The 144,179-nt window shown below is 31.5% G+C and overlaps 2 protein-coding genes across 3 annotated transcripts; both read left to right on the forward strand.

Moving 5' to 3' along the window:
• Positions 1 to 1,347: 1,347 nt before the first annotated feature.
• On the forward strand, positions 1,348 to 84,995 carry LOC136977450 (histone lysine demethylase PHF8-like). Of its 2 annotated transcripts, none has more exons than XM_067272936.1 (20): positions 1,348 to 1,504; positions 22,456 to 22,541; positions 37,798 to 37,856; positions 41,148 to 41,206; positions 45,022 to 45,182; positions 50,024 to 50,165; positions 52,516 to 52,714; positions 52,784 to 53,034; positions 56,774 to 56,895; positions 56,968 to 57,062; positions 57,156 to 57,233; positions 57,613 to 57,738; positions 63,565 to 63,917; positions 63,994 to 64,178; positions 67,611 to 67,791; positions 75,341 to 75,651; positions 76,102 to 76,191; positions 80,626 to 80,738; positions 82,321 to 82,450; positions 83,584 to 84,995. In XM_067272936.1, exons 1-20 carry the CDS (start codon positions 1,407 to 1,409, stop codon positions 83,661 to 83,663), a joined length of 2,919 nt encoding a protein of 972 aa, XP_067129037.1. In that variant the 5' UTR covers positions 1,348 to 1,406; the 3' UTR covers positions 83,664 to 84,995. The 2 variants fall into 2 exon arrangements, with proteins under 2 accessions (XP_067129037.1, XP_067129038.1); XM_067272937.1 differs by having other exon boundaries at positions 56,774 to 56,880; positions 83,584 to 84,993.
• Positions 69,530 to 71,301, forward strand: LOC136977452 (uncharacterized). Its single transcript, XM_067272941.1, has one exon. It carries the CDS (start codon positions 69,985 to 69,987, stop codon positions 71,197 to 71,199), a length of 1,215 nt encoding a protein of 404 aa, XP_067129042.1. The 5' UTR covers positions 69,530 to 69,984; the 3' UTR covers positions 71,200 to 71,301.
• Positions 84,996 to 144,179: the final 59,184 nt, after the last annotated feature.

Consider the following 144,179-nt stretch of genomic DNA (forward strand, 5'->3'; position numbering starts at 1 on the left):
TCGAAACGACCTGCGGGCCTCCACAAGCAGTGAAACGGGACAATGGCGGCAGTGTGCCCATGAGTCCTGGGATTTGGTGAGAGTCTCGAATGGGTACCGACTGTCGTTGTTTGTGATTCGGGTTGCGATCCGCAGGTTGACGGATGAGGGAAAGCTGTACAGCTCGTCACTTGTTCAAAAATTTCTTGACATCTTAGCGATCCCCCGCCTACCAGTGGCCGAGTGGATAAAACCTAATTGGTCGTGGGTTCGCGCCTCGCCAACGGGCAGGCCACGTGGAGTTTTCCGGGTTTTCTTCACGTCATTAACGCCTAAATAAGAGTCAGTTTTCCACAAAAGACCTCCCGGGAAACATTCCTCCCTCGGTAGATCGCCTATGTGTCGCGTTGCCTTAATCGAATAAACCTCAGCGATTTCCGGTACCGCCTTTCTATTATTATTATTTTTTTAATTTTTATTTTTTTGTGATGGAAGAAAGTGTCGTAACTGTTTTAACCTAAGTATTTAATATTGTCTACAAGATATATCTCATAGACTAAAGTATTTGTTTACAATCGTAGCGGTCACTGTACTTTTTTCACCGTTTGTGATTTCCGGTGACCGCAACGATTGTAAACTCTAAACTTTTTCGTTGGCGAACAACGTCACAAGTATTTTATTAGGTTGATGCAAAAAGTTTCTGGATTTTTCTAGACCTCTCTACAATATTCAAAAATTTTCTCTGACAGTTGGCATCTAGAAGTTTCTTGCGGGGTATGTAAATGAAGGTTCACAGTGATAAGTGAAAAGATATTCTGTGTGGCGATACCAACTTTTCAAACATCGGTATGCCAAATTTGCCAACGCTTTCTCGTGACTACATTCGTACATGTGTGCTTTACGATATCGTACCTGCAAAGTTCTTCGAGTTATTCAGCAAGAATCCTTGACCTGCCCAATCGATGGAAGAAGGAGCTTGAACGAAATAATGACAATTTTCTTGAACAAACTATATTTATACACACACCAATCTATATGCATGTTTATAATATACTCAAATTCTTTTTGCAGAAATTTAGTTGAAAATTTCTTAATATAAATTAAATTTTGAAATAAAAAAGTAATTTGAAAAAAAAATATATATATATAATTTATATATATATTTCAGAATTCTGAAAAAGAATTCAATCTATTGTACGTTTAATGTATTATCATATGTTTTTTTAAATGATTATATTATATATATATAATGTTTTTTTAAATGATTATATTATATATATATAATCATTTAAAAAAATATATGATAATACATTAAACGTTTTCTTTTTTTCAGAGGGGGGAAGCGATTCAATTTCGTCATCTTGCTTCGTGACGTCACGTTTCCCATCAGACAATGCGCGAGTTTACTTCCGGAAAGACGGTCAAAGATGTCCTCAGTCGAAGTATATTGCATTTGTGGTCAGCCGTATGATCCCTCTTGTTTTATGATACAGTGTGATGTCTGCAAAGATTGGTTTCATGGAAGGTAAAAGTTTATTAAATAATATCTGCCATCAAATATAGCATCTTTTATTCGTTTAAATATATTGTTTCATTCAAAGTAATAATAATAAAGAATGGTATTGAGTGTTCACATAAAATGTGAATAAAGAATGATTATGCTTTTGTCATTTCGTTGATGGACTTTAAAATTTTTATTTTATTAAATATATATGAAATGCTGATTATTTTAAACTAATTTAATATATTTTTCACACTATATATTTAAATTCCTTTTGTCAAATTATAAGATTAGATAAATCTTTGGTAGAAGTTACTTCTAGATAATTTCTATACACACACACAAGTAAATGGCCTGAAAGTAACTTTCATCAAATCTTTTAAAGCCTATTTCTTTTATCATCAATTGTACCAATTATTTTACATTTTCCCTCTATATTTCTACATTTTCTTTTTATTTAATTTGAAATTATTATTATATATTTTGTATATTTAGTTTCTAAAATTAAATTTTTATGATATGTATACTTTGTCATTGGAAGTATTTTACAGATTTTTAGTATTAAAATTATTATTAATTTATTAAATGATAGATTGTTTCTTTTATAGAAGTGAATGACAAGTTTATGAAAATTTTGTATAATGTCTGAAACTATTTGGGAAATTTATATTTTATTGGCATTGTTGACATTTTTGTTGTTTTCTAATGATAAATTGCTTTCTAAATTTATCAATCTATATATATAAAAGCATAAAAGCAATCATTAAATATAACAAATTTATGTAATTTAAAATTTTCGTGTCTCTTTTCAAATTATTTACTTATTTGTTACTAACATTATGGTCTTTAAATGCTTATTTCATATAACATAATTATACATCATTGGATTTTAGTAACATATTAATGAAAACTTAAATATAAACATATATATACCAAATTAACAAAATCTCCAGTAAATTGCCTAATAATTGATAGAAGTACTTAAATAATTTTATATCCATCTTCTACAGTACTTGAATTATTAGAAAACTTTTATCCATTGAAAACATTAATAATTAGTATAAGTTTTCTGATTTTTAGATTAAAACTTAGAAGCTGCAATATATATCTAATTATTATAAGATGATAGTCCAATGTATCATAATGGCATTTGTAAAGGTATCCAACATCAGTATTCATATACTGTACCTCCAATACTTGATGAAATAGCTTTATTTTTATTTTTAAGATTGTTAGTACTTTATTGAAGTGTGTATTAAATTAATAAGAGTAATTTTGAAATTTTCATTTCATATTTTATGCGTTTTACTGTAAATTGGAATATTTATAATGTTCTTTAAGTTGTGTTATTATTGAAAATATTAGTCATATAAAGTTGAAATCTTTGAAATGCATAATATATAATTTTTACCTGTAATAATTTGTTACGATCAATATTTATATGAAATATAAAAACATATAGAAAGTAGTTATAGAAAGTAATTATCATTTTAAAAAGAAAATGTTGAATTGATGTAACTTTAATAAAGCATTTTTTTAATATAAAATATAACTTTTATAACTAGTTTAATACTTGCAGAAAAGAATTAAATGCATATTTTTTGCCATTTATATAGTTTTTTTTTTATTGTAACAAAAAACAATTTTTGTCAGCATAGTTTAACTCCATCTGGTTTAAATCACTGTTATTAAAAAATTTGTTTTACTTCAAGAAGTCTTAAAGCATTTGTGATTTTTATATTTTTAAAGCTTTGTTTAGTTTTATTTTCAGAAGTATATTGTATGTTTTAAAAGATGCACGTCTGAAGATAAGCTTGTTAAATGACTTAAAGTATTTATTTCCTTTGGATTTTTTTAAGACTTCTTGAAGTAATACTGTTTTCTAACAAGATATATACAAAGAATTTAGTACGTTATTTGTGTGAACTTGATAAATTTTTAGTTTAATGTAAGAAAAGTTCAATAATTAAAAAGAAAAAACTTGGAAGAAAATATTTATAAATATAATGATGCAAATGCTTAAAAATATGGAAATAATTTTCTTTTTTCCATCTGTGTAATGCTAGCAGGTGAATTAGTTAAAATGAATTTTGACATTAAAATTTTATGTTTAAAATTCTCCAGCGCAGTGTGGCGTTATTTCTCGTGTGAACATTACCTCGTGATGGCCCACCATTGGCCGATGGTTCCATTCCCTGAACACTGGGAGTTCAGTCGTAGGTTCACGCTTCGCCAAGGTGGGCTGGCCACATGAAGTTTTTCAGGTTTTCTCTACGTCTGTAATGCCTGAATAGGGGCCAGTTACCCTTAAATGGATTTTCCGGAAGGCATTATTTTCCTTGATATGACCATCGTAAACGCATACAACTACTATTACATGACAATTATGTCACACTTTACCACAGGGCGATACAGGCTAGAAGCTCATGTCCAACTAGCTTCTACAAGACAAGACACATTACCCTGCATGTCTAGCCAAACAATTCCATTACTTTCATCTTAATGCTAATTATCTTATCTTTAATCTTAATGCTTTTATCTTTGCTAATTAGTCTTTTATGATAATTTCTTAATGCTTTTAGTATTTAACACTATATTAATTCTCTATAAAATGTGTTTTTGGTATGTATTTTGGACAAAAATAATTATTGAACAACATATGTTTAGAACGAATTAATTGGATTTATATTGATTCATATGGAAATAATTGCCTCGGTTTTTGTCAGTTTTGGATTTTGTCAATTGTTTTTGGATGGATTATCGATGAAAACTGAGGTATCACTGTAATCTAAATTTACGAATACATGTACGTACCGATACATACTTGTAAATGATGTTTACAATTTGGTGATGTTTACAGTACATTACAGACTATTTGTGAATGTGGTTTGCACTAAGACATTATAAAATAAGATGATTTTGTATTGTTAAATAACAAATAGTATTAAAATTATTTTGCGATAGTAGAAAATAAACTAATTTATATTAAATTTACTAATATCGAGTGACACTGACAATGATGCCAAACGATAGATATTGGAACTTCCATGGAAAACGCCAATATTGAGCTCTTAAAGTCTGCTAAATAAGACAAAACAACACAGAGTCACATCTGTGACTCTGTGTTGTTTCGTCTTATTTAGCGGACTTTAAGAGTATTCATATTTTGTTCATTTATTCATTTATATTTCACAGATATTTTGTGTGTTTTCATATTTCGTTCTCTAGGATTTATGATGATTATATTAACATTTACTGTAAATGTACATATTTTAATATGATTTTATGTGCTTTTAACACTTTTCTGGTGATATCACAACTTCAATATTTGTGGTGGACAGATGTAAAATCAAATAAAATGACTTAAACTTGATTTTTATTTTTCCATATATTTTTTTGACAAACAACGTATAATCGAGAATGACTTAACTCGAAACGACATAACCCGAGGTATACCTGTATTTCATGACAAGCTGATGCAAATTTGATCTTACCTGACAATGGTCATTGACAATCTGACATTAATGTATCCAGTTGTGATAGAACAAGTTTCTTTATAGTGTCTGAGGAAGGTTCTAACAGTAGACTTGTTTAAATACAATTTAATGTGCAGTCTGTGGTATAGCTGTATCATTTTGTCATTTCTGAAGGATCTTATAGCATTTGCAGTCCTAGCCTCTATTGTGCCATTTTTAGTGTTTTAAACAATGCAGAGACTACACAAGATTTTATAGTTCTATTTGTTTGCATATTGCTGACTGAACAATACACAAAGCATCAAAAAATTTGTATGTCCAACTGAGCAATGTATGCCAAATACTAGGTATCTGTAAATTTGTTGCCTATGATTTTGTGGAGGAGTAATGCTTTCAGGCATACATGATGTCTATTGGTGATTGAGCCAATTTTTTTTTTGTAAACCATAGCTCAAGTAGAGAATTGTTATTTATTAAATGACTTTCATTTTAAATGTAAATGAGTCCAGTTTTCTTACTGTTTATAAGATCTATGAATGGAGTGTACATATATTTATTGCCGTGGGGAAGATATTACACATAGTACAGTTTAAAAAATCAGTTTTGGTACAGGTTTCATTAAACAACATACAGAAATTCTTACATCTTATTGCTTTCAAATTAATTTCATTTACGTGTTTATTCATCACATAAATGTTTCATTATAAGCAATGTGTTTTTTTATAATATATTAAAGGCTCTACACTGGATCTACTTTTGACAGTCCAAAATTAGCATTTCTTATGTAACTTAAAATAATATATTTTGCAATAGACAACATCTGAATGCTGATTAAAATGTACTGAATCAACCAACATAGGGCTTAGATACAAGCAAAATTTCACTTACAATTCACTCACATATAAAACATCAACCGCACACCGTGATAAATAGACAATAACGTTCACCAAAAAACCAAAAAAACAGTGCATTATCTCATAAAAATAAAATTGTCACAAACGTTTTCGAACATAAAGTTCTTCATCAGGCGAGAAACGGACAAATTGCAAAAAACATTCGATGGAACACTTTTTGAAAGAGCTGTGAGAAAGATTCGAAATGAAACTCGTGCGGATGTCGTCATCATTGCGCATGGTCGGAAGTAGAAACTTTTCTGTATTATCATCCATCGTATATGAGCGTTTGCCATGCTACGAATAATGATAACTCCTCTTTGCTGTTAATACATTTCTTATCTCGGGCAGTTTTGTATATATAAATTGCCTCCATCCATCGCAAATGGTGTGTAAGGGGTGTGGTGTGGATAATCTTGGCCTCGTCAAACATTGGCTGGCTATCCGAATCTGTGGCGTAACGTGCCAAAGTGGTTGTAAATCTCTTGTGGCGGATGTCCGCTTTATGTTCTTTAATTCTCGCTCCTAATGATCACTTTGTGGAGCCGATGTATATTAAATCTTCTTCGCATCTATGATCTTTTAGCGGGATGGCATACACTCCAGACAGCTTGTCTTGGTTGGGAGTAGTATCCTTCGCATTACGGAGCAGCTGATATATATTAGGGCATCTTTTATAGGGGATGCTGACTTGTCTCTTCCTAGCAATCTCCAAGTAAAGCTTCCTTAAATACAAATTATACGTGAGCGGAATACTATCTTTATGATCCGTTGTTACTCCAAAAAAATATATCATCCCCAACTGTCAATGCAAACCAATCCGCAGGAGCAAGTAACAACGGATCATAAAGATAGTATTCCGCTCACGTATAATTTGTATTTAAGGAAGCTTTACTTGGAGATTGCTAGGAAGAGACAAGTCAGCATCCCCTATAAAAGATGCCCTAATATATATCAGCTGCTCCGTAATGCGAAGGATACTACTCCCAACCAAGACAAGCTGTCTGGAGTGTATGCCATCCCGCTAAAAGATCATAGATGCGAAGAAGATTTAATATACATCGGCTCCACAAAGTGATCATTAGGAGCGAGAATTAAAGAACATAAAGCGGACATCCGCCACAAGAGATTTACAACCACTTTGGCACGTTACGCCACAGATTCGGATAGCCAGCCAATGTTTGACGAGGCCAAGATTATCCACACCACACCCCTTACACACCATTTGCGATGGATGGAGGCAATTTATATATACAAAACTGCCCGAGATAAGAAATGTATTAACAGCAAAGAGGAGTTATCATTATTCGTAGCATGGCAAACGCTCATATACGATGGATGATAATACAGAAAAGTTTCTACTTCCGACCATGCGCAATGATGACGACATCCGTACAAGTTTCATTTCGAATCTTTCTCACAGCTCTTTCAAAAAGTGTTCCATCGAACGTTTTTTGCAATTTGTCCGTTTCTTGCCTGATGAAGAACTTTATGTTCGAAAACGTTTGTGACAATTTTATTTTTATGATATAATGCACTGTTTTTTTTGGTTTTTTGGTGGACGTTATTATTCACTCAAATGTTTTCATCCACATTCAATTGGACATCTTCAGGCTGTAGATGGAATTGGAACTGCACACTTTTGAGCAATTCAAAACTGTGTTGTCATTTGCTGATAGGAAGAGATAGTTCCCATACATACTCATAGTTTATGTAGAGTAGAGAAAAAAATTGTATGGGTTGGGGATGTGTTTCCATCCTTAAAATTGATGTCTGTGTGGGGTGCTTTTAAGTGAGAGGCAATCTGTCTGCTGGTTGCTCCAACATACTCCAATTCCTTTCTGGTTTGTTGGTCCTTAAGAGGATGGAGCAAATGTTACCAAACTGGCAAATCTTTGATGTTTCCGAGGAGAGAGGAAAAATGTATGGGTTCCTTTTGTAAGCCAGCTTGATGATGATATTTGCTCTCTCTTTGTAAATAGGATCCAGAGCTGCATTGTATGTAACTGCCTCGTGTGTCTCAGACCATGGCAGGTTACAGGTCTCTGGATGTGCATGGGTGGTATGATGTTCCATGATCCTCTTAATAGACTTCCATATAAAATCCATGTTGTACTGTCCTAGTTTGTGATGGTTTGTAATTTTTGCATCTTATTGCTTGGATTAGAGATGTGCAAAAATGCACCTTGGACCAGAAAGGTAAAAGCAGCCATCTTATATGAAACAGGATTGTGTGAGGGTGATGGAATGAATATGGGGTGATAGGTTGGTTTTCTGTACACTCTTGTGACTATGGGTACGTTTGTAAAGTCAAATGAGTTAAACATCTTAGTAATGAATCGGTCAAAAAGTAGTAGTCTTGCTTAGCATGCATACTCTGCAGTGATGACGTTTTGAACGAAACTTTAACAAAGTTCACGAAAGAAAGAGTTAGTTCACTTCATTAAGAAAATGGTGCCCAATGATATCGATGTTTCTAAATCTACTCGAGTATTTAAATTGTGAATTATAAGGTGAAATGGTAACTGTCCACCTGAAGCAATCTGAGAAAACTATTTTGGATAAAGCTGCGCTAGCAACATTCATATCTTCGATTTTAGAAATAGCCATTTAATTATAAACAAATTGGTCAAAAAGTTTAACGAAATAAGAATAATGATGACTTTATTCTCGTTTAACTTTTTTGACTTTATGAACATATCCTATGAATCTGTCCCTCGGTTTGATGTCAATGGCTAAGAACTTAGATGTTGACATCAAATTGAGAGATGGATGCAGCTTCTCTGTCCTAATCTTGTCTTCTAATGTTCCTTACATTCAGCACAACAGTTCCCAACTCATTTATAGTGGAATTGTCTGTAGCTGCCCAGTGGTGACATGAAGATTCATGAACATCAGGAATTGTTTTCTGTTGAGGCCAGTTTTGTTGACAAATCTGATGACAAGAGGCAATTGTTCTGTATTCTGACTGGTATATTATGCTTTATGACAGAAATTTTCTGCTTTATTCTGCCTAATTTCTTTTTTGAAAAAATTAGTTTTTAAAAAAAAAGTTTAGAAATGTCTTGTATTCAGCACTCAAATTTTCTTCAATGTTTTTATTGGTTTACATGATACTCAACATTACTTTTACTGTATATCTTCATCTGAATCCAATGGATCAGTCGAGTTGAAAATGAGATGAATATAAATGTCCAAATTAGCCTTGGTAAATGATAATCTTTATGACAAGATGTTTGGGGTAGAAAAACTGTCAACATCTGCACTGCTAACAGGAACTGACAGAGCTTTTAATGCCAGCTGACTCAAAATCAGCATTTGCTTGGTAAAGCACTTCCAGAAATTTGTTATATCATTGAACACTGCTCTTATTTCATTGTTGATCAAAGCATTGTAGAATGCTATCTTCCTTCAGAACCTTTTTCTCAGAGAATCTGCATAATTGAGAAAGTATTCTGTCCATTGCTTGGTTATGATTTGGATCTAGAACTTTATGCTTTTTCCAGAACTGTCATGCTGGATGTTTGCTGTCTAGATAAAGTTGGAACTTTGAACCCATACTAAGAGGTATGAATGAATGCCTCTACGAATTTATCACATATCCTTTCCTACAACACTTGATTTTGATTCAGGTTATTACTCAGTTTCTTTGATCATGTTGCCTATGGCTGCAGCTTGGCTTGCAATTGCATATAGCTATTTTTTGAGTTGGGACTCATAAAATAACTTGCTGAGCTCTTGCAATACAGCTCTTTCTGTAACCTGATTTTCTCTAATCCATGTCACTATAGCATCCCACCTCTTATGGTAGTATGAAACTGTTTCTGCCACATCCCCATTGAGTAATAACTAGTACAGGTTGGCAGTGTCAGAAAGTGGTGGAGCTATCTATAGTGTGAATGTTTTTTGTTTGTTGCCTTAACTAGATCTGCCTTCATCCCTGAGATGAAACAGTTTAGGAAGTTGATCTTAGTGTGCACTGCTTCTGTGACTAAATGTGTAACAGTCTTGTGCATACTAGCATGAGTTTCAAAGCAGCAGCATTCATATATGGAGTGTTGTCTGTTAAAAGCTCAACAAAATTATCTAACTTAACATTCAAAAGTTTAAGAGTTGCAAATACTTCTTTGACAATGATATCACTGTTGCACTTCTCTACAATCTGCAATCACACTAGACAGATTGTTTTGTAGGTTCTTTGGCACACGATGGATTTACAAGTTTTCCTGTTTTTCACTTTGACTGACTCTAATATCAGCAGAATGTTGCTATCTCAATACATTTGTGTAGTAGCATCTAAATCTGTTACAACATTGAGGAGAACCCTGCACAAGGTGCTTTCATTAGGCAAGTTTCTGCTTGGAGATAGTTTTAAATTAGATTTCATCCACTTTTTGAATCCTCTGAGATGGAAAATGCAAGGGTATTCCCACAGAAGAGAATGCAGAAACCATGTCTTGTCATCTTGAAGGTTTAATACTTCTGGAAGCATAAACAGCAAGATACTTTGTTTGCTGCTGCTACTATTTGGGAATTTTATTACTATTCTGCTATTCTGATTGCGAATTCCTCTAAATATGGATATAAACAAAGCAACAATTTTTCCTATAGCTAAGTGTAGAGGAACCCCGTGATGTCTTATCACGGATTCGATATTTCCTAACGTCACAATCGACACTTTGTTAATTAAGGAGGTGTCATTCAAGATGGCAAAGTGTGAACTGTGTATGTGAGTGGTGGCATTAGACAGAGGCATGAACCTTGTTTACACTTAACACCCGTTTATTAAAATACAAAAGACATCTTACATAAGACAAGAGATCTCTTTTGGTTCTTAAAAACTAATCCAACACAATGTCAGTATCTGAACAGGATGCAATATTTGTATAATGATAAAGTTTCAAAGTTCGTTGCTCCTTATCGGTGAATCAGAGTTCTGAACGGACTGTCCACTGGTGGAGAATGAGAAGCTCACAGTTGTTAGTTCTTGTATTCAGGATCAGTGTTCTCTGTCCCAGCTGGAGAATCTCTTGGTCTTTGGAGAATCCCTTTTGGTTAACTTGGTAGGAAAATCTCTGCTGACCTAGTGAGATGAAAAACTTTTGCTGTCCTTGGATTTGGGCTTCTTAAACATTTTGCATCCCTGATCAGATGCTCTGGTTGGTTTTGATCTTTATCTTCTACTTTTCCAATTGGTTCCTAGTTTGTTGCCAGGGTCAGTCAAGACAGAATTTGGAGATCAGACACTGGCTGAAGATGTTTATTGAATTTGTTGCAAATCCTCCTGTAATTCAGAGTCAAGCATTTTTACTCTGATTGTAAATAATACCAGCTGTACTTGCCTGTCATTTGGTGTTATTATGCATTCTATCTTCCCATTTTCATGATCATTGGAGAAAATGGCCAAATTTCTGATCTGCTCTCACAATATTTTATTTACTAAGAGAATTTTATCTAAAACAACTTTTTTCTTAAAAATAGATTTTAGTTGAGGTTTCGGTTTCTGATTGAGACCTTACATAAGCTTGACCTTGGTCTGGCATAGGACTAAGCACTGGTATAAGCAAAGTAGGATACTTTTCACCAGCATAATAATAATAATAACTCTCCCAGTGGTCACCTACTGGTTGTGGTGGGAGAGCACAGTAATTTTACTGATCCATAGGGCAATGCAGGCTGGAGCACAAGCTCCTGGTAGGGACACCCATGCCAGTAAGGTCTATGGAGAGAAATGAGATATGAGGTCATCTCATAGGTCTGGATGGGCAGGAATGTAGTCCATAACAAGTAAGGCATGGAGTGGGCAGATTCATTTCAAGCAGAGGGACCAAACACTTCATTGATCCAATCAGTAAAAAGGTCACATGTCACCCAAGCCTTGTTGTTGGACCTCCACATCATATTTAGCCTGCTCTTTACACTTCTTGAAGGCTTCTAGAGTTTCTGAATAGTAAACAAGCAGCAGTTTAATTTTCAAATCGCCACTTGCATTGACACAAAATAGCAGCATGAGATGGTCTTTCATTGGCTGGTGACTGGACAATGCATTCTCCTCTGCTGTTATATAGGTTTGCTTTGGCATCTTTTTCCAGAAGAGACCTGTTTTGTCACAATTAAAAACCTGTTGTGGCAGGTAATCTTCAGAATCTATGAGCTTCTTGAAGTCACCAATGAAGTTCTCTGTCGGAGCTTGTCACTTTACCATGGCTTACAATGTTATGGATACCGGTTCTTCTCTTAAACTTCTCAAACCACACATGGCATCCCTTAAATACTACTTCTTTAGCTGTTGATGATCTTGGCATCGTCTTAATGAGGTCAGCAAAAACTTCTTTTGCCTTCTCACAAATGATGTTCTTGTTAATAGTGTTTCCTTGCAATTGCTTTTTGTTTATCCATATGAGAAGCAACCATTCAACATCGTTGAGAATATGTAATCGTTGTGTAGATATTCTTGTCACTCCCTTTGAAGCATCTATCTCCTTAATCTTGTCCTTGTTCTTGAGGATAGTGCAAATCATTGATGTAGACCAGCGTTTCTCAAAGTGGGCGATAACGCCCCCTTGTGGGCAGTGAGTAAATGTAGGGGGCGCTGGACACAGGGTACTGAACGGTGCCCAAAGACATAAGTTGGGGTCACTGACAGCCGTTCCCTTTCCTCTGTTAAACAAATAAGAGGAAACATTGCATTTAATGGTTTCCAGATGTTGAGAATAATGTACAGTAAGGGTACAAAGTGTGAGATTCATAGAAAAGTTTTCCTAAGAATATTTCCAATCCTTTCTCACACAAGAGAAAATGAGTTACGGGACGTTGGGTATAACTTTATGGAACAAAGGGGGCGGTGGAACGAAAACGTTTGAGAATCACTGATATAGACCAATTGTATGTGCATGCTAGATCAGCCATGCTCACATCTTATTCTCATTTTTCAATGATTTTACATTTCATTTCTATGGTTATTTTTATTATTGTATGGTTGTCTTCTTCTGGCCTTTTCTTTGGGTACATCTTTGCAAGAGTAATTAAACTTTGCATTAAAAAAAATCACAATATATCTGATAAATATGCCAAATGATATGCCAAATTCTTGGGCTATGTAAAGGTTATAATTAAATATTAGAAATTAATTAATTTGACTAGAGGTGGCAACTATGCTGCCATCTTGTATTAAATTTAATAATTATAAATAATTAATTTTTAATTTAGACATTTCTGGAATTTAATTTGGAATTGGTCATTAAACGAGCAGAGTTTGGCTTTAATATATAAATATTGGATTTGGATGTTTATATTAGTATTTATGTACTTTATTTATTGTTTTGTGTTTTAATTTATTATTAGGGCATTTAATTGTGTGTTGCCATTATGTGTGTTGCCATTGTAACAAAATAGGTATTGTTTAGGCCTGGGAATGGATTAATTCATTTTCCATTATTTCTAGTGGGAAAAATTAATTGGATTTTGAACAATTTGGAGTTCAAATAGCCTCCTGGAATGAATTAAAGGAAGGCACTACTATATTTGCATTTTAGAATAGATATGTTTTTGTTTTTCTTTTTATTTTATTTTTGTATTTGTTGCTGATATGCTTCCTATTTACCTTAAATTAATCTAAAAAATTAAAATTTATGTTGCATCTGTTCAAATTTCTGTGAAAACTATGCTATGATTTAAACCCCACATTTAAAATCTTTTTAACATACTTTTTAAAAACTTGTAATTCAAACATTATGTACACTTTGCCTGAAGATGACATTTTGAAAAGTACTTGCTTGTAGTTAAAAACTTCTGAAGTAAACAACTTCAATGCAAAAAGACAGTGTAGTTTATTCTTATAGCATATGTTAATTCTATACAGCACAGCAAAGTAGAGTACTGCTGAAATGACAACCATTTCTTTCAAAACTCACTCCAGTAGTCGTATTCCATCCCAAAGTCATCTCAACCCAGGTAGTTTTTCAAACATGAAATATAGTATAGATATTATCCATGTTAAAATCTTTCTTTATTTAAATTTTATTGAGTTTACTTCAAATTTATTTATGTACTGTACATATACATACATAGGTCATGTTTTTTTATGCAGTGCTGCTTTATTGCTAGACAGCAAAGCATTTCTAAATGAAGTGCTATCATATAGCAAACTACAGTCGAGTCCGCATAAGTCGACACCCGGATAACTCAACACCATCGGTTAAGTAGTCACTTTTCTGTGGTCCCGGCTGACTTACATAGGCACTAATGTTAAAAAAACTCCGGTTTACTCGACACCGTTTAACTCGTCACCACTGGATAAGTCGACATACTTTTGCTGCCCCACACTCCGATAAGTTGTCACCCCCTCCTGAAAAAATGAATTCACTCCGCACATGTTGTGCAAACTCATTTTTTTTTTTTCAGGAGGGGGAGTCAATTTATTTATTAATATATAATTAATATATTTAATAATATATTAATATTATTAATATATATATACATGTTAATAAAAATGCCTTAACATTTTATGTATTTTTATGTATAAAATAATAACAGTATATTTTCTTTTCGTTTATCTACATCAACATCACACCAGAATCCAATTTTTCATTTTCTCATGCCAGAGGCATTAAGAATCCTTAAGCCCTGGTCACACTATGCGATTTCCAGCCGTGCAGGCGACTGCAACCACAACAAGCGTAAGTTGCGCGCGTCTTCTCGTGGTCACACATTGTTCGTTGACGTTGCAACTCGGAACACGTGACCCTATAATAAACCAATAAAATTACAGTAGCTTGTTTTTGTCTACTTTCGTGAGTTTACTGACATTTTACGTTCTACTTCAGAGTATTTACGGAATTTTAGGTACTTTTCTTATTAAAATAGCAAGTAGTTCCTTTTCTGGAATGAGTAAAAGAAGAAAGGCGATAATTTTGTTAGAGCTGGCGAGAATATACGAAGAGAAAAATAAGAAAAAACGTTCATGCTGGGTTAAAACTTGGCAAAATGAAAATCAATGGACTAGACAATTGTGCTTTCACCAGCTGATGAATGAATTAAGGCTTTCGGATGCCGAAGGTTATAGGGAATATATCTGTATGAATATAATTTATACTTATATATAATTTAGGCGAAACGTTTTATAGTTTGGCATACCAATTTAGAGTGGCCCATAATTCGATATCAGTCATTATTCCAAAAGTTTTGGATGCTGTTTATTAACGCGTTCAGCCCTTAGCCCGAGATATCTCGGGCAAGTTGTATAGCGTTACAATAAATGGGGTCCTTTAGGACCCCTAAAAAAATTTTTTTTTTTTTTTGATTTTTCGGATGTTTTCTAAGTCTCCAAATTTTTTGAAAAATTTTTACCTGCGCGAAAAAATTTTATTGCGAGTTTAATTAACCTTTAATGACACGCAATTAACGCTTAATGGTTTTTTTATGGGATTTTTTTATAAAACTTTATTCTTCTTTCTAAAGTTCTAGTGCGTCGATTTTACTTCGGTAAAGTTATTTAAAGCTATTTTCTGATGTCAAAAACAGCATCCAATAGTTTTTTAATTTTTTTAATTAATAGATTTTATTATATATACGTTTAATTAAGTCGGGGGGGTCGGAAATTTCAATTAAAATCGTAATTTTAAAAAAATATTTAGAAATATACCGCCATCTAGTATTCACCCTACTTTTTACCCTTCTCCTCCCGAGAGTTTCATGAGAATGTCCCGCGAAAGACGACACCAGCTGTTCTCAAGGTCATCCAGCTGTGTAAACAATGACACATCGGTGTCAAGTTTCGCGCTAAGGCGAGACAAAGGAAATTATACTTTGAAGCTTTTTCTTCAAAATTAACACATTTCTATAATTTTTTTTTCGTTTTTATGTTTAACTACATTAAAATTAAAAAGTATTTAATTCGCCGGAGTCCCAAGGAGTTAATTTCATAAAAGTGAATATTTGAGGGTGTGTTGTTTAGAGGAAAGCTTGAACAATTTAATTCATTTATAATCGATATATTTTTTTCTTTTTTATAAGCATTTATTTTATTCAATTGTATATTATTAAAAGTAATCTAACTTTTTAAAATAAATCTAACAATAACTTTTATAAATTCAGATTTGATTTATATCATATATAGCATTTAAATGTACCGAAACTGAGTTAATACAAATGTTATAAGCAAGATATGTTGACAAATATACAACACAAAGTATAACGTGGCACAAAGACGTTTTCTGATTGGATGCATGTTTGCAACCGCTGCGAGTAGAACAAACTTTTTGTTTCTAGTTGAAGTTGCAGTCGTGCTGGTTTTCAAGGGGGGATTACTAGTTAACAGGAACAGCCGTCGCGGTTGCAGTCACCTGCGCGGCTGGAAATCGTGTAGTGTGACCAAGGCTTTAGACGTTACTTGCCAACAATTGACAATTGCGAAGATGATGTTTTCAAGACGTTCGTGATCATTGAAAAAGAAAGTCGAGACAGTTAAGTGCTCAAAACAAACAACACTAAACGAATTTTTCAGTTTTTCATCTACAGAGTAATTGTAAATGGAGGACACAATGTATTGTAAGCCTATACTACTGTATAACACACTACTGTATTTTATTAATTGTAGTTTTGTAGTTTTTTTCCAACTTCACTTTAGTCGTCACATTGGATAACTCGACACATTTCCACTTCCCCTTGGGGTGTCGACTTATGCGGAGTCGACTGTACTTCTAAATATTTGCCTCAAGGGGTCAAGCAGCAAAGGTAAAGCAGCTTTTACGTCTACTACACATTCAGAGCAAAATGGATGCTTGTATGTATAATGAGATACTATGGTATAAAAATAAAAAAGTTGAAGTGACTGTTGATAAAAGTATTAAAGAAAGATTGAGAAAGATTAGATTTTTTAAAATGACTCTGAAAGTCATTTGAGGAATAGGAAGATACTATATCTTAAACATAATTATTCATCTTCTGTCTCTCTACTTTGTTCATATTTTCGGAAAGAGAAATGCTCAATTCTTTCTCTCTTTTTTTTTTTGTTATATTGTTCTTTAACTAAAACATGACTTTTGGCTGTAACAAGAATTAAAGAACTGATTATGGCATCCTTGTTTAGCTCAAGCAGAAAGCGTTTCTAAACTATAATGCAAGACATGTAGCAATGCTTGTGACGTGATTTTTGCTACACACTCACTACATAAATAAACATAGCCGTACATACATATAATCTTTTCAACAAGAGATACATTTTTTGAGATTATTTTTGGTAAGCAGTTAGTCAATCTCATTGACAATTAAGAAGTGTCTTGATAATTATAATGCCAGTAAGTTATAAACTTTTGCTTATTTCATTGCTATAAAGTGAATTTTGATGACTGAAATAATTATATACAGTTAAAATGATATTCCTAGCTTGATTCTGACTATTTAATTTTTTTGTTTTGTTCACATATAACAGCATGACTTTCTGCCATTTTACTAATGAAAACATAAATAAAGACGTCATTACTATTTTATTTACTTGCTTCATTTTACTTTCCCAGTTTTGTTTTATGTAACAGAGAAAGTATGGTGATTAGTCAAAAAATAATTCCCCAAGGTTTTTGGACTAGAGACCTTGAAATGTTGAGAAATGCAAAAAAATTCAAGAGTTTTCTGTATGTATAGATGTTAGTGTGTACATGTGGCGTGATTATGTTGCTCTTTGAAGCTTAATAATTCTTGTACTTTTTGTCAGAAATTTCTGAAATTTTGTGGGGAGGTTTTTGTATTAGGGAATTGATGCTATTAAATTTTGGTAGTTAAAGGTTGACAGGGTGGGGAGATAAAAGGGAGTTGTGTGTCATATTTCAAGTAGGGTTGGACTTAATGATTATTTTATTTGTTATTAGCATTTACAATTTTTTATAAAACTCATCTCTACTCAAAATTAAGCTTTTGTCCATTTTATAATAATTAATTACACTCATTGCCATAAAAATCAGGGCACCAAGGAGGAGTTGTCAGAATTGAATGAAATTGTACTTGTATGAGTGTAATGGTAATTAAGTAAGTGATTACAAAATGAAAGTAGGATTATTTATCGCAGGAAAAATTACAAATGTGAAAGGTGGTTCTAGTACCACTTTTCGGCCACCTCTAGTGTGAATACATGTGATGTGGGTGGGCATGGAAGCATACAGGTGCTATATGGTGTCCTGCAAGATCTCAGTCCATGGTAGTTGCAAGCAGTTTTCTAGTTCAGTAAACTCCTAGGGTGTTCAACTTGACATCCCAAGTGATCCCAGACATGTTCAATTGGTGACATATCAGGAGACCGGGAAGGCCAGGGAAGTGTGGCAGTGTGGCGAAGGAAATTCTGCAACATCCTTGCTACATATGGTCAAGCATTGTCCTGTTGGAAAATGGCTCTTTGGATCCCTGCCATGAGAGGCAATACATGTGGCTGTAGGATGTCATTCTTCTTGGATTACTACTATAGGTGACCGACTGTCATATGTGATGACACCTCAGACCATCATACCAGCTGTGGAGTTGGTGTGCTGCTCCAAAGTATAGGCAGGATTGAGGCTTTCACCATGGTTCTATACATGAATATGGTCATCATCAGTGCTCAAACTGAATCTGGATTTGTTGCTTTTAGATGACCTGGTTCCGTTCCATTGCGGTCCAATCCAGCCAGCAGCAACACCAACTGCAAACCGAGGTGATGGTGGGTGGGTGTAAATGGCAGCATGTGTAATGGCCATTGCAATACCAGATGTTCCTCATCCAGACACCTTGAAATGGTACATACATGGATCTGTAATGAGGGTGCCACCTGTGTCTGGATGGCAACCAATGAAATAGTTGGCTGCCATCTAGACATCTCTTAGCTAGTGGTCTGCCAAGAGTATTCTGAGTCTAGGTGTGTGTGAGCTTTTGCTTGTCCACTGGTTCCAATACCTCACAGTGTTGTCAGAACGGCCTAGGTGGTGGCTATTTGGCGAGATGACAATCCAGCTTCTCTCAACCTGATGAATCCTTCCCCTCTCAAACTCAGTTGTACATATGGTATTTGATTGCAATATAAAGGCATCTCTAGTGATACAGTGTCCCTCTTCAATAGGTAAACTACAGACAGGATGCCTTTGCACCCTTTTTTATGAGCCAAGGAGGATGCACTTTAATGCTCTCTGCAATGAGCCATCACACTACAACTCTAATTATTTCCATATCTTCTTGAGATCTATCTGCATGCCAAGTTCCACAGCAATATGACAACTCCTCCTTGCTGTGCTAATTTTTAGGCAATGAGTGTATATAAAAAGTTTTAAAATAAAATATCATAACAGATTTACTCATCAATCGCACACCGCACTAAATAAACAGTAACTTCTCACCAAAAACCAACAACGGTGCGTTATCAGATATAATTACAATTTTTCACAAACGTTTTCGAACATAAAAGTTCTTCATCAGGTGAAAAAACGGACAACTTATAAAAAACGTTCAATGGAACAGATTTTCGAAAGAGCCGTGCGCAAGATTCGAAATGCTACTCGTGCGGATGTCGTCACCGCTGCGCATGGGCGGAAGTGGAAACTTTCCTGTAATGTCATCCGTCATATATGAGCATTTGCCATGCAACGGATAACGATAACTCCTCTTTGCCGTTGATACATTTTTTATCTCGGGCGGTTTTATGTATGTGCACTGCCTCCATCCATCTCAAACGGTGTATAAGGGGTGTGGTGTGGATAATCCTGGCCTCGTCAAACCTTGCCTGTATATCCGGATCTGTGGCGTAACGTGCCAAAGCGGTTGTACATCTTTGGTGACGGATGTCTGCTTTATGCTCTTTAATTCTCGCTCCTAGCGATCTTTTAGTGGAGCCGATGTACCATAAGTCTTCGTCACACCTGTGGTCTTTGAGCGGGATGGCATACACTCCCGGTAGCTTGTCTTGATTGGGGGGGGATCTTTGGCATTCCGTAGCATCTGATATATATTCGGGCATCTTTTATAGGTGATGCTGACTTGTTTCTTCTTGGCAACTTCCAAATATAGCTTTCTTAAATATGGATTGTAGGTGAGCGGAATGCTATCTTTATGCTCTGTTGTTATTTGCTCATGCTGCGTTGACAGTTGGTAATTCCCCCATTTTTTGGTTAATTTACTTATAAGGTTGCAGTATCCGTGGCTCTGAGCAATACTGCGTAACGTGTTAATCTCTTTCTGCAGAGCGTGTCTTGTTGAGGAATGGGTGTACGCCCGTTTGACTAAGGTGTTGAATGCTGCTAGTTTGTACGGTATGGGGTCACAGGAGCCTATGGGGATGTACAATTGGTCTGCAAGCGGTTTCCTGTACACTTCTGTGAGAATGGAGGTTCCTTTAACCATGATACTAACATCAAGAAGATGAACATGCGTGTCATTCGCCTGTTCCAGGCCCAGAGTTACGCCATTGCTATTGTTATTAAATAAATCGACAAATGCCGCTATGTCCGGCTTGCTCTTCCACAAGATGAGTATGTCATCCACGTATCTCTTATATAGCTGTATGTTGTGGAGGTGGTTCGAAGGGTTTTCTCTTCGGAGTTGCCGTATTACCAGCTCGCACAACCCTTCCGAACCCTCCTTAGAGAAAACCCTTCTGAACCACCTCCACAACATACAGCTATATAAGAGATACGTGGATGACATACTCATCTTGTGGAAGAGCAAGCCGGACATAGCGGCATTTGTCGATTCATTTAATAACAACAGCTACGGCGTAACTCTGGGCCTGGAACAGGCGAATGACACGCATGTTCATTTTCTTGATGTTAGTATCATGGTTAAAGGAACCTCCATTCTCACAGAAGTGTACAGGAAACCGCTTGCAGACCAATTGTACATCCCCATAGGCTCCTGTGACCCCATACCGTACAAACTAGCAGCATTCAACACCTTAGTCAAACGGGCGTACACCCATTCCTCAACAAGACACGCTCTGCAGAAAGAGATTAACACGTTACGCAGTATTGCTCAGAGCCACGGATACTGCAACCTTATAAGTAAATTAACCAAAAAATGGGGGAATTACCAACTGTCAACGCAGCATGAGCAAATAACAACAGAGCATAAAGATAGCATTCCGCTCACCTACAATCCATATTTAAGAAAGCTATATTTGGAAGTTGCCAAGAAGAAACAAGTCAGCATCACCTATAAAAGATGCCCGAATATATATCAGATGCTACGGAATGCCAAAGATCCCCCCCCAATCAAGACAAGCTACCGGGAGTGTATGCCATCCCGCTCAAAGACCACAGGTGTGACGAAGACTTATGGTACATCGGCTCCACTAAAAGATCGCTAGGAGCGAGAATTAAAGAGCATAAAGCAGACATCCGTCACCAAAGATGTACAACCGCTTTGGCACGTTATGCCACAGATCCGGATATACAGGCAAGGTTTGACGAGGCCAGGATTATCCACACCACACCCCTTATACACCGTTTGAGATGGATGGAGGCAGTGCACATACATAAAACCGCCCGAGATAAAAAATGTATCAACGGCAAAGAGGAGTTATCGTTATCCGTTGCATGGCAAATGCTCATATATGACGGATGACATTACAGGAAAGTTTCCACTTCCGCCCATGCGCAGCGGTGACGACATCCGCACGAGTAGCATTTCGAATCTTGCGCACGGCTCTTTCGAAAATCTGTTCCATTGAACGTTTTTTATAAGTTGTCCGTTTTTTCACCTGATGAAGAACTTTTATGTTCGAAAACGTTTGTGAAAAATTGTAATTATATCTGATAACGCACCGTTGTTGGTTTTTGGTGAGAAGTTACTATCATAACAGATGGCACCATATGCAATTTTAAATGTTGCAGGAAAGTTAAGCAATTTGTTTCTGGATTTATTAAACTGTACAATGTATAAATTCATAGACCTATTATAATATCCAATCTACTCGTCCGACTACCGGTTTATTTAATCCGTAAACTCTTTTCCAACCTTTGTATCCGGTACTTCCTTTACTGTCCAAATATATTAATTATTATAATTATATATAATATAATTATAATTATAATATATTAATTAAAGTAATATTTGTATATAATTTAAAATATTACTAAATAACTTTTAAATTAGGCAAATATTTGTTTTACTATTGTTTGCTAACATTTTCTAAACAGTGATTTGATATACAAAACAGAGTTTCAGATACTGTTGGATGGCTTGATGCTTACAATCCATCTAGTCTTTACCATGTAAAGAAAGCTCATTTTTGGTATTATTTTTATTATTATTTATATTTTCAATACTTAATGCATGTTAGGCAATCTGTTGTTTCTGTTTCACTTACTTTATAATTACGTCTACGATGGCATAGAAATGAAACAATTAATAATGGAAATAAAAAAAGAGAGGGGGGAAATGGAACGTCTAAGTTGATGCCTTCTACACTGCTTATTGGTTTAGTGACATAAATTATTTTCAATAAGTAACATATTTTTAGATTATAAAATATATATTAATTATAATAATATAAATATATTGTAAATAAAATATATTTAATTATATATATATATATAATATAGTTCTTTTTTATAAATTACAGTAATAAATTAAAAAATATATAATTATTTTACAGTTGTGTTGATATAAAAGAACATGAATCACTAGACATTGAAAAATATCACTGTCCTCAGTGCCAAAAATTGCATGGACTTCCAATACGTAAGTTTTATTTTTTAAATTTGTTCTATGTTACATTTGTTTTATTAAATAAAATCATTTCTGACTATTTATATCAAACATCTGTTTGTGTTTTTAATAAATAATAAACAAATGTTTAAATTTTTAAACAATTGTGGGGAGGTGTGTAACACTTTGGAGCTAGAGCAATTACATCAGTTCATAGATCTGTGCTTTGTTGTAATGTTTGTGGCTGATATTTTCAACACTTACTATAAATTGTGTTTTTTATGATTAAATGCACCTTAAAGAAATCATATTAGCAACTTCTGTTTATTGTGCAGATGTTTTGCTACTTACACTACCCAACCTTCCATTGATATTTGCTTTCAGACTTTTAATATTAAATCATATAACCATTTGGGTCATTTGCCACACTGACTGGATCATCTTTGCACCAATAGTTCTTCTTGATTTTCAGCTAACTTGAGCTTTTAGGCAGACATTGTGTGTGTGTGTGTGTGTGTAAACAAGTCCATATTTTAATAATCAGATGTCTAATGGCTGGATTTTTCAAAGACTGAATTACTTAGTTTTATTAGTTAAACATATATCCAAGTTATATCTCAGAAATTCAATGTTTAAATATTTGATTTGAATACTAAAATTAAATTCAAATTCATGATTGCTGTATATAATTGAATTTAGCTTTAAAATTATTTGATGCCTGAAACACCACTAAGCTAAATAGTTAAGTGCTGAAAAAGGTGGCAAATCAGATCATAAATTTGTTGATATTTGCTACATCTCTACACACTCCTCATTAAGATGTTAGATACATTTGCACAATAAACAGAAGTTGCAGATTTGAGTCTGCTTTGGGTTAATCTTTTCTTCCAAAGTATTCTAAATTATTAAATCTAATTATTAATATTAATACAAGATGGCTGTCTAACTACTAATCTTTATATCAAATTACTTAGGGTATGTTCATAAAGTCAAATTATTAACAAGAGAGTCATAAAATACTATGCTGTATGTTAATAATGTAAGACTTGTAGAATTTTGTTGGATGGCAATTTTATGAAAATTAATTTGAAGACAGTCTGTTTGAAATTGATAACCACTATTTATTCAATGAATAAATAAATAGTGGTTCATTGGTAACCATTATTCAATGAATAAATAGTGGTTACCAATTTTGGACAGACTGTCTTCAAATTAATTTTCAATGTAAGACTTGTCGACTGTGTGGGATTGTCAGGACGGTTGAGGGATCATGGCAATCATGTGCAGACATGAAATTAGCACTGAGACAGGTTTTCTATCTTTTATTGTTAATAAAAAGGGTTAAAGGTTCTCTTACAAATATCTGTACGTCTCTGTGTACACAAATTTACTAGGATAGAGTCTGGTAAAGTCACAAATATTCCCAGGATTGTCTTCCTCAGTTCCTTGGTTTGCAGATTTGACAGTCCTGGGGCACACTGTAGCTTGGAAAAGGATAGTTCTTGTTGCAGGGGTGAAGCTTGAAGAGCACGAACCACTCTAGGAGATCGAACGTCTCTCGGAGATAGATGAAAGGTTGAACAACCGATTTTTATGCATGTTTAAATGACACGACACTCTTTGCACCAACCCTTTTGTTTTATCATAAAATAAAACAAAAGGATTGGTGCAAAGAGTGTCGTGTCATTTAAACATGCATTTTTTTATAAATTTTTTCCCTCAATTCTGCATTAGTCTCCCCTCATCATCAGGTGACAATTTTAAACCCTTTGGATTTAGTCATGAAATTGTTGTGACTAATCTCAATTCCCGTATATTTAAAATTCCTTCAACTTTGATATTCTCCTCGCAATTTAAACTTTTTGTTTTTTGTTTTATTGGAAAGAACTTTTATTATTTAAGCTAGACTTTAAGTCTTGCTTTGTTTAATTCTGAAAGGTGGGAGCTTAACTAACTCGCTGGATTTTCATCATTTGAAACATATAATTTTAATTCCGTCCTGGACCTCACAGGGCACACCTCCTTTCTTTTAAAATGTTGCCACCGGAGGCAACATTTTAACAATCCACCTTGAGCCTTTTGGGAGAAGTTTCTTGTGATGGTTTAGCTTAAGAGAAAGATCAACTTGGCATCTGACAATGTTGTTCTTCTTTTGCATGCGTTTGATCTCAAGTTTCTTGATGTGTCACGTAACTTCAGACAGAGGTTACAATCATTGCATCATTTGAACATGTACTAATTCTGTTACAATTGGTTAAATGAACATTTGTGGTTATCTCAGGTAACATTTTGACAATATTTAAATTTCGACTAACAATTTAACTGCTCATTCGAAATATTTTCCTTCTGACAGGTGGTATCAGACTTCCTACCATTCAGATAATAAGTTAATTCTCAAGGTTTTGGAGAAGAGACTGACTTTCTTTTTTCCATTTCCTTGTTTGAAAAATTTTTCCCAGTTTTAAAAGTTTATTCAAACATGCCTATACAAAAGTATATCACAATTTTTCATTTGTTTAATTTTTATTTCATTTGTAGATTGAGCAATTCTTATTCAATATTAATCTTAAAATTTGTTACCATTTCTCTAATAAAGCCAAAAAGGGGGGGGTGAATATCAAATATATTCATGTTCCTGTCCAATTCATCTGTTTAGGACCATGAACAGTGATTCAATATATGATCTGACTCCTCTGTCACAACAAAAAGGTGAACACCAAAGTGGTTACTCATGCTTCTGGTGTGTATTTGGTGCAAGTGTAGATGCAGACCATTTTTGGAAGTCATGAATGTCTTTCTGCAGCTGTCTCTAGCTCTCTTTTTCAGATGTCCGTCTTCTGATTAAGTGATATTTTTCTCTTTTCTTTGGCTTTTATTGATTCAGATCACCAAATTCAAAGTCACCGTCAGAGACAAATACACTTTTTGTAGTTGTCTGAAGGAGCTATCAACAAACTGGAAATCACTGTGGACATTGTTTAAATTCTTAATGATGACAATCTTGGTCTTTGTTCTCTGTTTGTTATTTTAACTATGACAGATGTAATCATCAGGCACTCGAATTTGGGGAAAATTTTCCTAATCTTTAAATTTGATTATATAAATTACTCAATCTTTGACAAAGTCATCAGTGTTTCTTTCATAACAATTTCAATCTGTACCTGAATGTTTATTGTCAAACATTCTATTTTTGCATGATAACCTCTTCCCTTAGGAGGAGGTTATCATGCAAAAATACATTTACACTGAATAAATAGGCCGATTGGTGTAGGTCAGTGTTCTGCATCACAAGGTGAAAGGTGTGACATGAACTTTTACATATTCTATTAATTTCAAGTTTTATTTATATATTTTTATCACAGTTGCTGTGTTTCTTATACTTGTATTTTATTCTCTGCCGCAGCACTGATGAAATAAGATGATGTTAAAGCAATAAACACATACGTTGTCCCAGTACTCACTTATTCTTTTGGAATTATACATTGGACTTGTACAGATCTTGAGCAACTCCAAAGGAAAACAAGAACACTTACTTACTAAGCATAAACAACATCATCCTAAATCTGCCACAGAAAGATTAACCCTTCCACGTAAAGATGGTGGACGTGGCCTGATTGACATAGTTAACCTTCACTACAAACAAATACAGTCACTGTGAGAGTTTTTCTACATTAAACAAGAAACATCACAATTACATAAAGCAGTAACTCTAGCAGACTCGAATAACACACCATTAAACTTACACTCACATCATATGGACACAACACAACATATAAAAAGCATAGACACCATTAAGCAATCATGGGCTCGAATGGCACTCCATGGCAGGCATCCTTACAACCTGGCCCAGGATTTTGTTGACAAAACTGCGTCAAACAGCTGGTTAGCTTGGGGATGCCTCTTTGGGGAGACGGAAGGATTCATGATCGCCATACAGGATCAGGTCATAAATACTAAAAACTACAGAAAACACATACTCAAAGATGCAACACTCACAAATGACACATGCAGAAAATGTCACATCATGCCAGAAACTATACAACACATCACCTCTGGTTGCAAGCTCTTGGCACAGACAGATTATTTACATAGACATAATCAAGTAGCAAATATAATACATCAAGAGCTTGCAAAGAAACACAAATTAGTAGACATCCACGAACCATACTACAAATACATTTTACAGACAGTATTGGAAAACAACACTCACAAAATGTACTATGACAGAACAATAATCACAAAACAATTTACCACAACAGACCAACATCACACTCATTGACAAACACAATAAAATCACATACATTATAGACATATCTGTTCCAAACACTCACAATGTACAAAACACATACAATGAAAAAAATCAGCAAGTACACAGAACTCACCCAGGAAATAAGGCATCTATGGAGGATGAATAGGCTGCTTATTGTACCTGTTTTTCTCTGCTCTACAGCTGTTATACCACACATGCTATGCAAAAGCCTGGGAACATTAAAATTGAATAGAAATGTATACATCACACTACAGAAGGACACTATATATACATGTCATATTGTTAGGAAATTCCTGAATACAGACACACACTGACACATTTATTTAATTTTTGTTATGTTTAGAAATTACTATGCCTTGACTCTAGTTCGGCGTACTACACAGCCATCGCTGTCAACCGAGTATAACTCACAAAACCCAACATAATAATAATAGGTTTATTGGCATTACGAAATTCTATTAATGGTATCATATCATATGTTTTTTGAGGGGAATAACATTTTGGTGTGCCATGTTGAATCATAGGTGTGCTGCACGTAGAAGAAGGTTGTGGAACACTGGTGTAGGTGGTGGCAAATGCTCCTGACCCTGATTTTGGGATGTTGACACTCCTCCTCCAACTGCATTTGTGATGAGTGCATCTACTGTTTGCCCACACCTATTTGACTTGGGATACCCAAGGACCCAAGGATATTTGCCTACTGGTCCCTGATATCTTAGAGCATAATTGTGTGAAGATTGCACAGAGGTTGCTTGCTGACTAACCTCTATTGTTTCCACTGGCTCTACCTGATTTGGTTGCATTGAATTTAAGATAAATTTATCCCAAGGTCTATTAGTATCGGCATCTGTTGTTCTAAGGCTAATGCCTTGGGATCCTTTGCTTCTGAAGTAACATTGTCCTCTGCAAATGATCGAAACTCCATTCATGCAAGTGTGGGTTTCAGTCGGTTAGCATGTGTGTGCAACCTCTTTCCGGTATGAATTTGCTGGAAAATTAAGTCAACAGGACTTTTTTGCTACTATCCTACAGGGTCTCGGCCATCTCAGGGCCAGTTTTCGTTTTAACCCTGATGGGAGGATTTCCTCTGTTACAAAAACTCTGTCTCCAATCAAATATTTCTGGGGCCTATTCTTTCACTGATGGTATAATTTTCTATCATAGGCTGCTTTTTCTGCCTTAACAAATGTGCCTATTTTAATTCCTTTATTTATTTTTATTGGTTGCATAGTAATATTCATGATCCTAATAGGTATTTTACTGCATTGTTGCGTGTTTACTAAAACACCTGCGATAAACACTCCTCCTTCATCTAGGGTACAAGGTTCAACCATTCCCATCATACCCACCATCTGATTGACAGCTTCTCTCACCTTTTCTCCCACAATGACTTCCGATCATGGCGGAACTATGCAGCCATTTATCAGCATGGCATCATTTGAAGTATTACTTTCTTTCTTGTTTTTTCTATTTGGTTTAAAGTTTTTGAACGCCTTCTCTGTTTATTTGCCAAGTGGCTTCTGTTCCTTTTCTTTTTACTATTGTTACTTTCAGCATTATCCTTATTCTTGCGGAAATTATTTATAATAATTGATAAGCCCTCAAAATTGTTAAATCCTGTTTATTAGGCTATCTAATGCTATCTAAATTAATGGAAATTATTTAATTGAGTCAATTTTTCCTCAAAACTTACACGTTTCTTCTTCTCTATCTATAATTGTCTTTACCTACTCTGTTGGGATTACTAACGTTATTGTGAAAACTTGCTAGTCCCCAGAAGGTTATCTCATCACTCATGGGGAATATTAATTTCGCATTCTTAATGGAAATAGTTGTCATATTTCTCAATTATATTCCTTCTTAAAATTCCATCATTTGGTTCTGTTATTTTAGGGTCTACTATGAGACCCTAAAATACATTCATGAGAAAACACTAATCTACCGATTCTAAATTTTATGTTATATTTCCCAATTGTTTCTATCTTGTGACCTGTTACACTCATTAATTTTAATGCGCTCATCTTCACTTCCTGCATTTCACTTAAATTTTGGAAAAGGGATCCTGATATTAAGGTAATGGCTGTGCCTGTATCTATCATAAGTTGTGCTCTTTTACTTTCTATGTCACAGACTAAAGTGCAGGAAGGTAATTCTCTGCTCTTTGATCTACTGATTACCGTTAATGGGATTGCATTGTGCGAATTATCCCTCAATTACTCTAAGTTGCGAGGTTCTCTAATTTTTACTGAAATAATTCTATTGCCACAATTTCCTTTCAAATCATCTCAATTTCCTTCCCTATGATTATCTGCTTGTCTGAGGTTTTTCTTGGGCCAGGGTAAAGCTAAGTATCTACTAGCAGTTGCACTGATCGGTACTCGCTAGATCCCAAAACTTCTTTCTGGGACCTAGCGAGCACCAGGGACCAATCCTGGGGCCAGTCCTGACCATAACACACTGAAAGATAAGGCAATCATTCCCAATTTTGATTTTTTTTTGTTTAAACTGTCTAATACATCACACACAAAACCAACACCAGCACTATGAAAAGAAAAATTTAGTAATGTTTTTGCTATATGAAATAGACATCATCGGGTACAAATGATATAGAACAAAACAGCTAAAAAAAATCAAATATTTTTTTTAAAATGTTCAAATTGATTATGTAATTAGAATATATTGTGTTAAAATTTATATGTTATGTTTGGGATACAATTTCAAAATATGTCTATTATTTAAACAATAAACGAATAAATAATCAGCTAATTTCATATTAATTATTATTACATAACTATCATACGTAATTTAAATTATCATTAATGTGAGTTTGTATCGACGGAATCTAGTTTAATAATGGTGCGCCATGCTGTGGAAAGTGTATCTATACTGCACCTGATAAAAAGGTGCATAACTAGTATAACATGGATACGACAAATATGGAAAAGGGGATATCAGAGTCAGCCCTTCTGACATTAATTGATCGCAATGTTTTTATTTCTGGCTGTAATAGATACAATTGGATGAAATGTAAGGGTTCTTTCCTTTCTACCTATCTATAGGGCAAGGGATTCAGTTTGGGGTATTGCCAATAGGGGACTTGATTATACATTGCAGATGGTTGTCTTGGTGTTCACACACTTGGCAGTCTTATAAAATTTGCAGGTGGTGGGTGCTGCCAGTTTGAATAATTCTGTGCCTTTCCTTTCCAAACTTTGGTCTTGTTGCAGATTGAGGTGTTTGCCTAACTTGTTACTTTCAGCATTATCACTAGGGATTGCAATTGCTGAATCCCTCATCCAGCAATCCAGCTGGATCCAGCACATTTTTCGGCCTGATGGATCCAGCACCAGGTGCTGGATTTAGCGCTGCGGATCCGCAAATACTCAATTAACTTTCTAAATAATGGTGCAAAAGTCTACGTTGTCGGCGTTGCCACTTTGCTACGTGCGCTATCGCTCGGCAGCGAGAATGACGTTGCCGTTCAGTTCGGCACATGCTACATTCCCTCTGTACACTGCACCGCCTGCCCCTTTTGCCTCTGCTGATCTAATTGCCAATTGACTTTCCACTCTCGCTAAATAAAGTGTCTTCGCGCTAAATAAAATAAGTAACTCCTCTACTAGTCCTGGTGCATAATTCTGATTTATGGTCAGTTGTGATGTCAATGAATCACGTGACGGAACGATTTATGATTATTTGATGACCCTGAAACCAACTAACATAGAGGCCTTCTCCGCAGCGGGATATATATATGCAGTTCATTAAGAAGTAGATTGGGAGACAAACACCATCAATACCATTTGTTTCTTGAGATCCTACTTTCAGAAAAGTCAAAGAAATAACAGAAGTGATTGATTTAATTTTATTTAATCCTTTAAAATACTTTATTCAAGACAAGACTAATATTTTATAACTTCTACTCTAATTCTATTAAGTAAGCGTTTTTAACTTTTATTCTATAAGTGGTTAGTGGCTAGGCTAGGCAATTTTATTGTGAAAATTAGTGAGAAACTGAGACTACCTAGTTAGTTAAATAGTTAATTAAATGAATGATTATCAGTATCTTAGATATATGATGATATGAATGTATGTAATTCTTGATTGTAATAATAATAACTAACTACAGTGGAACCTCGCTTAACGAGCACCTCGCACAATGAGTATTTCGCATAATGAGCAAAACAAATTGTAAAAATTTGCCTCGCTTAATGAGTGATGTTTCGCATAACGAGTGATGAGGAGAGGGGAAGTCCTGAATTGTGCGCATGTGTCTGTGTTTAGCACTTGTTCTGCTAGCATCTTACTGACGTTTGCGATCACATATTTTTCCAAACTTGAGTTCACACATGTTACTTACAAACATCAACAATCATAGCCCGTTATATAATAAACACGCCAAATGATATGCCAAATTCTTGGGTCATTAAATTTAATGACCGATTTCAAATTAAATTTTAGAAATGTCTGAACTAAAAATGAACTATTTGTAATTATTAAATTTAATACAAGATGGAAACATAACTGCCTACCTCATGTCAAATTAATTAATTTCTAATATTTAATTATAGCCTTTACATAACCCAAGAATTTGGTATATCGTTTGGAATGTTTATCAAACATATCAGCTGTGATTGTTTTTTTTTTGTTTGTTTGTTCCTGCGAATTGAATTCTCATTTCAGGATGGTTCATTCCACATTAGAAGAAAAGATGATGATGATTAACACTCCTTAACAGTGTATATTGTATAATTTTTTGAATAAACGTTATACATAAAACATTTGAGAATTTTTTTCGGCTTGGAACACATTATCGTATTTTACATTAATTTCTATGGGAAAAATTGTTTCACTTAACGAGTGTTTCGCATTACGAGTAAGACTCTAGAATGAATTATGCTCGTTAAGCGAGGTTCCACTGTACTAATTACTTACTCACTACTTTACTAACAGTTATAAATAACTACAGACTGACATGTAGAGTCTATATAAGAAAACTGGTAAGACTGATAGCCACTTAGCCACTGATTATCTGTCCTTACATTATTATAATATATTAAAATAAATTAATTAGTAGAATTACCTTTGCTATTATTTAACTTAAAGATTACATTATAATTATAATCTGATTAAACTAAATGTTTAATTATCTCTATCTTAAGTGTTAAACCGAACCAAAGTTAAGTTTACTATCTAAATGTGTAAGAAGTTTTACTGATTTATAGTGACCAGTCTAAATAATAAAAGTTTCTTAAGTATTTAAAACAGATGTTTTATTTCTTTAAAAAAAACATAAATTTCTGGATGGATAGATAGATAGATAGATAGATAACACTTTATTGCACCAAAAATACATCTGCACTGGATCCAGCTGGAATGATGTTGGCCCAGCAAAAATCCAGCTGGATTGAAAACACTGCTGGATTGCAATCCCTAATTATCACTAACTTGTGTATACACCTCCTTATGCAGGTTGTCTTTCAGTCCCATTGCTGACTGATTCTTGAGTTTTTCCCCTAATGTTTTGAGTTGCTCCATAATTTGATTGATTTTCGTGTCAAGCGCGGGTTTTTTGTCCAAGTTTTCACACTCTCCTTTTTTGATGCATGATTGTCCAGAGCCTCTTTTATGCTTGAAATAAAATTTTGATTGTTTCCTCTCTAATTGCTACCCTCAAAGCTTCTGAGAACATGGTGAGATCCTGCGACACCACATTTTGCTTAATTTTCTCATTCAGCCCATGTAGAAATTGGATGCGGCATTTTTTGTCCAGCTCTCTTTGCTGACATTGTTTTATGATAGCACACTCCTGTTCTGTCATTCCTGTTGGATAGTTGTCGCGTTGATTAGAGTTTGTAGCTTAACCACAAATTTCTGAACCCTTTTCTCTCGTTGCTGTACATCAGCATGGAACTTTGAATGCAAATCAAATATGGCTCGCAATTGAATTGCTCTATCATTAGATGTTTAAAGTCATATTCTCTCACGCTTTTCATCTGCAAGTTCCTCCAGGCAAAGTCTCAGGCTACACCAGCATGTCCTGTGTAGGGTAAACGATTCCATCTACCTGTTTACTATGCTATACGGCAAAAAGGAAATTTCTAAAGTACAATCAGCATTGCCGTATCTAGGGGCACGATCTATACTTATTAGCCGCATTTCCGGCGGTACGGCTTTGTACTTCCCCTAACTCCTCTACCCAGCTTATGTAGGAGCATATGTAACGACCGAGATAAAGTCAGCGTCTTAGAAAAATCGGGGGTTTACGCAGTGCGACTAGGAAATCCAATAACAGGAATGACAAGAATGCTTGCTTGCCGTCTCGCAGAACATCAGGAGGATATAAACAAAGGAAGACAAACCACAGAGTTGGCTAGAAAAGTTCCATAGCAAGGTTACATCCCGCTATGGTCAGAAACAACACTGCTCAAGCGCTGTAATAATAGACGGATTACATTTATCTGGGAAGCACTCCTCACAATGACCTCAGACGCATGCAACGTCCCCACCCTGGACTTGCCCGAAATATGGGTCCCTTTGTACCAGCGTCTAAACAACCAAACGCGCCGAGAGTTGCACAGTTAGCATGTTCGCTCCTCAACGCATGCGCCGCCAGTCGCGCAGATTTAAAAGCTTCCGAACCGGAGTTACCAAACGTTAAAAAGTTCTTCTTAAAAATTGCCAAAGAAATTTTTCCGTTTTCCGTTTGGAACACTCTGCACATGCCATTTCTTCAAATTTGTTGTTCTTTTTTTGTCTGAAGACGATGAGCTTAACTTCGTTGAAAGTACTTGCGATAAAAAGGAAAGTTTTGTGTTAACGCTGAACTCGGTGATAATTAGCAGAGGTCTAAGTTTGCATTTTGTGATGCGTAAGCACTGTTGCACGGTCCAGTCCACTAAGCTAGCTGCCTCATCCAATGCATTGAAAAAGTCTGTGACATGTCCACTTTTACTGGAAAAGGTCGGAATCATCCCTCCAAAAGCCACAATTGAGCCTTCACATTTGTGATGGGCCATCTGTCTTAGTAGCCGTGTTCTACTCACTTATGATGAACAACTTCACACTGGGTGTATAAAATAAAATGTTACTTACGAAAAACCCGTAACCGGTGCGTAACATACCATATCACTCACTACAAATGTTTTTCCGACACGTAAAAATTTCCACGTTCGATGCTGTTCGGCACGTGATTTGGTTCATTTTTTCATCTTCAAAACTCGTTCCAGTCAATTTTTTAACCTGAAGAAGAACCCAGGAGGGAGTTTTGAAAACGTTCGTAGTGACTGATATTGTATGTTACGCACCAGTTATGGGTTTTTCGTGAGTAACATTTTATTCTACTCACTTTTTTTTTGTCCCAGACCAAACAAAGCTACCACTTTAAAATGGCAGCTTTGTTATTTTTAAATTGTAAAATTCAGGTATCTCCTGAAAAGATTTAAGATATAATATTAAGAATAAGATATTATTAAGAAGACAAAATATTACAGAATGTTCACTGCATTGTGTATTTTGGTTAAGAAACTATCATATAAATTTTATTAAACAAAACCTACCAAAACAACCTTCATTTTTCTCTGGTTTTTGCACATATGTAATATAAATAAATGTTAAGTTTAATGTATTTTATTATGCAAAATTTATAATTGTATGAAAGAAGATCTGAAGAGGGGGAAAATACCCTGAAACCATTTTATACAAAAATAATATGTATTGAATAATAAATTCTATTCTTTGCCACGTGTGTTTCTGTATGATAAGTTTGACACAGCAATTTTTTTTGCATTTTCACTAATGAACATTGAAAGAACAAGAAGCAATCAAGTATTAAAATAATAATTCATTTTGAATATTGATGAGAATCCAAAAGTGTAAATAAGTTTAAAAATTATCTAGGATTTGTATTTTATTTATTTTTATGTCAATGTAAGTCACTAAAGTAAATCAAACATTATAAAATCTGCTGAATTTTCAAAGAAAAAATGAGCAACTGAAACCAGGCAACCAAAAACTTTTTGGCAATCAGTTGTTGCAGGTCCAAAATGTCAAAGAAATGAATGACCCCTTGACCATAGTTCATAAAATATTCAACAAAACACTTTATTAAACTATAATTCCAATACTGGATTTTCTGATTACAAAACAAAAGTTATAATTTCAATAACAAGAGCTAGTATAAAAATCAAATATTACAAATTTCAAATTCAGTATTTACAATTATGAAAGTGATTGCTAGTAAAATTTACAAAATTACAATTATTTATAATTCCACAGCTATACACTGACTAGCAGAAGTGAAGTCTAGTTTGATGTATCAGTTTGACAAAGATCTTTTATATAATGTTAATTTGCATGCTTATAAAAAATAAAGTGTCTCCTAACTAGTGTATCTACTAAAATCTGGTTACAAAAATATAGTACATTATTATTTAATATTTAAACATATTTAATCCCTAAATTAGCAGAATACAATTCCATTCATTAACCAAATGAGTAGAATTGCATCCCATTAGCCAGGAAGTACTAGTCTTAAAATCAAAACTCCAAAAATCATCAAATTTAGTGCAGAATAGGCAATTTCTTGATAGAACTAACATTTCAGTTTTTTTTTAAAGCTCCTCTTTAGGTTATAAAGATGACATACAAATTGAACAGAAAATCAACTTCAAAAGTATTTATCAGGTACAGTACATAACCTCATATATGTAAAAGCTGAATATATAATTAATAAATACAGAAATAAGATAAAGATAAATACACTAAAATACAACAAAATAAAATGCATTAACATCAAAATAATAAATATCAAGCATTGGTTACAAAAAGGAAAAATAACACAAAATGTAAATACATAAATGAATAAAACAGTAAAAATGGAAAATTATTTGATTTAAAATAATGCCCTCCAAGGTATGCAACATAGTAGCTGTGTCTCTACTGTTGATAGCCATCCCTTTAGTAATACCTTTAAACTCTTTAAATATCTCCAACTATTTAAGGCATGACAGAACTATGGCTCAATAGAGAAGATGAGTTCTTCCACATCTCTAAAGCAAAGATTGTCAAGGCAGTATACCCAAGTGCTTTTTAATGGGGTCTTATATTCCTAGCCTGGAGATATCTATAGGTGGTGCCAATGTATTCATAATGATGATCCCCATCCTGTGTACATGTAATGAAATTGTGTAAACCCTAGGGAGAGTTTATTCATTGGGAGGATCCTTATCATTCTTGAATAAGGATAACACTGTCAGGCTCTTCCTCTAGGCAGTATAAACATAGAACTGTTGGGCAACCTCTCTGTGGATTCCACTTAACACATTGTTATAGGTGACCATTCTAAATGGCTTTTTTTTTCCTTGGAGATGGGTGTTACTTGATTCCAAAATGTTGTATGTACTAGATTTAAGGTTGTTTTTTGGAATTTTGATATTAAATACATCCAGTTTGTAAGGGAATTTTGTTAGCACTAACCTTGTTGAAATGACAGTTGATGTTTGACATAACCCAAAAATTCAAAATAACAAACAAAATGGAAAATAAATAATGCAAGTAACTAAATATTAATATAATTGTAAATAAAAATCTCTATTGCTACCTCACAGGACAGTTATTGGCAGTCAGTTATTCTGTTGGTCAGTTGGCAGCAGTCAATCACATGTCCAGCCTGTTAGACAAAATTCAAATACTTGGTTTTATTTAATAATATTTTATCTAATTTATCTGGTTATCAAATAATTTACATTTTTTTTTTAATATTTGGATACCAAATTTTTAATATTTGATAGACATATATACTTATGTTTAGTAACTAATTCTAGTTTTTATAAGGTTGAAAAATCTGATAAAAAAAACTTAAACCTATTTTTAAATGATTTGTGTTGATAAGTCAAAATGTTAATGTTGAAGTTTGTGACTTCCTGGAGAAGGTTGAAAGTTTTCTAGTTAGATTAAAACCTGTTATTTAATTTTTTCTTACTAAATTAACCTTAAGTCAATAGTGTCTGAGAATTTCAAATAAACATTGAATGTCATTCTATTTTTGAATGGATTATTCCCCCCCTCATAACAAATATGGTAGTTTTAAAAATTTTATATAAATATTTATTTAAATATCTGTTAATAAAGTTTACATTTTAAAGTTTTCATTAAATCATCAAAATATGCAGATAATACAGTATAGTCCTGAAAACTCAGCCTAATGTGGACCGAAGGGTGGCAGAGTTTGTGAAAATGCCAGGTTATTGGGAATGGGGTTAAAAAAGAATAAGTACGAGTGTTTCCTCAGAAAATACTGTACTGTACTTGTATGTATTGTTTGCTTGAGAATACAACAGAGAATAAATTGCCAAATACCCTTAAACAAAGGAAAAGTACATACTTTATGAAGGCATAGAGCCTTTACTACATGAAAATGAAAATTAATGAATACACAATGTACAGTAATTTATCTGATAAGACAGACCTCAGAAAAATACTTTGAGGCATAAAGCTTCTATAATGAAAATTAACCAGCTGACTTTGCAAAAACTGGCTACTTTTTTTTAAAGAAATGTGTAATGTCCTGTTGTCTTCTGCACTGCACTCTGCGTTTTGCTGCTTCATCACGAAGATGACAAAGGAACAGTAAGTCCATTACCAATGCACCTTGTTGTTGAAAATACTGAAGGGCAGTTTTGACAGCCTTTAGTTCCTCACTGTGTATGGTGGAGTTCTCAATGTCAACATCATCATCATTTTCTGGCATTTTTTCATTAACTGTGACAGCAGCAATAATTTCTGCTTCGGACATAATGCACCAGACACATGGTGGAGGAATGGGAGTGTGGTCGAGTTATCCGGACTACCGGGTTATCGAGTGCCAAGTTTTCAGGACTACTGTATTAAGAAATAAATATGCTATGATTATAAATTGTTTAATTTCAATTTTTAAAGAATATTTAATGTAAATTATTTTCATTTATTGATTGGTTAATCAAATTCTTGCATTTAAATTAAAGTTTCCTTTATTATTTATAGTTAAACAAAGAAGAAATTGGCATAGACATGATTTTGCTGATCCTGATGCAGAAGGAAAGGTAAAGATATGAATATTTAAGTTTTTAAATTAATTTTAAATCATTAAATAGTTTTTGTTCATTTATTTGGCATCATTGATATTTTGACTATAATAATCGTAATTTCCGTTGCAATGATATTCTTGTGATAAATATATTTTGATAGTTGTTTTATTGATGCTCTGGCTCTTATTTCAATCCACATTAATTTTTTAAATCAGCATATGAAACCTCAAACCATATCATTATTTAAGTTTTATTTAGCATGGTGGAATTGGTGTGAGATATTTGGGGATTCAGTTAACTCTGTTACATGTAGGAGATGACTGTTATTAATCAGAATGATTGGTAAGATCAATAAGTTAAGATTTCTGACACCACTAGTCAATTCCACAAACTTAAGATGCAAGCAAAATTAAAAATTAGAAATCTGTTTCCAGAATTCATAGGAGAGAGTATTTTTTAATGTGGGTACAATGTGGAATTAGGCACAAGGAAATTGATACACACACATATATATATATGTATTTTTTTATTTCAAAAATAATATAAAACATATCAAAAGAACAAAACTTCTAAATATAATAAGTCCTTAAAAAAGGACTGAATTCAAATGTCAATCTACTAATCTATATTCTTATCTTTAAACTGAAATTAGTAATTTTATATTATTAATCATCTGAGACATAAAAACATTTTAAAATGTTTCTCTGTTTTAGAAATTAAAGTAAAATTGTAATTCAGAAATTTAATAATTTATTTAGAAAAATTAAGGATGAATTATAAGTGCACAAGTAGTGTTAAATGTAATAAATGCATTTAATTCTTGTAAAAATAAATATATAATATAGCAACGTTTTAACAAATTACTTCGTTTACGTTTATCATCCGTCGTTCGCAACCAGCCGACAAGTCCTCAACTTCACATCCATGGAGGCGACCTTTCTTTGTAGGCTGCTACCATCGTAATAAAATGCAAAAAAGGTGAACGTCCTCTGGTGCTATCGCCACTTTTCTATAAAATACAATTTGAGTAAATATAAAATATAAAACATGGCCGACGGTAATACATTTAATTCTTGTAAAAATAAATATATAATATAGCAACGTTTTAACAAATTACTTCGTTTACGTTTATCATCCGTCGTTCGCAACCAGCCGACAAGTCCTCAACTTCACATCCATGGAGGCGACCTTTCTTTGTAGGCTGCTACCATCGTAATAAAATGCAAAAAAGGTGAACGTCCTCTGGTGCTATCGCCACTTTTCTATAAAATACAATTTGAGTAAATATAAAATATAAAACATGGCCGACGGTAATACATTTAATTCTTGTAAAAATAAATATATAATATAGCAACCATTAAATGTATTATCGTCGGCCATGTTTTATATTTTATATTTACTCAAATTGTATTTTATGGAAAAGTGGCGATAGCACCAGAGGACGTTTTTTTTCTTTTTTTGCATCTTATTACGGTGGTAGCAGCCTACAAAGAAAGGTCGCCTCCGTGGATGTGAAGTTGAGGACTTGTCGGCTGGTTGCGAACGACGGATGATAAACGTAAACAAAGTAATTTGTTAAAACGTTGCTATATTATATATTTATTTTTACACGAATTTTATATTTTATATTTACTCAAAAAGTAATAAATGCAGTTTATAAATTATCAGTTTTAAAATTTGGATAATAAAATGATGTAAAAATTTGCTAATGTTGATAGGTAGTATTACTATCTGTTAAGTTTAATAATTTAATAAATTTATAATTGAGTAATTTAGAGTTGTCTTGAAAGGAACAATTTGATGCAAGATTTGAATCTGTGACAATATGACAGGCAAAGTGTGTCATTTTCATCTAGCTTTCTGTAGTTCATACAATATTCTTGCTTATTCCCATATTTATAAATTTTATTCCTTAAACTTAATAATAAAACATGTGTAAATTTTTTATATATGATAAAAATGTATTTTAAACATTATGGAGATCAAAGTGGCTGATAATTTTGATAAAATAATGTATAACTTTATTAGGTAATTTGTTTCTGAATAAATTAATTTTGGTTAAATTATAATGTAATTCACAATAATTGAATTATATTATTAATATAAGAAGACATTGATAGACATAGAAACAATAGAGAGGTTATGGCTGAAGTTGAAATGTTAAACTTGTACAGCAAGCAGAAGTACATGTTTGACACTCCAAGTAAAATATTTTGCAGCACATGTTTACAACAATATCCCATGAGTCAGTGCGCGACATGAACATAACGCACTGACTCATGGGATATCGTTGAAAAATGGCAGAAACATTTAACGATGAGGAATGTTACCAGTGAAGGTAAATAACAAATTAAACTATTTTAACGTATTTATAGGATGTTTAATAACACTAAATAATTATTTTTAATTAGCTTTGTGTCTCCTATCATACGATAGTACTACCTCACACTTTAGTCGAAGGAAATAGTGGCTTATGTATATCCAAAAGCAACTCAGAAAATTATTTTTAGAAAATTTACGAACATATTACACTGTTGATGGTAGAAGATGCTGTGAAAGAACAAACCTACTCCTACAGAATTATGATACGCTATTATGAAGACAAATATATGTAAATTCTATAGGCACTTCACATCACTTGCAAAAAAATTGAATAATTAAATAATTTGTGGATTAGAATCATCTGTTTCTTTACAATATTATTCATAAATGCTTAAATAAACATTATTTTATTAAAATACATCATAATTTTAACCCCAAACACAAAAAAATGAAGAAGTTTAAACCAATCTTCTACTCACCATGCTATGTCTAGCATGGTGAGTAGAAGCATAGCATTATCAACCATATAGTTGTTCATAGCATTATCAACCTTCTAGAATTGCCAGATGGCGGTGCTCAAACGTCTGACGTACTGGTTTTGGGCTGAAAATGATGGCGGCAACCTCTCTAATAAATGTAAATAGAAAGTTAAATAAAAAATTAATTGTATTATTTAAATTTTAAATAATTTTGCAGATTATTTTAAAAATTTATAGTGGTTTTCTTTAATTTATGTTTAATATACAGAATTTGAAGAGTTTTGCTTTTGTCATACATTATTCTTAAATTAATTATCTATTGGCATGATAAATTTTTTAATAAAATTCAGATTTGTTTTATCCACAAGTTCATTAATCCTTGAATCATATTCATGCATTAAATTGTTAATGCTGCTAAAAATTATGACCCAAGTAATTTAATCATAAAAAATATAACTTATGTATAAAATTTTTTACATGATTAAAAGATTCATTTATATTTTAGGCTGTTCAAACAGGCACTTCAGTTTTTATAAGAGAATTAAAATCAAGACATTTTACTAGGTAAATATTGATTATGATTTTTGTTTAGACAATTTTAATTAAAATTTATAATTGGCTATTTTATTTTAGAAATAATTTACTGATTCGATATGTATTACTGAGAGATGTATAGGATGGATCAAAAATCAGTTAAATAAAATATACAGTAAAGCTTCTCAAACTCAAATGTCTAACTTGAATATTTCTTTAACTCAATGAAAACAAATCACTTGGTAGGTCTCAATGGAATAGCATAGGGATTTAATGTCTCCAACTCGAATTTCCTTAACTCAAATTTTTTCCAAATTGAAGTTTTCATAATCTCCCGACACTGATTTATCTTACTTTCAACTTCCCTGACTTAAATTTTAATATTTATTTTATCCAAAGTGATCCTATTTTATTGGATTTCCATAAAATTTTCACAGATGGTTGGTTGTATCTGTTTTCCAATTTCCATTTGCAGTGTTCCTGTCCAAAGTGAGAGAACCTCTTGCTTTATCTCAGCAAAATGTATCTGCAAAACTGTTCAATACCATCAGCTACATTGAACATTTTGCTAAAAGGTGTTACACAAGTTGTGTAAAACAAAAAGCTATCAAAGACTTCTTTACATAATGCAAGAGAAGTAAAACTACAAATCTGTACAGTATCAGCATTTTTCACTCTACAATTCTCTAACTTGAAATGTCTGTAACTCAAAGTTTTTCATGCCCCTTGGAACTTTGAGTTAGAGAACTTTTACTGTATTTTTAAATATTATTTCAAGAAGAATTATAACACGGTTTATCCAATTGAAATAGTCAAGCTGGTTTTCATTCAGTCATTTTGTGGTTCATTTGCTTTACTGGAAGTGACTGAAGCAAGAAATCAACTGTTCCATATAAATTTTCAACTGATTTTGAAAATAATTTTAAAATACATCTCTATTAACTAATCTTAAGACTACCTTGTACATTAATTAAACAAATATTTCGAAATAAATGAAAAATAATTTTAAATTGTTATTTTTTTTTTATTAAATAAGCTTAGTTTAGGTTTTATATTAATATCCAAATACTTTCAATCCTTGAATGTTCAAAATGTCTTTTATACAAGGTGTCCACAGATATCATATGCAATTTTAAACAGGCATGAAGTCACTGTCTATGGTCATATATACATGATATCGGTGTCACCAGAAAGTGAAACTCAATTTTTTGTGCTTACCTCACAAACACTCAATGTGTGCTTCACATAAGAAAATATGAACACTCTGTTGGCTTGTAGAAATTTTTCAAGTAAAATAATAAAGCCAACAGACAGTGTTAATAGTTTCTTAAACTATTTGGCATTGCACGAAGGAATTTTGAGCGTGTTTCACATATTGTGCAACAAACATCAAGACGATATTCCAACCTGTACCTGATGTACTCAAGCATATCCACTTGGTTGGACTCAACGGCAGCAGTGATGCATTGTTGCAACTGTTACAGATTCTCAGTCAATGGTGGTTGTACTGTACACTGTATCTTTGACATAATCCCACAAGGCATTGCAGACAATGAGATTTGGTGCCCTGCGTGTCCACATGCAGAAAATGTTGTTGTCACCTCTGATGCACCTAATCCATCTACTTGGCAGTTATGCGTTCAGATGTTGCCAGATATGGAGATGCCAGTATGATGGTGTTCTGTCTCTTGTTGAAAGAGGAGGTATAGTACTTCCCTTTTTGTCCAATTGTGGAAACAGCTAGTTAGCATATCCAGATAATTGGAACCAATAATGATGCCTTCTCAAAATAAAAATGGTCCATTCACTTTCTTCTTCAATACAGCACAAAAACCATTTATTTTAATGTACATTTAACTTTCATAACAAGTTGGTTATGTTAAATCTTGACATTGTTTGTTTACTTTTTCACTGACATGGAAAGCTATCTTGTCACTTCAAATGATTCTTGACAACAGGTCTTTCTTATCCTCCATCAATATCAGTAAATGTTCACAGAAAGTGGGTCTCTTTTGAGGGTCATCATGGTGTAATTTATGCACTAATTACACTTTGTAAGAGTGAAGCCTCAGATGAGTATGTAAGATTTTAGATATGATGGATTTAGGACTTCTAATTCTTAGCTAACTCTGCATCTTAGGATTATAAACAAATTATTCTTGTACAAATTCTACAACTTCAGCATTGTTATCCTGAATGTTCTTTCTTCTGAATGCAGCCTGTCTCCAGAAATTCATTGTACCACTTCACAGTCATCTTGTCAGTTGTTGCCTTAACATAAAATTTCCAACTGAAGACATGCTGCCATACAACGCTTCATGTTTGCAAATTCCACAATGTACCAACTATGTTGATGTAGGACTAGGGCCATTTTGCTTTTTACTTTCTTCTATTGCCAGCTAGTTTTCCATGTTGGAATGCCATAGAGCAAAAAATAGCAATTCCATGAACCATTCTCATGACACAAATATCTGGTGTGTTTGCTACTAATATCCACTGCTATGAAATTTTACTCATTTATAATCATGGAGGACATTTGTGCACACCTTGTATTCAAGTCTAAGCTTAGTGAAAAAATCTGAATTTTGAATTTATTACTTTTATTTTATAATTATTAAATACTAGCTGATAAACCATTAATTTTCACAGGAATTTACTATATACAATTATTTAATAATTGTATATATTAAAATTCCATTTTTTGTCAAATTAGCAAAATCATTGACATAATGTAATAGCAAATTAAACTGAATCCAATTTAAAATTTTCAACTGTTTTATGATACATTAAATTAAAATTGCATTTTATTTTATTTTTATTATTTATTTCTTTATTTTTTTGTTTTGCTGAAAGGTTTATAACTAATATTTCCAACTTCTTAATAATAAGATTAAACAAGAAACATCATACTCTCATAATGAAATTACTACTATTTTGTTATTTGGATTATTTGGCACATTTAGATAAACTGTAATTAGTTACATCCAACAATTGCATGTACAACATGCAGTACATTAATTTTTAATTTTACATTAAATATTACATTCGGTATGAAATTTTTTGAATTGTATAGTCTTTCAATTATATATGAATTGTTTTGTATTTTTTTTTTCTGAATATTTGTAATTGTTTGGAAATTAAGTTTAAGGTTTACATTTAACATAACTATGAATTCTATACAATTTTTTTTTTTTTTTTTTTTTTTTGTTAGATGAAAAACATTAAATAAAATCAAAATTTTTGAATATAATTAAAATTTAGTAAATCAATATTATAATTTTTCTATTGTATACTAAAGATAATTGGATTTATTTAAAAATTAGGAAAAAATGTAGGAAAAAAATATGAATGTAAAGTAAAAACAGAAGCATGCAGAATTTCTTAAAAAGTTGAAGAATTCAGACTAAAACTGCTTATAAAAAAATATTCTAAGAATATATTATTTTTATTATGTTGTATTATTTAATAATAAATAAAATATTTATTTATGTTTATACTATTGCAATTATACAAAATATAATTTCATTCTTATATGATGCATATATCAACATTTCAAGATTACAAGCATAATGAAAAATCAATGAAAATAGGACTTAACATTTTGTTTATTATTTTCTTATTTTATCCAACGACAGTAAGTTGGTATCAAGAAAAGATAAGATCCAGTTCGTTGTTTGTATAATATCATTAATCTCATTTGAATGCTTTCTTTCAAAAAGAAAGTTCAGTAAAAAAGATTAACTGTAAAGATATTATTTGGAATTTATATTTTTTGTTACAAATAATTGTTTTTTTTAGTATTTATTATGTAAAAGATTTTATTGTAAATTGTTTTTAATTTTTAGTGCAGATGATATAGTATTGAAATTAAGAGGACAGCAATTGACTTTACCATATCTGATTCAAAATGGCTTTCACTGCCCAATTATAGTTGAAAATAAAACAGGACTAGGGCTCTCAATGCCTCCTGACACTTTTACTGTTACAGACATAATGGAAAATATTGGTATGTATATTGATGTTTTTGAAAATAAATTTTAACTTTAATAATTTGTGTAAGTTTATTGTATTGTGCAATAATTTAATATAAAAAAATATATATAATTAATTACTTGAAATTAAACACATGCTAATTTTGTGATTGTAGGGTTTTTAATACAGTAAGACCCCGTTTAACGCTGATTCAATATAATGTGGTCTGCTTGAAGCCTAAAAAAAAAAAAAAGAGCTCAAAATTTACGCTGATTCAAATTATTGCCACATTTCATTGTTTCATATATAATATGGTTATTCTCAAACATGAATCAATCAACAAAAAGTGTCAATTTGTCATAGCACTGTACTTTCCTTAAATCTATGTTTGTGTGGTGCAATTTTGGTAAGAATATAACATGAATGACAAAGGCAATATCGACTTTGCTTGGCAAGAATTAACTGATAAATGCATGAATGAAGTGTGGAAGAAATTATGGCTGAAAATATCCAAGAATTCTCAATGAGAAGAGCCTATCGCTGTATCATTAGGTTGACAATTTGGTTAACCTAATCAGTACAGCAGGACTAGGAGATGTAGACAAGTGGGATGTTGAGAAGTTACTGCAGGTTTCTGTTGAGAGCCTTACCAACTATAACCTTCCAAGAACTGGCAGAACAAGGAATTCTGAAAAATAGTGATTCTGAAAACAAAGAACTCAAAGAATTTCTCTACAGATTTCCTTAGTAAAAGTTTGGTAATGATGATTGAAATCATTGATCAAATTATAACAAATGATCCAGATTTTGAAAAGAGTGCAAAAGCAAGACAAGGCATTTTGGATGCAATCTCTTGCTACTGACATTTGCTTGAGGAAAGAAAAAAAGTGGCAAATGAAACTACACAACTTTATTGCAAAAAACAAGAATTTCAGAACAGCCAGGACCTTCATCACAAAAAATGAACTTTACATTTCTGCATGCGTATGTTTATGTTATATGTTATTTAACATATATTACTATTCAAATTAATATAAAAATAACTTAAAATTAAAGTAAAATCTGTTTATTTTTGGTTGCGTGTTTTCCTTTCGCTATTTACTCTATGTTAAAATGGCCTTGTTTAACACTGTTTCGTTTAGCACTTTGTCGTCTAGGAATGCATCCCCCGCATTAAGTGGGGTCTTACTGTATTTATAAAATTTCAACTTTTGAAATTCTTATAAAATTAAAACTTATAAAATTTCAACTTCAAATTTCAAAAGTTCAAAAATCAACTCACAGAAATGTTAGCCAGTATGAATGAAAGAATTGAAGAACAATATCCTGACCTCTACTAAATAAATTATACAATCTGTATATTCAAACCCAGATTCCTCTTAACAATAAACCGACATTTTATTGTATGGTTAACTATCCAACAAACTTGAAGATTGTATTAGCATTAAAATTATTATAAAATAACACAAATGATTAGATGATAAATTAAATTAAACCTATTTACTTGAAAAATGAGTTTGTCACAATCTCAGAAAAGTAAAATGAAATATTGTTTAAAACAAATGATTATTTTGATGAAACATTTTTATATAATGAAAATACAGATATTACATTTTTTAACTATAGTTTACAACATATTTTCTGATATGTGATAAGTCATTTTATTTTTTTACTTAAATATAATTGTCAGTTGTTCTGACACAAATACTTACTAGTTCTATTAATATTATCTTTTCAGATGATTTTAATAATGTTTAATGGCAGTGTGAGAGGGGGAAAAGAATCTATATCATTTCTAATTCTGAACTGGATACTATTTTGCATAGCACTTTTGATGGACTTCTTTAGTAAAAAAATTATGCTCAGTTGTGTACCTTCATTGCATTTTACTCTATTGCTTCTGCATTGTAATGATATTTAAGATCTATTTAAAATAATATATTGGAAATAATTAATTATGATTTTGGGATTTTTTCTATATATATTTTGAAACATAATTTACATACCATGGTGTCTTTTAAGTAATGCAAACACACTTTAAATAAGGATTAGTACTGCTGAATTTTAAAGTTTTTTGATTGCAAGTATAGAGAATCAATATATTGATAGAACATTTTATTAAAATTATATTGAATACCTCAAATTCAGGAAAAAAATATTAAAAGTTTTTTATTTTATTAATTTATGAACAGTGTATTTTATTCAAAAATTTCCAAGTTAACTGAGACTTACCTAAATAAAGATCATCATATAATGCAGCTGGAATATATATTAAATTCTAAATGTATTTGAACCATGATGCATGTTAGCAGTTTTTAAATTTTATCAGTACATAGTTTCATAAAAATGGAAAATGTTACATTTTTTTAAAATTGCGATTTTCTTTATTGTATTTTCAAGCAAAATTGCAATTTCAATTATTTTCAAGCAGTTTCCAACAGTTACTTCATAATTATTAAATTTTAATTTAAAATAGAAGTCGGAAAATTTATTCTGTGAATGCTTAAATACTTTATATCATTCAAGATTTGAGATCTCAAATATTTTGTTGGTGAAAAATAAATTTGAATGCCATGAGTATCATGCGATATGTACTGTACAGTCGGTTTCAGATATAGAAGTATCAAAGAAGAGGCTAACTCAAAAATTCAAAATATTTGAATAATTAATAATTACCTTTTGTTAATATGTACATAATAATTGTATTGTAAACTATATTTGTCATCATATATGTTTCTAAAAAGAATATTTTGAAGTTCAGATAGATAAATTTTAATTCTTTTGAGTCAATCATATTCTCTTGTATCTGCCACTGTGTACAGAGAGCACCTTTTTTGGAACCTATGATTTGCTTTCTGACAAGGAAAGGTAACAGACTAGATCCTGAATGTTTTCAAATTCTGTTTTCTTAAATAAAAATCTGCAGTAGGTGAGAATAAGAACAATTATTTGTTAATCTATTCTAGTTGAGATAACAATATATAAACGATCTTGGTCAAGCCAATCTGATAGCATGCTCCACAAAAGTAAATCAAATATTAATTTTATTTAAAATAAATTTTATAAATTCTTGGAATCAAGTAGTTGTTTAGAAGAATTTTTTACTTAATATACAGTAAGGGATGTAGTTTATAGATTCCAGAGGAACCTGGTAGTTTTTACTATAGCTTACAGTGATTATAAATGAAAATGTTCAGTTCGCTTATGTGCATGGACATGTGCAATGAATGGATTGAATGGAACATAACACTTAGGTAACAAAATTGAAGTCATTGTGCATGCACATGGACATGCGCAATAAATGGATTGAACAGAGCATGTGCATGCACATCTGACAGACACACAAAGGTCCTAACATAAGCAATTCACCACTATAGTGGAGTGTGCTAAAAAGCCACTTTAAAGCTCAAATCAAAATTAAATTTTGAAGTTTCATTTTTTAACATGTATTGATAGTAAATTGTTTTTCCTTTTTACTTTTTGTTTTACTCTATTAATAAATAAAACAAGTTAAACAATAAAAATTAAATAAATTATTAACTAAATAGATATTTAATAATAATAATAAGGTATTTAAGTTCCATAACTATTTTGTGATATTTGAATATTCAAGATCTGGTTAATATTCAAATTCAAGTTTAGTGATATTTGCCATCTCAAATTTAGTCTTGTATAAGACTATAGAGCATTTACCATAATGTAACAGCACTCTGAGCCAAGCACCTTAACTTGCTCTGTACTGTGTATGAGAGCCATAACACTCAAGAGTAACAAGGCTGCTTCCTCCAAAGGTGGTCTCTCACTACAAAAAATCAAAGGAATGCACACATTTGGACTTGGCTCAAGTCAATATATGCATTCCTTGAACTGTTCTGACTGGTAATGCTAACAGGAAAAGGGAAGTGCAACACATCTTCCCTTTTTCTGTTTCTTCTTTGGAATTATCAGTTTTGATATTATGGTTTAAAGCTTGGATAGAAGAAAGCACATCAAGCTATATAGAACACCAAATAGAATACTGGAATGTTAATTTTGGAAAAATGCTCTAAAAATTCTGTAGGTGACTTAAAGTATTCCAAAGTTATATAAGTAATGGACATGAAGATAGTTAATAGAAAAATAAAGATTAAATTAAAACAAGCAATTATTTATTGTGACATTGTCACAATGCCGGGCTGCAATTTTTAATTTATTTAATTTAAAATATGCTCTCCACCTTAAATTAGTATTAGTGTCTTGCCCCTGTACATCACACTTTTCTGTTAGCAATGGAGTCATGCTGGTCATCTATTAACTGCTTTCAGGGGAAAAGTTTTGAATTGAAATAATGTGACTTCCATTTTGCATTAGAAGTTCATATATAGTTAATCGGGGCCTCCAGCTCCTAAGGTTTCCATATCTGGTCTCATCTTTCATCTAATCTAATTTTGTTCTCAAGATTAAGGAAAGAAAGAAAGACAGATGGATAATAGTGGGATTTATAGGTCTACAATTTTTTTAAATTTCAGCCCAATAACTGAATTCCGACCTTCATATGTGTATAAAATATAAAATCTGTATAACAAAACTATGGTTAGCAACTTTTGTTGATTTACACCTATAAAACATTAAATTGCCTATGTATACACTTCTAAATTGAAAAAAATTATTGATTTAAAATTCCATGTAGTAGCCATTATAGATTTTCTTTGCATATTCTAGGTTAGGAAATGATGGTATAGATGAAAACAAATTAAAAGACTTTATTTTATATTATATACTTTTATTTTCTTTATTTTAACTACAATAATTTTTAAAATCATTTATTATGTATATTACAGTGAAATGATGTTATGACTTTTTAGATTTTTGATTATGGTTTATTGATTTATTTAGGAGCTGATTGGTGTTTAGATGTTATTGACGTTTCACGGCAAGACAATATCAAGATGACGATGAAAGAATGGGTGGAATATTTTCACAGTACTTCTCGTTATAAAATTTATAATGTAATCAGTTTAGAGTTTTCAAATACAAGGTATATAATACATTTAAAACATTTTTACATTAGAATATATTGAAATTAATTGTTTAGAAAGCATAATAACTACATGATCAAATAAATGAATTGTAATAATATATTTCAATAAGGACTTTCAGTTATTTATTTCAAATATTATTTTACAACTGCATAGGCAACTAAAAGGTGATATTTTAAAAATATTACTGTATTTTAATTGCCAAATTACAGGGTAATAAAGAAAGTTATTTAACTCCCCTGTTACAGAATATAGAATGTACCCAAAATTAATTTGCTCATATCAGGAACACATTAGACCAAGGGGGAAACAGATTGTTGTGTTACATGCACAGCTGCCATCTGGAATGCAGCTGTGAAATTTTAAATGTGGAAGGAGGTCATGTGACACATCATTTAGGTTTAAGCTTAGTTCACACTGAGTGAATAGCGAAAGCGCATGCGAAAAGTGATTTTTATTCGCTTAGCAAAATTGACCCATACAACCAAAAAGCAAAAAGTGATTGCAAATTTTAAGGAGGCAATCATTTGCAAGCAAGAGAAAACGTCATCTCGAAAAACAAAATGGCTGCTTCCGATATTCCGTCGTTAACCACTTTTGTTTATTTATTGAAAAAGAAAGTTACGTCAAAAAGAAAACGATGCTGGCTGAGTGAAATATTAAAAATCCACAATTACAACATTTACTCTATTGCATTAGAAAGTTGCTGCAGCCATCTTGAAAACAAGAACCACGTGACAACTAGTGGGAATACGATTGGTGGAGAAATGTTTTCGCTAGCGAAAAAGCTTGACGGTTTCGAACTTTAAAGCAATTTGCGAAATGGTAAAATTCGCCAGAAGTGACATTATGTCTGACGTGTTATTCACTTTGTTTTTCGCTTTCACCATCGAATCATGCTCAGTGTGAACTAAGCTTTAGAATTTCACTCACTGTTTTTGCAACTTTGGATTTTTTGAATGATGATGAAATAAAATATTTAGTTTATTTGCTTACACATTGAGGTTCACTGTAATAATTATTGCTTATTTATTTATTTTTAAAGAGTTCTTCCAAAATTTATGTTGAATGAAATGTAAAAGATAAATTAAACAAATGCAGATAATAGTAATAATTCAGTAATTTCAATACTATAACTAGTAGTTTTCTGAAATGATATCAGAGTATGGAGCATTCATTTTCCGTTCCAAATACAGTGGAACCTCATTTATCCAACACAAATGGGACCAGGTCAGATTCGGATGACCAAAAATCTGGATAATCCAGAAAAATTGTTAACAAAATAAATAACATGAACAATAGCATAGATAGACTTTTTATTTTATATTTCTAGTTTCTTCTTTAGCATGATAATCACTTTCTTTCCTTTAGATATCATTTTGACCGTGTTTACTTCATTTCATAAATGTTTGAAGTTGAGTGAAACTCAGCAAAACATTAGAGGCTTTAGAGTGTTGAGTGAATAATAACTTGCGAGATTACAAACAAACGAACTTATTAAAACATGTTGACTGCCATGAGAAGCATAGCATTTTTATTCAACAGGAAAGTAGCAATATTTTTAAATTGAAACTCTTAAAAGATTAGAAAAGGTTTAAGAAGATATTAAGTAAATTCAAAGAACATTCCCTCAAAGTGCATAAAAAATGAAAATCATATGCCGATTTATAGAAAACAAGTTGATTCTTGTTACATTCAGGCAAGAATGTAATTAGGAGTTCTTTATTTTTTGCATTTATAGATTTTCCATGTGTTTATTCTTCTGAGATAGGGATTGTGTTTTATAATCTGGATAAACCAGGAATCCAGATAAGCTGGGTTCCACTGTAGTCAGTTCTATCATAATGTAATATATGTATTTCTGAAATTCACTATTATGAAAATTTTTACTCGAGAAAAATTATTAGACCATAAAATGATAATATAATTTCTTATTAAATGTAAATTGCTAGCTACATAATTTAAATTTTTAAATTACTTTTATCCTTATTATGTTTATATTTTATCAATAGTTACTTGTAAATTGATTGTCAAATTATTACAAAGCAAAATTATCTAAATTTGTTGTTTATTAGATAGATATTTTATTTTGTGTGTTAAAATAAATTGTTTTCAAATGTTTAAATGCATGTAATGTGAAATTGCTTGTTAAATAAATTAAGTGTTTGTTCGATAAAAATTTTTGCTGGAAAAAGCTATTAGTGCACTATTTCTATATAAACTTGCATTATTATAGTTGTGCTTTTGTAATATTAAATGATTAAGTGTATGTTGTATTGATATATTATTTATGAGTAAATAAATTTATATTGTTTCTGTATATTTAAAATATTTTATATTAAATTTTAGGTTATCAGAATTGGTAAAACCTCCCACTATTGTACAGAAATTAAGCTGGGTAGAAAATTTTTGGCCAGAAATGTTACCAGCTGGATGTCCTTATATTAGACCACAAGTAATGAAATATTGTTTAATGGGTGTGCAAGATAGTTTTACTGATTTTCATATTGATTTTGGTGGTTCATCAGTTTGGTATCATGTTCTTAGGGTAAGTTTATTATGTTTAATTAAAAAAACAGTTAAATTAATACTAAATTGAATGCATATTTTATTTAAGGGTGAAAAAGTATTTTATGTTATTCAACCATCATCTGCAAATCTATCTTTATATGAACATTGGATGTCTTCTTCTAATCAGAGTGAAACATTCTTTGGTGATCAAGTTGATGCTTGTTTTAAACTTGTCTTAAAGCAAGGACAAACATTATTTATTCCTACTGGATGGATTCATGCTGTACTTACTACTGCTGATTCACTTGTCTTTGGTGGAAATTTTATTCATAGTCTTAATATTCCTCTACAATTGCAGTAAGTTCCATTTTTTTTTTTATTTGTTTATTGACAAGATTATGTCTTGTTTATAAAAATTGCAATGCTGTCAACGGCTGCCCACCTTAGAGGTATGAAGGAGTACATGTTAGGAGTTTCAATTTGGCACAGAGTATTAGGTGCCCAAATCATATGCACTTAAAGAAAAAGAAAAAAAAAAACCAGACTTGTAGGTATTCAAGGGACTGAGAACCAAGTCAAAATCTGGCAACACTCTTTCTACAAACAGGCACTAGTGTCAGAATTGCAGGTTATTTCTATTGTGAATTATTTTATTATCAAACTTTCTTAATTTTTTTTAGTGTTTATTTTTATAGTACTTCTAACTTCTATAAAATGAAAAGTTAAATAATGTCCATCTTATTATGTTATTTATAAGTAATTACTCTTTGTGTTTGTTAATTTGAAAAGTAATCCATGTAAACATTCATTATTGCAATTTAATTGGATTTTTTGTTTTTTATTTTATTTTTACAAGTTTATTTATTTATTTACTCCCACTAAGTATTGCTATATAACCTGATGTTACTAACTAACTAGCATAACTTATTTGTGACATAAAAACACAAGTATCAAGAGATAAAACAATAATTAAACACGTGTAAATTATATAAAACTAAAGAATAAGAAATAAGATTTATGAACTATGTATAATACATAAACAGTAAAAAATATGAAAATTATAAATTATATAAGAACAATATATATATTATTTTACAATTAGATTTTAAAAAGTACCAATAAAATAAAAAGGACTTTACATGTAAAGTTGTTTGAAATAATTAATGTGTGCAAAGAATTTTAGGAATCCAAATCTTATTTATGCCACTTCATTTGAGTTGTATAAAGTAGATGACCTAACTTGCTAAGCAGAAGATCAACAAAATGCATTTAAAATCTTGTTAAGAAGTAATTGAGTTGCTTGGCAAACAACAATTGACCAGGTATTGAAAATTAGTGAAGACACATCCCAAAATTGAATGTGAAGAAATCAAGTTACAGTGACGTTGCAAGATTCCCTTTCTGATAGCTAAATTTTTTTACTAGTTTATCAGAATGCTGTTTAAATGTCGATTTCTCATAAAAATCTCTTCCTAGTCACTGTAAGAATAAACATAATTAATCTGTTGCCCACAAATGTAAAAGGTGCAATGATTTTGACTTCTTAAAACTGAATAACACAGATACTCTTTTTAATTAATTTTAAGCTTGAAAGACTTTAGGGAGCAACTATAATATTGAGATAAACCTGTAGAATTTCAGAATCAGAGTTGATAATTTTTACTTTGTCAGTGTAAGCTATAATTTTAGAATAAACACTAGGAATTGCGAGATCCAAATAAGCAATAAACAGAAGGTTACTTCAGACAGATACATGAGAAATTGCAAAAAAAAGTTTTCTAGTTTAACTTTGCAGTAACATAGTAAAAAATACTTATTTAACCAAGCTGTATAGTAGGATGAACTTCAAAAAGTTTAATAAGAAGGAAAGTATAAATGAATTGAATGTCCTCGCATTGTCAATGTATACAATGTAGGTAGGTTTTTCTCAGAATTCTTGACTATTTCATGTCGAGTAGAAACCAAATTAGTGAAAATAGATTGAAGCTGTTTGCCACGGTGTTGAATAGAATTTAGTCTAGTAGCAACTAGATAGTAAGTGTAAAATTCATAAATACAGAGTTCAAAGATTTTCACTGTAGCTGTGGACAAAGATATGGGTCTGTACAAAGAAGAATTCTCTTTAAGACAAGAAAAGAGATAACACTGATAACAAAACATATTGGGAATTGTTCAATAAAATGAAAGACTTGAAATTATTTATCAAAATTTATTTCCTTCAAAGTAATCCCCTCCCACTGCAAGGCACTTATGCTAATGTTTTTTCCAATCTTCAAAACATGCTTTGAAGTCAGTTTCATGAAATCTCTTCAAGACTTTCAGCACATTTTGTTTATGGCATCAGTTGACTCAAAACAGTGACCATAAATCAGAAATTTTAGTTGAGGAAACAGGAAAAAGTCACATGGTGCCATATCATGTGAATAGAGAGCTTGTGGAACTGTATTTGTTGAATTTTTGCCAAAAATTCATGAATAACAAGAGCATTGTGATCAGGTGCATTTATCTTGGTGCAAAAACCATGAGTTTTCTTGTCACAAATCAGATAATTTTTCTATGAATTGCTTTGTGCAAATGACACACAATGCTCAAATAATAATCTTTGTTGACAGTTTCATCAGTCGGAAGGAATTTGTGATGCACAGTCAACATGACCTTGATTTTTGACTGACTTTTGATGTCTTTTCTGTCTTGCTTCACCTTTTGATTGTTGAGCTATTTCAGTGTGAAAAGCATAGATCCATGTTTCAACAGCCATAAGGTGCATTTTAAGAACGATTTGCCCTTAGAAAGCATTTTCTCAGTCACTTGAACACACTGTTGTTTTTGGAAAAATTTCAACATTTTTGGGACAATGAAGTGATGTGCCGCAAGCCCAAATAATCTTTTATAATTGCTTGATAAGGTCCAAATGATACTGGAGCGTGTTCAATAATTGTTAAATGACAACCATTGAGCACCAAGTCTCTGACTTGAGTTATGTGGTGTTCATCAGTTGAAGTGGATGGTCTACCAAAGAGTAATTCATTTTCAACATATTCTCTGCTTTCCTTAAACAGCTTTTACTACCCAAACTTTTGGTTTTGATAGTCTATTGCCTCCAAAGACTTTTTGCAACATTTCCAACATTTTTGTAGTAGTAATTTTATTGTAAAAACAAAATTTAATGCACTTTCTTTGCTGAATTACTCTTGACATTTTTAAAAATCATTGGTGCAAAAATTTTTTATACACAAATCAAGTGTTTATTTACAAACAAAAACAGGTGCCGACATACAGATTGCTGCTAGATGTCAATGAAAGTCATACCAAATGACAAAACAACCACAACAGTGCCCTCTTGCATGTGCACAATTAAATGAAGTATTTTTGATACTTTTTGATTACAGTAGTATGCCATGGTTCTGGAATGTATCCTTTCTGAATTATTGTATTAAATGTATGAGATAAAATAGAAGTTGCAATAGGTAAAATATTAGTGTAGAATATAGCTGGATTAAAATCTTCACTATTATATGAGTATGAATGTTTTAAAATAGCTTGGCAAATAATATAAAATGTAAAAGAAATACTGTTAGAGGTATTATTTCTAAAAAGCAAAAGAGTAAAATGAATGTGTCTTATTTGTGATAATGTGTCTGTCACATTGACAAATGATTTACACACTGAAATTTAAAAGTATGAAGTTGGCAATTTAAAAAGTTTTTAAAATGTTCATTGAAAATGTAATATCAAATAACTGCTGAAGTAGAGAATTTATTTTCTCCCTTTTTTAAATTATTGTTTGATATAAGAAAATGTTTCTTTGAAATCAGTTAAAATAATATAATTCTGTTCATGTAGAAATGCATATTTTTTTTAAAATTTTCTTCGGATACTTTAACAAAAATCAAATGATTTTAATAATTTTATATTTGTTATTCATATTACACAGTATGTAATATTTGATATATTAGCATTCATTTTATTATTTTGAATAATTGCTTATTAGGAAATAGTGCTTCAGTGTGAATTCATTTTAAATTCAAAACTATAAAATTTCAAAATAATGTAATTTTTGACTTAAATAACATTGTTTTCAAAATGTTTGTTTCAGAATATATGAATTGGAACGAAGAATAAAAACACCTGACAAATATCAATTTCCAAGTTTTGAAACAGTTCATTGGTTTGCTGCTCCTCAGCTTTTAGAACTCTTAAAGAGTATATTCTCATTATGTATATAAAAAATATTTTCCATAGGAAGTTTTCTATGAAATAATAACATAAAAAATTATTTTTTAAAACTAGATTATAATCGTAATGATCGGAGAGGCTTACAGCATCTGTTAAGTGGTGTGAAATCTTTAACATCTGCTTTAAAACTTTGGTCTCAAGAAAAAGAGGTAATTTTTTTTTTATTTATTTATTATTTTTTTAAATTTTTGTTTGTTAATTTTTTTTGTGGCAAGAAACTATATAACATTTTTTTAAATCAGCGATTAGAGGCTATTCCTCAAGGAATTGTTCCAAGTAAACTTATTAAGGATCTTTCTCGAGAAGTTAGATTAGCTGAGGTATGTTTTTATAAATTATTTTGTACAAATTAATTCATAAGTAATTCTCTTTAAAATATTTGTTTATAATTTATACATTATACATATTTTACAAATATGTGTAAATTATATCAAATTTTTATCATGAAAAGGACAAATTTTTATATGAAGGTTTAAATAAAACTCTTAAGTTTGTCTGTTATGTTATAATTTATTTTTGCTTTAAATATATTACTAGAAACAAGGAATACCATTTAAGAAATTATCTATAAAATTATGAATATCTTAAAAAGGAAACCTTAAATGAAATTTCAACTTTTGTTATTCATTATCTAATTTTAAAATATTATGCTTTTAGTACTTTAGGTTGTTATAATAATTTGTGATATGATATTTTTAGAAACATGTCAGTGGAAAGTTAAAACTTGAAAAAGATTTTAAGAAAACAAGATACAGTCCTAATAAAGAAAGAAGGCAACTTCTTGAAAATGTTATTTTAACTGAAGTAAAGGGAAATGATGAAAATGTAAGTCTGATTTATGTGAATTTTAAATTTAATAATGGGGGTGTTAATTCATTTTTTTATTTGTACAAAAGTATAAATATTTGACTTATTTTAATCTCTTATTATTCTCTGAGCATCATTAAAATAGGAAATTAGGAAACATTAAAACTTTTTCAAATTGTAAATTTTGCTAAAGGATATTCTGAAAAATCAGTGGTGTAGATATGTTTGTTAATGAATTTAATATTAATTACATTGAAAATGTTAAGTAAAAAGGTTAAATATTGCATAGTTTCATTGAATTACTAACAAGGGAACTGTTGGAGTGTCTTCTAATAAATTTTAATAAAATTTAGTTAATAATTACATTAAAACTATACAAACTCTATGGCAAATTTGTAGTATTCTCTAAAAGTGTTAATCAGAGTTATTAGCAATCAAATGTCGTACTATTTTATAATAGTTTAACACAAATATGCAAATTTTTAGAAGTGAAAGGGTCACGAAAGAAGACTGCAATATTACATTTAGAATAAATTCTGGAATTTTCGAAAGTGGGAGAAGAATTAATAAAATTTAGTTTAATTACGTTAAAAGTATACAAACTCTATATTAAATTCATACTATTAACACAAATATGCAAAATTTTAGTAGTGAAACGGTCGCGAATATTCATCAAAAAATCATTACAGAATATTTGTATAGCATTTAAAATTTTTTTAGCTAAAAGTTTTAATTGTATATGAAATCCAACATCTAAAGGTTGGCATATAGATGTACACTTTGGTGAAATAATTAATATTTCGCATGAATTTTGATTTGTAGATGTTTGAAATACTGTATTATAAATATTAATATTTGTTTGTCCACTCCACGAGTCAATTATTAATAGAGTTTTCTATTATATTTGGAGATAATACGTCTCTTACATAGTTTGTAATAATTGCTGTAGATAATTTGCCAGATGAGCTAGCTGTAACACTTACGTTTGGCATGCAGCATTGAACTTACGTCCAAAGGTTCCACGAACAGCGATGTTTGAACTCTACGTCCAAAGGTTCCACGAACTTCTTGTAAGCAAATAAATACATTACCTACAACTTGTCCATTAGTATTAATTAAATATTGAACAGTGTAGGAATGCGTAACTTTATTACTAGGAGAATGTGTGAATCCAATAGTATTTTTTCTCCTTTATATGAAAGTGTTCTTGGTGAAATCATTTCGTACAAAAAACCACACTCATCCATATTGAATATGAAGTTACGTGAATAAGATGGCAATAAGTTTTTTACTGTTGTTTGAAATTGCGCAGCTTTTACTAAAATATCCTTTTTGTTCACTATTTGTTTTATTTACAAGTTTTGTAATCTTTTAAGATACTAATCTATATTCTGTTTTAAATTTTGCAACCCAAGAATCACTAGCTGTAAACTTAATTGAACTATTCAGTTAAAGAAATTTCTATAACGCCCATATTTTTAATTGCTTTCCTTTAACAATTTTATAGTTGCCTCGAGCTTTGTCAAACATTTGTTTAGTATGTTCTTTAATGATTTTTAACGTTTCAGTTCTATGCTTTTGAGATTTAAATTGTTTTTCCCATTTATATAAATCACTAAAACGTTTTAATTCTTTAGTTCCTTCCTGCTGTAATGTGTGTAATTTCCATTTTGGGTGTTTCTTATGCAAGTTAAGAATTTCTTCTTTTCGTTTTGTTGAGATTATATTCTTATCGGATTTTTTCATTATCTGAATATCCTGATTCACAGTCAGTGTCTGCGTTATCGATTTTTTCTCTTGAAGCAAATGTATTATTTTATTATCTGAAATAGGCCCATCTATAATCAAATTGTTATTTTCCATATGACAAAACTCTTCGTCATCTCTACTTACATAACTACTTAAAATATCACTAAATGCCTTAAAAAGCAGTTTGGCTACCTGTTTATCAACGTCTGAAATATTAGGCCTACAAATCTTTTTTGTAGGCCAAACATTATCACATAAAGTTTTAAATTCTGCTATAATGTTTTGAAATGTTTACATTTAATTCTCCCATTTTCGAAAATTCTAGAATTTATTCTTAAATGTAATAGCGCTGTCTTCCTCCACGACCGTTTCACTACTAAAACTTTGCATATTTGTGTTAATAGTACGAATTTAATATAGAGTTTGTATACTTTTAACGTAATTAAACTAAATTTTATTAATTCTTCTCCTATTTTTGAAAATTTTAGAATTTATTCTAAATGTAATATCGCTGTCTTCCTCCGCAACCCTTTCACTTCTAAAAATTTGCATATTTGTGTTAAACTACTATAAAATAGTATGACATTTGATTGCTAATAACTCTGATTAACACTTTTAGTGAATACTACAAATTTGCCATAGAGTTTGTATAGTTTTAACGTAATTATTAACTAAATTTTATTAAAATTTATTAGAAGACACTCCGACAGTTCCCTTGTAAGTTTAAAGAGAAGAATGAGCACTGGAGATTCTTATATCTATGCCAACTTAAACTAAAATTAATAATTTTAGTAATAAAATTGTAATTTTAACTGTTAATTATAAAATCAGTCAGTTGAATAAGAAATTGTGGATACCAATTATCCTTAATAATGTATGCTCCCCTTTTTAACAGCAACATAGAAATAATAATACAGAACAATAAAATGCATTATTATTTTCAATTGAACAAAAGAGTTGACAATTTCAAATTAAGGATAATGTACATCTGCAGTAATCTTAGCTTCCATTTCCATCTATAATAAAATGAAACAAATTATTTAATTTGATACTTGTTTTAGTTATTTATTATAGTAAAATGGTCTTACATGAAATTAAAAGTAATTTATATAACACATAATCACTTCATTTATATAATATAAATATCAGTTTAGAAAATTATTCTGCTTGTACAATAATTTCAATTCTATTCATAAATTATCAAAAGAGAAGAAAATCAAAATAATGATAAATATGTTTTACAGCAATGTTATACTTCAAATGAATTTATGTAAGGGAAATTTTTTATCACTGCTCTACACGTTTGGTATTTACTGAATGCTTAGTAAATGTTTGGCTAATACTGAGTAGTGTGGATGATTTACTCATGATTAATATTCAGTATTCACTGTTTCCTACTCCTTGTCTGTATATTGTGTCAAATCAAAGCGGATAAGTAGGCAATTATTTGGTAGCCAGCAAATACTGAATGTTTGGAGCCTCCTTTAAATATTTAAAGTCCATTTATGGATTATTATTACAACTGTCAGGAAAGAGATTACTGTGTACAAATATGTTTTATTTTAAAAAATAAGAAATTAATTATAATAAATATTGTTATGAAGATAATGTTCAAAGCTTTCATTCTAAAATACTCTGTAATCTATAGTTATCCATCATCAGTTGTAATCCGTAATCATAAATAATAATGAGTCTACATTTGAAAAAATATATACAGTGGAACCTTGCTTAACGAGCATAATTTGTTTCTGAAGCTTACTCATAATGCAAAATGCTCGTTAAGCGAAACAATTTTTCCCATATAAATTAATGTAAAATACGATAATGTGTTCCATGTCGAAAAAATACTCAAATATTGTATGTATAACATTTATTCAAAGAAAATTATACAATAATATCATTGTTAAGGAGCATGAATCATTATCTTTTCTTCTAGCACGGAATGAACCAACCTTTTTTGTTTTCTGTAAATTCAATTTGCAGAAAACAAAAAAGTTGAAAAAATATCTCTCATAAACAGCTAAACGATATGCCAAATTTTTGAGCTTTGTAAAGGCTATAATTATAAATATTAAAAATTAATTAATTTGACTAAAGGTAGACAGTTATGCTTCCATCTCGTATTAAATTTAATAATTATAAATAGAAATGTCTAAATTAAAAATTATTTTAAAAATTTAATTTGGAATTGGTCGTTAAATTTAATACGAGATGGCAGCATAACTGCCTATCTTTAATCAAATTAATTTCTAATATTTAGTTATAGCCTGTACATAGCCCAAGAATTTGGCATATCGTTTGGCATGTTTATTATATAATGGGTTATGGTTGTTGATGTTTATACGTAATATGTTTGAACACAAGTTTGGAAAAATATGTTATCACAAGCCACACTAAGATACTAGTTGGAACTAATGCTAAACACAGACTGATGGAGCCATGTGCACAATCTCGGACTTCCCCTCTCCTGGTCACTCGTTAAGTGAGTCATTTTTTACAATTTGATGTGCTTGTTATGTGCAGTTCCACTGTATTAACATTTTATTTTTATGTCAATTTATAAATTTTTATATTTTCTACAGTGTGAAAATAAATTTTTTTATGATAGTAAAATTTTTTGTAAAGTTTTAGGACCATTAGTATGGCTCTGTTTTGAATATATGTATTATAATAATTATTTATACAGTTTACCCCACTATTGAAAATACTGTTTCCATGAAACATTTTGGCTTACAAAATGACATAATGCAAAAAAGCAATTTCCATTAATTTGAATGGCAGAAATTTGAGTGTTACTAGATCTAAATTAATTTATCAAATCGTACCAAATTTGTCATATGGGTTTTACACCTTAGGACACATTTTGCTAACACAAGCATTAAATAAATTGAAAGCACAGATGCTCATAGATACAGTGCAACGCTATAATAGGTTGTTGCATAGATGTTGGGTGTAGTTCCCAGGGAAAATGTTTGGTAACTTTTGCTGCTTGATGCTTGGGGTGTATACTGCACCCAAAATGGTTTGCCGCAAATCAAACACTAGACACTATTTTTATATTTTGGGTTTCTTTTGGTTACTAAAAATGGGTAGTAATACAGGTCGTTAAAAGCAAGCATGGAATACCTGCTTATGATTATATGTAATATTTTGTAAATTTTTAGTAAAATTTTAAAGTACTTTTAAAGTTTTAATTGTGTTATGTACCATAACATATTTATATATATATATATATATATATATATAAAATATGTATTTAATATAACTTATTTGTTGTAATATATTAATTTTAATTATAATATATATATATATATATATATATATATTATAATTAAAATTAATATATTACAACAAATAAGTTATATTAAATACATATTTTAATAATTGAAGCACAGCAAGTAAAGTGAGCAAGCTTCCTTGGCAGTGACTCGAATTATCAAATTGCTGAAACATGTTTTAGAAAGTAATGACAGCCAATTTGAACAAAATTTTATGCAGTAATAGAAGTAATAAAATGGCATGTTGGTCAAATTTCAAAATTTGACTTAGAATGGGAAGTAATGGGGTAAAAGGTCAATCTCCATGTTAAGTCAATTGGAAAATTTTGCATTGTAAATATATAAACAAGCAAGCACACACTACCCAATACTCAAAATACGACAATGCCATATTGTTTAAAGCATTCTTGCCAATTTCTTTTGAATATCAATCTTTTTCCATTTTTATTGAAAAATTGATCATATTACCTTGCAAGGTTGCACAACTTTTATTATGCAATTTAAGGAAATTTACTGTTGAAGTAAGTAACAAGTTGCTTTAATTCAGCATCTCCCTCATAATCTAATGTGAGATTGCAAGCCAATGCTGTGCTTCACTTAGAGACAAAATTTTCCTAGTTTAGTTCTTACTCAATTAATAGTAATTCTCAATATTATAGAAATAAAGATAATTATAATTTTTCTGCAAACATCCTTCTTGTTTGATAACTTACTTTTAAATGTTAACATTAATATTTTCAATTTATTTCATAATGGATTTAACCATAAATGTTTTGATCTTAGTTAATGAATATTAAACTTTTATATATTTTTATAGTTACAGGGAATGTCTCTAAAGTCTGAAGATAATATGGGATACTTACCATCAGTATTAACAGATGATGTTTCTCATCTCCCTTTAAAATTTTCACTTAAATCCAAATTAGCAAATCCTCAAGATTCAGTTGCAAATTCTGTATCTGACACTATGAATTCATCGGCAAGGTTTAAACTATGCATTTCTAAAAACTCAGTATCTTATCCAATATCTGATAGTGGAGAGAGTGGCTCTTACATGAAACTGAAATATCCAAAGCATGATCCTTTAAGAAGTACATTAGAATCACAAGAAGCTATGCTTGATAAAAACAGTATGCTCAGATTAAAAGTTTCACATGGAAAGATTATTGGGTATATAATTTTGTTTTTTATAAATTTTATTTATTTATTAAAACTTGATTTAATTAATTTTTTTTTAAATTTTTAGTGGAAAAGATGAAACTGTAAAAAATGATTCTGTATATGATTTTGTTGATTCTGATGAAGACAATCTCATTGTAGATGAGCATCCTTCTAATCGTAGACCAAAATTATCAGATCTCAGGAAACCCTCCAATAATGATGCTTCTGTAGTAGATTATAATAAAGGACAATTAAAACTTAGATTATCATGTAAGTCTTAGATCATCATGTAAAACAATATTATATTTAAGATAAAGAAAAGTATTCTGATTAATACAAAATATTTAATTCTTATAAAATTATTAAATTTTATATCATTGTAAATAACATTATAATTAAAAATAATTAATAAAAACTTGTAAATGTTTATTTTTAGAAACTTTTTAAAAATTTATTAAATAATTTATTTATAGATCCTCTAAGTTGAAATGCTAGCTTTTAAGCTTTTGCTCTCATTTTTCATTACATGGTTTAAAATATCTAATTTATAATTTGTAAAATGGAATTAACATAGTTCATTTCACTAATGATTTTTTTAAAGTGCTTTAAGGATTCATTTACAGTTTTCTGTCAATTTTTTTTTTTTGTTTAAAATCCTTTTATTGGTGATAACTTACAATTAACTGCATATGTGTAAAATTAGCTTTACAAATCTATCTCTAGCATACAAAAGTTCAAATATATTAGAAAGTAGGTCATTTATTTTACAACCGTTTAATTTTATTTCATGTTTATAGATATTTCTTATTATATGCAGTCTAACTATTTCACTATAACACAATTTTAAAAAATCAAAAGAGACACTAAATTAAGTTATTTGTGTCTGTAATTCAGCTACACATATGGTAACTAGTAGGGTTTCTCATTTCCTGGTCTTTTGCTTATACTGGGATTTCAGAAAAAAGTGATCTGTTTCCCAGGATCCTGGAATATAATTAATTATTTTTAAAATATAAAAAATATCTTGAAATCGAATGATATAATTATTTTTCATTTTTAAAAGTAATTTAATACGTCCTGCAACCTCCAAAATCATAATATTAATAATGCTGTGTAAAATATATATTAAAATTATCTTTGAATTATGTAGAAATTTTCACAAATAGAAAAAATTTATTAAAGTTTGTTGGAAACTGCTTACAAAAAAAATGCCTTTGAATTGTGTTGAAAATTTACAGAAATGAACTTAGATCAAACTTATAACTTAGAAGGTAATTTTTGTTTTTTAAATAAAACATAGTACAAAATAATAATGTAAATTTTTATAAGATTTTGAAAACCAAAGATGGTCAATACTCCGATCACTCAATCTGGTTTTATTTTAATAGCGAGGTTGAGGCTGAAGTTTTAAATGTGAAAACGTGTACATGGATGTTCAGCGTTACTTTCCTGTAAGCCTAGAAGTTTGATAATGGTGTTTGGAAAGTCAGTGGGATCATGCTCGACATTCGAAACACCATTGTCAAACTTCTAGGCTTACAGGAATGCGACGCTGAACATCCAACGTACACATTTTCATATTTAAAATTTCAGCCTCAATCTCGCTAATAATGAAAAGTCCTGCTACTGAAAATGCTCTTTCCAATTCAATGGATGTGGGTGGAATCGTCTTTAATGCATTTAAGAGAAGGCAAATGTTACATGTTTTTTTTTTTACCCATAGCGTCAAAGATTTCTAGTTTGTTTTAGAGATGCGTTGCGGTGCTTCTTTTGCTCTTAACTATTCTTGACTTGTCTACCTCAGCTGCTTTAATAGAAGTATCAAGCTTATAGCCTGATAATTCAGCAGTTTGTTTGGCTTTAATAATCAGACGTATGAAGAAAAACTTCATACTTGCAGACTTTGTACTCATTTCTATCCTTGCCCAATTTGCACAACCTGGCATAATGCAGTTATTGAAGCTACTGGTCATAGTTAAAATTAAGACAGCATTGGTGCAATTATTCCAGGTTCAGACAAGTAAAGAATTTTCAGTCCTGCCAGAAATACATATTGATTATTGACAATCTGTGAGATGTCATTTAAACAAAACAAAAAAAGCAAAAATTTAAACAAACTAATAAGCAGGCTTAAAATTAATAAATACAAATGTATTCTGATAGACAGTTTATGATTTAATTATATTTTTTATTTGCAAAATTTCCTCAACCTAACACAAAAAAAGAAAAAAGTGAACTTTTAAGAAATTGACAGGATTTCTCGGGATGAGAAGAATTTCCCAGATTAAAAAAGAAACAGCTGGGATCCTTGAGAAACCCTAGTAGCTAGTGTTAAGTGTTCAGTGTTTCACAGAATACAAAACATCATAAATAGTATTATGTCTTCTTAAATTTTTTAAAGTTACGATAGATCTTGATTTTATGATCACAGAATTGAAAATGTATCAATTAATCAATCCAAAAGCTTTAAAGGAATGATGAAAAGACTTAGTTCTTGTATCAGTTTATTCATAATCCAATGAAATTTTGATTTTGATGAATTTGTATAATATTTATTAATATGAACAGTATTATTAATAATTGTCCATTGTAAATTGGTCAAATATTAATGTTCATTTGAATATTCAACTTTTCTTACTAAACCATTTTAAATAAAATAATAATTAAAAATATGATAGTTGTAAAGTTGCAAAATTTTTTTTCTTTTAATTTTTCTGTTTACTAAAATATTATATATATATATATATATATCAAATTAAATTATTCCATTTTGTCTAAAAAAGCGTTATACAGAGTGATTGAAAAGTCATGCACGTGTGTTGGGAATCAATTTTATTTTGTGAGGTTAATGTACAAAAATACAAAGATAGTAAAAACAAAATTTATAATCTGATCTTTAAGAAAAGCAAAATGAAATCATATTATTAAAACATATGTTCAAAATATCCTCCTCATTCATGAGTGCAGGCAAGAGTTACTTTTGTTGTGTTTGATTCCATCTTGTAAAACAGATGCCAGCAATTACTGTTATAATGTTCCTCTTTAGTTCATTTATTGTGTGTAGATTATTTTTATACATAGTTTCTTTGAGGCATCCCTAGAGGAAAAAATCTGGTGATTATGGGGGTCATGATCCTTTAGAAATAAGACTGTTGCCAAAGAATTATTTTAAGAACTGCAGAATCTGGATATTTCTGAAACTCATCTGCAACACATACATAAGAGTGACTGGCAAAATAATGCTTTACAGTGAAAATCTGTTGTTCCTAGAAAGAAACCATTTTACTTTCTCTCTGAACAAAGTTATACTGTGGCCAGTTTTATGACTTTCATACAAAAGTCAGAGTTTTTATTAATAGTTAGCAGTCACTATAGTGTCATCTTGTGATGGGAGACAAAAATAACTTGATACAATTTACACAAACTGATATTTTGATTTGTGCAACTTTTTGATCACCTTGTATAATTGAATTTAAAAGCACAAACACTGTCAAATGAACTAAGAACTATACAAATACAGTGTAATAAAAGTTCATTTCTGTGATAGATTCTTTATCAATATTATATAGAGAAGCTTTGTGAGCATTACAACTTTTTGAATATTATTTATTTTATCATTAAATAATACTAATTTAAAATAATATAATGATAAAAATAATAATTTACATAAGTATAAAGTAATAAAATTATATTTTGTTTTAGTTAATAATAAATCTGGAACAGATAAACTTCAGTCTCCACAAAAATCACAGCAACAGGTTTCTGACGGAGGAGATACTGATTCTGATATTCCTAAAAATGGGACAATTGATGATTTATTAATTGCCAGTGAAATTGCAGTTGATACTGATACAACTAGAATCAGTTTAGATGACGAATTAAGGTAAGCAATAAAATTACTTTGTATATATCAGTTTTGTAATTTTTTAAAATTAATTTTTATTTTATGGTTGGTTTTGTTTTTTCTTTTCTTTCTTTATGGAAATATCATACTTAACACAAATCTGTAATGTGTTTCATATTTGTTGAGGTGAATGTGCCTTGATCTCTTCCTGCTGACTGTCTCTGCATATGGTTGGCATCATTTTACAACAGTCTTCGAAAAGGTCAGGCACAGAATGACCACGTGATTGTTCTGTTGAAGAATTTTGAACTTTTGTGGAGGGAAGTCTTCTCTCTCTCCTCCTTTTAGCATTAAATTTCAGTTTGTTAACATTAAATGTCACACATTTGTTCCAATACAATGCAACAATATTTAAACTTATTATTTTGAAGGGAATAGTCAATCAGTTTGACTTATTTGAATAAAAAATTTGCAAAAAAAAATAATAATATTTAATTTTTCAAATTAGAATTAAACTAATTATTAAATAATATTTAATTTAATGCTGGCCTGAAAATGATCTGAATTTCAGATATGTTTGGATATTAAACATCAGACTATGGTTTATTGTTCATTTATGTTTTGTAAATACCAAAACATGTAACAACTTCAGTTTATTGGAAGAAACTGAATCATGACTTCTGGGTCATTCTGAATATCTAGCGTGTAAAAATAATTTAACTTAAAATTTTGTTAGACTTTTTTTCTTTGCTTATTTGTTCAGTTCATTCAGTTTAAAAGAAATAACACAATAAACAAGAAATGAGAGAAATATTAAGTAAATTAGGTAATGGAGATCTTCAAAATTACAAAGTCCAGCTTTCTACACAAAATTCAATATTTTCATTCAGAAACTTTTTATCTCATCCTTTGTGGTTTTTAGATATTGTTTTTACTTTCCCGGCTGTTATATATAACAGAGGGAATGTATGGAAATTGACCCCTGCAAGGTTCTTACATTTTTGGACTCTGGACCTTAAAACATCAAGAAATGCAAAAAAAAAAAATTGGGTTTTTTTCTGTATATACGGACGTTAGTGTGTGCATGGGTGGATGGCACAAGTTTATCCACTTTGAACTTCAGTCTTTTGTCAAAAATTTTGAAATTTTGCATGGAGATTTGTGTATTGGGGATTGACGCTATTAACTTTGGTGGTTGTAGGTTGACAGGCTGGGGAGAGAAAGAGGGGATTGTGTGTCATATCTTGAGTAGGGTTGGACTTAATGACTGTTTTACTTGTTATTAGCACTTAGTTTTTTTCTATAAAACTCATCCCTACCCTCAAAATTAAGTTTTTTGCCATTTTATAATAGTTAAAATATAAAAAGATTTTAATAATAAAATAATATAACAGATGGCATCACATGGGCAGTTTTAAACGTTGTCAGGAAAGTTAAACAACTTGTTGCTGGATTTATTATCATCTGATTATCACTGTTTTAGTTTAAATAAATTGGAAATAGTTTCAAGAATTTTTAAATTTAAAATATTAAATCTTTAATAAACAATGACGCAAATATGTCTGGTAAATGAATTGAATAAATTATATTGGAAATTATTTTGCTGAGTAAAAATAACTTTTAATACAGTGTGTCTGAGAAAGATCTTTATCATTCTAAACATTAATAACAAAAATACTAACAGGTGAAATGAAATGCAGTTTGCTGCAAAAGAATGAAGAAATCTATGAGTTTTTTTACAGTACCTTCAATGTAGTTGTACGTGAGCTCCGTCCCCTCGATGTGGGTTCCTGTCCGTGGTGAGGGGACCTCCCAGAGATGGTTTAGAAACTCTTCTTTACCATCCCTGGGATCTGAACGCCCACCCACGTGTTTGCCGTGCGTGGTGTCCCGTATGCCGGAAAGGGGGATCCTGGTAGTTGAGGGGCAACATAACGTCCCCAACACACTGCTTTGGCCTTTGCTTCGGATAAACGGGAGGCTCAAATCAGGCTCCGTTTGAGTCAATCGGCTGGTCGTTGAGTCATTGTTGACCTCGGCTTGGAGTCAACCGATCGATGCAGACCGGGCGGACACGTCAGACAAGATGTGCTTTTCTTGACTGCATTGTGAGGGTATAGCTCCTGGGAAACCCTGGTGTGACGGTCTATGGGAATCTCCCATGTGACGGCATCCCCTTGTTGGGCCCCATGGTGGGTGGGGTCACCGGGAGCTGAATAATAATTTTTCAATATGGATTCACTAAAATCTAAAACACCATGTACCAATGCATCACCACCAAGCGATTTTATTTCCACCAACCAACCAGCCTACCTTATTGTTCATGCTACGGGAGAAACATCTCTGTCGAAATGTTCTCCTTTTCTAATACAAAAATTATTTGAATCAACCATTGGGCATCTTAAAAAAATCCAAAAATTGAGGTCAGGAGATTTACTTGTAGAGGCAGCCTCTCCTCAACAATCAGCAAAGCTTTTAAAAACTAAATCTCTAGGAGACATAAATGTCACCATCACACCACACACAAGTTTGAACTCGTCACGTGGTGTGATATCTGAGATCGATCTGATGTCTGAAGATGAATCAGATATCCAGATCAATCTTTCAGATCAAGGTGTCACTGCTGTCCGACGCATCTCCATTCGTCGTGATGGCAAGTTGATACCAACCAAACATCTCATTCTCACTTTTGGAAAGCCAACATTACCATCATTTGTTACTGCAGGATATCTGCGCTGCCCAGTTCGACCATACATTCCAAACCCGCTGCGCTGCTTCAAATGCCAGCGGTTTGGACATTCTCAAACATCCTGCCGAGGAAAGAGCGTATGTGCACAGTGTGGGACTGAAGGTCACGAGAGTACCGATTGTAAAAGTATCCCATGCTGTGTGAATTGCAAAGATGCCCATCCTTCCTACTCCCGGAAATGCCCTGCATGGCAGAGAGAGAAAGAGGTTCAGCGGGTAAAAACTGTCAACAATTTATCTTACCTAGAGGCTCGTCGCATGGTCACTTCAAGTGCACCAGTGAAACAGAAAACATTTGCTGCTGTTTTGAAGTCCACAAACACACGTGGGGTTCAGACAGACATTTCCGTTTCACCAAATGAATCTCTCACTTGCCATGCTAGATGTTTATTAACTCAATCCAAAGAAACAGAAGAAAAGGAGAGTATAAAGAAAAGAACACCCCTACCTAAAGCAGGGGTAGTAACCAGAAATGTGGGTTCAAAAAAAGCTAATAAGAACCCACTCAACAAACAAAAATTAAAATCAGCCCTCTCTAAATCTAAAAGATCAGAGACTCAGTCTATGAGTGAGTTCTCCGACTTCTCAGATGAGGAGACTAATAAGGTGGTTACACCACCAGCCTCACCTCCAAAAGGCAAATCGGCTGTAAAATTAAAGAGGGATACCTTTACAAAGAATGCTGCCTCAAACACATAATGGATTATAAAATAATCCAATGGAACTGTCGTGGTTTTCGCAACAACTTTTCTGACATTAAACACCTGACATCGTCTACTTTATCTCTCTGCGTGGCACTTCAGGAAACACATTTGAAATCTGGAGAAAGAATTTCTTTAAAAGGATTCGATCTCTACCGTAAAGATGATGACAGCCACACCCGCGCCAGTGGAGGTGTGGCTGTACTGGTTTCAAACCGCATCCCGTCTTTACCGGTACAAATAACAACAGAGCTGCAAGCCGTGGCAGTCAGAATTTCAATCGGCGTTACTGTCACAGTTTGTTCCATATACTTGCCACCAGATGTCAGAGTCAATGATGATGAATTGGATGCCTTGGTTGAACAGCTGCCAACTCCATTCCTTTTACTCGGTGATTTCAATGGTCACAATCCAATGTGGGGCAGTCCCGACATCAATCGTCGTGGCAGGGCCATTGAGAGATTTATAGGCAATCACCAACTGTATATATTTAATACCGGAGAAGTGACATACTTCCATGCCCCAACAAGAACATTCACTGCCATTGATTTATCATTAGCCAGTCCGAACTTGTTTTCAGCATTTACATGGGGGGTTGGATCTAATCCACTCTCTAGTGACCACTTCCCAATATTTCTAAAATACCGAGGCAGAGAAAGCTGTGAAACAGCCCGTCCACCACGCTGGAAACTTGAAACAGCAGATTGGCCTGCATTTTCCTCTTTGGCTAACGTCACTGAGGAAATGGTCAATACTGCTGATATCAATGATGCAGTCGAAGTTGTCACTTCCAGTATTATTCAGGCAGCCGAAAAAACAATGGGGAAAACGTCAACCAGATATCCAAAACATCCGAAACCATGGTGGGATCAAAATTGCGAGGCAGCATTTAAAAAGCAAAAGAAAGCATGGGGGATTTTCAGAAGATACCCCACTGCTAACAATTTGGTTGCTTTTAAGAAAGCAAAGGCTAATGCCAGAAAAATAAGAAGGCAAAGCCAAAGGGATTCTTGGAGGAAGTATGTTTCTAGCATAACATCTTCCACCAGCTCAAAAGCAGTCTGGGATAAAATCCATAAAATCAATGGAAAATATGCTTCTCACTCTCTGTCCATGCTGGAAAGTAATGGCACAATAATCAGTGACATAAAAGGTATTGCTGATTTGTTGGGTGAAACATTTTCGTCTTCATCCAGCAATATTATGTATACAAGGGATTTTCAGGCTTATAAAGTTCAAACTGAAAAACAATATCTAAACTTCCACTCCCCATCTAATGAGGAATATAATGTGCCATTCAGCAGAATAGAACTATGTACAGCAATCTTTCGCTCGGGGAATACTGCTGTAGGGCCGGATAAAATCCACTACAGCATGATAAAAAATCTGTCAGACAATTCCCTCAGTAATCTTTTGAATCTGTTTAACAGAATATGGACAGAACATACTTTTCCAGACTCTTGGAGGCTATCTATCATCATTCCCATACCCAAACCAGGTAAAGACCACAAGAATCCCTCTAATTACAGACCAATTTCTCTGACTAGTTGTCTTTGCAAACTTTTCGAGAGAATGGTAAACAGACGCCTGATGTTCCTCCTAGAGGAAAAGAACTACTTTTCACCACATCAGAGTGGATTCCGTAGGAACAGAAGTACCACAGACAATCTAGTAAACCTTGAAACATCTATACGCGAAGCGTTTGTAAGACGACAGCACTTAGTGTCTGTGTTTTTCGATATAGAGAAGGCTTACGATCGCTGCTGGCGATATGGAATACTTCGTGATCTGCATGAATTTGGACTGCGGGGTAATCTGCCAATTTTTATAAAAAACTTCCTGCAGAATCGTAGATTCCAAGTCAGGATGGGCAACACTTTTTCTAGGCCTTTCACACAAGAAGAGGGTGTTCCTCAAGGTTCTATTCTGAGTGTGACTCTGTTCCTAATCAAAATTAATAGCATAGCTAAGTGTCTTCCTCCCAGTGTGAAACACTCCTTGTATGTGGATGACTTTCAGATCTCCTGTCAGTCTACTAACATGAGTTTTATTGAAAGACAACTGCAAATTTCCCTAAATCGCATAGACAATTGGTCCAAGATCAATGGTTTTACTTTTAATGCAGAGAAGACCTCGTGCATCCACTTTTGCCGAAGGCGTGGTTTGCACCTGGACCCTGAAATTCACCTAAATGGGGTTAAAATTCCAATGGTCAATGAAGCAAAATTTTTGGGTGTTGTGTTTGACCATAAATTGACGTTCTTACTACACTTGCGCAATTTGAAGAGTAGATGTTTAAAATCTCTGAATCTTTTAAAGGTATTATGCTGCTCATCCTGGGGAGCAGACAAATGTTCGATGCTCAGGATATATAGAGCCCTCGTTCGCTCTAAGCTGGATTATGGATGTGTTGTTTATGGCTCTGCGCGAGAATCTACTCTTCGGATGCTGGATCCAATCCACCATCAAGCATTGCGTTTGTGCACTGGTGCATTTCGAACTTCTCCTGTTCAAAGTTTGTACGTGGATGCTTATGAGCCTCCACTATCTCTCAGGAGAGAGCAGTTGTCTTTGTTCTATTACATTAAACAGAAATTTCTGGCTAAACCTTCAGTTTATTGTAGAGTATCAGATACTCAGCTGAAAAGATTATTTACAGCTCGCCCAAGTTGTGTCCCTACATTTGACATTAGAATGGAGAATGTAAGCAGCACGATTGACCTGGACACAAGCAACATTTCACAGGTCGAGGTCGATAATATATCACCTTGGTCAACTCCTGTGATTAATGTTGACTTCAGCTTAAAGCAGTTTCCTAAGGAATCCACCCCGGACTACATCTATAGGCAGCACTTTGCAGAAATTCAACACTACGACAGGAATTTAATTCCTATTTATACTGATGGATCGAAATCGGTTGATTACGTTGGATCAGCCTTTGTCTGCCAGGATGAGATCGTGGCAGAACAAATTGCATCAAATTCTTCCATCTTTACTGCAGAGTGTCAGGCTATTTATCTAGCCTTAAAATATATAATTAGTAAAGGTCATCGTCGCTGTGTTATTTACACTGACTCAGTTAGTGCACTTCAGGCTTTGATCTCACATGAACCTAGTTCTCACTCTATAGTGATTAAAATTCGCAAACTGTTTTGCCATCTTATTGCAAGTAATATTTTTGTAAAATTTTGTTGGGTCCCAGGCCATGTAGGTATAAAAGGGAATGAAGCAGCTGATGCAGCTGCAAAGTCAGCAAGTTTTTTTCAGCATACAATGTTTATTGAAGGAGGTGACTTGAAGCTGGTTGTTAAAAAACGACTAGCAGAGAGATGGCAAAATGTGTGGAACGAACAAGTCCACAATAAACTTTACGAGATCAAACCTATAATAGAAAATTGGACACACAACAAACAGTATGATAGGAGATCTGAAGTCATTCTTACTCGTCTGAGAATTGGACATACTCGGCTTACTCATCAATACCTTTTGAAGGGTGATGACCAGCCAGTATGCCAGTATTGCATTTGTACTTTAAGTGTTAAACATATACTTTGCAACTGTGTTGCTTTTGACCAGAGTCGCAGACAGCATTTTGGAAATGCAACTTTGAGAGAGATTTTGGGCCAGAGGCCAAATCTTGATAAGATACTGAACTTTTTGAAAGTTATAAATATTAATAGAGATATTTAAGTTAACTAATATATTTATTTATTTATTTATTATATATTTATATTTGTGTTGTTCTGTTTGTTTGTGTTTTTGTGTTGTATTGACGCCTTGTGATATATATATTTAGCTTTGTTTAATTTTACCATTTGTCATGGCGCAGCATAGCCTGTATGGCTCTTGTGCCAAAAAAATAGAACTAACCAACCAACCAACCAACGTGAGCTCCGTTAGTAGCACGAAGAATGTCGAGTCTGTACTCAATTTCCCTCCAAGTATTTTTTAACGTTGTTTATATATTGTTGATGTGTTTTCTTTCATCTTTAAAGAAATCTTTAAGCTTTCTGATAAATAAAATTTATATTTTACTTTTATGATTCTATGAAAAAGTGTAAATAATTCAAGAATTTTAAAAAACATTATTAACATTAAATTATATTCTTGTATTTTAATTTTAATAAATTTTATTTTAGTGGAGGTCGTACTTCTCCGTCCACAAGAGAAGCTATTCAGGGTATGCTTTTTATGAGTAAGAGTGCCTTCCATTTTTCAAATCCTGCCATTCCTCCAAACAGTACTACTAATCCATCATTAGATAAAGAAGGGTCTCTTGCATCACTTGTAGATAGTCATCCAAATAATTTTTCTATATTAAGTAAAAAGTCTCCTGTAGCTTCTAATAAAAATTTACCAGGAACACAGTATAGCAGGTTTAGAAGGAGGTTTGATGAAGATGATGACTTTGAAGAGAGTCTTAAACAATGTCATCAAGATGGAGAATTCAGTAAGTAAAAAAGCATTTATATAAATAATAAATATATTTTGAATAATATAGTTAAATGTATTCACTAGATTAAAGTAGGAGAAATCTATTAATAACCTATTACTAATACTCCTTCTACAAAAGAAAATGTGTTTGGTGAAGTCAATTTTTTGTTGTTCAATTCCAGAAATAAAAAGAGAGGAATGTGTGAATAGAACAAAGAATATATTCTAAAAATTATGTTACCAAAATTCATTTATATATTGCTTCTTTTTATCAGAAAAAAGGCAATATATAAATGGTATTTGCTGTATTTTCAGATGTTTTGGTATTCATTAAAAACAAAATTTAAATGAAAGGAAAATTTATTATTAAAAGAATTGTGATTTTATTAGCAATTATAATTCTAGGTTAGGTATTTACTAATTAGATAATTTATTAATAATTCAAAATTATCTGTTTTTCAATTAGTATATTTGGGATTAGAAGCCTCTGATGATGAAATTCATGTTTTTAAACCAAGAGGTCGAACTAAGAGAGATGAACCTTGGAATCCAAAGGGTAATTAACTTTAATGTAATATTGTTTAACTATCATTAGTGATTTCATATGCATATATATATACCGTATATCTTGGCAGATAAGACGATAATCCGGGCTCGTCTTATAGGACAGATACAAAAAAAAAAAAATAGATTCAAATTTATATAAATTAAAACCATTATAAAAAAAACGGACAAACCGTAATTATTTTCTAGTAGAGAGTAAGGTATGTGCACAAAATAGAATAGCCCATACGACGTTTTTGTGACTAGTTAGTCATTACCCAAATGCCGAATCTGTGCGAATGTTTGCAACAATCGCAAGGCAGTGCAAGAAAATAAAATTTGTTCATTCGAAAAATTACAAATAGGACATAATTTCGTATATGCTATACAGTATTATTATCCAGATGATGGTCGCTTATCTAAACTAAATTCATAGGCCGTTGATAGTTTGGGAGTCATTGTATAGGACAGATATATGCTAAAAGTATAAAACTTTGGCGAAATTTTAAAACCGCGTCTTATCTGAAAGTCGTCTTACGTGCCGAGATGTACGTATATATATACACTATCATGTTTATAATGTTACAAGAAATATGATAATGTATTGATAAATGGCATTTGTGAATTACGATAAAAACATTAGAAGTTTGGCATATTTGTGTGTTTTATACACACACTTTTCTAATGCAATTGGCAGTTATATCGTTGCTAAGAAAATGTCATACTTTAAAAATTTATTTGCTTCGACACTTGTGTGATTAGAGGGTCAGCATTTTTTTGATGCCTCATCAAGACTGACACCACCATGTCTCATTTGACAGGAAAGCCACAACAGTGGAATGGTTTTGTTCTTTTTTGAGAGTAAGTCATGCAAGCAGCCACATGAGTAAGCAATCGGTCTCCAGATGGAGACTGTGAGACAGCGCAACGGAAGTAATGCACTCAGACACTAAAGTTAACAACTAAATAACTATTTAATTTCAACGAAAAAGGAGTTTATGATACATATGTCGAGTTATATTGGCTTAGCCTATCTATCTAGCGGTCACGAAAGAGAGAGAGTTTACAATTGTTCGTGATTAGTAAATACCTGGGGTTGATGTTGATGCTCCTTGATTAGGATTTTGAGGTGACTAGGATGTCTGGATTAGGATCATTCAGGAAAGGTCTGGATCAAAATCAATTGGGAAAGTTTATCTTCAAAGGCACAGTTGACCGAGGGTAATGTGAAAATCTGATAGACCACTGACACAGGAAATTTTCGATTACTTTAATCCTAGAGAAACAGGCGACAACTTCCTTGACTGCCCATTAGTTGTTATATTAAAATGATGAAATCGGGACAACAGGTCCAAGGTTTCAAGAAAGTATCACTTTTCACACTGAGAACTTAAAAGACAATGGACTCTCAGGTGTGAAAGTTGACAGTTATTTGACAAAGTTGTATTATCAAGACATTTTGTTGTGATTTAGTTATGTTGTGAATTTGGATTCTCACACTTGTATGTTCATTTAACAGTAAAACTTACACAATTTGAAATGTAATACTGCAAGTAAATTTCTTTGATTTTTTTTTTTAAGTGATAGAAGCTGAGTTTTGTAATTTTCTTAGTTTGAAATATTAGTGTACAATCATACTACATCACCTGAAGTTTGCCGAGAGAAAATTCTTTACTTAATGAATGTTTTCAACCTATACCATAGACATCTTCAGGTTCTGAACTAAATTTTAAAAAATATTTTCAAAAATAGAATATTTTGTTTTGAATTTTTACATATAATATAATATAAAACAAAACAAATATAAAACAAAATAGAATATTTATCAGAGTTTCTGATTTTTGGGGGTGGATTTCTCTGCCCCAAACACCTGAAGTAATTTTGAATATCTCGGAAAGAATTGTTTTGTTAGTGTGAGGTTGTCGAGGGTATATAATTCATTCACCGACCTTTCAGTAGTGAAATCTTATACCACTTACGCGACTGAACCAGTTGGTGAAACCAGCCTCGGTTGTCTGTTAAGGATGACTTCCTAAAGATAAATTTATTTTGAATATCCTCACGGATATCTAATATCAGAAGTTTGCAAAAACCCCTGAAAGATGTTTTCTCCTGACACCAGTTAACCTAGGAATTTAGTGGGTTAATGCGCTGTTATCTTTCTTGCGGAATAACGAGTGGGAGGGTCGCGAGTAAGTTTGGAAAGGTGCTGGTAAAATTTAGTCAATGATGAATCCATTTAACAAAACAACAAATAAGATTTAATGAAATGCATAAATTGAAAATACACCAAACGATCCAAAAATAAGCTTACTTAACTCTAGATTCTAACCGCTTGAGAGAGAGTTGACATAAGTTCCCAAGTTTATACTACCTTGACAAATTGTAGATTGACATTCTGTTATTCTATCTTCTTAGGAAAGTTCATTTCTATAAGTTCTTAGACTACTCTTCTTTTTACACAAGTGATAAGTCTTGATTCTTCTACTTGAAATATTTTGCCTTCGGGAGAATAGATTCGGTTCGGACTTAGCACAAGGCTTCTGGAATCCCTCACGTACTTTAGCGTTGAAAGCTGACGGTGGACTCTTCAATTTGGGTGCAAAGTTTGATAATATTCGTCTGTTTTATTCAATCAAATTAAAGGATTTTCCTTACGTAACCTGGACGTTTGGGGGTAAAATCTGGGGAACAAAATCTAGGATGATGTTGAAATTTGGTGATGACAGTGGTGATAAAAACTGTTGAATTTCCACTTTAACGGAAGGGGGGTAGATCCTCCCTTTTACATTAGCAATAAATTTATTTAGATTAATTGCTTTCTTTAACTAATGAATAGAATCTTCAGTTATTATAATTAAATCCACGTATGATAACATTAGTCAAAAAGTATTTCTTAAATGAAATATTTGATAAACATTAGTTTCAAAGATGGGGATGAAAAAAAAATAAAAGATGAGTAAGTTCCGTTATCCTTGACAAGGAAGTTCCAAACGGAAGCATACTTTCTTACACAAGATTAAGTTTAAACAAGTTAAAAAAAATTATTTACCAAATAAAAATACAATATTTAAAATCTTAGAAAATTTGCAAGAACAGATTAATAATCCTTAATAAAATAAAAGAGAGAACCTTATTCTCACATTAAGTAGTGTGCAAAACTAAGATTTTTTGTAATGCAGTTGCCAAAATATAAGCAATAGTGCAAAACTGCTGTAGTACAAAAAAAAAGCTGTATTTTCTTCTACAATGTGATAATTATTGATTCCAAGTGTGTTAAATATTTCTGCTTCCCATATCAAATATGTCACTAATGTCTTTAGAAAGATCTTGCATGAGTTAACTGGCTTTACCTAGCACATCATCATGTCATCTTGGTCTTCCTCTGTTTTTGCAATGTTTATATTGGACTGTGCGGGAGGTGGATGGAGTCGTACCTCCTTTTTCTCGGCTAACAGGTCCGTGAGACCTGCCCACGTCAAGATGGCGGCTCGGTTTTGTTACGCGTCACGCATTACGCAAGTGAAGTGCGGAAGAGGATGGGTCCGACGGTAGAGCGGCGGCAATACTCGAATAAAGGACATGAACAACGTATAATAACAACAACAACGATTTATTAATGCTAAAGCTACAGATACAGTTAGGGCGAGCTACTGTCGCCTAAGTTCGGATACGCGGAGGGAGAGTTTACACGACTTTGGGGGAGTCATACCTCGTAATCCTTTCGTTCTTGTGACGGGGTGGAGATATCCTCGGGTATCCTTTCATAGTCGTCGGGACGTGCACACACTAGCCAAGGGACACTACGTAACTGACTTCGAGTCGATCGAACGGACTCTATGTAACCGACTTCGAGTCGATCAGACGGACTCTGTGTAACCGACCCCCTTTTCCTCTCTTGTCGCCCTTTTATCGCCTTGGTCACGTTTCTCGTTTTCACCAACCAGCATTATTCGAATGTTGTTCCTCATGATTCATGTTTTCTCCGTGGGAACCAAACAATAAAATATTTTGTTATTAGCGTTTTGGTTCCGGCGGGTTCGAATTTTCACACACTGTTTATATTGGAAGTTGTTGATGACAATTGTAAAGAACAATGCACCAATAATCTCCAGTGATGAGCTCAACATGCCAGGTTAACAGACTTTCACTGTATGTTGATATTTATATTAATTTATATGTTGGGTATATTATTTAAATAAATTTACTGATTTAATTTAATAAGTAAATTTAATATAATATAATAAAAATAAATATTAAAATTTTTATTATTGATAAAAAAAAATTTTGAGAAAGAAATTTATTAAAATTAACTTCTTATGATGAAATTATTTAATTTTTAGAAGAAAATAATCCTTTTATAAACTGTCTCTCGTGATGATATAAAGAATCATAAAGTAATAAAATCATTTTAAATGGTTAATAAACTTTTTTTTTTTTAATTTAGCAAGACTTCTTCCTAATTGTCCAAAACCTGAAAGACCAACCAGAGAAGGAGTTAAAAAAGAAGCAATTGAATCAGGTCTTGCAGCTGCTGCAGCAAAGTTAGCAGATATGCCAGTGAGTTTTTACTTTATTGAATTGTTCACTTCTGTTCTTAACTGTTAAACATTTATATAATTTAAAGTCTTCACTTTGTTTAAAAATTTTTTGATCATTTGATATCAACATTGAAATTAAATAATCAAAAAATTTTTAACTTGATGTGATTTTGTTTTATGATAGTATGACAGCATTATATATAATGGTTATATATTACAATTAGTACATGATCTTATAAATAGTAATAATCCTATCTTTAGTTGATATATTGTCATGTGAGGGTTTTTATTTTTCAAACATATTGATTAAAATGTTTACTAGAGTTTATATTAATATTACTGCAAAAATATTTATTAGAAAAGAGTACCAATTGGAAATTATAAATTAAAAAATTATATTAAATTGTTATTAACTAGAAAGTTTATTAATGATTTGCATAAATTAATTTCTTAGAAACATACATATTCTATTTTTAAGGTATAATAATAACAGAATAGATGGATTAACATTGATTTAGTAGGTTTCTGATATTTCTTATACATATACTTGTGTATAGTGTTCAGATGATGAATTTTAATTATTTTTTAATAATATAAAATTATGAATAGGGAAAATTACATTCAAACAGACAAACATTGAAATTTTGAGACTGGTAATTAAGCTAATTACATTACTTTGTAATCTATTTGTAATATCATTATTTTATAAATATAAATTTAAACTATATATATATCAAATAGATTATAAATTTATATTCTTTTTATAACAGATACCATTTGTTAATAAAATTAATAACAACTGCAAAACTATTTTTAATATACAATAATAAATGTTAAAATCATTAAAATTATATTAAACATTTTCAGTTCCAAATTCCTTTTCACTGCCCTACATAACTTTCAGTTCCAAATAGTTTTGCAGTTACAGTAAAGCGTCGATAACTGGAACCAATTGGGGAATGGGGTCGTTCCAAGTAGTGATTTTTTCCAATTTTCGATTATGTACGAAAAAATATATTAACCTATCCGATGTTCAAATTTTTCTCCGTTGAGTGTCGCTTCCTGTTGAATTTTTCTCCGTTGTATGTCGCTTCGTGTTCAATTTTCGTCGATTTTAAGCCTAACGAAAATTTTTATAATAATAATCGAGGCTATCGTATCGTTAAAAATTATTTCTTTATTTTGTACAAACAAAATAAATATATTGAAGAATATAAAAAACATGAAAATTATACTTTAGAAGTAAATCTAGTATCAAAAATGTTCGATTCAGCACGACACAGTCCGACTGAAAATCGTTCCAGTTTCCGGCCATTTCAATTACTGACGTTCCAATTTTCGACGCTCTACTGTACTTCTAAATAGCTAGTTGCAATTAATATTTGGAACTTCCAGTTCCGAATATTAATTTATATAATCCTAGATCATTGACAGACTGTATTTGTTTTACAAATTCTGTGCTGAAAATTAAGGATTCAATCTCTCATTGAAAGTAATGATTTCTTTTGATGAGATTTGAATACTGAAAATATTAAAAAGTAACACTGAATTTTTATACTTTTGTAAATAAATTTATTTTAATTTCCATTATTATTATTTAGCCTCTTAAAAGACAGTATCATAGAAAAAGACCAATGCAAATGAAAATGAAAGATATGGATATTCAGTCAGGTCCGTCTACTTCCACCTTTAGCCAAAAAAGATCTTTGCCAGCAAATGATCTTTATAAATGTAAGTTAATAATTTTATATTTATAATTATAAGTTTTCAAGTTCACTTTCTAGGATGCATGTGATATATGCAAAGAAATTTACTTTCTCTGGCATGACATATACACTAGACAGCCTACTGGTGCATAGGACAATGTCTCAGTTTGCTCTTTAACTTTTATTAATTTCATTTTGTTGATATTGACAAAAAAGCAATAAGTTACAATTTGTCATTTATAATATAGGTGTCCAATGCATGTATTACTTTCTATCAGATAAACTCTTTGAGTATAATTTTCTGATCAACTAGGTATGATCTAAGTATTTGTAAAAATTAATAAGAAAGAAATCAAAGATTCATTTATACTCATTGATTCCCATATTTTTTGTAAATAAAATTTTAAAAAAATTATTTTTAATCAAAGTAATTTTGAAAAAAAAGAAATATAATTGAACACAACTAATTTTCATAATAAATTGCATAGTGGTAAAAATTTCACATATTCTTATAAAAGTTAAGAGTAACAGTAGAATTATGAAAGATTGTTGAAGACATAGTTATAAAGGACTTTGGGAAATGTTGTGTTATCAAGAACTTGGACAGAGCAGAGGATGATCTGCTTTTTAAGCAAGCTGAAAATTGATAACTGAAATAGGAAACAGGAATGATGACACCGACAGTGAAGAAGTATTGTTTCAATGACTTTCCAAATTTTTTTATGCAAATAAAATTAATAATGAAAAAGTCAACTTATATTTGGGTCCTAATTTTCTTCAAAAAGTAAGGATTCCAAAATTGGAAGTAGATGTTTATTTGGGCCAATAAAATACTTTACACATAATTATAGTATCTACACATAAGTTTGAGTGTCATTCTGTATAAAAACCAAAAATATCATTCATCTTTCTTGTGTGCAGAGTGGTCTAAAAGTCAGTTTACTGGAATATATTCCTAATGTTATTTTAATAACAGTCAAAACCAGTTTACAACAGCACATCATTCTTACTATGATTCAGTCACTTCATTGGAAATATATTTTGGTTACCTGGTTTTTAGACCACACTGTACATATGATATATGAATAATAGTATAAGTTTATTATATATAATAAGTTTGATAATTTTAGTAACAATAATTGATTTTTTTTTTTTTAGCCAAAAAGCCAAAGAAAGGTCTAGCTACAGCCAAACAACGACTAGGAAAGATATTAAAAATTCACAAGATGTTATATTGAACTACTATTACACTACATTTAAATAACCCACAACTGCCAGTTAATTGTGCCTAAGTCGAGATTCGGTGCTGTCAACAGTTTCTAAAGTATCCTCCATCAGACGTCATTTCTGGATGTTCCAAAATAGTAATATGTCACATCATGCTGTGCATAGTATTATCTTAGTACCTTACATATGTATTCATGTAAAAAATGTGTTCACTTTTAAAATATTTATTTTTTATGGCATGTCATTGCAAAAGAGGACAATTGATATACTCAGTGATAGTTTTTTAATACTAAATTATTTAAAATAGTTTTATTCACTTAAAATTTCCTGGGGGGGAAATTGTTTATCTCAAGGATCTGCAAATATGAAAATTTCAAATTTATGAAATTCCTTTTGAATATTTTAAGGTATAATTCTGATTTTTAATTATAAATCAGTTGTGTGTATATATATATATTTACATATTATATATATATATTATTATTATTATTATGATTTTCATGCTAGTATATCTGTGATAACTGTCTGTTCATACGTTTTGTCAATCAGATGTGATTCTGTGCCATCTCTACAACTCATTAACACCAAAAAAAAATATATATATATCATAATGTGCATAGTACATCTCATTATTATAATTGATAAGATATTAAAAGAGAGGAAAACTTGAAATTTGCATCAAATTATCATATGTATATAACATAGAAGTTTTATTAGATGTGGCTGTGGTGTTTATTTAACAATTAACCATATGGAATGTATATATTTATGTAATTGTGTTTTACATATTCTACAAAAGAACTTTTGCTATAGTTTCATTTGTTGTATGTACTATATGGAAAATATGCACCCGTTTTATACGATAGGGGATTTACATTTGCTTAAAAGCTCGTATGCAAAATGGTTTTCACATTGCAACGATCTCTTTTAAGTCTCATAATTTCTCTTCGTTATAAATTTATATGATTTTTTTTTCGGTATTGTCATATTTAATGTCTTATTGTTACAGTTTTGTGTTTTTATTTTCTCTTTCCATAGCCTTCAAGATGCTTTCTTTTAAAAATATATTGTTTTTTTTCCTTGTTTTATCCAGATTAAATTGAATATAATGGTGCAAATAAAGAAAAACAAGCACTTTGCACTAAAGTCTAAATAAAAAAATTACTGTTATTTTTTAAACTGGATATAAAGTGCTTATCTTGATTTGTTTCTTATTTAAATAAATAAACCAGTTAAAAATAAATATCAACAAAATTGCTAGTTTTAAATCCAACATTCTTTTAAAAATCCAAAAATCATTTCTCATTTTTATAAAATTTTATGAAAATTCTGTTTATATTTTTTTTTATTTAATATTATTATTATCATTAAAAGATTCTTTAATCTGAAATTTTAAAAAATAATAAATAAATCTAAGGAAACTATTTAATGAAAATCAGATAATTTAATAATCTGATTTTATTAATTTATTGATAAGATTTTTTCAAAACCATTTTGTTAAAATTAGCGATTTAAAAAAATTAAAATAAATTTTTAATTCTATTTTTTTCCCTTTACTTTCTAAGAAGAAAAATGTAGATATTGTATTTTATAAATATGAATAAAATTGAGATAGTAAATGATTAAGTATTATTTTGAGAATACTAATTTAATGTCAAAAGCCACATTGGACTGGCAATCTAAGCATTCCATAAACCAATTTTTTCAAAATGATTAAAACTAAATTTTGTATTTTATGAAAATTTAGTTTTAATCACTTTTAAAAATGTGAGTTTGTTGGACAAACTCACTTTCAACGTAGGAAAGAATATTATATTAATATAAAAGTATCGGTATATACAAATAGTACTGGAATTTCATTGATTCATAAATACAAATTATGCTTCAGTAGAACAAAATGTACAGAAATACATCTATAAATTTCGTTTTCTCATTAAAAAGTGATTTTTTTTAATCATTTTACAGAGATCTTTTCCAGAAGATCTATACATATATTGATGATAATTCCACATAACGACAATGTGTGATATAATAATAGCATTTCCGTAAATACGGGAAGAATCCTAGAAGCTGCGATTCTCACGCGGATCTTTGGATAAGAGAGAGACAAATGTATCAGGGAAATTAAGGATCTCCGTTCCTTAATTTCCCACTCGGCACAACGGGCCTTCCAGTTTTCAATGCCGAGTGACCTCCCCACACGCAATTGAAGAATAATTCAGCAACTTCTATAATATTTTAATACATAGGCCTAATAACTTTCATTATTGATTTTAATATTTGAAAATAAGGATTCATCCAGATAAAATTTTCGTATATTTGTTATTCCCGAACAAGATAATGTTTAGAAAATTTTGAATTTAATATTGAAAAAACTTCGATATGCGACAACTCTTAAAATTCATCTTCCATGGAGATGACTACAAGAGAATCGGAATCACTGTTTTCCTCGTCTTCCAATAGCTTTGATAATTCGTCATTTGATATTTCCTCTTCGGTGGCATCTATGATGGTCATATTTTTGAATCCATTTTCCTCGACGTTGAAATGAAATGAATAAAAAATATCCGAATCACATTCTTCTGTTTTCCAGATGTCTTTATCGAGTGAACCACTAATCGTCTCGTACTGAATTTCCTGTAATTGAAAAAGCTACAGTTAGGAATATAGTAAGGAATAATAGGCGAGCATAATTAAATAAGGAATCTACGTTATTGTTGTTAATCATCAGATTGCCTTTACACTCGTATTGCGAAGAAGTGATCAGAAAAAGGGTCACTAAAGATATAAGCACAAATAACTTTAATAGCCATTCTTTATTATAGATATTATCAGACTTCTGTTTATCCAAATTATCATTATACGTTGTGAATTTTCTCTGGATACTTTCTACGCTCTTTGATGATGTGGAAGAAAGGTTAAAATTTATCGATTGGTTGTCGGAGTGTGAAAGATCCACGAAGTTTAACTTTTCTTGTGTGGTGTTAACTTTCACGACACATTGATCTAAATGGCATGAATTTGTACAGTTTGCGAGGAGGAGGCACAGATGTAGAACCTGCAAAATCTTCATTATTTCTACAAAATCTGATGATTTTTACTCAAAATAATCGATCTTCCACTTAATTAATAATAAACAATAAAAATTGAAACAATGAAGTTTGGATAAACGTTTTCAAATTATTATTGTTATTTAAAAGCGAAATTATTTTCGTAAATCGGAATGGCATTATGCATAAAGAATGCCATATTTTAATTCAACTTTTACTTGGTATGCGAAGTCTTATTTTTTATTAACAATGAGCACTTATCGTATAGTAAAAATAGTTAATATTAATAATATAAAAATAATGATAATTATTAGTATTTATTATCATAATGATAATATCATTATCGTTATACTGCCTTATAAGGCAATGCCAATTCTTAATCTAGACTTCAATAAGCCCTAGGCCCCAAAAAACCTAGATCTGTCCCTGGGGATATGTAATCTGCTGGGGTCTGGATGTAAGTACGGGGCCGGCTTTTCGCCAATTTGTCTTCTAGTTCATTGAACGGTATACCTGGCATCCATTTGAAAGCTGTTTGTGTTTCGCTGATGTCCGTCATATAAATATATATGACGGATGATGTGATGCGTATGTCTGCAAAGCATTGAGGAGTGACCGTGAATCCGTACGAACAATAATAGCGAGGTTGAAGCCGAAGTTTTAAACGCGAAAACGTGTACGTCGGACGTTCAGCGCCGCTTTTCTATAAGCTTAGAAGTTTGACAATAGTGTTTGGAAAGTCAGTGGAATCATGCTCGACATTCCAAACGCCATTGTCAAACTTCTAGGCTTACAGGAAAGCGGCGCTGAACTTCCGACGTACACGTTTTCGTGTTCAAAACTTCAGCCTCAACCTCACTAATGTCTTGTCTGTGCTCGGTAGCGTGCTTAATGGCCTGCAAAATAGCGTACCCTTCCACCGTAAAGGTGGTCACTTCAGGGTGGAGGGTGGAGGGTAAAGTAAACCTGCATGTGGAGATCAGAATCGATGTAAGCTGCCGTGAATGTGATATCGTCTTTCGAACCATCCGTAGCAATAATCAGGATCAGATCTTGAGGGGCGGATCTAGGTTTTTCGGGGCCTAGGGCTTATTGAAGTCCACTTGGGTCCTATTTTTCGTTAATACAAATAATACTATAAATTATCATTATTATTATATTATTAATATTAACTATTTTTTACTATACGATAAGTGCTCATTGCCAATGAAAAAAATATTAAAATTTATGATGATAATTCAATTTTGGGGTGCCCAGGGCTTAAGCCGTATTAGTTCCTATGTAGATCCGCCCCTGTGCGTAACCCAGCCGTGGTAAAATAGTCTAACTAGGACAGTAAGAAGGGAGCTGTCCTGAAAAGAAAAGTGTGAGGTCCCGGACAGGTCCGAACTGTCACGAAATTCGCGAGAATTTAGTCAATTTAGAGAAAAAATTTAATTGTTTTAAAAAAGCAAGATAAAAATGGTTGTAGTCCGACACCTTTTGTTTATATCAAACTGCGACGAAGAAACCATAAGTCCTAGAAGGAAAGTCGTCCTTTGATCGGTGAGAAATCGAATTCAGCTTCGATTTTGACCTTTCTCGCGCTTCAGGTAAGGAATCCCGTTACGTTTCGTAACGAGGGACCAGCCACTCGGGAAGCGTGATTGAGGGAGAATGGACAAAAAACAAAAGAACGGAGATTGATTTAATTCCCGATCTTCGAGGATAGGACACACTCGGTTAGTGAAGGTCCGAATCACGAAGACGCCGTGTGTCAATGCGCAAAAGAACATTTTCTCCGTCTTTTGTGCCCATCCTGAAAGCCGTGCCGCCGACGCCAACCGAAAAATCTTATTACCTGTCGCTGCCCCGGGGCCCACCTTCGAACGAGAAAACAACCTCGACGCTCAGGACGTCCGAACAATCGTTTAAAGCAACTATTTGTTCCTAGTGTAAGTTTATTTCATGTTAAAATAAACGGTTTTTGTAAGGTACTCAGCTTTGTCTCCGTCACCACTACCCGCATACGAAAGGACCCTAGACCAACTCTGACGCGCAATTAACTCATTGCCCTTAAAAGTTGGCTTCTTACAAAAGTCATCTATTTGTATATCCAACTCCACCGTGTCTGTGTCAGTGATCGGCTGCACAATATGCCGGAAATGCGGTATGTTATGAGTCTGTATCCATGCCCGGATATAGTGTACAAATGGAATTTTAACCAAGTCGGCATCCCAGTGGCGTGCCGTGACATTTGATAATAGGGAAGCTGTGTTTCTGTAAGAAGCCGACTTACAGGGGCAATCAATTAATTGCGCGTCAGGGCCCGTTCGTATTCGTTTGTTCGATAAGCCAGTAAAAACCGTATACTTTTTTAAATGTATTTTTAATAGATTATCCGACGTACTTAATAAATAAGAAAGTTCAATATAATTACCTCCGTTATTAGATTCAATAAATTCCCTACGCCCTCTAAATGCCAATTCTAGCTTTGAGAAAAAACATATAACAGTAACGTCTATTAATTTAGATATACACTCAAACCTGTTTTTGTGCGGTCTTTTTTTGTGCGATTTTTTATTGTGCAATGTTTTTGTGATTTTTTTGTGCGGTATACGAATTTCAATCAAATTGGTATACTGCACAAAAATAATTGCACAAAACAAATCGCACAAATAAAAAATCGCACAAAAAAAGACCGCACAAAAACAGGTTTGAGTGTATCTATTATTCGTAATTATCTCGTTATAATTTTCAATATTTATTTTATATTGTCTACCAACGTTAAATTCTATTCTATTTTAATTTCCAAATTGCTTCAATTTTACGAAAGAATCGTCATTCGTCATAAATTTTATCGTCAAAATGTCGAAATTTTTTTGTCGACGTATTTATATTTAATTTAAGCATTGGTCTTTCTCTTTTAATAATGTTTTCTTTTTCATTATACGGTCTCGAGCCAAAACTTTTTTAAAATAAATTTTTGAATCACTAGCCACGATATAAGGGCTAAAATCAAAATTATAAAAAAAGCTTACTTGATAAAACAAAATGTGTGATGAATAATAATGACTGCGAGAACGTCTCATTCCCTTTTTCTTAGGGTTTTTTATAACTTTTCTTTGAGTCCCAGATCGAACACTCCGATAGGTCGATGCCGACTTGCCTCCGCTCTCCCCCCTTCGTTACGAATTGTAACGAGATCGGAACCCAGATCGTTGGATGAGTCAATATCGACGGACAATTCGATTCCTATCGACGATGTTCGATGTAAGTACTCAAATTCATCTATTGTTTTAACCTGAGAAGTCTGACTTTCTCGGAAATCTCTACAGACATGTCCTTTTATGGACAAAAAATATTCATTTTTCGTTTTCCTCTTTTTTTCTTGTTGATGAGTTTTTTCAACATAAATTTATTATAATAATAATTATTATTATTTGCTTCTATTCCAAAACAATGAGAAAAAAAAATTTTTTTCCTTTTTTTGCACAAATTCTAGACCCATTTTCGAAGCTTCACATTACTACTAATGGTGATCGTATGTGATGACACCCCAGACCATAACACCACTTGTAGGGGCGACAAGCGAAGCAGTTTTGCTGATACTCCGCTACTTCTAGCATCCATAATGATTCCATGTTGAAAGTCTGTTAAATCACGTTTTCCGCCCATACCTTCACTTGCAATTCCCTACAATTGTGTGTACAATCATCCAGCAATCCATTTTTATACCAATCTCGTTCTCTAATGACAGAAGAGTACCAACATTGCTGATTTGCGTAAACTTTGCAGGTGGGTTCTACGTTTAGGTATCGACGCATCTCAGTATGCTAATGAGATGGAGCCCCACCCTGCTGGAAGACAAAGTCATCGTAAATGCCTTCTGCTGCATATCCATCATTTTGGCAATGCACGTCATACTGCCATCTAGTGTGTCGCAAGGTAATCTTCTCACGTGTTTCAAATTTGAAAGGTTTTTCTTTAGTTTCGTTTCTGGCGTGGGCAACCCAGAAACTTTGGCCCGATACTTTGGAAGTAACTGCAGTTTAAAATTCGATGTAATAACCTTTGTTTTTGGCATTTTCAAATAGAACAAACCATTACACTCAAACCTGTTTTTGTGCGGTCTTTTTTTGTGCGATTTTTTATATGTGCAATGTGTTTTGTGCAATTATTTTTGTGCAGTATACCAATTTGATTGAAATTCGTATACCGCACACAAAAAATCACACAAAACAAATCGCACAAATAAAAAATCGCACAAAAAAAGACCGCACAAAAACAGGGTTGAGTGTATGTGAAAATTCAAAAATAACTCTTAGATAAAACATTTCAATAAACAGTTACAAATTTTGATAATTTTAATACTCGTATTTCGGGGTCCCATAAACTCTGGCAACTGTTCGAAAAGGATGACACTAAAAACCGAAATGTTCCTCTTTTAGATTCTCCAATACTGGTTAACAAAAATAAACATGGTTTGTTGACCAAAAATGGTTAGTGAGCCATTTTTATTTAAAATATTTAAGCCGTGTCGTGGAAAAAAATGGTCAGTAAAAAATTATTAACGCGCATAAAATTAATAAATATTTTTTTTGTAAATTACGAGAAATAGTATGTACTGTATGTACAGTACAGTATATTCAGTGAAAAATTCTTCCGAACTACTTGTTAATACTTCATAACGAAGCGTTTATCATGTTAGTTGCGAAATGGGTTCTCTTTTGAACATATTATAGTTACAAACATACAAATAACTAGAATTTTGTGTTATCTTGATAATTGTAAAATTTATTGTGATTTCATATTGTTAAGTGCATATTTCAATTTATAATTAAACGTGTATTAATTTTTATAAATTTCGTTTAATTGCATGCTTCTATTTGTTTTACATAACAAAAATCAATTGAAATGTGAATTTAATTTGTAAAATTTTCTTGTCGTTCATTACTTAAGTTAACATTCTTGAATTGATTAAAATGAATGTGGAGCACTTTAATACTAATCAACTTTGCTTCTCACAAATTAACATTCTTCAAAACGGTTGCTGATTATTCTTTGTGAATCGCAACATTTTTCCTTGCCTGAGTCGCAAAGGTCTCAGAATCCTGTTCTTATTATAAAATTATTCAATTTTATCAATCGCGTAAAAAAACTACAATTTCTACGTTAAATTCTGCGCTTTGTTTTCTTTCTAGTAGTATAAAGTACTTATGTATTGACAAAATTCCCTTTATAATATTTATTTTTACGTAATTTGATGGAAAAAATGCAATTAATGAACGTAGCATATTTCAACTAGCTGTAAATTATCTCACGTTTCACCGATTGTCATCTGGTTTGTTCGTAAATAGGGAAGAAACATGACTCATTCATGTGAAGTTAGCAGAAATTTAATGCTACTGCAAAAATATTTGTTAATAGACCTCGCGTTACCCCTACTGCGAGAGACAATAAACGTTAATTATTTTATCACTCTATTGATAAATGCTTTTTATTAGGTTATAACTCGACTAATTAACAAACGTTTTATTTCGTTTTACTTATAAGAATGTTGTCTTAAAGATTTAACAGTTAGCTTTGATAGATTTTTAAACATAAATTTTATTTTTAATTTTTTTATGTGATACAGTCGTGTGGTAGGCAGAATTCGATCACCTGATATTGAAAAATAGCATCGCTCAAAATACCATCAAAATTCTTTGTTGATAGTTTAGACATAAATATTTTCTTTGTATGAAATGAAACAATATGAAAAATAATGGGTGGACCATCAAAAATTCGGCAATTTACGACGTGTTGTCGATTCTGTAATTTGTTTTCTTAACTTTTCCATATTTTTTATTTTTAGATATATAGTGCATTCATTATATACGGTATTCAACATAATGCTAGAAATTCGAGAAATTTTGGTTAGGATCAACGTCCACGTAAATTCAATTACACCTGTCAATACTACTGGTTACTGTTAAAACATGAATATCTACGTTACCCAAATTATCAAACGAACAGAATACATATTCATGCGTCACTATTCATTTAATTTCATTAGTTTCAGAAGGAGTTCAACGCAACGTTTATTCGTATAAATTTCTGCTGTGAAGTTTGACATCAGCATTCTGAGCAGCCTTGGTTACTCACCACTTAATTGAACATGTTTACTTAATCATACCACCATGATCAATCTGAAATTAATACAATACATTTTATGTTTCTGTTTTTACCCGAATAAAGCAATACATTCAACACATTTATTGCTTTGTGTTTTAGCGTAATTGACAAAAAGAAACTGCTTCAAAAAGTTGTACTTAAAAACATTTCAAATTTCTGTCAGGTGTTCTTAGTCTGTGGAAAAAATTATCTTTAGAACTTCGATAAAATTTTCACACATTAAGCCACAAAGCCACGTCAAGGCGACACCCATTTTGTGGTAGTTTTTTGATTTCCAGAAACTGACCTCGATTGCTGGACAGAACAACAATCGAGGAATAAAACTGGATATTCGTTGCTATTCGATTCATTCGATAAACTAAAATAGACTACGAAAATTTAATTTTTATGTCATTTTCCTCAAACTTTCCTATTGAAGGATATGAAGCGTCAATACAGATTTTTCATTTAAAAATAAATATAGCAACGAATAAAAAATTATCTTCAAAATATATATAACAACAAATTATAAAAATTGCATATAAAACATATACTGAAAATTATTATATTGTAACAAAGATGCTGTTGCTTAACCCTTTTGCTACCAATTTTTGTGTAGTGAAGCTGTTTTTATACAGAAAAATAAATTAGAACGAAAAATATTACGATATTTATTAGGTATCGATTGAATAAAAAAGTATATTTTAAAAAAAGTAATTAAAAGTGTATCAATTAAATGATTCATATAATCATAGATAACATATATCGTAAATACTTGGCGCTATCTATTGTGAGAAGTAAATATTTTTAAAAGAGTAATAAACTAGTGTATCGATCAAATGTTTCATGTAATCATAGCGCCAAATATTTAAGATACATGTTATCTACCTATTATGAGAATATTTTTAAAAGAGAAATAAGCTTGTGTATCGGTCAAATGTTTCATGTAATCATAGCGCCAAATATTTAAGATACATGTTATCTACCTATTATGAGAATATTTTTAAAAGAGAAATAAGCTTGTGTATCGGTCAAATGTTTCATGTAATCATAGCGCCAAATATTTAAGATACATGTTATCTACCTATTATGAGAATATTTTTAAAAGAGAAATAAGCTTGTGTATCGGTCAAATGTTTCATGTAATCATAGCGCCAAATATTTAAGATACATGTTATCTACCTATTATGAGAATATTTTTAAAAGAGAAATAAGCTTGTGTATCGGTCAAATGTTTCATGTAATCATAGCGCCAAATATTTAAGATACATGTTATCTACCTATTATGAGAATATTTTTAAAAGAGAAATAAGCTTGTGTATCGGTCAAATGTTTCATGTAATCATAGCGCCAAATATTTAAGATACATGTTATCTACCTATTATGAGAATATTTTTAAAAGAGAAATGAGCTTGTGTATCGGTCAAATGTTTCATGTAATCATAGCGCCAAATATTTAAGATACATGTTATCTACCTATTATGAGAATATTTTTAAAAGAGAAATAAGCTTGTGTATCGGTCAAATGTTTCATGTAATCATAGCGCCAAATATTTAAGATACATGTTATCTACCTATTATGAGAATATTTTTAAAAGAGAAATAAGCTTGTGTATCGGTCAAATGTTTCATGTAATCATAGCGCCAAATATTTAAGATACATGTTATCTACCTATTATGAGAATATTTTTAAAAGAGAAATAAGCTTGTGTATCGGTCAAATGTTTCATGTAATCATAGCGCCAAATATTTAAGATACATGTTATCTACCTATTATGAGAATATTTTTAAAAGAGAAATAAGCTTGTGTATCGGTCAAATGTTTCATGTAATCATAGCGCCAAATATTTAAGATACATGTTATCTACCTATTATGAGAATATTTTTAAAAGAGAAATAAGCTTGTGTATCGGTCAAATGTTTCATGTAATCATAGCGCCAAATATTTAAGATACATGTTATCTACCTATTATGAGAATATTTTTAAAAGAGAAATAAGCTTGTGTATCGGTCAAATGTTTCATGTAATCATAGCGCCAAATATTTAAGATACATGTTATCTACCTATTATGAGAATATTTTTAAAAGAGAAATAAGCTTGTGTATCGGTCAAATGTTTCATGTAATCATAGCGCCAAATATTTAAGATACATGTTATCTACCTATTATGAGAATATTTTTAAAAGAGAAATAAGCTTGTGTATCGGTCAAATGTTTCATGTAATCATAGCGCCAAATATTTAAGATACATGTTATCTACCTATTATGAGAATATTTTTAAAAGAGAAATAAGCTTGTGTATCGGTCAAATGTTTCATGTAATCATAGCGCCAAATATTTAAGATACATGTTATCTACCTATTATGAGAATATTTTTAAAAGAGAAATAAGCTTGTGTATCGGTCAAATGTTTCATGTAATCATAGCGCCAAATATTTAAGATACATGTTATCTACCTATTATGAGAATATTTTTAAAAGAGAAATAAGCTTGTGTATCGGTCAAATGTTTCATGTAATCATAGCGCCAAATATTTAAGATACATGTTATCTACCTATTATGAGAATATTTTTAAAAGAGAAATAAGCTTGTGTATCGGTCAAATGTTTCATGTAATCATAGCGCCAAATATTTAAGATACATGTTATCTACCTATTATGAGAATATTTTTAAAAGAGAAATAAGCTTGTGTATCGGTCAAATGTTTCATGTAATCATAGCGCCAAATATTTAAGATACATGTTATCTACCTATTATGAGAATATTTTTAAAAGAGAAATAAGCTTGTGTATCGGTCAAATGTTTCATGTAATCATAGCGCCAAATATTTAAGATACATGTTATCTACCTATTATGAGAATATTTTTAAAAGAGAAATAAGCTTGTGTATCGGTCAAATGTTTCATGTAATCATAGCGCCAAATATTTAAGATACATGTTATCTACCTATTATGAGAATATTTTTAAAAGAGAAATAAGCTTGTGTATCGGTCAAATGTTTCATGTAATCATAGCGCCAAATATTTAAGATACATGTTATCTACCTATTATGAGAATATTTTTAAAAGAGAAATAAGCTTGTGTATCGGTCAAATGTTTCATGTAATCATAGCGCCAAATATTTAAGATACATGTTATCTACCTATTATGAGAATATTTTTAAAAGAGAAATAAGCTTGTGTATCGGTCAAATGTTTCATGTAATCATAGCGCCAAATATTTAAGATACATGTTATGTATTAATATAGTTGTTAAAAAGTATATCGAGTGAATGTTATATGAAATTAGAATATTAAAGATTACTAAAATTCCAGCTTATATATCAATTAGAATTAGAAAGAACCCGGTTATTACTTATTGAAATCATTAACTTAAATATTATGATATTAAATTAAAAGAAGGTGTAAAAATCATGCTACTTATCGTGATTTTACTGTCTGGCGTCGGGAAGAAAATTGTTCAAGTTAAATTTTCATTTGAACGTCGATACCTGAAAGTAATATTTTTGTAAAAATTTGAAAAAAAGTTTAATAAGAGGAAAGATGAGAACTTACCTAATTGATTCTGCTTATATTATAAATCATTTGATGACACTGATCCTGGCGATAGTGTTGTTTAACTGTTTTATTCGATTTCGGCACTGAAATTAGATTTAACTGAATAAAACATTGCTTATTCATTGTTACAGAAGACGCTTTCTTTTGTTTTTTGTACTTCGTATTGTTAATCAAACACGAAATATAGCTTAGAAATCTCGGAATTAAAGTACTTTGCGTAGAAAATTATAATGTACATAAAATATATTAAAAGAACTAAGATTATTTATTGAACTGATTCCTGTTCAAACTATTGCACATTTACCGCATTTTCATTTTAATAATTTGAGAGTTATTATCAGAATTTGAACGAAAATAAGCTCGAATATAACAAAAATCTGTATATAAATCAATCTCGCTAATTCAGCAATAATTTGTATAATTATCTAAACTTGACTCGAAACATCGACCCGAATATGTTTCGGGTCGATGTTCTATTAGAATTTATACTCAATATTAATTATATAAACAAAAACAAAGGATTACTTACTTCCGTGAGACCTTCCGAAACGGAATTCAGCTGAAAAGTCTCTGAAAAGAAACAATAATAAAAATCATCTAAAAACAATATGAAAAAGAACAATTGTAAAGTATTGTTCGTTGAGTATTACGTCGCATCACGCGCGTCACTTATTACCTCGAAATTTCTACGATAAACCATTTAAGTCATTACCACAAATATTCAATAAGCTTTTAATTTCGTATAATTCAGATACCAGGGATTATCTGCGCGTGACATTTCAATCATGTTTACAGTTCGTAACGTCGTAAGGAATAGCGTAACGATAATTTTACGTCTTTTCTGTTAAAAACTTGTAGGAAATGCATCGGTCAAAGGCAAAAGCGTAATTTTGTTTCAGAATGTTACCGAAAACGAAAAAAAAATTGTCGTCGTCGGACTGTTCGGAGTTCGAAAGTTTTCGGAAAATACGTCACACCGTGATTAAGGTTTGGAAATAGTAGTGTGATCGAATGTCGTTCTGCAACACACGTCGTGGTACACATATTGTCCGATAGAAAGCATAAAGAGATTGTAATTGGAAGACAGTAATAAATTTGCGAGAAAATGTCAGTGTGAGTGGTGAATTCGTGGAAAATCGTGTGCATTATAGAAAATTACAAAAATATCTATGAAATTTTGTTTCAAATATAAGTTACGTAGTTATATTATTGATCAAAATTGTAAAAAGCAAGGCCGTAACAATTTTCCCCCTCAATCCAGGGGCCAGGCAGTTTTTGAGACCCACAATCGGAAGACATTTTTATGTTCGTTGCACTTGAATAACTTATGTTTATTAGAAGAAATTGCGTAGGTTACATAAAAATTAACGAACCGACTTCACTACATTGATTCAGAGCAGCAGTTCCCATACTTTTTTTATATGCATGCCCCGTGGCAGCCATTCCCTTAAGTATTTTTCCATTTCGCATTTTTCTAGTTGTATTTCGTATTATCGACAAACGGGAGTGCCTTAGTCAATTATGTAGCAGTGTACAATTAAATGTAAAAAACATTTTTGTTGAAGCGAAAATTTTTGCAGGAAAAACATAGATAAATGTGATAAAATTATAATCACATTTTATTTAAGACTGAGCACCCAATGACATAGCGTGGTCAATGTAGCACCGGAATACAATACATTAGCTACTATTTATTTTTTTTTTTCGCGTACTCTTAAACCATTCAATGTGTACCCCTAACTCTCACTTCCCTTCTCAACAGACGATCAATTGGCAGAAAAATAGAAATATTTTCTGATAATTTCGAATTGCCAGTTAACAGGAAACCTATTTATTGAGTATGGATGTTTGAATTTTAATTGCGTTTTATTAACTTTTTTAAGTTTACTTGATCGGCAGTTTCATGCGCAATGGCTAAAATGCCCAAATTATTATGATGATTTTGCGTGGTAGTGGAACGTAAAAAGTTTTTAATTAAATTTTTATTTATAGAACTCTTTTCCCCCACTAGCTAGTTATTGGTATAATCGGCAGTATTCTTAAGGTGACACTAAGGTTTGGGACAAAATTTAACATTGTTGCTTATCTTTCCTTTTTGCCCAAAAGCCCTCTTTTATGGTTGTTTTCTTCGGAATTAAGGAATGCAAATATTTTCTTAGCTGTCAGGCAAAAATAATAAATACGAAATGTAATTGTAGCCATAGAAAAAATGTAGCCATAGAAAATTGTATGGTAATTGTATCCATAGAAAAAATCGACAAATATAAATTTCGATTAACTAAGTATTTAACTTATAAATATTTTGTCATATTTTGTCATATTTTGTCAAATATTTTGTATATATCTGCCGCCCAAAACAAATGTCCGGGTTGTCCGCGCCTAGAGCGGGCCCTGTATATTAGTGATGTCACGAATAGTATATTCGGCGTCAGCCGAATACCGAATATTCGGCTAGGAGCGTGGCCGAATACCGAATATTCGGCCAGGAGCGTTGCCGAATGGCCGAATATTCGGTCAAACTATTCGGCTTGATTAACGCATGTACGAAAATTGGCGCGCAAACCGCATTATGGCAAAGATCGCGCACCGTACTCTCTATTGGCCCGCTGTCACTACGATTTTTTCTTCCATTAGGTCTAAATTATTTAAATTAATTAATTAAATTATAATTATTAAAAGTTAATATGAGATGGAGCCTAACGTCTACCTCTAGTGCCAAATTGGTTTATAATTTATGTAATAGCCATAAATAGTCTGCTATGATTCGGCAGTTGTTGGTATTTAGATGTAAGTTATAACTTATAAGTTATTTTATTTGCAATTGATCATTTTAACTCTTTAATTAAACACTAAAATTTTGTTTTTACTACGTATTTGTAGACTGAATAGTACCCTAAGGATATACTTTAGTGGTGACATAATATGGTCTAGTTTCTCCCCAGTTGTGGAAAAGTTCAAATATATCGTATAAATATTAAAATATACGCGAATACGAATATAACATAATTAACTAAACAATAACATTAATGCCCGATACATTCTAACCTATACGCCATCAATGCCATAAGATATCGGGCTAAATAAAGGCTATATTATTATTTAATTACGAAATAATTTAATACTAGAGTTAGATGCTATTTCTTATTAACTTTAATAATTATAGTTTAATGTTCAGCATTAATAAAAGTAACAAAAATGATTAATTTACTGTGTTTTTGTTATTTCTTACTCCTGTTTTTAGGTATTCGGTATTCTGCCGAATAGTGATTAAATATTCGGTATTCGGCCGAATAGTGATTTAAATATTCGGTATTCGGCCGAATAGTGAAAAATAGGCCGAATACATACCTAGTACAAAAAATTCTTCAATTGTATGAACATACTTTTAAAGAAACTTATAATTAAATATAACTTTGTAAAGAAACGTACATATAAATAACAAAATATTCTTTACTTTTTAAATCTTAAAACAATCCACTTAGCGAAATAGCTCCCTACGAGTGGCTAATGAATGGAATCGGAGACGGTCCAGGTAGGCGTGTGCGTGCCAAATCCCGAGGGTGCCGATACCGGTCAATGTCAAATGCCTCGTTTGTCGCATCACTAGTATACCTCAAAGGACGCCACAGGGTTGTTGTAGATTTTAAACGTTTCTCACCATAGCTGTAAAAATCTAAATACGTTAAACTTAACAGATTGTCCGTCGTTCGTTTTCTAACTAATTCGTTTTAGGACCAAGTGTTCACGGAAATTTCCAAAATTTACAACTTTTCGGTCACTCTCGTTGAACTGGAGAAATTTCTGTCTTTATTACATCTAATATTATGAAGAGATCAGACCCCACTGTACTCAGCAAGACATTGGTTCAGTTAAGCTTCTGTTTAAGTAAAATTTCGGCTCTTTCATCAGGGTTTTATTTATGTTTCTAATTCCCTAATCGCTTAATTATTTAACTACTTCTTAAATAGAAATAAGTCGAAACCGGTTACTTTGTACTCGAATATCTGTAGTCTTGGGAAAGAAGTGAAAAGTAATTTTTATGACAACCGATACATAAATCGTAAATTTAAAGAAAATAAATTCTAGAGCTTTTTTGTACTTTGTGCGTTTCATTCATTAAATTTGGTTGTAAATAATGATGCCAAAGTAACAGTTAATTTTTTTAACATTGTACAAGAATTGTACACGTTTTATCTGCATCCGCTTACAGATAGGACATACTAAATCGTAATATCACCGGTTTAACATTGAAATCCGCAAGTAATATAAGATGGGAGAGCAGAATAAACGCGGAATAAATATATCAAATATTTTAATGGATTTTTTAAAACTCCTGTCAACTATACAGAACTATCATAAAAACATGCCAGTAAACTTCTATCGGTTGGGTTAAGTTATAAATCTAGTCTAGGGTGGGCAACCTTTTTTATAACATGGGCCAGAATAAATTTTACGTTTTTTCCGCGGGCCGTAGTAGTCAATTGACGCCTTCTTGTGACTCGTAATTTTTTTAGTCTGCAAATATGAAATAAATAAATAAAAAGTTAATTACTACATTTATTTCTCTTATCGTTTTCGAAAATTACAAAGAATTGGAAAATTAACTATTAATTAGTTATTTTTCCAATTTAATAATCTATTAAAGATCTCGCGGGCCGGATAGAAACTTTTCGCCAGCCGTAGCTGGCCCGCGGGCCGGGGTTGCCCGCCGTTGATCTAGTCTACTCGTGATTCACGTAATCGGGCGAGGGCGGCCGAATATCTAGCAGGCAGGCGGCTAAACAGCCCACAACCGGTCCGGGATATAAAATTAGAAGCTTTATGTGTGAAGCATCCACCAGCTAAACCGGGTGAGGTTGGTGCACTGTAAACCGCACATGCTAATGCCTATATAATCTGGCTGATTGGAAACTGACCCGGTTTCGACGTTCCTTCCGCCACCGAATTATTCGAATATACAATAGCAATCTTATCGTTTTTTCACATGTAGTATAGAAATTTGTAAAAGATACATAATGCAGTTATAATAAAATATTAATTTTAATTAATTCAAAGTACGTTAAAATATGAAAATTTATATTTTATAAAATACAAGGGAAGGTCATTGGAAGGTGGAAGCGGCGCTTCCATCGCTTCCAATGACGGCACGCTACTGATAAACACCTTTTTGACTACTGGGATTCGCTTTCATTTAGCAAGCGTTTTCAACCAGGTCTAATAGACCAGGGATGGCCAACTTTTGTGTACATGAGATCTATTTTTATCTTAAAAATGTCGCGATCAACTTGTTGTCATAGGCATAGTCTAAATGGGGAGGAGAGGTGTGAAATACATACTATATTTATACACTGTGTTTCAGTACGAAGTGCATTCCCGCGTGGTATAGGTAGATAAGAAATATATATGTTCAAAACTATTTTTTATTTTTTAAATCACTTATTAATCTTTCTAGGTATAGGCTCATAAAGAAAATAAATTTATAGACCCAACTTTTGATATTTGCAGCAACAAGTTCTTTCCGTACAGGCGGTACCTAAAAAATTCGATTTTTCGACACTTTTTCAAGATAGATTTTTAGTAACTTAAAATGTAATTTAATTTTGTTAATTGCAATGTAAAATTTGTGGTACTATTTGTTCGTAAATATGAAAAAGTTGTTATAAAAATGCACAGTATGGCTGATAATTTGATTTTAAGATTTCACTTTCGCGATTTTTTTGGGGGGCCGGGAAAATTTATCATGGAAAAATGATATAAAGGTGATATGAAAAATATTTTTTGCTAATCTATCAATAGTTGGTGGGAGTGCACCTCGTACTAAAACACCCTGTATATCTACCTACGTAAAAATCAACATAATTCTTTAACGGTTCAAAAAACTCACGTCTAGAGGAATTAAAACATCATGAGTAACAATATTTATTAATTCAAATTAGCTACAGATAAAGACAGATTTAGAATTTATTTTATTATCTTAACACTAATGGGAGGACTAAGTTTGCACGTTTCTAACCAAGGAGTCATAATTAGGTGTATATCCTGACGAAGATAATAATAATGAGTCTTCAATATGAGAATCAGTCAGGACAAAACGTTGTTTAGTTTTCGTTAACTTTAAGAATGAAAATGCCGATTCACACAGGTATGTAGATCCGAAACAAGTATAAATATATTCGCTACATTCGGTGATACTGGGCTATTTTTCTTGGTTGACGTATTTCCAAAAATCTTCTTCAAATTTTCTGGCTTGTAAGATTAAACCAGTTTGTAAAATTATAATTTCATTTTCTAATGCCTTTTGCTCCATATGAAATATGTCTAAATTTTTTGGCTAATACGTTTCACACAAATCTTTGTTAAAAGGAAAAGTTATAAATTCCACAATTTTTTTTTTTCAAAAAAAGAAGCTACTGCATGAAGGTACCAAATATTCAAGCTAAATGGCTATGTTTTTCTGAGTGGAGTCATAACTGCCTGCATACTGTTGAGTTTGCGCGTTACGTTCACGCGTTGCGTGCGATTACAAGTGTAACACATTAAGTCAAAAGATCGCGAGCGATCGACCAAAATTGGGTTCGCGATCGACTTGTTGGCCACCCTTGGTCTAGGGTCCATTCGTATTCATTTGTTCGATAAGCCAGTAAAAACTGTAGACTTCTCTAAATGTATTTTTAATATCACAGTTACATTCCGAATCGCTAGCCACGATATACAGGCTAAAATTAAAAATAAATTATAAAAACTTACTGGGTGAAATAAAATGTGCGCTGGATATACATACCTGATACAATATATTGTTCAATTGTATTGATATACTTTTAAAGAAAATTATAATTAAATGTAGCTTTGTAAAGAAACGTAGCCTACATAAAAATAACATAAAATATTCTTTACTTTTTAAATTTTAAAACAATCCACTTAGTCAAATAGCTCGATAGGAGTGGCTAATGGATGGAATCAGAGACGGCTCAGGTAGGTGTGCAGTGTTTGCATGCCAAATCTCGAGGGTGCCGATACCGGTCAATGTCAAATGCTTCTTAAATCGCATCACTAGTGTACCTCAAAGAACGCGACAGGGTTGTTGTAAATTTTAAACGTTTTTCACCATAGCTGTAAAAATCTAAATATGTTAAACTTAATACTAAGTAGATTGTTCGTCATTTGCTTTCTAACTAATTCGTTTTAGGACCAGTGTCCACGAAAAATTCCAAAATTTACAACTTTTTAGTCACTCTCATTGAACTGGAAAAATATTTGTCTTTATTATCTAAAATGGTATTATGAAGAGATCAGTCCCCACTGTACTCGGCAAGAGATTGGTTGAGTTAAGCTTCTGTTTAAGTAAAATTTCGGCTCTTTCATCGGGGTTTTATTGATGTCCCTAATTCCCTAATCGCTTAATTATTTAACTACTTCTTAAGTAGAAATAAGTTGAAACCAGTTACTTTGTACTTGAATATTTGTAGTCGTGGGAAAAAAGTGGAAAGACAAATTTTTATGACAACGGATACATAAATCGTAAATTTAAGGAAAAACTCTAGAGCTTTTTTTATACCTCGTGCGTCTCATTCATTAAATTTGGTTGTAAATGATGCTGCCAAAGTAACAGTTAATTTTTTTAACATTATACAAGAATTGTACACGCTTTTTTCTACTTCCCCTTGCAGATGGGACATACTAAATCACTGGTTTAACTTTGAAATCCGTAATATAAGATGGGAGAGCAGAATAAACGCGGAATAAATATATCAAATATTTTAATGGATTATTTTTAACTCCTGTCAACTGTACAGAACTACCATAAAAACATGCCAGTAAACTATCGGTCGGGTTAAGTTATAAATCTAGTCTACTCATGATTTACGTAATCAGGCGAGGGCGGCCGAATATCTAGCAGGCAGGCGGCTAACAGCCCAGAACCTGTTCGGAATATAAAATTGGAAGCTTTATACGTATATAGCTTCCACCAGCTAAACCGTGAGGTTGGTGCTCTGTAAAGCGCATGCTCCGATGCCTATAATCTGGCTGCTTGGAAGCTGACCCGGTTTCGACATTCCTTCCGCCACTGATATTCGAATATACAATAGCAATCTTATCGTTTTTTTCACATGTAGTATAGAAATTTGTAATAAGATACATAATGCGGTTATAATAAAATATTAATTTTAATTAATTCAAAGTACGTTAAAATATGAAAATTTATATTTTAGAAAATACAAGGGAAGGTCATTGGAAGGTGGAATCGGCGCTTCCATCGCTTCCAATGACGGCACGCCACTGCGGCATCCTCATTTCCGATGTTGAAGAATAGTCCGAGAGAAATGGTCTATCGGCGCTTTCTTCAGGTACAGTACGAGCTGTACTGCTTGTTATATATGTTCGGAAGCGTCTCTCAAGAGAAGGGACATTGGCGGCCCGGAGAGTGAGGATATCGTTCGTGGACGAGGGGAAGGCTCAAACTGAGCTTTATGTACTCCGTTTGTATAGACTCTAACGAGGCCCGCTAGTAAGAGTAGCTATGCTAGAGAGACATAAAGCAGCATGCTACCAATGATGCTGTGCACAATACTTAATAATTCGGAGGGTTGCCCGTTTGTTTTCTTATTGCAAAATATTTTAAATATATTCATTAGTTTTCTGCATTTGTTCCGATTATACTTTACTTGTGTTTCCTAAGTTATCCTAGCGGCCGAGTAACCTAATTTTAAGAACTTCGAGAATTTTTTGATTATTGAATGCGAGATCTTTATTGAGACTGGTGTTGTAGCATAGCGCATCTCTGCGATTGACATTGAACGTTATTCTAACGGTCCATTTGTTAAAATCGTGAAGAAAGTTCGCAGTATTCTGCCGAAGGTGGGCACGATCGCAATCATATGTCAACACCGTAATGTCATCCGTCTACACATATATTGCTGTATAGTCATTTTCGAGAAGGAATATATTCATAAATATTGCAAATATAAAGGGGGAGATCACGATCCCTTGAGGTATTCCGGTACATGGGGTATGTGTCGTCGAAAGTCAACCCCGCCATTTGATCTGCACCTGATCCACGTTTCCTACTAAATAAAATAATAATTCGTGTTTTAAGATAATAAAATAAAGACAAAAAGATGATAAAATATTTATTTCGTTGCATTTTTGTAAGTTTTGTTAGACTTTACACACTCTGCGGTGTTAGTGTTCTACTCGAACCGCTAGATGTTACTAGTTCACGCTGTCGCTCCTACGGTATAGTACATGCTAGTTCACGAGAGTTTCCACTATTGTCGTAAAAATTATTTTCTTCGACCTTGAATTACGATTTTTATAGATTTTCTCCCGGTATCCGTATTTCTGATTGGTCTCACGGCCCATTCCTCGCTTCCTGATTGTTTTCTCCTTTGTTTCCAGGTGAAAACCGAGATCTTATCGGGTCACGAGAAAGGTCCGATTCGAGGCGTCTATTCGACACCTATTCTTCGACTATGCCCGGATATTGTTGATAGAACCATAAGCCTTGCGCTCATAATTTAGTCCGTTGTTGTGATTTTTGTCGTCTTGGAACTTTAACGATCATACGCGATGTTTTTCCATCAAATCTTTCCCCCTTTTCCGAAATTGTTTTTCTAGATCGACTGTTATGAGCACTTGAGTCAAAGTTCTACCTTTCCCGATCGACATTCCATCTGATCTGATATAAACAGAGTATGACCACTCTAACGTATGGACGCCATTTTGAGGCCAAAGTTGCAGTGTCACAGTACCGCTTAGCATTTAAATGAGCAATGTTAGTTAAAAACAGAAATTAGATTCAGAAAGAAGTTATATTAAGTTAAACATTTTTAGAAATAATTTTTAATTATGTTCGGAATAATTGTAATTTATAAGTGATGAACAAAATATATAACAATAACAGGGTAGAAACAAAAAAGTGAAAATATTAAAAAATTATATTTAGTGGATCACATTTATTGACAGCACTATTGCAAAATAAATAATCTGAAAAATATGTATTTAAATTTAAAAATATAAAAACTAAAGACAAAAATTATTTTAAAAAATCAATAAAGTTTATTTTTCAACAAGAAAAACTCAAGTAACATAGTAACAAATAGTGATTCTCTTCATTTTTTGCAAGGAATGCAGATAATTACTAAATATCAATCATTTATTAATAAAAAGGGTAATTTCCCTGTTACAGGGGTGTTCTGTAGTCGTCTTTACAATGTCCGTAAAGAGGGAAGAGGCGAGCCTTGTTCAATTAACATTTCATAGCCTGATTTTCCACAAGCAAATTTTAACTGCAGAGCCTTTCTTATTGTATTATTTTGCCATTTTATTTTCCGTGTTGACACGTTTCCAACGGCTGTTATTTGATCAGGATTGAAAATTAATTTTATGTTTGTACTCTGTGTGTTGACTCTAGACTTTAATTTTCTTATCTCTTCATAGAGATCCTTATTCATTTCTGCACTCTTTTAATTCTATGTAATGCATTATGTAATTGAGATTACAATTCATTAATTTGTTTTGATTTTGGTGACAGTGGCTGGCTAACAAGATTACCGGAGTCTTGAAATACTGCACCAGATGTCTCATTGTCTTCATCTTCATTCGTGCTTTCACATTCTTCAGCATTTTCTTCAAAAAGAATCAAAGTATGCAATAAAAAAAAAATAGAATATTTTAAATTTATATTATAAATATACCTGTACTGGTCTGTATAGATGTCATAGGAGATAATTTGTAGCATAACATGGTCCAAGGTCGGATCTATACGCTCACAATTGTTTCTATGCCCTGTTTTTGATTCAGATCATCTTCTCTTAGGTGCAGATCTGTGAGAAAAAAGTGTAGGACGGCATCAAGCTTCAGCAATCTTCTTCCATCCTTCCTGTGATTCTCACACTGATCTTTCTCAAAATGAACCTATGAGAGTTAATTGTAAATATTCACATCACTAAACCAATATACTTAAAAAGGTTAAAATGTATTAACAGACTTAATACTCTTTAGCTTTAGTTTATTAATGTGCAATGTACAATTAAATAGGTAGGCAAAGCAGAAGTCCTTTCTGTAAGGTTTGCCGACTTTAAAGGGGGATACAATTAATTCCGCGTCAGGATGAGCCTAAGGGAACCCGTGTATGTGGGCGGTTGCAAAGGAGGCAAATGATGACACGTGTTTACATGCGGAAAACCGTTTATTTGGACGAATTCATGCTTACATCGGTTAGATTGTTCCAAATCTCAACGATCTTCAGAAACGTGAGAGTTCGGCTGGTTGATCTATCCAGTCCCGGGCGGACGAGAATGGCCGTTGGACGATAGTGACGAGCGGTGCTACACTTAGATGTTCAGGGTGACGACACTACACACACTGTCTTAATCCACAAGAGGCATGGTCATGGCTCTTGTGGATTAAGACAGTGTGTGTAGTGTCGGCTTTTTTAAGACAGTGTGTGTAGTGTTAAGGCTTTTTTCTTTTCGTCAGTCTTTTCGGAATGACGAAAAGAAAAAAGACGTCATTCCGTTAAGAAAAAAGACGTCATTCCGAAAAGAAAAACTCTTTCGACCTTGAAGTCCCAGTTTTTATACGTTTTTCTCGTGTCCTATCCACCTTGCGGATTGGTCCCTCGTCCCTTTTCTCGCTTTCCCGATTGGTCTCTTCTTTGTTTTCAAGCGCAAAACGAGACCATGTCGGGTCGCGGGAAAGGTCCGATTCGAGGTGTCTATTTGACACCCTTTGTCGACTGTGCTCCAAGATTGTTGATAGAACCACAACACCTGCACTCATAATTTAATCCGTTGTTTATAATTGATGTCATTTTGGAATTCTAACGATCACGCGATATTTTTCTATCTCTCCAATTTTTCCCCTTTTCTGAAATTGTTTTCCTAAGTTCAATTTTTTCCTTTGAATACTTGTGTCAAACTTATACCTCTTTATGAGTGCGTGTGTCAGAGTTCTACCTTTGGATTGAACATTAACAGGTCGTTTAACACGCGTTGACGTCATCCCGAGACTCGTTGTTTACATTTTTCGTTACGTTGTTTTGATTAAGAGTTTTTTTTCTCTCTCTCTACACAATTTATCGTTATTTTTTTCACAACAGAATTCTGCATTTTTGCGATTTCGGACCTCGTCTGGGTCTTTACATTGACACTCACTTATCATAAGCGGATCGGAAGCTGGCGTCATAGTGGGGTCCACAAACCACGTGATCGGCAGTAGCCAATCATATTTTGACCCCCCCAGTTGGCCATACTCTGTTTATATAGGGCTCTAGTTACGTCATTTGTTTTCGCGTCGCGTTTGTTTGACAGTTACAGTTTTTTTTCTCTCCTCTCACTTACATAACTAACATCACCTTTGATCCGACTCGACAATAGCGTTTTCGCTCCTAATTAATTTGAAATTAAATTTTTGTTTCGACCCTTTCCGGAACCTGAAGAAAGAAAGAGACGATGGCACTAGAAGAAGGACGACGTTGACAATTACGATGACGACCACAATTACGACCAACTATGTGTCCTTGAACATCGGGATTTTATAGACTTTTTCGTCCCAAAATCTTCCTTCAATTGGCTGGGCTTCCTTTTCCTCGTTTTCCGATTGGTTTCTCTATTGTCTCCAGATGGAAATTGAGACTAGTTCGGGTCGCGAGAAAGTTCTACGCGGGATGGTCTAACTCAGTGTTTCTCAAACTTTTTGGTCTGCGATCCCCCTTTTGCATTTAAAAATTTCAAAGGACCCCGAAGAATGAGTATGTGTAGAAAAACATCCCGGAGGTAGTGGGTCAATTTAAATTCGGAAAGAGTTAATTTCTTTTGTTTAATTAATCTATCCCATGTTGAAATTCCTCTCCGTTGCGTGTCGCTTTGCGTTGAATTTTTGTCAATGTTAAGATTAACGAAATTTTTTTAAAAATTATCTCTTTATTTTTCACAAACAAAATAAATATTTTGAAAAATATAACAACAAAAAAAATTATATTTTGGAAGATAATCTAGTCTCGAAACGTTCCAATTCAGCACAATACAGACCTCAGAAAAACAAGCAAAACTTACCACTCACGCAGTGGCGTAGCGTGGGTGTCAGCCGCCCGGGGCGGAGGAAAATTTCGCCGCCCCCTTATTTAGCTATTTTTACAAGATATTATTTATTGTGAAATTTTGCCGCCCCCTATGAGTGCCGCCCGGGGCGGGCCGCCCCTGCCGCCCCCACTACGCTACCCCACTGCACTCACGATGGGAAAAAGTCTCGTTCAAATACTGGCGCGTCCTTAAGGACCCTCCCAGTGTTGCCTGCTAAAAACACATATCAACTAAAATAATATCGGAGTATCCCAAAACATAGCCAAATATTGCAGCGCCACAGCACTAGCGGAAATTCGAATTTGCCGACTGAAACGCTTTCGGTTGATCGGTTTCCGGATAACAACGATCTACTGTTTTTCTCACTGGACTTACCTACAGACGCAACACTGCTAGCGAACACCGTTCCAAATGACAACATTGTTCTATCATAGTTTAGGCGGAGAGTGGCACTCGGGGATTCCCCAATAGCGCACAAATTTATGAATATTATATTTAGGCTCGTATTTAAATATTTATACTGTTTTTATTATTTATATGCGCAATTTATTTAAGTAAAAATTATTTTATATATTTTTGATATCTATTATTTCTAAACATGAATCCATAGTGAATTTATAAAATATTTGGAAAAAAAATTGATCTGGCATCATTTTTTCAGCGACCCCCCAATATTTTTTACGACTCCCTTGGGGGTCGCGACCTCCACTTTGAGAATCACTGGTCTTCTAAACTGACACCATATCTGGACTCTGGCCGGGATTACCGATAGAACTGACACTTGCTCTCATATTTTCATTTGTTATTTCCTTTTATTGACGTTCTAGAACGTTAATACTTTTTTCTACGTCTTTTGTTTATCAAACCTTCACCTTTCCCGATCAAGTTCACTTCTAGTTATTGTATATGAGCGATGGTGTCAAAGTACGGCATCGCCAACGCATGTAAACTCGACACCTTGCGGAATCGTTTGTTTGTTTCCGCTTCACGTTAATTATTTATTACAAAATTTTTATAAACGTTTTTAGGTTCGAACTCAATCTGCCTCACATTTAACAAGTATTAAAATGCAATTATTGTTAAAATAATCGATTTAACACGATTATGATGTTCAGACTACTTTAATGCTTTTACAGAATACTTTTAAAGAATAAGAATAAAAAACCCAAAATTTGTTCTTCAGTGGTCCGACGTGCATTTCTTAATTCTCTAATATACAGATGTTACGCAGTATTCTTACGGGTTTTAGATATTCCAAATACATGAAGTATAAATTACTTAAATTTAACTACTGTTAAAAAAATCCAGCAACGAGTTTCTTAACTTTCCCGGCAACATTTAAAACTGCGTGTATGACACAATCTATTAATTTATTTTATTTTAAAAAACTTTTTATATTTTTAATTATTATAAAATAGCAAAAAAACTTAATTTTGAGAGTAGGGATGGGTTTTATAAAAAAAAATGTAAATGCTAATAACGAGTAAAGTCGCCATTAAGTCCAACCCTACTCGAAATACGATACACAACCTCCTTTATCTCCTCGCCTCGTCAACCTTTAACCACCAAAATTTAATAGGACCAATTCTCCTAATACAGAAACTTTCCTGCAAAACTTCAGAAATTTTCGTTAAAAGACAAATGCCAGATTCTGGATACACGTCATCCGTATGTCAAGTGACTGCTTCTAACAGTTAGCGAGGGAAGAAAATTTTGAAATTTCAATACCGGTATTTTTGTTACTTTGTTAAGAGTTTTTACACTCTTAATTTTCGAAGGTAAATATCGTTATTACTATTATTAAACATAATTATATCGATAAAAATTGTACGGAAGTAACAAAACTTCCTAGAGCCGTTTTATATTCTGTTGTAGTCTGTAGAAATTACAGACGAAATAAATTTATTACTAAAATACTTTAAAATACTAAGAATTATTTTCTATATGTATAAAAATAGTATCTGCATAATGAAATGGCGACTACAAATTATAAGCTGGCCGATAACAGGATGAAAACACTTTTAAAATAACTTGATATGTAAAAAGGAAATATTATTATTAATATAACTTTTTTAAAATACTGTATGAATATTTACGTAAAATGTATAGAAATGCAAAATATAAAAATGTTTATAGTATATAGTATAAATTTATTGTAGTGTTATTTATTTGTATAATAATTTTTATGTAAGAAATGTTAATACTACTTTTTTCTACTTCAGAATACTACATCTTGATTATATTTATTTAGGAAAATAAAAAACAGCTAAATTTTATTATTATTATTATTATCATTATTATTAGATGCCAGGAATAATATGTGCTGTTGCAACTGTAATAATGGCTATCATAAAACAAAGTTATTAAAGAGGAAAGTTAGTTATTTTAGATTTCCTAAATATCCAATAATAAGAAGAAAATTGATCCATAATTGTAAAAGAAAAGACAAATTCAATCCTGATGTTTACTGTGATCATTTCACAGAAAATGATTTCGAGAGAAATTTAAAAGCTGAATTATTAGGTTTTGCCAATAATCCTAATAAGATATCTGAGGAAAATTTAGGAAGTCTCAGTCACCAAAGTAAAAATGAGCATAATTATACAATAATGCCTTATATTCAGGATTTATCGTTTAGTGGACTATTGTGAGGGGGCCGAGGAGGGAAAGAAATTTCTAAACGAAAAAACGATTATATGTGATATATCGTTATCGTCTCCATTGCCGTCTGGATGCCGAGCGGTAACAGTCAACGACGTGTGGGAGCGATTGAGTTAAAGATCGATGCCTCGTTTACAAACAATACAACCCGTTTATTAGACCATTTAATTTACAAAAAAGTTTACAGTCACGCAGAAACCCTGCGTGACTGTAGGTTTAAGTCCTTGTATACTTCGGAATCTGAATCTTCAAAGAAAAAAAGAAAAGTCCAGCGATGAGGGCGGTTTCCTATCGCTGACCAGATGTTGCATTCCAAGTCCAGTTCTCAAACATGAAACGATGTCCGGTGAATGCAGATCGGAATGTCCAAAGTTTCTCTCAACGAAGGTCTATAACTTTCGGATACATAAGCTAGGACGAAAATGGAACCTTGCGGGAAGCACCCAACGAGGGACATAGCCTCGTGGGACGCCACAGAAAAGAACCAAGTGTCTTGTTTTGTCCGAGGGTTGATATCTTTTAGCCTGGGCTTAAATACCTTTTCGTCTCGCAAATGGTCACTTTATTGGTTATTAATCCCCTTTCTCGGTCCCAGATTGGTCTTTCTCTGTTACAGGGTGAAATTGGACCAGATAAGTTCCTGAGAAAGACGATTGTTTACGAATACAATTCGACACCGTCTTTCGTTCAGTGTTGAACGAACCTTGTATCTTAACTAACATTTCCTTTTTTGTTCTTCTTGTCTAAAAAGAAAAGTTTAATTTACTAATTTTTCTCTTTTTTAAGGTGACCAACTTTTTTATAATGAAAAGGAGGACACATAAATTGAAGGAAAAAATATTGTAAATAAAAGAAACATTTTATTCATTGCTATAATAATACACTATAATAATCTCTACTGCATGCGCAGTGGCGTAGCTAGCTTGGGTGACACCCGGGGCGGATATCGTAGTGTCATCCCAAGTCATACCGTGGGTGTCACCCTTCTTAACTGTTTTATAAAACAGTATCAGATTATTGAATTGTAATATGCCCGCACTCGAGCAAACTTGAATGCTATATCGAGTAAGCGATATCATCACACAGGTTTATTTTGACTAGCGTGAATCCGTTGACCTTTTTTTTTTAGTCGTGGGTTGTTGAGTCGGTCGAACTTTCCATGACTTAATGTTAAAGTGCGTTGTCAAGGTTTATTTCGCGACTTATTTTTTCACAGTCAGGTGTCGAGGGAGGACAGAACTTACAAAAGGAGGACGGTTGATCACCTTATCTTTTTTCTCGTGGTTTTAATATTAAAATAATTTTATTTTTTCCTTTTCTTTTATAATTTAGTTTCTTTAATTTTAATTAATCGCAAAGATCAAGATTCGTTTTTGTTTGGATTTTTTATTTAAAAAAGTTTTTCGTCGCAGCCCAGGGCCTCACATTATCACAACCATCAGAAAATATATTTAATTTAGTTAAAAACAACTGGAATCAGTTTTTACAAAAAAAATGTAAAATCGTTTCATCTATAACGTCATTAATTAAACAATTGATTTGCCAGATGTTATAAACACGTATGCGAAGCAACGTTTATGAATTAAATTGAAATTTTTAAACAATTTAATTAAATACAATCGTTCTTCTGCAGAGAGAAAAATAAATTGTAATAACAATAGAAAATGAGAAAAAGTTTTTGCTTGATTTCTTTAAATTCTGTTTTTATGTAACACTTAATTTGTATATAATAAAAATATGTTTGTCAAAAGAACAATTTTCTGTCATAAACACATATATATATTTTTATATTTATGAGTAAATAATATCGTTTTCGGTTCATGAGTATTAAAAATTAAAAAAATAGACCATAATTTTAAGTGTGAAAAAAAAGTGATTTGACGATAGAAATTAAATTAATTTACGTACATATAAATCACATAGAATTCACCAAAATTAATCTTTTAAGAAATTATTATACGAAAATAGATAAAATCCATTTCATTTACAAAAGTAGCAAAACGCATTTTAATTTCAACTTTACACGTAAAAATTACTAATATTTGCACAATATTCCGTATTTTTCTTATTTATAATCCATTTTTATTTACATTTAATTAAATACAAAACGTAATTAAAGCTGCAAACTTTGATCGGCAATATTTTTACTTTACGAACGTAGTAAGATGTTTCGTTTTGGAATTCGAGTGACGTCAAACAAGCAACCAATGAGAAGCGCTTCTTCTCCATGAGGCAACGTTACCTTCTACGATCTTGGCATGACCACACTGTATATATATAGCCACTATATCGGTACCCTGTCTTCAGGGCTCCCTGCCTCTCAATTGCTTTTTTTCGCCCCCTAGATTTACTCACAGCCCACAGGAGGACGGTAGTACCCACTTTGGGAACCACTGCTCTAGACGTTTGTGCACTTCACGCGAACAGTCAAGCGGGCTACTCAAAGCAGACATAGTCATCTGGGCTGAATAGTTAAACGCGATAGTCTTAATAACATCAATGCCCATATACCGTATATAAATAATCCTGCCAAGTTTCAATTTTTAGTACATACATCCCTGAGATATAATGCAAGATAGACGCGCACGACCACACACAGACAGAATTTTGTAAGGGTGTCTTTATATTTTTGAGTTCCTGGAATCGAATATATTTTTCTCTATGAAAAATTCTACGAAAAAATCCGAAAAATCAAAATTTGACCGATTACCATATTTTCCCATGTTATATTCTATAATAGCCGGAAAAGTAACCAGAAGTGACCTTTCTACTTTTACTTTCCGGCTGTTATGAAATATAAAGGCTACTAGCAGATGAGCCCTGCGATGCTCGGGCAAAAAGTAACGATAGCAAAGATTAAGATTTAGAGTTAGATAACCTAATAAATAGGATTTTAACAATTTGGAGGGCTTATCGGCTTCGGTCGGCCTTGGTACAGTACGTTAAGCCCTCCAAATTGTTAAAATCCTATTTATTAGGTTATCTAACTCTATTTAAATTAAAATCGTGGGCTAAAGGCGTCGTTTATTATTAAAAGTTAAGATAATCAGATTATAGCCTATCTTACCTGTTTTCATCGAGTGCAAAAATTAGACCCCCCTCTTCCGAAACAAATTAGAGAATTTTTAGATGGGTCTAAAAATATGTTAGATTTTCCTCAAAAACGCAAACATCCGCATTCTAAAATAGTACAGTAGAAGCTGAGTTATTCAAGATAAGCCTTAATCCTCTTCCTCTACCCCACGGGGGGAATTTCTTCTTAGTGTACATTCCATCACGTACCCTAACTGTGTATCAAATTTCAAACTCTCAACTCCTAACCGTTTGGGCTGTGCACTTATTATTATATTATCAACTCAACTCGATTATAAGATATATAGTAAAACCTGTCTATAGCGACCACCCACGGTTCCTTTAAAAAGTGGTCTTTTAGACAGGTGATCGTCCGATACAGGTGGTGCTGTAATATCGTATTTCCGTACGTTTTTTGCACACTTTTTAGCCATTTCTACTAAGCAAAACTCGAGGTGAGCAAAAATAAGCGAATTTTTTCAACGATAGAGCTATATTGGTATTGTATTTAATTCTTATCGGATAACTCGATTTACAGGAGTCGTGGTGATTTTATAAGACAGATTTAATATCAATACAGTATTTTAGAGATTAATACAATACTCACATTTTCTTGATTATAATGCACACTTTCTTTTTTCTGACTTAATTAATTCAACTTGGTTCTTTTCGTTCGCTCCTGTTACGTGTATTACGTCTTCGATATACAAACGTGTCGTATCTCTCCATCACTTTGGTTTTTGTTTTCGTTAGTTTAATCTTATTTTAACGTTAAAAATACTGTATTTTTAAAATATTTAATATTTTCTTAAGTAAATAAAAAAATTATTAATTAATAATAAAACGATTTTATTATTTTTTCTCATAATACGATTTCATTACTTTTTGCGATTGTCCAATGACAATGGCGGAATCGAAAAAGGAAGGTTGCCTGTAAAACTGATTTTTGCGTTAATGTGTTTATTGTTTCTTGAATATTTTGTGCGCGAAAATTACTTGGATATTATTTTTCTAAAAGTACCGTGGAAATAAGTTAGGTTGATACAGAAACTATTTAACGCACATGTACTGTATATGAGCGTCAAAAAAATAAATAAATAAAATAAATCTTATCAAACGATAAGATCAGCCAATTAATTGTATCGTGTACAATATTTTATACCCGTAAGGAAAATACTGTAGGTCTACGATAAAATAAATTTTGTTTTCCCACAGTTAAACTTCGCGGCTAATTGCCGTTGTGATAAACCATTTTCACTTTCTCTGATAACTTTAACGCGATCTTCTAACGACAGCACTTTGCATTTCTTTCGTTTTTCGGACAATTTCGAACAAAGTGAAATGAATTTCCTTTGTTGCTAGACAAATTCATTAACACCTACACCTAATTTCAAGGATGGGAGAAGTGCCCGAGGTGGGTTCGAACAATAATTTAGACCAGATATATTCGCGGAAGTGGTCGCTTATTACAGTTGTTGTATGTTGTTTCGGACCAAAAATCGATGCCCGCGGTCGCGTTACACAGGTGGTCGTTTAATACGGGTAACTTATACGAAGATTCTATGTATAAACTATTCCTTGCCAGAAATTTTTGCCCGTTTTGGCAGGTGCCCGTCGAATGCAGGAAGTCGAGTAAGCAGTTTTAACTGTATTGTATGAAAACTTCACAAAATTCTGATTGGTACGGTCGCGCGCATCTATTTCTCATTATATCTGAGGACAAAAATTTTGAAACTTGCAGGATTATTTCTATATACGCTATTAAATTTTGGTAATTATAGGTGAAAGAGTGGAAAGACCGAGAAGATCATTTGTGATATCTCGAGAGGAGTTGGATTTAATAAAAATTTTACGCGTTATTGGCATTTACGATTTATTTTCAAAAAATTAATATCTACCCTCAAAATTAAGCCCTTTGCTTTCTAACAATAATTAATAGATAAAAATAAATTTTTAATAAATCTCATAACAGATGGCGCCATACACAAACTTTGTAGTGTTTTTTAAAGTTAAATATTTTTATGGAGATTTTTATCATAATAACACAAAAACTCCTTTTAAGCTTTTGTTATTATTTAAATTTTATATCGTATATTATCGGATTTTATAATTGTCTCCTTAACCTCCTGTTCGAAGGCCAGGAAAGTCGAGCCCTTGCCAGCTTTTTTTAAACAATCATACAAAATAAACAAATTTTGCAAATAATTCAGCTGAAAAATAAATAAGTATTTCGTATTAAAAACTTAAAGATACAGAACAGGTAATATTTAAAAATAAAAATTAATAAGGAAATTAATGAGCAAATAATTATGAAAATATCACTAATGATCAATGGAATTATTGAATTTTGTAGACATAATGAATAAAATGTAAGTCTCCCTATAAGCTTATTTAACCATTTTAATGAAAAATATAAAAAGTTCCGTATACAGCATTCTTCGTTAAACAGTTATTGTAAATAGAACTCGCTTTACGACTGCTATAAATTTTCTATTATGTATGTATGAATTGTCGTATTTAAGTGTCGTGCTTTTGTTGACTATCTTTGTCTGGTAATATAGTTTAAACGTCATTTACAGGAACTTAATCTCAATTTATTTAGTGGAATATGATAGCTCACTTTACAACGTTTATCCATGGATAACCGTCGTAACACATGGATAACCGTATTAAGGAATTTATTATATTACATAGTAACTTTCACTCTTTATATATATAAATGAACACTTTTCATTGTTTTAAATGACAAATTTATTTTAAAACTTAATAGTTAACAGTATCTTACAATTTTCATGATGACTCAGGATATTTTTCCTTCATAATTTGAAGTTTAGATTATTCACAAAAATATAACATTTTCGAGTCTATCTTTTAATCCCTTAACACAACCACAGAAGTAACAGTTACAATGGTTTTGAATAAAGGCTGACACTTGATCGTTTTTAATTTTGTGAATTTTTTACCTATTTTTACCTTTGTTTAAGAAGTTTATTCTTCAAAACCATTGTAACTGTTACTTCTGTGGTTGTGTTAAGGGATTAAAAGATAGACTCGAAAATGTTATACTTTTGTGAATAGTCTAAACTTCAAATAACAGTATCTTGTCAAATCATCGCATCGAATGGACTTTAATTTTGTTTAGTCGTAGTCATGTGACTTCGACTTCTTATACATTAATTTTGCCTCTACAACATACCTTTATTCTTATAATTATTTTTATTTATAAAACTCACAAAATTACTTTTAAAATTAAATTTTATATCCTATATTTCAATTTAACCTTAAAAATGAGAACAAAATATTAATTTTTTCGTATCAATAAATATTAAAAATATAAAAATGAATTATTTTGATTTAGTTGTAAATAAAATTTATTAAATATCTTGAAATAAAATATTATATTTTTTCAATTAATAATAAAATATTTTACATATCTATATATTAATTACTGATTATATTGGTTTTACAATTATTTACATCAAAGTAATTTAATCTGAATAAAGTAGAAAGAGTCCATTTGTAAACAAAAATTGTCTCAACGTATTAACGGTCATAGCAAAGCATGAGAAACTATTTCAAAGACCAGTTCGGACTTTTCAGAGAATCGAATCACATGACCACAGTCCACTAAAATCCAATGCAGGGGATCCATTAAAACCCAATGGAGACTAATTGAAATTTTAAAAATATTTGAATAATTAGTAAGTACCTTTTATTACACTTAACACGTGCAAGGACATTATTGTGGATGGCTCGATAGATAGTATTTGTCATCATAAATCTTTTTAAAACAAACAAAAAGTGAATAAGTAAATTTTAATTTTTTTTCCGGTGTCAGCGGGGAGGGCTTAAGCCTCTTTAGCTCCCGTAGATCCGCCTCTGCGTGAAAGAGATAAACAAACACAAGGACTTTGTTAAAATTTAATTAGTAACAGTTTTGACAAGAATTAACCAGGGGCAAAATCGAATACTTTTAGGAATCGAATTCTGGAGAACAAGCAGCGAATGCCATTCGTTGAAAATAATAAGGTAACACAATACAGACACACTGACTACGGAGTAGTTAGTAGCTAATTACTCGTATATTCGAAAACAAGTTAATTAACATATTGATAATCAAAGAGATTGAAGTGAACGATTAATTAGAGCAGCGTTTCTCAACCTTTTCAGGTCCAAAGATCAGTACAGTGTCTGAAAAACTTCTCCGGACCATTAAGTTATGTAGGCCTAATTTCTTTTTAATCTATGTGAATATTACCAACATTATAACAATAAATCTAAAAGCATGTTTTGAATACATATGGAAGCATTAGTTTACTTTCAGTTAAGTAAATTGAAAGTAAATTATTAAAAGTGAATCATCATTGAACAAAATCTTAATCCTTATTGTTCCATCTCATTAAACCTGTCAATCATCGCGGACCACAGGTCGAGAATCGCTGAAATAGATAAGTGTTAAAATACCTTAAAAACCACAATCGCAGAATAAGGCAATTAGAATTTCCGATAACAGAGTGAAAAGCTAGTTTTTGTTACTCGAATTAGCTTGTTCGTTGTCGTTATCGAATTGGATAAAGACCGAGTCCGAGAAATATTTGAATACCTAGAACAAGTTCTCCGAACAACAAGAACCTGTTGCAATCGAATAGTTATTAATTTTTGTATTTAAATAATCCCATCTTTAGATGGAATCACTTTGAATTAATACGGATTATACCCAATAAATTATGTAACAATGATACTTTATAAAATGAAGTATCTGTGACATTTATCCGGTACAGTTTAAAAATTAAAAAAAAGTGCTAAAACCTGTTCAAAACGGAAAAACAATTTCCGCTTACAGAGATTTTACTCTATAATGTTTTTAGCTTATACTGTACAAACAATGTAAATATTTATATTTAAATTACATTAATCAATTAAAACCTTTTCAATGCTTTATTGATTTGCATATTCGGATCGATTATTCATAATAGAATAATGTCTGAAGAATATATTGAAAAAATATATTCTAAATAAAATAATACGATTTGTAATTGATTCAAAAACAGTATGACTTTTTTAAAGTTGAGAGTGTGTTAAGTCAAACACGAATATTTGAGTTAACAGAGATAAGCAATTTTACTATAGAAGAAAAAAAATACAGAAGTGTTGTATTGAATGATAATCAATAGAAGACAATTTTTAAAAAATTTTTATATAATTTGAATGAAATCTAATGACAGAAAAGTGATTATCTTATACTTACTATTAATTTGAGTTCCTTAGAAATCTTGTAGATAAATAATATTGAATGAATAGAATGGATACAAAATTTCTACTAAAATTATTATTATTATTATTTTTTTTTTTTAAATTCTGAATGATATACAAATGAGTGCAATTTGATACAAAGTTGTGTAATATATTATTTAATCCAACTCCGGAAATTTCAGTTCTAGTTTTCAAGGAGACTAAAAAAATGGATAAAGAAATATGAAAGAGGTAAATATAAAAAAAATTCTTATCTATGAAAATACTATCCGTAGTCACTGAATCTTATCATAAAATTATCGCATTGAACATAGACAAATTAATTTACAGCTTCCTTAAACTTTTTTAAATTGAAATTTTATTAATTTTAAATCAATTTTTTAAAATTAGATTCTTTCTTTTCTGAATTTTTTTTTCTTATGAAGAACCATTTTATTATATAGATTCTATAAATTAATTTAAAAAGTGTTTAATATGATAATTTTGTTACAATATGCAAAAAGAAGTATTGGTAGATTATTAATATTATCACGAAGAATATAGAGTTAAACACTCATTATTCGTTTTTAATTATATCATGAAACGTAAAATACGTAAGAAGAACGTTATGATGAATGATCGATATAAAGATTTCGAATGAAATGTGATTTCTCGAGTGCCACGAATATAACTTGTGTGTATATGTAACTACGTGAGTGAGTATGTTCGTGTATTACAGTGCTTGCCCGTGTGTGTCACCAATGTATCCTTCACAAAGAAAAAATATTTGGTCTATGAAAGCGATTTTGGTATCAAAAATTCGCTACTTTCACGCAATGACATTTATTGATTTTTCAGAATGATTCAATACCGGAACATAGAAATTAGAGTAGCTTATGTGTTTATGTCTATTTAGAAGCAATTTAACGTGATAAAATGAAGGTATACTTGAAATAAAAAATAATAGTAACAATTATTTTATTGATATTGTAAGCATTTACGGTTGAATAAATAAATTTTGAATGTGAAGCCACTTACAGTAAATAGCTTTTTTGAAAGTTTGCTAAATTTCGATCAAGTTCGGAATGATAAATAGAACTTTATATACGATTTATCGTGAAAAACGGAAACAAAAATAGTTAAAAATTTCGAAAAAGTATTAAAACTAAAATGCTTTAAGATTATTGGATAAAATCTTCTCACTCCTATTGGCCACATTTGATTTTATCTTTCCCGCTCTAAGAACATGTGAGTTCATTAACTGATCGAGTGCGACGATGAATCATTGATATGTTACTATCACTAGAATTGAATTTAACTGAACATATTTGTCTTTAATTACGAAAAATACATTTATAAGTGATACTTCATAAAAATATAATCGGGAATAATTTATTTAATGAATAAATATACGGTATTAAATTGATGTCCATCAATAGAAAAATATTAAAAAAGCGTATTGTTTATAAATAATTTCAATCAATTGAAATATAAGTGTAAATAATTTTAATACATTTTTAAAATTTATATTTAACAATGAAAAGATCAGAAACTATAATACAAAATAAAAACATTACGTATTTAAATTTAAATTACGAAAAAATTAGAAATTGTCTTAATTTAAGCTACAATATTATTTTAAAAATAAAAGGCATTACGCTTAAAATATTAATAAATATATCTATGTACTGTACGTATACAGTTTAAATATTTTACATTATTTATTTAGAAATGAATAACCCATTCTACTCTATCAAGTTCTTTAAGTTTCTGTAATAACTTATGAAGAAAATTCATGAATTGTTAATGAAGTTCTGCTTATTTCTTACTTATTGAAGGAATAAATTTCATTTCTTAAACTTATTAAATGATTAAGATTACATAACATTTACACACGCAAGACATCAAAGTGACTAACATGCCCTCAAAATATTGAGAATTTTATTGATTATATATATTATTTACTTTTAATTCATTGCACGTTAGGAAATTTACGAATACAATCGAACAAATTATAAGAAGGATTAAAAGAATTTCAAATACTAAATTGAAATCAATGAAGTGTAATAAATGAAACACGAAGACATAATTTTCAGTTGTCATTCTACTTTCTGCACACGTGTCCAACGAAAAAGTATCCTTTTATAATACACATCCGCCAAATCTGCTCGCCGTCACGTGACACTAACGATGCAATAGCGATCGAGTCACGTGAACGCTACCGACCAGTAATCGTACTGTGGGCGCGTGACAAGTATTAGGTAGAAGATGGCGTCTGGAAGTGTTGTTGATTCTAAACGAAACTTAATGGATATTGTGACTTTTAATATTCCCGGACATGATTGTTGTCGAATGACAGTAAGCGAGGTAAGGAATTTATCAAAGTTATCGAATATAATATATATGTATTAAGTAGATGCTTTTGTTATTATTATTTCCATTGTATTTAAGTGGTACTGAATAGGCTTACCAGTCGAGAAGTTTGGAGGGGAAATAAATTCGATAAAAAGAAGCGATTAATTCATCATTTTTAATTGTAATTAAGTTGTTTAATGCTATTTTTTTTCTCACTTGCATTCGTTTTAACGTTGTATATCGATGTTTTTCAGTTTTATTTATGTGTATGTATATTTATATATACATACTAAAACTTATATTTACCAACATTATAAAAGCGTTATTTATGTATTTCAAATGGGTATAATTTACAGAAATTAATGCTTAATTAATATTTTTATAAAGTTTATATGCATCTTAAATATTTATATTCTTCATTTCACATTATTTAATTTCATTTTTAATAATTAAAATTTATGCTTATTTAATTATTATTATTATTAATTTTTTTTAAAATATTTATTATTGCATTTGATATAACTGTTAAAATAATTTACATTTTTACACAATAAATAAATAAGTTTTTAAAATAATTTTTTACATCCGAAAGGGTGATTTATTATAAGATATCTAATAATTTTGATATTGACATTACTTTGTGTTGTGTTTGTCGGCAGAATTAAGATGCAAAAATATTACTTTGTTAGAAAAATTTAAATAAAGTGCTTTAATGGAGATTATTTTGCAGTGCGATTAGATTGGATCTCTTATTTGAGACTATCCGTGTCATTGCCATTACCATCTTTTTCTGGGGTGTAAAGTTATGTTTTTTATAATGTAACAATTGTTTTTATAGTTATGTAACTTCTGTTATATATTTTAGCATTTATCATTCGTTTTAATAATCTCAAATACTGTGATTTCTATTACGGTTTACTTAATCTGTTTATCTAGATTTCATATGCATGAAGCAAATGTACTATCATTTTTTATGGTGTTTTTTTAATTTTAGAGATAAATCACTATATATATCAATTAATTTTGGTGAAAAATAGTTTTTTCAGTTTAGTGTTAAAACAATGAACTTTATAAAAAGGTTAGGCCTAACAAAACTGGAAAAATTGACCTAAAATTATTTACTACAGGAGAGAGATCTACAATTGGAAATATAATAAAAAAAACTTGTTTAGTTATGTCAAATATCAAACTAGTTATATGTAATAAAAATCAAATTATATAATTATTAATTATGCTAGTCAATTAAATAAAATTTTTTCATAGAGCACATTTGAGCATCCCTAATATTAAAAGATATTTGAAGTAATGAATAAGAATAATTGATTTACTTACTATTTCATGTTGTAATGATTGAAAAATATCTGGTTAATAACATTGCCAAGAAGTAATACTTGAATTTTTTTTCTTCTTGTGAAACAGTATTACAAACTTAATATATATATTTATTTAATAAATGTAATGATTTATGTAATTAAAGTGTAATGGATAAATAATGATTTTTCTGACTATTTACATTGTTTTTAGAAATTAATTTGTAATATTTTTAAAATTTGCATTGAAACAATTTGGCAATGGCAAATTCTGTGATCCTGGATCAAGTCAATGCAATACAGTGAAATGTAGCAATGTACTGCAACCAAGCAAAGAGATGCACTTATGACTTAAGATAGTTGCAAATTAAGTATATGAAAGTTTTTTTTAACATGCTTGTGAACTTTGTGTTGACAAGAAAAGGAATTTAATTTGTTTTGAAGGCCTTTAAGTAAATAAATAGTCATGGTTCTTTAGGGAGCTTAAAAGAATACAGATTTACAAAATGGTATTTTGAAAAACTTTAGATGCAAAGTTAAAATGTTTTAGTGGATCACATAATTCCTCCTGTAGAAATACCTAGGTTTTGTATGTACTGCATATTTAAGGTGCAAATGCACAATAAATTAAAATAGCAGATTGCAAAAAGCATCTTGCCAGATGACTTGTATGATCCCTTCTATGGAATGTCTAGCTTAAATTTTGTTTAAAACAAGGCTAAATTTCTTACTGGATTACATACTACATCTAGTAATGGGACTTAGGGAATCCAAGCACCAGTGGTCGATGTTGTGCTTGCACAATATGTATTAGAGCAGGGCCCTTAGTCTCGAGTTTTTTGTGTTATAACTCCCAACATGTTGAATATGTCACTTGGTACCATCTCACACACTGATGTCAAATTGGTAGTCTCGAGTTATAACTCGTGCTTTCCCATCTCACCATGTGAGTTCCTACTCCCTTTGAGTTGAGCATGTGAGATCTTTACACGAAAGTGAAAATGACTGACAGATATGCTATTCTGATCGCAATCGAAGTATTAGAAAGAACTGAAAGACGTTTAAGAAGGCAATGAATTTTTCTACCATGTAGATGCCATTTCTTTTCATGTCAAGCCAGCACTAATGAAAAAAATTTAATTCAAAATTGATAAAATTATACAGCAAATTTTTTCCACAAATAAAAAGAAGTATCTAATTTATCAAAAAAGAGAATTAAAATGATAGTAAATTATATGTATAAATTATTAAAAGCCTAGACACTATATTAAGATTATTTGTTAATCAGAAGTTAACTTGTTACAGTTAAATTGTTCATTGAACAATTTAAGAAATAGATCAAGGAAGAAAACTACACAAAGAAAGGATTAAATTAAAATACTTACATTTTTCCATTCCACAATGGACTTTTTAGCTCCAGCACACGCATTTAATTTTTCAATTAATTCTTTCCACAAATCAAATTGTCTTTTTCTTGTAAATTTGTTGTCGAATTTTCCACTGTTCATTTTCTTATTATTTTCTAAATATGTTCTAATATTTCTTTTTTTGTTTGCTCAATTTTTAAAAATAAAACGTTGGAAATTTTCATTTTGTTTCTCTATACTATGTTTCTATAAAAAAAACTAACTGTAACACATGTAAACTAATTCACATTGATTTGTTTACAACTTGTTACAGTTAAGTTGATTGGTTAAATCATTATAGTTGCAAACCCAGATGCATTATAAATAATCCCATCATGCTTTAATAACATATGTAACCAAGTGAATATAATGCATTTCTGCTTGCCTTTTGAGTTCGTTTGATGGGTCTAACTCAGTGTTCCGCAATCTTTTTCTACTCATGACACACCTACGACTTGACATGACTCCACATGGCACACCAAAATGTTATTTTCCGCAAAAACGTATGATATGATACTATTAATAGAATTTCGTAATGCCATAAACCTATTATTATTATGTTGGGTTTAGTAGGTTATACTCGGTTGACACCAGTGGCTGTGTACTATGCTGGACCAGAGTCAAGGCATAGTAATTTCAAAACAAGACAAAAATTAAATAAGTGTCAGTGTCTGTATTCAGGAATTTCCTAACAATATGGCTTGTATTCAATATTGTGGCCTTCTGTAGTGTAATATATGTATTTCTATTCAATTGTAATGTTTCCAGGCATTTGTGTAGTGTGTGTGGTATCACACCTGTAGAGAAGAAAATAACAGGTACAGTACAATAAGCACTTTATTCATCCTTCATAGATGTGTTGCTTAATGGTGTCTATGATATTTATATGTTGTGTCGTGTCCATACGTTGTGAATGTAAATTTAATGGTGTATTATTTGAGTCTGCTAGAGTTACTGCTTTATGTAATTGTGATGTTTCTTGTTTTTTTGTAGAAAAACTCTCGCAGTGTCTCTATTTGTTTGTAGTGAAGTTTAACTATGTCAATCAGGCCACGTCTGCCATATTTACGTGGAAGGGTTAAACTTTCTATGGTGGATTTAGGATGATGTTTATGCGTAGTAACTGTTATTCTTGTTTTTATTTGATGTTGCTGCGTGAGTTCAATGTATAACTCCAAAAGAATAAGTGAGTACGGGACGACATATGTGTTTATTGTATTAACATCATCTGATTTCATCAGTGCTGTGGCAGAAAATGAAATAGAAGCATAAGAAACACAGCAACTGTGATATAGAATATATAAATAAAACTTGAAATTAATAGAATGTGTAAAAGTTCACGTGACACCTTTCATCTTGTGACAGCACACTGGTTGCAGAACACTTGTCTAACTTGAGACTACCAATTATGTGAGTCATAGTAACACAAGTGAGTTCAATGAAGTCGATTTGAGTACAACATGAAAAACTCGAGACTAAGGGTCCTGGGGTGACCAAACTTCTTTCACAGAGGGCCAGATAACTGAGAGAATGACAAATGCAGGTCACATAACCATTTTGTTCAATGTAGTATATAGTACATGGAAAATAAAGAAAACCAATATACTTACTTACCAATACACAAACACAATTGCTGCAGCAAGCCTTAGAAACTTCATTACAGGTACTTACACAAAGAGCACTCTGATATCCAAAGTTGCAAAGTCACCAAATTTTATATTTTACTGATTTTCCTAAAAATTATATTACTGTCAAATGTAAAAATCATATTGAACCAATTTTGGCATTTTTTCTACATAGTAAGTTTATCTACAATCTATGATATTTCCATATAAATAATTATATTTTAGCTCATGGCAGTGTGGTGGTGGGCTGGAACTTGACTGACCTCGCAGGCTGTAGTTTGGTGATCCCTGTACTAGAGGGTCATACATTTTTTATTAAATATTATGTAATTACTGGTTATCAAAAAGTTTTAGTTAGCCAATTTTGATGCAAGGTAAGGTTTTATTATCGATTTCTTCATATTTCAGCAGGTCCTATATGATCCTTGTTGAAAAGTATTTTCAACATAAAAGCAAAACATTCAGTTGCATAAAGCATACTTCAGCATGTTATGAGTCATGTGCAATCCTACTGTATTTATTACTATTTTTTTTTCATTTTATATACTAGCATACAAATTTAAAGGAAAAAAGTTTATAATTTTTTTTAATTAATAGTTAAAGCCTGCAAATGTAGCAGTGCAACTTCTATTGGAAAAAAAAAATTGCAAAACAGTTTTTGTGAACTAGCACTTTAACCATCTTTCAAAAATTGTACTAATTTTAAAAGACAAGATCTTCATCAAGGAATATGTCATTCTGAAATAGAATCTCTATTAAAGTTTAGTTCTGTAACAGTGAAGCCTTCCTCAAGGCTTATCAAGCAAGCTGAAAACATTCGTTTCATTAAAATTTTTGTACTGGAAATGTGTATAAGGTGTGTCTTGTGTTTTCATGCATTTAGAGCTGCCGCAAACTAGCGCTTTGCGAGAGCAAAATGCTGGCAAACATGCCCTAGCACAACCGATGACATCAAAGACTCCGCCCCTCTCTTCTTGCTCATGTGCTTTTCCTTTGCTAGAGCAGCAATACGAGAGTACTATCAATGTTCACAGAATTCAACAAGCGCAGTTACGCTAGCAAGAGAGAGCAGGGGAAAATAGATACATAAACATGTCACATGTTGAAAAAGAAATAATAGAATTTTATCGATATACGTAAATTACATGATTAATACATTCAGTATTGAAAAGAAAATGGTATAAACCTTGTATATTAAAATAGTAAATAGTTAAGCCTAACTAGGCTTAAGCCTATTTATAAATAACTAGTAGGCATATTTTTCCCACGCTGTTTCAAAGTTCGGAACGAAAACTGACTGATTAAAGTGTAGGTTATAATAAAATCTTTGTTCTATAGCCAATTCACATCATGTGGACTACGTTACGCAGAAAATGTGTAGTTTGTGGCTGCTTCATGCCCTAGTAGCTTGCCCAGCAAAAATGGCCCATAGCATCATGGGGAAAAAAAAGACAGGGCTTGGGAGTGCAACCGAGTGTACGCTAGCTCTCGCTTCCTGTAGTTTGCGGCGGCTCTTAGATTTTAATCCATCTTCAGGAAATACTTACAACATAGATTAAATACTTTTACAATATTTTAAATATGACTGTTATTCTATTAATCATTAATGACTGTGGATCATACAAAATATTTCATTATTTCACATAAAGAGAGATAAGTAGATATGTTAAAAGAAAGTTTACATTTAAAATTATAATGTATTTAAATAATGAATACTTGTAATATACAGTGGTGCCCCAGAAGTCAAAGAACTTTGAATTCAAAGAAATTTTCAAAGAAATACTTTGGATTACAAATACTTTTTCAAAGAAATTTGTCCTGAAATTCAAACTTTTCTTGGAACTCGAACACCAAGATAGCCACACTGTACAGTGTAGCCTATGATATCTGTACAGGTATGCATGATGTGGAAGGCTAGGAATACATGTGTAAAATAGTGTGGCAGAAAACTGAATCAGAAATCAGCTTTCAATTCAGTTTCTGTTTTACACTTTTATGCCAGAACACACATACGTAAAAATTCTGGCCGAATAGGAAACACCACTGCCACTAACAGTGCTAATTTTATTAATTTTTTCCTCTCATATAGCCTATCTACCCCTTTGTACCTTCCATTTTTTTTCTCCGCTCCTTCTGCTATAATATAGAAAATTTAAATTAATAGACTTGTATTTCGAATTCAAATAAAGAACGTGTGATCTAAATACTAGGCCTATATATTGATTCTACTAGACCTACTTGTTGTTTGAAATTTTGCACCTATAGCCATCCATAAACATTGTTTAAATACAGTGTCTTTATACATGACACTTATGCGGTCAAACGGATTCAATAAACTTCTCTATTTCATTTATTTTTCGTTTTTTAGAAACCGTCAGAATTGTGGGGTTAACCCTCATTGCCACCATTCTTAGAATAAAAAGCACGTGTCTACTTTGACGTCACTGAAAAGACTTCTCTTTATTGGAGGAATTCTGGCATAAAAATTTTATGACGTAAAAAGTAGACACGCTCTACTCTATTTTCGGTTCTGTTTCAGCCAAAATTTCAGAAAAATTTTTACGTTTTCTGTTTTATGCCAGATTTTACGCTGAATTTTATGCATGTGTATTCCTGGCTGAAGAGTTACTAGATTCGGTTAATCTTTATTTTGAGCTACAAATAATGAAAAGCTATTATTTTTCTAAATCTTTTTTATACAAGTTTGGGGCATATATTGAATGAGCCTAGTCACCTCAGTTCATCTGCATTTTATTGCATTATTTACTTTTTTGTTGTTTTTAAACTAATTATTATTATTGTTTTTGTTTTATGTATTAATTAGGGCATTTATATATGTTGTTATAGCTTAAATTATGATTTTTTAGAATTAAAATGGACAGTTTTGGAGTTTGTAAGTGGATTAATGTACTTTACATTATTCCTTATGTGAAAAATTGCTTTGGAACTCAGAATGTCTTCTAGGGATGAATTGAATTTGACTTATGAGGTACCATTGTAAGGTTGAATATAAATAAAGTTACCTACTCTGTGATGTATTAAGACTTTTTAATATCAAAAATTTCAAAAATGAGATTTATAGTCTGTTCAGTCTTTAATAATAATAAAAATTGTTTAAACCATAAAACAGGCAGTTATTTTTAGAGTTAATAATAATAAATAATTCACTTAATATTAATTTATTTAATGTAATGACATTATTCAATAATGAACTTTTTTAATTATGTAAGCAATATCAAATAGAAAATCGTATATGAAAGAATATGTACATAATTATAAATTTAATAATATGAATCTTTTAAATTCTACTTTAGGATTTTAATTATTAATAATTTTAACCAGTCATATGTGTTTCTATCCTTCCTTCTTAAAACGTATTATCAAATTTTACTATCGTTTTAAAATTTAAAAGTGACAATAATATCTCATTTCTACATCAAAAGCTAATTAATTATAATAAAAAATCAACTTCACATATCTGGCAAACTAAATTAAACTGCATATTAAATTCCTTTGGAGTATTCAAATTATTATTTAAAGATAATATCCTCAACTGGAAATATGGCTATACTATGCTAATGGAAGCAGCAATATCTCCATCTATAAATTCTGATCAAATCAGCTTGAATCGTAGTTCTTATCATCCTTGGTATTTAGAAATACTAAATATACCTTCTTTACAACCATATACAGCATGTATCAGAATGACGTTTTAAAAATTTGGGGGATTGTAGAGGATGAAATTTTGAACATTTTGATATAAGGAACCCATAGCCGGAAGTGTACTATAAAGTTTCTACAGTGGTAGGAAGTTCTTGACCGCCTATCACTTTGGTAGCTACCCTTCCGTCCATTGACGTCATGTTATTGTTCTTGACTTCTTCCTCTGGGGTTATGTAAAGTCCCTTGTGTATGCAACACCTGTAGGAACAGTTTATAAACTTACGGAGTGCATCTTTACAGCATTTAATATCATTATAGACAAGTGTGGCATCTTACAGAGTGTCGGACAAAATATGGTTTGTCGTTGCACATGATGTAATGAAGTTGGTGGTTGTCACATTGTAAAGTAGTGCAGCCACTGATTCAATGTACAGTTTGATTGTACTCTACTGTTTTGTCAATAAAACTTGTCATAAATACTGTATTCTGCTGTTTCATTCAGCATACCGACCGCAAATTGCAAAGTGCTGTAGAAACCATGTATCACATTTCTGTCTATGGATTCCTTATATCAAAACGTTCAAAATTTCATCCTCTACAATCCCCAAACTTTTAAAACATCATTCTGATACACTCTGTATAATGAAGCCAATTAACTTCAATCTAAAAAGACTGGTAGCACAATTACAATTGAATAAATACTCCATTTATACTAATAATACTTATATTGACCTCTCAAATAATCAATGCCCATGGTGCAAAGCTAAAGACTCTTCAATGGAACATCTACTTTTAAAATGCCAAAAACTCTCAAAAATCCATGATTTCCTCAATATTACTCAAATTCTACAAGCAGAATCTTCACATAACTATAAAAACAACCTAAACAATATGAATAAATTAGAACTTTATAAAATATATAATTACTTTACCAAGAGTATTAAAATATTGGAAAACTAAACTAGTTAAGTAAATTCGAAATAATGATCAACTAGAACATCGTTGCATAATTGTAAAAATGAGAATAATAATTCCTCCTTATATTATAAAATGTTAAATGTAATAATATATAGACTATTGTAAACAAATATTTATTGTGGCTATTCTATTAACAGATGTAATAATATGTAATGTACTAATATAAATCTGTATTCTCCCAAGCAACAGGGAAAAATTCCTTATGCTAATAAATTGTGTTGTGTTGTTATAATTATTAATAATTTTTTAATTTTTGGAAATAACTTTAAATTCTACAAAGTTAATATAATGTTCAAACAGTACTTATTTCTATGATATTTTACTCTGCATAGCAAATATAAATATATTAAAGGGAGATGTTAAATGTAAAATATCATTGCAAAATCATATTTACTATGAAATTACATAGCATTGCTAAATAATAACTTATAATGTTAAAATAGTTCAAATTAGAGCATTATTTTTAAGAATTTCTTGATTGATAAGTGAGTGTGTGTGTATGTGTATAAATTTTTCTAAGCTTTCAAATTTAACAAAATCCTTAAATACAAATATAACAATGTTAAATTCAACATTTTTTTCATTGACCCAATTTTTGCCAATACATTTTGTTCTAGTTACTTAATCAAAGATATGTAGTTTAGCTTTAATTAAAAAGCTATAATAAAGCTAATTTTAAAATAAAAAGTTGCAAGAATATCAAGGTAATACAACAACAAAATAACATTCTTTCAATATTAACAATACAAAGTAAAATAATAATAAATACAATTTTAATATATTTTAAAAAAAATACACATTTATTGGTCATGTTTTTCAAGATTAGGATTGGAAATGGTGGGAGTAAGGATAACCTCACTATATACATCAATTCAGTGAATTTATACACACATAGGCTATCATGATTAAATCCTACATTTATCAGGTTATCAGGTTTTGGGATGGAGCCATCCCCTAAAGCATCAATATAATACATTATCAAACTTAGATATGTTCTCAAAGCTTCAGACTTATATCCAAATTAGAAGTGGATGAAATTTGAATTGTAAGAACTGCAGACATGGTATAAAGCAAGTTAAATAAAAACATTAAAAGAGAAGTAATAATTTTACAGCTTTCAGGCATTTTTGTAGTATATTTTTAAATGAAAATAATAGAATATTTCATAAAAATGTATTAACTATACTGGATTAGAATTATAAAAAATATAAAAAAATATAAACCTTTTTAAACACTCCAGCAACATTGTATAAGCATGCGCACTCATTATTTTCATAATTTTAATTTTATTACATTCTATTTCTGTGTAATGTTCTTTTTATTTTATCGTTTAACTGACAAAGATTGTTAAAGACAATTGAAAACGTTTTTTTTTTTAAATATTAAACTTTTGCTGGAGTGTTTAAAAAGGTGGTATTTTTTTAATAGAATATTTCACTTTTACTTTCCTGGCTTTGCCATATTTTCTCTGTTATAAATAAATCTGTCAAAAAATGATCACCAAGATTTTTTTCTTACCTAATTGGAAAAGTTTACATTGCAGTTGCTACATTACAATATATAAACAAATTGAGCATAAAATTTTTTTATTTATGCATACTGGTTTCACCCATGATGCAGGGAATACAAACATATACAAATAATCATCACAAAAACAGTAAAACTACAATAATACTGTAATTAATGAATTATTACTAAAAAAACAAAGAATATATACAGATAATACAAATTTTACAAAACCGACAATAAATAATAATTTAAACAAAATATCAACATAATCAAAATTATAGGGAGAACTATCCAAAGAAAATAAAAAACAAATTGTATATAAAATAACTACACCCACCTAAAAACAGAAGAAAAATTAATTATCATGTCAAAACAGCAGATGGTCTCTCAATATTTCTTAGGCTTGAACACACATTTAAAGGAGGAAAAAATGCCACTTCAGTGCAAAATTCAAATGATCCAAAATGCAAAAAAAATCAAAATATGTGCGAATCTACTCAAATGATAACTAAAACAAAGTAATCAAAAAATAGTTTAATTTTCTGGATAAAGAAAAATAAATCAAACTTATGTAAATTACCAATAAGGTCCAAAAATTTTTCAAAAGTAGTAGTAGAAACACTAAAAATAGTTTAGAAAAATTAATACACCTAACTATCACATGGTACTAATCCAGAGACTAATCACTTTGGCAATGTATGCAAATAATTCTGCAAAAATTTAAGAGAATTACATCTAACTTGCATTATCGTAGAGCTATTATTATACGAGATATTATAAACAAAACAATCAAAAAATTATTTATTTAAATGCTTATACCAGGTATTATAAGAACTTAAATTAATGTGCCTATTTAAGTCCGAAATATAATTATCAAAATAATTTAATTTCAGTAAACAGCAACAGTTATAATTATTTAATAGTTCATTGAAATTGATACCGTTATTAACAAAGTTATTCCTTAAATTTTCGGTCCACAAAAAGTCATTTTTATTTAGAATATAACATAAACACCTTCTACTCCAACATTTTTCATCCAATTCCATTGTTCTGAAGATCCAATTCAAACACTTATTTAAAACTATAAAGGAAAAAGGCAATGACAAACACTCCATAACAATTAAATATCTACACCGAAATAAATCAAATAATTTTTTAATAAACGTAGCCAACACTGGGTCTGAATCATCATCAGATTGATAAATCCTATATCTCAGAAGCATATAACAAGGATGAAGTAACAACTGGATTAAAAATCCTCAGATGTATATTATGTAATTTAGTTGATCTACACATCAGAATAACTCATCAGTTTTAATAAAAGCAATCTTTTAGAAATCTGAATATGGGATTTATATTTTCCATTACACTTAAGTATTACACCCAGATATTTATATTGTGAAACTACTTGTATTATATCATTTCTAAACTACCATTTATCATACTTAGAAAGTTTACCTCCATTACGAAAAACAACTTTAGATTTTAAAAGATACAAACTCATTATTTTCTAATAAATACTTATCTAAAATATTAATACAACCCTGTAAACCTGTCACGGAGTCTGCAATCAAAACAATATCATCCACATATGCCAATATTTTAACACTAGTACTGTTCACATTGATACCTTCATAATCAGAATTATTTATCCATTCAATTAAGTCATTTAAATACAAACTAAACAAAACAGGACTCAAAACACAACCCCATCTAACACCTGTAGCTGTGAAAAAAGACCTGGAGCAAAAATGGCCCCTTTTGATTCTCTATATAATTCTGTAAGCAAAGAAACAAATTTAAAACTCAGACCATATTTTAAAAGCTTTTTCCACATAAATTTCTATCACATAAATAAAGGCCAAAGACAAATCCACAAAAAAGCAAACATTTTATGCCTTTTTCTCATTAGCATCTTAGTGATGAGAGTATGCAAAATGAAAACGTTGTCTGTGGTAGAATATTTTCCTAGAAAACCAGCCTGATTCTCAAATAAGATATCATTTAAATTTAACCAGGTTACTAACCTAGCATAAAATTATTAAGCCAAATATAAACTTAGTATTGTCAGATTTATCTGGACTATTATTAAAGTTGTAAATTAATTAAATTTTATATTTTAGTTTCTCAAATAAATCTGGAAATGCTTAGTTATATATTTGTCTATGATGTAATGATACATTTTTATAGATTGAACATTTTAAAATCAAAATTAAATTTGATTGTTCTAAATTGTTTATTTGAAAAATTGTATTTCTGTTTTATCTTTTCAAGATGTATATATTTTATTTCATTAAAAGTAAATAAGAACATTTTTAAATTAGAATAAAATTTAGATTAAAGAGAATCTATGGACTTTCCCATTTATTCAGTGTTAATTTTATCAGTTGATGGTAAACTCATTAAAACTACACTATATATTTTTAATGACTTTACAATTAACTGCTACAGTTATATTAAATTGGTATTCTACAAGTTCATCTCAAAAAAATCTTGCATATATTTTTAATATATAGTCCTTCCAACAATAATAGAGCATAGTGATTGCTTAGAAACTTTTTATTATTTTTGTATAACTTTAATGAAATTTGCTAGTATGTTTGATAGCAAAATATCAACAATTATTGCATAAATTCGGAGGAAAATGATTAATAAAGAAAAGAGTTAGATATTATCATAAAAAATAGGATGTCCAACATTAATTAATAGAACATGTACTGATTGTAATTAATTACAAAGTAAATAATGATTGGAATGCATGAAATTTACAAAAAATATGATCAAGTGAAACGAAAGGTTTAGTAAATTGCATAATACTTTACTATTAAAAATCGGACAAGGGAAGGACCTAACTGTAGAGGAGATGAAAATTGATGTATTTCACCAGGAAGGGAGTAAAGTAACTTGGATTGCTAAAAATTTGGGAAGACCTCATGCAACAATCTCAAAGTATCTTAGTAATGAGGAGCAAAGAACAGGAAAACAAAACAGTGGGTGCAAGAGTTCAACAACAACTAGAGAACGATTGCAATTATTTGATATGCACTGCAAGGAAACGCATCTATTCAAAAAATCAAAAAATGGTTTGAAAGCTGAACTGCAGTAAATCAACAATACACAATGTTTTGAGATCAAATGACAATGTTTCTTTTATCAAAATGAAGACAGGCAACCAGCTCAAGGAGAAACTGTTGGGAATAGTATTTAATTTAGTAAGCAAAAACCAGAGCGAACTTGAGGGGGCACTGTCGTCAACAGGTGCCAGAGTTGAGATGACAAGAGAAGGTGTACATGAAAGCAAAACTAAGTCTCCTTGTATTCTTTTTATGATAACTGACAAGTAAAGTTTGTTAGAGTATTAAAACTGAAAGTGTCTTTACTTGTATGAAACATGGCATAACATTAACAGAAACACAAACAACTTTGATTACAGTTTTCCAGAAACAACTTTGAAAGAGGGGAAGGATGACAAAAAGTAATTTTCTCAGATGAGAAAAAGTGTAATCTTAACAGACCTGATCATTTTAAGTGTTATTAAGCAGACAAAAGACTAGATCAAAGACAGCACTCAAAGAGAGTAGCTGATGGTAGTACTATGCTCATAACTTGGGTGGGGATCGGATAGAATGGAAAGACAGATCTAGTATTTATTGAAGTTGAAACAACTCTCAAATTTATCAGGAGCTTGTCTGAAGGCAGCTCCAAACTTATGGACAGATCTTTGAATTCCTGCAGGATAATGCAAGCTTCCACATAGCAAAATCAACATCATTTTTTTTTCAGAGCAAGAATGTCTGACTTTTGGATTGGCCACTTCTCAGTGCAGATTTAAACCCAACTGAAAATCTTTGGGGTAATTCAGTTTCCAAGTGTATAGCAGTGGAAAGCAATAAAAGACTGTCACTGAACTAAAGGCTGCTCTCATTGAGGCATGGGAGAATATTCTGCAAGAACAACTTCACTCTTTGATTAATTCAATGTCTAATCATAGTTTTCAGCTTGTTTCCAAAAATGGTAGCAAAATCAGATACTAATTTTAACTTAGATATCATAAGTCAAGATGATTCTCATTTCTAAACCTTTAAGTTTCTGGTAAGATACAAATTCAACTAAATAAACGAATGTTTTCAATTCTCTACTGAGATCTGTTTCAGGTTCATAATTGTTCCAATTATGGAATGTTAATTATGAGACGTTCCATAAATAGAACAATTAGGAACCTGAAGCTGATCTCGGCAGAGAATCAAAAATGTTCGTTTATTTAGTTGAATTCGTATCTTACTGGAAACTTAAAGGTTTAGGAGTGAGAATTATATGTATTGGTATTTACCAGTGGCGTGCCGTCATTGGAAGCGATGGAAGCGCCGATTCCACCTTCCAATGACCTTCCCTTGTATTTTATAAAATATAAATTTTCATATTTTAACGTACTTTGCATTAATTAAAATTAATATTTTATTATAACTGCATTATGTATCTTTTACACATTTCTATACTACATGTGAAAAAAAACGATAAGATTGCTATTGTATATTCGAATAATTCGGTGGCGGAAGGAATGTCGAAACTGGGTCAGTTTCTAATCAGCCAGATTATATAGGCATTAGCACATGCGGTTTACAGAGCACCAACCTCACCCGGTTTAGCTGGTAGAAGCGACACACGCGTACGGAGTCCAACTTTATAACCCGGACAGGTTCTGAGCTGTTAGCCGCCTGCCTGTCAACTTCCAAGCAGCCAGATTATAGGCATTGGCGCATGCGCTTTACAGAGCACCAATGTCACGGTTTAGATGGTAGAAGCGACACACGCGTAAAGAGTACGCGACTTTATATCCTGGAGCGGTTGTGGGCTGATAGCTGCCTGCTAGATATTCGGCCACTCTCGCCCGATTATGTGAATCATAAGCAGACTAGATCAACGGCGGGCAACCCGCGGGCCAGCTACGGCTGGCGAAAAGTTTCTATCTGGCCCACGAGATCTTTAATAGATTATTAAATTGGAAAAATAACTATTAATTAGTTATTTTTCCAATTCTTTGTAATTTTCGAAAACGATAAAAAAATAAATGTAGTAATTAACTTTTTATTTATTTATTTCATATTTGCAGACTAAAAAAATTACGAGTCACAAGAAGGCGTCAATTAACTACTACGGCCCGCGGAAAAAACGTAAAATTTATTCTGGCCCATGTTATAAAAAGGGTTGCCCACCCTAGACTAGATTTATAACAACCCAACCGATAGGAGTTTACTGGCACGTTTTTATGATAGTTCTGTATAGTTGACAGGAGTTTAAAAAAACTCCATTAAAATATTTGATATATTTATTCTGCATTTATTCCGCTCTCCCATCTTATATTACTTACGGATTTCGATGTTAAACCGGTGATATTACGATTTAGTATGTCCCATCTGTAAGGGGATGCAGAAAAAACGTGTACAATTCTAGTACAGTGTTAAAAATTAACTGTTACTTTGGCAGCATCATTTACGACCAAATTTAATGAATGAGACGTACAGTACATACAATGGTACAAAAAAAAAAGCTCTAGAATTTATTTTCCTTAAATTTACGATTTATATATCCGTTGTCATAAAAATTTGTCTTTCCACTGTTTTCCCAAGACTACAGATATTCAGGTACAAAGTAACTGGTTTCGACTTATTTCTACTTAAGAAGTGACTAAATAATTAAGAGATTAGGGAATGGGGACATAAATAAAATCCTGTTGAAAGTGCCAGAATTTTACTTCAACAAAAGCTTAACAGAACCAATCACTCGCTCAGTACAGTGGGAAACTGATTTCCGTGTACACCTGGTATTAAAACGAATTAGTTAGAAAACGAATGACTATTAAGTTTAACATAGTTAGATTTTTACAGCTACGGTGAGAAACGTTTAAAATTTACAACAGCCCTGTGGCGTCCTTTGAGATATACTAGTGATGCGACAAAAGAGGCATTTGACATTGACCGGTATCGGCACCCTCGGGATTTGGCACGCACACACTCACTACACACCTACCTGGACCGTCACTAGTTCCATCCATTAGCTACTCGTATCAAGATATTTGACTAAGTGGATTGCTTTAAGATTTAAAAAGTAAAGAATATTTTATGTTATTTTTATGTACGTTTCTTTACAAAGCTATATTTTAATTATAATTTTCTTTAAAAGTATATTAATACAATCGAACAATACATTGTACCAGGTATGTATATCCATCGCACATTTTATTTTACCGAGTAAGTTTTTATAATTTATTTTTAATTTTAGCCCTTATATCGTGGCTAGCGATTCAGAATGTAATTGTGATATTAAAAATACATTTAGAGAAGTCTACAGTTTTTACTGGCTTATCGAACAAATGAATACGAATGGACCCTAAACCAGTGATTCTTAACAGGGGGGCCGCGGCCCCTGGGGGTCCATAAGAAGTTTGCCGGGGGCCGCCAAATTATGCAAAATTTCCTTCAGAATATAATAAAAAGAAAATTGATGTATAATCCGAATATCGTATTGAAAAGTGAAATAAGAAAAATAAAGTTTTCCTATTTAGTTTTTATTTATTTATTTTGTATTTCTTCCTACATACAACTTTGTCAGTACAGAAGAAATAAATGTAAATATGCTACTTACACCGCAGTATTTACTTCTTTTATTCCAAAGCAATTTTAAGAAACTATTAATGCTTGGAATTTTAAAAATAATTAGGAAAAATAGTAGGCTTTGAAAATTTAAATATTTTTGCAAAAGATATGCAAAATCCTTACCACAAGTGGGCATTTTAGTTTAGTTTTAGCATCGACATTGGATCGATTTATCGATATGTTTCTTATTTTATTTTCTGTTAAAAATTAATGAGTTTTCATGTTTAATTGTGAAGTTTGAATGTTATTTAAATAGATAATGAAATAATAAAGTTATGATTTACATTTATTATATAAAAATAAAGCAATAATAAAAAAATCAATTTATTATAGATAAATTATCAAATATAAATTATTATTAAAAAATGGGGGTCACAAAAAAATTATGAAATATTTGGTGGGCAGCGAGTATAAAAAGGTTAAGAACCACTGCCCTAGACCATCACTGACGCGCAATTAACTGATTGCCCCTGGAAGTCGGCTTCTTACAGAAACACAGCTTCCCTGTCATCAAATGTCACGCCACGCCACTGGTATTTACTATAGAAAGTTGATCTATTACTGTTGGACATTCTATTTTTGCTAATAGTATCAAGCTCTTTTGTTTATTAATCATTTTTTCCCCAAACTTGTGCAATAATTGTTGCTATCTCAGATGAAATTTTCTGCTGCATTTTATAGTAAGTTACATGAAAATAATAGTTTCTAGCAATCACTGTATGTTCTATTATTGTTAGAAGGACTATAATATTTAATTTTAAAAAAATTAATAGAAAACTTAATTAAATTTGCATAAAAATGTAATCTAAAGAATTTAAATTTTAAACTCTATAATAATGATATTTTATTTTTTTAACTATGATGTGTATTTAGTGAACACTGAATAGTTAGGAACTTACAGAAAAAGCTTTAGTAAATAACTCTAGATGTTTATAACTGTTTATTATATCTATTTATTAATTTAATAAAGAAGTGGGTAATCTCATAGAAATGCTGCTACTAAGTTTGACAACTTTCTGTAAATTAGGGAACTTTTTACTGTTTTTTGATGTCAGAAATTACTATTAATAATGCAGCTGTTTAGCCTGTTTAGTTGACTTAGTTTTTGAGCATTGAACACAAGACCGTGTTATTTATCAAACACCTGGCTTTTTCCGCCTTTATTAGTTGATTAGTTGACTTAGTTTTCTTTTGCAAACAAAATAATAAATATAAATTATTATGGTTGATGCTTTTTTTTAGATATTTTATCTTTTAATGAAAAGATACTTTTATGTATGTATAATGATAATTTTTGATTTAGTATATGGACCGTTTATTTTAAAAGGGGTGTAAGTCCATTTTTTCTTCTTTCGAGATATTTAAACATTTGCATTTTAGTTGATTCAAAAATATAAATAAAGTGTACTAAGTTTGACAATGTTTCTATGACTTTAGAAATATGTAAGTTAATTGCATAAAGACTTCTATGTGAATTTAACTAGACTAATATATTTTTTCTGGGCCATTAATGGACTTACACCACTTTCAAAATTGTTGAACTGTAAAACTCATTAAATTTCTATTATGTAAAACTCAATTTCACATGAAACACATTGTGTTTTATTCTGATTTTATTTATATATAATAACAAGGAATAAAATTGTTGTTTATTCTGAACATTAAAAATATTTACTTATTGTTAAACTGTTTTATGATAAGTTTATCATTATTATGAGCTATCATTAGACACTACTTTTCATTTAGGTTCATTACATGGATTTTTTTTCCATTCTATCAAATTGTACATTTATGGGTAAAATTCATAGTTTCCCTCCTCAGTTATAAGGGGTTGTCCATAAATGATGTCTGCTGGAAGGGAGGGAGGGGGTTAATCCCTTTCCTTAAGACAAGTCAGACAAGAATGGTTGAGCATTAGTGGACATCCATTTATTTCATTAAATTTTATAGAGTGTAAGCATTTTATTATATACATTTCAAAATTTCTTGTATGTTTCATTTCTACTTATGGTATCTATCATTCATAAAGTGATGAAGGTTTTAATGGGGGTTGAGCTATGTTGGACATCAAAAGAGGGGAAGAAGTTACAAAAACTTGGAAAAACTGGGACAAGAGAAGGGAGTAAAAGTTTCAAGAAAAATGCACGTGTAATTTATGGAAAGCCCAAGTGCTTAGACTGCAGAAAATGGACTTACACCACTTTCATAATCAATGGTTATGCAATGTCATTTACTGATGAATTTTTAATTGATCAAAGCTTATGGTTATTTTAAAATAATAAGTGTGAATTGTTTATAAAGAAAAACTTCACACTAAATTATATGTATATGTGATTTCTCAATTTTTTCCAAAAATGGACTTACACTACTTTCAAAATAAACGGTCCATATGATTCAATATTGCAAAATTAAAAATCATTTCTTGCATGTCTTGGTTCATTTTTATTTAGTATTATTGTTTAATTATAAAGTACAATGTTAGTTTTGTCATATTTCGTTTCTCATTTTAAAATTATCTACTTTTATACTTTAAATTGAAAAATGTGTTAAATTTGCACTAAAAACAACTATTTTTTAATTAATGAAAGTACAGTAATACCTTGGTTTTCGTTGACTTTGGTTATCGTTTGTTTCAGTTTTCATTGATTTTTTTTGCGAAAAATTTGTCTTGGTTTTCGTCAACGTGCCTATGACCTCGCTGCGAATTTTGCGAAAACAAAGGGCCACCCATGCATTTTCCAGCTCAGTGTGGTGTTATTTCTCATTGCGTGAGCATTAGCCTGCGACGGCCCACCATTGGCTGTTTCCATTCCCGGAACACTGGGAGTTTGGTCGTGGGTTCGCACTTCGCCATGACGGGCTGGCCACATGAAGTTTTCTGGGTTTTCTCCACGTCTGTAATGCCTGAATAGGGGCCAGTTACCCTTACATGGACCTCCCAGAAGGCATTATTCCTCACAATACAACCATCATAAACACATATAACTACTATTACATGACAATTACGTCCCACTTTACCACAAAATGATACAGGCTAGAAGCTTATGTCCAATTAGCTTCTACAAGACAAGACATTACCCCGTGTGTCTTGTCAAACAATTCCATTGCTTTCCTTTAGATCAGCGCTGTCCAACTTATCATAGCCCGCGGGCCATATTTTCTTCATCAAACATTTCGGGGGCCAAGAAGGTTGATAAATGAAAAGTCAGTTTATGTTAATTAAAAAAATATTTTATTTATACTAAAAAGAAAACTTTAAAATATTCATAATATATTAATGAGAACATTGTGGCCGTAATTTTCACATAGTATAATAATTTTAATATTAATAATAATAATTTAGTAACATAAATTTATTCATAGTAAAATGTACTCACGGGCCGTAAAAATAATTTGGCGGGCCGTATATGGCCCGTGGGCCGCTAGTTGGACAGCCCTGCTTTAGATTAGTCTTTTATATTAATTTCTTATTGCTTTTAGTATTTGACAATAATTTTCTATTAATATTAATATTCTATAAAATGTGTTTTTGGTATGTATTTGCAGTGTCTAGAACGAATTAATTGGATTTACATTGATTCATATGGAAATAATTGCCTTGGTTTTCGTCAGTTTCAGATTTCACCGATTGTTTTCGGACGGATTATCGATGAAAACCAAGGTATCACTTATGGCTTTTTTTCTGGGGAATGTTGTTCCTTAGTTGTCAAATATATTTAAAAAGCTGAAAATTTTGAAATTTTAGAAACAAACAAAATTTAACCATAGTGTATTTAAATATGTCATGTATAAATATTATTATATTTTAATTGAAAAAATAAATAAATAGTTTTCAAATTCTGCAAGATTTTGAGGTCTATTGATTATAGAGATTGCTTTATCTGATACATAAGTAAGGATAATTTTTAATAAATTGCATTTTCTTTGTCTTATATTTATTTATTGCTACATATGCACTAAGTAAAGTTAAATAAAGGATATTAATTAATTAATAAAAATAGAAAAGAGAAATTAAAACTAAAAATTTTTAAATAAAATGGAAGTGTAATGATATACTATGATTTAAACCAAATAGAAATATTAATATAATTATCTCAAACTACAATTGGTGGCGATATACAAGGCTTACCAAACTATATTGGAGCATTTAGAAAATTGAGATCGCAGAAATAAGACTAATTTTTTGTGAGATACATTTTAGTCTTCACTAGACCCCTTTCAGCCACTATTATAAAAATA

The sequence above is a fragment of the Centruroides vittatus genome, unplaced genomic scaffold (genome assembly GCF_030686945.1).
Source record: "Centruroides vittatus isolate TY-2023 unplaced genomic scaffold, ASM3068694v2 contig_459, whole genome shotgun sequence".
Classification (NCBI taxonomy): domain Eukaryota; kingdom Metazoa; phylum Arthropoda; class Arachnida; order Scorpiones; family Buthidae; genus Centruroides; species Centruroides vittatus.

What these genes read in the sequence shown, in the direction of transcription:
- LOC136977450 (XM_067272936.1), top strand. Translation starts at nt 1,407, where the DNA reads ATGTCCTCAGTCGAAGTATATTGCATTTGTGGTCAGCCGTATGATCCC. An exon ending in AAATCAAGACATTTTACTAG is followed by an intron (nt 41,207 to 45,021) that starts GTAAATATTGAT and finishes TTTAATTTTTAG; the next exon opens with TGCAGATGATATAGTATTGA. An exon ending in ATTAAAACTTAGATTATCAT is followed by an intron (nt 64,179 to 67,610) that starts GTAAGTCTTAGA and finishes ATTTTGTTTTAG; the next exon opens with TTAATAATAAATCTGGAACA.
- LOC136977452 (XM_067272941.1), top strand. Translation starts at nt 69,985, where the DNA reads ATGGATTCACTAAAATCTAAAACACCATGTACCAATGCATCACCACCA.